The sequence below is a fragment of the Amblyraja radiata genome, chromosome 3, assembly GCF_010909765.2.
Source record: "Amblyraja radiata isolate CabotCenter1 chromosome 3, sAmbRad1.1.pri, whole genome shotgun sequence".
Classification (NCBI taxonomy): Eukaryota; Metazoa; Chordata; class Chondrichthyes; order Rajiformes; family Rajidae; genus Amblyraja; species Amblyraja radiata.
In genome coordinates this window covers 52,494,018-52,638,196 of record NC_045958.1, presented here as the reverse complement: position 1 = coordinate 52,638,196, position 144,179 = coordinate 52,494,018, and the positions used below count along the sequence as shown (strand labels likewise).

Genomic DNA, 144,179 nt, shown 5'->3' with positions numbered 1-144,179 from the left:
GGTAAGCTAGCCACAAATATAAAGGAGGATAGTAAAAGCTTATTTTGATATGTGAAGAGGAAAAAATTAGTTAAAACCAAAATTGGACCCTTGAAGACTGAAAAGGGCAAATTTATTATGGGGAACAAGGAAATGGCAAACTAGTTGAACAGGTACTTTGGATCCGTCTTCACTAAGGAGTCACAAACAATCTCGCTCCATAGATGCTACCTCACCCGCTGAGTTTCTCCAGCATTTTTGTCTACTATCCCTGATGTACTAGTGGCCAGAGGATCTAGGGTGACTGAGGAACTGAAGGAAATTCACATTAGGTAGGAAATGGTGCTGGGCAGACTGATGGGACTGAAGGCTGATAAATCCCCAGGGCCTGATGGTCTGAAGTCCCAGGGTACTTAAGGAAGTGGCTCTAGAAATCGTGGACACATTGGTGATCATTTTCCAATGTTCTATAGATTCAGGATCATTCTTGTGGATTGGAGGGTAGCTAATGTTACCCCACTTTTTAATAAAGGCAGGAGAGAGAAAACAGGGAATTATAGACCAGTTAGCCTGACATCGATGGTGGGGAAGATGCTGGAGTCAATTATAAAAAGATGAAATAGCAGTACATTTGGATAGCAGTAGAAGGATCGGTCCAAGTCAGCATGGATTTACGAAGGGGAAATCATGCTTGACTAATCTTCTGGACTTTTTTGAGGACGTAACTGGGAAAATGGACAAGGGAGAGCCAGTGGATGTAGTGTACCTGGACTTTCAGAAAGCATTTGATAAGATTCCCACATAGGAGAATAGTGGGCAAAGTTAGAGCACATGGTATTGGGGGTAGGGTGCTGACAAGGATAGAAAATTGGTTGGCAGACAGGAATCAGAGAGTCGGGATTCACGGGTCCCTTTCGGAATGGCAGGCAGTGACGAGTGGGGTACCGCAAGGCTCGGTGCTGGGACCTCAGCTATTTACAATATATATTAATGATTTAGATGAAGTGATTAAAAGTAACATTAGCAAATTTGCAGATGACAGAAAGCTGGGTGGCAGTGTTAACTGGGAGGAGTATGCTAGGAAGATGCTATGAGGATGCAGGGTGACATGGAGAGGTTGGGTGAGTGGGCAGATGCAGTTTAATGTGAATAAATGTGAGGTTATCCACTTTGGTGGCAAAAACAGGAAGGCAGATTATTATCGAAATGGTGTCAAGTTGGGAAAAGGGGAAGTACAACGGGATCTGGGGGTCCTTGTTCATCAGTCACTGAAAGTAAGCATGCGGGCACAGCAGGCAGTGAAGAAAGCGAATGGCATGTTGGCCTTCATAACAAGAGGAGTTGAGTATAGGAGCAAAGAGGTCCTTCTGCAGTTGTACAGGGCTCTTGTGAGACCACACCTGGAGTATTGTGTGCAGTTTTGGTCTCCAAATTTGAGGAAGGACATTCTTGCTATTGAGGGAGTGCAGCGTAGGTTCACAAGGTTAATTGCCGGGATGGCGAGACCGTCCTATGTTGATAGAAGTCAAAGTCAAAGTCAATTTTATTCGTCACATGCACCCGAGGGTGGAGTGAAATGGAGCGGCTGGGCTTATATACTGGAATTTAGAAGGATGAGAGGGTATCTTATTGAAACATATAAGATTATTAAGGGTTTGGACACGCTAGAGGCAGGAAACATGTTCCTGAAATTGGGGGAGTTCAGAACCAGGGGCCACAGTTTAAGAATAAGGGTAAGCCATTTAGAACGGAGATGAAGAAATACTTTTTCACGCAGAGAGTTGTGATTCTTTGGAAATCTCTGCCTCAGAGGGCGGTGGAGGCCGGTTCTCTGGATGCTTTCAAGAGAGATTTAGATAGAGCACTTAAAGATAGCGGAGTCAAGGGATATGGGGAGAAGGCAGGAATTGGGTACTGATTTTGGATGATCAGCTATGATCACATTGAATGGCGATGCTGGCACGAAGGGCCAAATGGCCTACTCCTGCACCTATTGTCTATTGTCTACTGTATTTACATTCTAAAGTGAATATTTAAAGCTGTCAAAATTTTAGCTTTGTCATGAATAGCAGAAACCTATTGTAGTCACAGAAAGATGTAGCAGAGAAGCAGGCTCCACGGTCCACTCTGTCCACAAAGAACATCAAACATCTATTGACACTAATCCTACTCTAATCCATACCATTCTCCCCACATTTCCATCAACTTCCCCTAGACTGCCAATCACCTACACACGAGTCAATTTACCGTTGTTAATTAATCTAGCAAGCTGTGTGTCCCTGAAATGTGGGAGGGAACCAGAGTACCCAGAGGAAATCTGTGCATTCCGAGAGAAAAGCCAAAGAGAATGTGCAAACTCCACGGACAGCGCTGCAGTCCTGATTAAGTCCTGGTCACTGGAACTTTGAGGCAACAAGTCTAATAACTGAGCCACTGCGCCATCCATATTGATGTTAGTGGGGCTGTGAAAGGTGGGTAATTTGAATAAATGAACAGGTGATACATTTGAAGAAATGAACAGGTGAGGTAACAGAAGAATTTAAATTCGTGGATGCAAATTTTAAACTAGAGATGTTGGAAGACCAGATGCTAATGTAAATCATCCTGGACAGGAATGATGAATTAAGAGGACTTGGTACCCAGTAGGAAGAGCCATAGTTATTGCTGAGCTGAACTTTATGGAGAAGGATAAACAGGCCAGCTAAGAGAACGTTGGAATGACCAAATCTGAAGTGTCACATGCATAAATTAGGGTTTCAGAAGATAGTATGGAAGTGGGTAATCGAACAAGGAGGCAAGGGTTGTCTTTTTAATGGACAGGATAATGGGTGAGCATCTCAATTTAAACCTTTAGTATACCGAGATTGCCAAGAGTCTGATTCTTAAGACATTGGCAGAGAGAATCAGTAAGCTGATGGTGATGGTACTAAGTAAAAGTTTTAACCAGAGTTAAAACCAAAAGTTTTAACCAATCTTGTATATTCTTCTAAGTTCTTCAAAGTAACATCTATCTGCTACCAGATTTAACAGCATCGTGCAAAGGGTAAATACAATATCCACTGCCCTCTTCCATCAGAAAATTTGCAGCACTGAGATTTAGCGCATGTTGATAAGTAACACGTTTGATTCCAGTACATCTGTTTCTGTTCATTGTCTACTTTCTGTTTTTAAATATCTTTTAATTTACTTAGAATTAAGTAGGTGTTTTCTTTAAATAGGGTTGTTAGTTATAAGACTGTCTTTACATGCATTCAGTAGTAATACCTTTGATTTTGCAACACACAAACCGTGAAAGGAAGTTGATAAATGAAATTTATTTGTGTTGCAGTTTACTGATCTCAGCACGATGTCTCCACTGAACATGTATAAAGGCAAGTATTTCTTGACTAACATTTTTTTTTGAAAAGCCATTATTTCACAATTGTCATTTGAAAATTAACATCCATATTTTATAAACAAAAAAAAATTGATATGTTCTTCAAAAACCAACACCATAAAAGGATTATGGATATTGTAGGCTGATTATGGTTTACAGCTATTCTTCAAAGCAAACATTTTCATAATTGATAAATATAATTAGCCCAAATTGTTTAAGAATGTCTCTTGCATGCAAAGGAACGGTGGTGGTGTCCACTGTTGTGATCTGCTTATTTTATCTTTATAGGTGGGTCCTATTAGTCAAGTGGCTCTCAGAGAACCACTTGCTTTTGGTGATTTTATTTTTGGTGTCATCAACCTGGCCTGGTTGATGAATGGCCTTCTGGAAATGAAGTCAGACAACTTTAACCAGTGTCCAGACTCGGCAAAGCAATCCCATCCCATCAATCCCATTTCCCATTCCACTTCTTATTTCCCTGAACCCCCAGTTACTTACTCTTTCTCATATTCTTATCAGCTGACCTTTGTATTTTTTGGCACATATCTACACTGAGGGTGATTTGCTCAGTCAAATAGCTTATCAGCACATTTCTGGCATGTGCAGGGGAGAGGGGGTGGATGTAACCGGAGCACACAGCGGAAACCAAATAAAGTCATGGAGAGGTACAGACACAGACAGCAGCTGAGATCTGGGTCAAACCCACAGACCTGGAGATGTGTGGCAGACGTACTAATTACTGTATCACCTGGCCGTTCAGGCTGGACAGTGCTGAGGGCAATTGATGGATGTCTTAGGAGTGGCTTTGGCTGATTGTTGCCATTTGAAATACAGGAGTCTTTGTAGTTACCGCATAACTGGTAGCCTCTACCATGACCAGGCATAGGAGAAGTCAAGATAGACACTAAATGCTGGAGTATCTCCGCGGGTCACGCAGCATCTCTAATCGCAGGTAATTCCAATCTTTGATCGGAAGCATTGGAGAAGTCAACACTGCTATAGAGAGGGTTTAGTCAGTGGAGCCTATTCCCCAAGCATTTTATGAGAAGTATGCTTCTTTCTTCATCTGCCCGAGAAGCTTGCATGCCGAGACACGGGTTTTAAAAAATTATTACCCACTGGTATTTCCCACATATTGCAAGGTGCACTTCAGTCATAAAACCATACCAAAATCAACCTGCCTCTGCAGGTGAAGTCACAGTGTTCCTGAACTTAATCTTCTGGTTATTCCAGGTGGTGGTGGATGATACCTATTGCAGATCCACGGGGCCACATCTTCCCATCTCCTCCCCTTTCGGCTTTCCGCAGAGACCGCTCCCTCCGTAACTACCTGGTCAATTCGTCCCTTCCCACCCAAACCACCCCCTCCCCTGGTACTTTCCCTTGCAACTGCAGGAAATGCTTCACTTGCCACTTTACCTCCCCCCTCGACTCCATCCAAGGATCCAAACAGTCTTTCCAGGTAGGGCAGAGGTTCACCTGCACCTCCTCCAACCTCATCTATTGCATCCGCTGCTCTCGGTGTCAACTGTTCTACATCGGTGAGACCAAGCGCAGGCTTGGCGATCGCTTCGCCTAACACCTCCGCCCAGTTCGCATTAACCAACCTGATCTCCCAGTGGCTCAGCACTTCAACTCCTCCACCCATTCCGAATCCGACCTTTCTGTCCTGGGCGTCCTCCATGGCCAGAGTGAGTTACACCGCAAATTGAAGGAGCAGCACCTCGTATTTTGCTTAGGTACTTTACACCCCAGTGGTATGAACATTGACTTCTCCAATTTCAGGTAGTCGTTGCTTTTTCCCTCCTTCCCAGCTCTCCCACAACCTACTGTCTCCGCATCTTCCTTTCTTCTTCCCGCCCCCACATCAGTTTGAAGAAGGGTCTCGACCCGAGACGTCACCTATTCCTTCGCTCCATAGATGCTGCCTCACCCACTGAGTTTCTCCAGCATTTTTGTCTACCTACAATTTAATCCAATGCTGCATTTACGATACGATACGATAGAACTTTATTTATCCCAGGAGGGAAATTGATTTATCAACAGTCATAAAAAACACAAAATACATGAAATATGAAACATGAAAATAAAGTGACGAGTGGTAAAGCTTTGGGAATGTGCAAAGATTGAGGAGATGGGAGGGGGGGGTGGGGCACTCAGTCGACCCAAGACAGAAGGGGGAGGAGTTGCAAAGTTTGATAGCAACAGCCACAGGGAAGAAGGACCTGTGCCGTTCTGTTCTGCATCTTGGTGGAACCAGTCTGTTGCTGAAGGTACTCCTCAGTTTGACCAGTGTGTCATGGAGGGGGTGAGTTGTATTGTCTAGGATGCTACACAGTTTGAGGAGCATCCTCCCCTCCAAGACCACCTCCCAAGAATCCAACTCCGCCCCCAGGACGGAGCCAGCCTTCCTGATGAGTTTGTTGATCCTATTGTAGTCCGCAGCCTTCGCCCTGCTGCCCCAGCTCACGGCAGCGAAGAAGATGGCACTGGCTACCACCAGTGGAACATCTGCAGCATCTCACTGCAGAAGTTGAAGGAGCGGAGCCTTCTCATAAACTACAGCCGGCTCTGTCCCTTCTTGTACAGGGCCTCAGCGTTCTTGGACCATTCCAGTTTACTGTCCAGGTATACTCCCATGTATTTGCACTCCCTGGTAAACTGCACATCCACACCACTGATGGAGACAGGGGACAGGGGTGTTCCTCTCCTCCTAAACTCCACCACCGACTTAGTCTTGTCGGTGTTGAGCTGCAGGTCATTTAGCCCACACCACTCAACAAAGTCGTTGACTACACCTCTGTATCCAGCTTCCCTCCTCTCACTGATGCAGCCCACAATTGCAGAGACATCTGAAAACTTCTGCAGGTGGCAGGCGGTGGAGTTATATCTGAAGTCCGAGGTGTAGATGGTAAACAGGAAGGGAGAGAGAACCATCCCCTGTGGGGCCCCTGTGTTGCTCACCACCATGTCCGAGACACAGTTCTGTAGCCTGATATATTGTGGTCATCCAGTCAGGTAGTTGGTGATCCAGGACATCAATGGAGCATCCACCCGCATCTTCATCAGTTTGTTCCCTGGTAGTGCAGGCCGGATCGTGTTAAAAGCACTGAAGAAGTCAAAAAACATGACTCTCACTGTGCTCCCGGCTTATCCAGGTGAGGATAGGAACGATGGGGCAGGTGGATGATGGTGTCCTCAACCCCCATCTTTGCTTGGTAAGCGAACTGCAGGGGGTCCAGGTAAGGTTTAATCAGGGGTCGCAGGTGAGTGAGCCCCAGCGTCTCCAGGGACTTCATGATGTGTGAAGTCAGTGCTACCGGTCCGTAGTCATTGGGGGAGCTGGGGTGCTTCCTCTTTGGTACAGGAACCAGGCAGGATGTCTTCCACATGACAGGAACCCACTCCAGGCTCAGGTTGAAGATATGCTGTAGCACTCCACACAACTGGCTGGCACACACCTTGAGTACCCTAGGGCTGACAACATTGGGACCTGTACCTTTGGCTGGGCGGAGTCTGCTCAGCTCCTTCCTCACCTGCTCAGCCTTGATAGTCAGGTCCGACAACGAAAGGGCCGAGGAAGTGCACCAGGGGGATTGAGGGGGAGAGACTGTCGGGGAGCAGGGGGGAGGGTGGACAGAGGCCCCACCATCAAATCTATTAAAAATCAGGTTTAGCTCATTGGCCCAGTCCAGATTGCTTTCCCTCCTCAGGTCACAGGTCTTCTTGTAGCCTGTAATGCTCTTCATCCCGCTCCACACATCCCTCAACTTGCCGCTCCAGCTTCCTCCTGTAGTCGTCCTTGTCCTGTCTTAGTCTTGCCTTCAGGTCTTTCTGAACCCGTTTCACCTCCTCCCTGTCACCATTCCTGAAGGCCCTCTTCTGGTTGAGAAGGACTTGTTGTTGGGGAAACAGTGTACAGTCTCTTCAGGGACAACGTTATTCACACAAAACATTATGTACCTGGCAACACAGCCGTGAGTCCATCAATGTCCTCTCCATGGGGACTACAGAGTGCGTCCCAGTCTGTGTCCTCAAAACAGCCCTGTAGAGTGCCATAGGCCTCCTGTGACCACCTCCTCACTGACCTTGTTGTCACAGGCAGCCTCTGGACCATTGGCTTTTACATAGGTAGGAGGTGAACCAGGTTGTGGTCGGATCTTCCCAGTGGCGGAAGGGCTATGGAGCTGCATGCCTCTTTAACATTGGCATACAGCAGGTCCAATGTTTTCATATCCCTGGTGGGACAGTCAACAAACTGAGTGAAAGCGGGTAGGGTAGTGTCCAAAGTCACGTGGTTGAAGTCCCCCGAGATAGCGATGAAAGCACTCGGGTATTGTGTCTGGGTCTTGCGATGCCTGTGTGGATGACGTCACACGTGCGCAGAGGGTTGGCGGACAGGGGAATGTAAACAGCCATCACAGTGACATGTGAGAATTCCCTGAGCATATAGTATGGACATAAACCCACAGCCATCAATGTCCGGGCTACACACACGCTCCTTATGTGATGTGACGAGGGTTGCACCATTTGTTGGTAACGAGAATAGCAAGTCCCCCACCTTTACACTTGCCACCCTCACTGCAGTCCCTGTCCGCCTGAACAGACTGAAAGCCGCCCACACTCGTGTTGAATTAAGGGATCACAGCACACTGCTCTCATGGTACTGCCTCTGGGTCTTCACTAGTGCAGCTAGCTCGTCCATCTTGTTAACCAGCGATCTCACATTTCCCATTGTGATGGAAGGCAAGCATGGCTTGTGCCTCTTTCTCTCCGCACATCGTTTTACTCCCGCCCAGCATCCCCTGTATTTCCTCCTCAGTTCCTTGGGGATTTCTGATATAACCCTGGCAAAGCCAGCCTGTCGGAGCTCCAGCAGTTGATCCCCAGGGTAGTCATTAAAGAGACCAAAACCTTGATTGGACATGGTGAAAAAGTATCTACCCAATGAGGAAAGAGATAAAAAGTTTCCACCACCACAACATGGTGCAATAAACTAACTAACTAACCAAAAAAATACTAAATAAATATGAATTAAATAAGTAAAAATAAAGGGAAAGACGATCCCTTTGGCTGGCTGACATGTGCACAGCATCGGAACCGGAAACCATTTGCTGCTACAATAAGTTCCTATAGGGAAGGAGAGGGGAAAACTGTGAATTGCCTCTGTGGTGGTCTTCACATAGATTCAGGGAGTATACACTGCCTCCAAATGGCACGACAGGCTCCAAAACCTTTTCAAACCCAACCACTGAGCTCATGGCAGTCAGATCTGGTTTTATACATTATCTAAATGATGACACCTCTCACAATGCAATTTTCCCTCAGTGGAAAATGATGTCAGTTAAGATTATGCGCTCAAATCCTGGATCGGAGCTTGAAGTAGAACTGTCCATTAATTTAGTGCTATCAGCTAAACCAAGCTGACAATGTGTTACATGGTTGCAGTGAACAGCAGGACGACCTTGGAAGTTAAATGGTAGAATTGAAAATTGGAATTTGACTCCTCTAACTTCATTTGATTTCCAAATTCTCTACTAATCTTCACACGACATAATCCCAATTCCAATCCATGGTTTATTTTATGCTGAATACCATCTTGTCTGTCTTTTAAACTGTCTTTTAATTCTTAAGTAACCTACTCACAATTCTGTGTTCTGAGAGGTAAGGTTATTCGTGGAATGTAACATACTTCAACAATGATGAGCATGTGGTGTAAAATGTTCATTATGTATTTTTCCTTTCCTTCTGAAGATGAAGGAAGTGAGGTTGACAGCGAAATGGATGACGAATTAGAAGATCCTGGAGAACCACCTTTCAAACGAGAGAAAATAGACCTAAACCAGACATTACAAGGTGTATGTGTTGCGTCGTCCCTTAACAGCACCATACAGCCAGACCCTCTGATTCCACTTCATGCTGATCAAATCATCACAAGTGTGGCTAGTGCCAGGCACTGCAACACTGCCGGAAGCACATACACAGCAGTCTAAACATAAACATGAGCTCAGAGTGATAACCCCTCTTTTCTTTACATCGTCTGAAGCCTCACACTTTGGTGGCTTCAGCTATTCAGATAACACATATTACTATGCTGAATGTTACTCTCATACACTAAATGGGTGTATATAGTTTTTTTTTAAGTTGTGTTTTTAGTTCAATGTTGGCTACATGAGGTTCTCTGTAGATATGATAGATGTTATTATGATGAACTTATAACAATACAAGTTGATTTAATTAGTTAAGATTTTGATTCAAAATATATTCTTATACATAATTCAGGGCAGGATATGCACACTTGACAGCAGAAGTACATGAAGGTCAGGGCTTGAATTCAACAATATCCTGTTGTCTTACTGCTTGTTTTATCATTTTCGTTCAATTCTGTTTCAATGAGATCCAGGATTGATATTTCTGCCACTTTTCTTTAATGCACTTAGACAAGTTTATAATAGGATAAAACTATATTCGATACAAATTATCATACATAGGAGCTTCTATCTTCCCAGCATCATGTGGGTTGGTGTGGCATGGTTATCAACAATAGTATTCTTGACCAAAGTGTTTGCTTAAGTAACAAGGTTTGTGCCTCACCACCATTAATGCCTCAGATTTCAATAATTGTGCTGTTACCTCAATGATTGTTCCAACTACATTCAATTTATTTATAATCAGAGCGCATTAGTTCCTCAGTCTATTATTTCCAATTTATTTTCACTATACTTTACTCAGAGATGGTTTTTCACTGGACGTGATTTCTCACAAAATTGGAGATTCCTTTTTAAAAGAAACACATTTCTGCCATTTAAATGGTCACTTATCTGAACACGTAATTGGGTTTTCTACTAAATTCCAATCACAAAGCAGTTCATTTCAGCATATTGATGTGCTCTAAGCTTTGGCCACAAATATTTGACTGTTACACACAGAAGAGTCTATTTTTTTCATTCAAAATGAGCCACACTTCTGCTGTTGAATGATGCAGTTTTGGAATGTAGATTGATGGTTAAAGTTGAAAGCTTGAGAAGGGAGGCAGTAGTCATTCTTATTGTTCTCCCAAAACTGTACTGTATTGTTAAAATCAAAATCTACTTATTTCTTTTAAGTAACCCTCCTACATTTGCAGTAGGCATAATGGAATTCCCTTTGAAACGTCAATGTTTTGAATGCTACTGATTTGCATCGCAGTGCAGCCATAATTAATAAAGATTAGTTTAATAAATTTGGGGGGATATATGTTAATAATCAAGGCTGCTGTATGTGGTAAAATATATTGCATTTGTTGCAGTTATAAATACACTTTATAAATAGGGTCTTGCTAGACCAACAAAAAGTATACTGTTTCATTGAAGTTCAGTGTACCTGTAGTTAATGTTAGGACAGACAGGTTCATTGCAAATTGACCTGTCTGTCTCATCTGTTTTGCTCTAGTGTCTTTAGCTGCTATTTATAATAAGACTTTACAAGGGGTTGACCAATACTACCTGTTGCCAGTACTCCTAGATGTTTTAGTGGATGAAATAAGATTCAATGTCAGTTTCCTTTCTGTAAAGTTAGATGTAGATTTCAAATAGGTTTGACTCAAATATTAGAAATTGGACTGAAATGTTGTTACGCAAGAATGGGAATCTGATTTTGTGAAAATATTGAATGGCTATTTACATTTATTTAAAACTGGCATCATGGTTGGTAATTACTGTGATATCCCAGCTGGTTCCAGTGGCTGTATTAGCCAACTCCTCAGTGCAACTACAAAATACAAGGAATGTAGCACTCAGCATAGTCTTGGCAGCTTTACATTGAGTTTTATGTGTGTTCTGTGTGGTTGTCCAAATGACTAGACCAAAAGTACTGTAGCTGGCACACCTCACACATACTCATCAATTCTGTAGGAACAGACTTGGTAGGCAGTTAATTGCCGCTTCAGGAATGTACGTCAGGGATTACTGTACCTCGGCTATTACACAGTGCCTTAAACAGTTATGGGAAGAGTTAATTTTTGTAGCTCAGCAAGGTGTGCCTGCTGTTTTTCTATTATCCACAGGGGAAGACATGGAAAAGAAGCTTGAGTGAAAATTCTTAGAAACCTATGTCTTTTTCTTACACTAAGAATGAGTATATTTGTCTATGAAGCCATGTGGAATTACCAATATATACATCAATCAGGAGTTGTGACATATCTCAATTATCTAAGAGGGGAATGTGCCACATCTGATATTTTGGAGCAACTCAGAAGTCACTAATCAATGCAAAATTCTTGACTTATTTTTTAGCTCATTCTAAAGATAAACAGGTTATGAGCATTCATTGGCATAGATAGGCACACACATTGTTCTCCCATATAATTGCTTGAAACTTAGTGAGCTACTCAATATGTTCTACATTTATTCTGAAAATTAATCCTGAAGAAATGGAAATGCAGTATACAAATACTGGATCCTCTACTTATATAATCGCCAATCCTGTTTGGTACTATATATGTTTTTTTCAAACTTCCCTCTCACTTAGTGAAAATGATTTCTTTTCTGAGGGAGAATGGATCCCTGAATGTCAGATTTTTTATCGTGGTTTTGGTAAAATATGCTCTAATTAATCATATTCAAATCAAGATAAAAAGAAAATCTTACTACTCGGTTATTTCAGTTTGTTTTAAAATGAAATGATTTTCAGTGCTATGGCAGTGAGCTATAGAAATTAGATAATAAATAACTGGACTTTGAAATGTGATTCCCTTGGTATACGGTTTCAGATTTTAAAGAATAAATAAAAATTCTGAAGAACACTTCAACATACCCGACCAGAAAAATAAGTTACAAAATTTATTTTGAAAGAAAAACAGATATTAATAATATTGATATATAAATGTTTACCTTCAGCCAATAAAACCCAACTTAAATCATTCCTAAATGAAAACAAAGCAACAGAAAATATAATTTGGTTGTTATGTTTTTTATTAAACTAATTAGGTTTAAACAAACATACTCATTCTTTTTTAGCATCTGATCATTATTAAGCATTGTGATCAGGAAACAACAAAAGATCACAGGGCAGCTTTGACTGCACCTTGGTGAGTTGTGGGAGAGGTGGGGTGGGTCTCCTTGAATCTGTTTGCTGTGCTTTCAAACCAATTTCCAACGGTTTAATTTTTCACACAGATTCTGGTCTTAACAGTTTTAATGTTAATTAAATCATTTTTGGGGCACATATTTCAAACATTATGCCCACTTACAATCTTAAAAAAATGTATTACTTATTTCTGTTTTATGTTAACATTTGCATACTGTTCTGGACCAAAATGTGTTTATATTGTGTATCAATGTGTTTGTAATGATTCAGAAAAGCCTTCTATATATTTCTTATCTTTGTTCTTTTTTCAATGTTTAGTTGTCATGCAGATATATTTGGATTGTAACGTGCAATTTAGAGGATTGTTAAGGGGATAGGGAGGGTTTATCGATAGATCCTGTGATGACAAATGTAGTTCTGTAGAACAGAACATACACTGCTCTGATTAAACATTAGACTCATTGAACTTTGCTAGCAATGAGCATTTTGCCTGGCAGAAAAACTGGAATTGAAGCATGACCTTTATATTGAGTTTCAGTACTAACGGATAACAGTCCAGTGAATTGTTCTCATACGTGAAGGTATGCATTGAAAGCTCTGTGTTTTGGCAGTAGAAGTGCTTCTCAGTCTGCATGCCTTTCTATATGCTGCTAGTTGGTGGTTTTGTTTTGGTGCCAGTTAGGTAACCACATTTTAATTTTCTCGCACTTTTTCCTGCTTATATCATCACATTTCAAAGAGCCACTTACAGAGTGAATTATTTCAACCTTTATTAAATATTTATACGTAAATTAAATACAATCCCATTTAAGCCTTATCACAAAAATACTAGTGTCATTTTTTTGCCAAATGGCATGATGTGGAGTACTGAAGTATTGAAGAGAGATAACATTGACATGTTGTGACAGTTCCAATTACCAGCTTGTTTCAATTTCAGTTTCTGAATGTAGCACCCAAAGGTATTGTAGTTTTGTAGCACCAAAGGTTTTGATTAAGTGCGTCATTGCTAAAGTTTATCTAATTTGAGAATGCTTATAAATTAGTTCCATTTTAAAAACAGCTCATATAAAAAATGCCATTGCTTGAATTGTCGGAGCATTTTTTCCCTTTTTGTTTCAATCCATTTCTGTGTCTTAATAATATTTTTGCATCAATAATATGTTTGTAGCCATGACCCATTTGGATAATCTATGTTCAACCCTTTTTCAGTGGTGCCCTCCAAATCAATGGTTGGGATGCAAGAATGGCACAATTTAACTACCCCTCTGGTATTCGAGCCATGACAACTGTTGAACAAAAAATAAACTGCTGGAGGAACTTAATGGGTCAGGCAGCTTCCATGCAAGAAAACAGACAGATGTTTTGGATTGGGACTCTTCTTCAGACATAGTAAGGGTACTGACCTGAAATGTATTCTCACCTACATCTGAGACACCTCATGTGCCCTTCAACTCTTTAATAACTTTCAATGTCAAGGCCCCCATTGCATCATCTTCAGCATGGATGTCCAGTCCTTCTACATCCCACACCAGCAAGATCCCAAGGCCCTCAGTTTCTTACTCCAACTAAGACCCAATCAATTTCCCTCTAACAACACTCTCCTCCGCCTGGCGGAACTCGGCTTCACCCTCAACAACTTCTCTTTTGACTCCTTTCACATTCTCCAAATTAAAGATGTAGCCATGGGTACTCGCATGGGCCCCAGAATGCTAGCCTTTTTGTCGGTTATGTCGAACAGTCCTTGGTTCAGGCGTACATGGGACACTATCCTCCAACTCTCTCTCCTCTACTTCAACTACTGCGTCGGGGCTGCCTCCTGCACCGAGTTTCCCTGGTCCTCACCTTTCACCCCACTAGCCACAGCATCCAACATATCAGATCCATCATTTACGTAATCTCCAATATGATCCCACCATCTTCCCATCTCCACCCTTTTCCGTCTTCTGCAGAAACCACTCCCTCCACAACTCCTTGTTTCACTCATCCCTTCCCATCCAAACCACCCCCTCGCCAGGTACTTTCCCCTGATGTAACACCTATCCCTATACCTCCTGCCTCGCCTCCATCCAGGGACCCCAGTGGCTCTTCCAGGCAACGGCGGAAAACCCGGGGGGGCCAGAGGGGACACGTCCTCCCCATGTTTTGAGAGGTGGGGGACATCCCCCCCAAGTTTTTGTGATCCCGATTTTAAAATCGCCGTTTTTAGCACTGGATTCAGCCTCCGAAGCCTCGCGCGTGTGTGTGAGTGTGCGCATGCGCGCGTGGCCGCCAAAAAATTGTGTCCCCCGTCCCCTCCATGTTTTGATAGTGAGTTCCGTTCTTGCTTCCAGGTGAGACAGAGGTTCACAGGCACCTCCCTTAACCTCATCTACAGTATCTGGTGTCCCCTATGAGGCCGCCTGTACATCAGCAAAACCAAACGTAGACGGCAACCATTTTGTTGAACACATGCTCTTGGCATCTGGATCTCTCCGAGAGACCCTACCAGATCTCTCGGTTGCTCACCATTTTAACCACCTCCCCCCCCCCCCTTCCCATTCCCATTCTCACACTGACCTTTCTGTCCTGGGCCCCCTCATTTGAGAACCAGTAGATTGTGCCTGAGGCAAGTGTTTATAATTGGGTGGAAAATTGTCAGAAGATAAATCTGGGGGGAGAGAAGCCTTAGTGGAAAATACTGGGGTGTGGAAAAACACCAGCGTGAGGTCGGAGAAGACTAATATGTTGTTTGGCAGAGTGGGCGAGGGAAAGCCTAAGGAACACTAATACATGTTCGGGGAGGGACGAGAAGAAAATTCAGTTCAGTGCAATGGCAGGGGGTAGGAGCAGGAATTCTAAATAATTTACTTACGGAGCAAACATTCCAGTTCGGCACTGTTTTCTTAAAACCATGTCTTACGAATGCCCAAGGATAGATGCCCAGGAAAACATGATCCCAGCTCTCCATCAAGTGCATTATGACATGCATCACCGGGAGAAACAGATAGTGTAGTTGCAGGGGTACCGGTGCCAGGATGTCCCAAACTAAATTTTCAGAATATTGAGAAACAATAGACAACAGACAATAGGTGCAGGAGTGGGCCATTCGGCCCTTCGAGCCAGCACCACCATTCACTGTGATCATGGCTGATCATCCATAATCAGTAACCCTGTTCCTGCCTTCTCCCCATATCCCTTGACTCCGCTATCTTTAAGAGCTCGATCTAACTCTCTCTTGAAAATATCCAGAGGCAGAGAATTCCACAGATTCACAACTCTCTGGGTGAAAAAGTTTTTCCTCATCTCCATTCTAAATGGCCTACCCCTTATTCTTAAACTGTGGCCCCTGGATCTGGACTTCCCCAACATCGGGAACATGTTTCCTGCCTCTAGCGTGTCCAAACACTTAATAATCTTATATGTTTCAATAAGATATCCTGTCATCCTTCTCAATTCCAGTGTATACAAGCCCAGTTGCTCCATTCTATCAACATATCACAGTCCCGCCATCCCGGGAATTAACCTCGTGAACCTACGCTGCACTCCCTCAATAACAACCCAGAAATGGATGCGAGCATGTTTCATTTTTGAATTGGTGGGGGTGAGATGATAAGAGTATTAAGCAATTAATTTTTCAGAAGAATAGAATTAAATGTATGGGGTCTCACATGCATTTAGCAGAATTAAGCAAAGGCAAATTTCCCTCCTGTTTCACGCTGTAATAGCCTACTTTAGTTTGCCTGTTGTTACCATTCCTGTGAGGATTCATCGAACCCAATCAAGTATTTCTTTAACTCCTTAACTAGCTATTTCACTTTTGGCAATTCAAAAACAGTTTGAACACCAATAGCATTTTTTCAATCGATTTGTTCTCTGTCAATGAATATACATAAAAAGTAATTTATTTATTTTTAAATACTATTCCATCTAATATATCAGTTTCAGGTTTGGATATTAGAAGAATTTTCTTGGGTCCAAAAATATTCTGGATTACTTTATAATTTGTTTTTATATTTCCAAGTATGAAAGATTGCAACGGTATTCCCATTCATGGTAAAACAGTTAATTATAAGAAGGAACATATTAAACAAGGCAAACATGTGTTTTGGAATGCTACTGACAAAACAAATTCAGAGTTTATGGCAGTTTTCTTTTTGGTTCTTTTGGAAATATAATAATTTTCCTCCTTTTTCTTCCTTTTGTTGTTTCTTTCTTTCATTTCACCGAACTGCTCAGAGGGAGTATGCTGTGCATCTGTTTCAAGGCCACAGCCACTTTGCCACAACCCATTAGGGAGATTGAAATACCTTACAATTCTAAAAGTGATATCACCTCCATTTTAGTCATGGCCCTCCCATTGTAAACTTTAAAAGCAGCCAAGGCTGTTTCTCAGTAAAATTGACATAAAGCGCCATTGTGGGTGTTAGAGGAATCAAAGGGCTTTAGATAGCTCGGAAGGCGGACACTCAGCCAATAGGAGGATTGATGGGGTTGGGGAGGGTGGAGAGGGATATGAAGGTTTGAATAAGGTTTTGTTTGAAATTATAGGGGAGAGGGTACAAAGTTCTAAAATGCAGGTGTAGGATTTACCTTCTAGGGTACCAATCTGGTATTGCATAATGAAAACTTACTGACCCAATAATGCTTAACAATGCTCACTTCTAGGGCAAATTTCCTCTGAACTCCAAGAAAAGTCTTGTATCAAGAATGGTGTAATGTTGTGTAAATTGCATCAGATGCACATGTATGACATGGCCATGAACTGCCAAAGAGCCCAGATACAAAGCAACTTGGTAACGATCATTATGGCATTTCATCACATGCCAATTTGAAATAAGCATTATCCAATCTAATTTCATGATCATTGCCTCTTGATGACACCCTCACTACACTTTACCTGAATAAACATTTCCCAGTCAGAATTGAGCTTTTCCAATAGCTGATTACTTACACACCTGTTTCTCCCACTATTCTAACTTAACAGGGTGAATTACCTTTCTTGACCTAATAAGCATTGTCTGAATAGTAGTGCAGCCCCTCAAAACGATTAATTTTAAATTGATCACCCTTTGCACACCTGTACTGTTTTTCTTCCTTCCACTGACACTGTTTCAGGGCCTTTTGCCCCCTAACAATTTGAGGAATGGTTTTTAGATATAAGATGCAGAGACCTAGCCAGACTTGCTGCCCAGCAGAAGTGCTAACATTGCACCAGGAAGTCAGCACATGAATATATAGGATTAATCCCCAGTTGACAGACCTATAGCACAAAGAATATTGCAGTCACAAAGAATTTAAAGAGGAACTGAAATAAATGGATTCCTTGTATGACCTGAGAGGATTCCTACTCTTTCTGGCTCAGAGTGAGATAAACTTTAAAGAAATTAAATTTGATAGAATGCAGTTCCACTCCCTCTATCTTTTTCCCCCACACCCAAATACAGATTGAAAGGCCCGTAAAGGTTGACTCTCAAACAGACCAACAATATACCAAATATATAAAAGTTATTTGAATCAATTGACCTTAAGGAGGAAACAAGAGTGCCTTTTTAAATGTTGGTTAATCTTGTGCCTGCTTTGTACATAAGCATCCAGGCTGCAGAATAATATTGATTCAGTACTTCCATGGACTCCACATCATTATTTTTTTTCTTAATGTTAAGCAATTTAAAAGGCATATATTTTTGGCCCAAGAGCTACAAATTAAAATGTTGAATTGTTCGATGTTACAGTGTTATAAGCTTTAGATCTGCTGGGGAAAATCATTATGTATAGAACTTTATATGATAATGTTCAACTCTAGCAAAGAGGGGGGGAAATGGGCTGGTCAATACACTCCACACCTGTCAAGTTGTCACATCAGAGGCAATTCACTCTCTGAACAAATTGTCTGCTACAAAATGTATTCATGTTGACAATTCATGACAGCTTCTTATAAGTACAGCCTTTAACACTGAGAGATTAATTGGCAATTCGGTATATGATCCTTTCCAATAGAATTCTTCAGTGCCATTTTAGAATTCACTTACTAAGTGGCAAATTGGAGTACTCAGATGCACAAGCACAAAAAGGCCCAAATTATTGGGGGAATTTTTTAATTGGTCTAACTACACCTGAATTGTGTGAAGTGATGATGTAAAAGTTAACATTTTTTCATACTTTTTTTGAAGGGAATGTATTGTGAAATTATGTATTTTTTCCAGTTAATTTGAATGACAGCTACATAGTTTTAATTATTTAAACACTTATGAGGAGGATGTGATTTTGAATAACGTTCAATTATGTAAATATATATTTCTTGCTGTGATTTTGTGAGAAATGTTTTATGAAATCTTTCAATATATCATGACCTTTATAAATTGGTTAAAGCAAACCAATAGTGTGCGTGTGAAAGGTTTGTACTGTGTACTGTTCATTGACAGGAACTTTTTGTAAACAAGAATATGAAATCTTACAGTATGTTCTTATATGTAGACAAGCAACTAGTATATATTGAAGACACTTGTGTAGAAACTTTTTTTCTTAATATTTCAAACTTGAACTCAGGCTAGCTTTTCTTGTCGTGTTTCTATAAGCTGTGGCTTGTCTGTAAAATCAATTAAAAAATTGTTTTTTGTTTTTCTTGTTTTATTAAATATTTCATGGTGCATTTTTCCACCTCAAAATTCTTCGCAACACAATGAATGAAGCCTATCCCCGAAGGAGCTCACGTGTGGAACGACCTGTGAACTTCCCTTCCTTCCCTCTCTGATTCCTGAGAATTAGATGTTCTCATAGAACTCCACATGACTATCATATTACATTTGCCAACAGAGAACAGAATAATAAGGAGAAAGTCATCATCATTCTCCCTGTGGGTTTCCACCAGGTGCTCCAGTTTCCTCCCCACATCCCAAAGACATGCAGGTTAATTGGCCTCTGAAAATTGCCCCTAGTGTGTAGGGAGTGGATGCAAAAGTAGGATAACATCGAACTAGTGGAACGGGGGATCAATGGTCAGTGTTGTCTAGGTGGGCTGAAGGGCCTGTTTCCATGCTGTATCTTTCAATCAATCAATGATGCATTTTTGCCACTTTCTCTGAATAAGATAACGTGTTTCGTTGTTGCTTATGACTCTTACCAAAGCAAGTATGAACATTTAGTTGAGACTATAGCAGATTCTAGAATTTTCAGAAAAGAAAAAAGCAACAATATACCAAATATATAAAAGTTATTTGAATCAATTGACTTTGAGAAGGGAACAAGAGTGCTTTTTTAAACGTAGGTTAATTTTGTACATAAGCATCCAGGGAAAAAAGTCTAAAATCAGGTGTAATATTTTATTTACAGGTAGATGTTTTTCTTTCTTTAATGGATGTTTATATGTGCAGTGCCAGCCAGATGGTGTTTGATGAGCAAATCACTGGAGAGCCAATTTTGTGAAACTGAGCAGGGACATAGTATGAGCAAATGTAAGAAACAGAGCTGGAGTATGTAATTAATCATCTTGAGTATGCCCACCGTTCAGTAAGGTCATGCCTGATCCAAATGTTACCTCAAAAAGGTGATCTGGAAACAAGGATTAATCAAAACACTGGCAGATTTCCCAAGCAAAAAGTATTTTGGGGAAAAACGGAGTCTATTCCAGGGCAGAAAAAATATGGGGTATGCAAAATTAAAGGTTTCTGGGTGAAATATTAAATTGTGTTTAAAATTTAATGGAAGAGAAAGTTTATAATGAGCAAATTTTAAAAAATTTTTGGAGGTCTTAGAGAATGCGATAAGATTATTGGATTGTTTATTAACAATAGACAATCTGCCAATACCCACCAATCCTAATTTGAATATGAGTGGTGCTAGATGAAAGTGGTACAGATTTGTTAAGGGGAAATTATGTTGGAATAACTGGACTGGGGATCAATGAACTGACAGTGAAGATAGATGAAGGTAATAAGGTAGATAATGTGCATAAACATACACTCAGAAGCCAATTGATAAACTACCCCATGGCTGCCATTTGAAAAGTAAAAGCTTTATAATATTAGAAACATAGAAAATAGGTGCAGGAGTAGGCCATTCGGCCCTTCGAGCCTGCACCGCCATTCAATATGATCATGGCTGATCATCCAACTCAGTATCCTGTACCTGCCTTCTTGCCATACCCCCTGATCCCTTTAGCCACAAGGGCCACATCTAACTCCATCTTAAATGTAGCCAATGAACTGGCCTCAACCACCCTCTGTGGCAGAGAATTCCAGAGATTCACCACTCTCTGTGAGAAAAATGTTTTCCTCATCTCGGTCCTAAAAGATTTCCCCCTTATCCTTAAACTGTGACCCCTTGTTCTGGACTTCCCCAACATCGGGAACAATCTTCCTGCATCTAGCCTGTCCAACCCCTTAAGAATTTTGTAAGTTTCTATAAGATCCCCCCTCAATCTTCTAAATTCTAGCGAGTACAAACCGAGTCTATCCAGTCTTTCTTCATATGAAAGTCCTGACATCCCAGGAATCAGTCTGGTGAACCTTCTCTGTACTCCCTCTATGGCAAGAATGTCCTTCCTCAGATTAGGAGACCAAAACTGTACACAATATTCCAGGTGTGGTCTCGCGAAGACCCTGTACAACTGCAGTAGAACCTCCCTGCTCCTATACTCAAATGCTTTTGCTATGAATGCTAACATACCATTCGCCTTCTTCACTGCCTGCTGCACCTGCATGCCTACTTTTAATGACTGGTGTATCATGACACCGAGATCTCGTAGCATCTCCCCCTTTCCTAATCGGCCACCATTCAGATAATAGTCTACTTTCCTGTTTTTGCCACCAAAGTGGATAACCTCACATTTATCCACATTATACTGCATCTGCCATGCATTTGCCCAGAGAATTGTGGTGATTTGTGCCAGGTTAAGGGCCTGTCCCACTTTCACAACCTCTGCCGAGTTTGCCCTTGACTCATACTTGCAGCATGGTCTTCATGATGTCGTAGGTAGGTCGTGATGCTAGTCGTAGGTACTCGTGGCATCAAGTAGGTCGGGGCGTTTTTTCAACATGATGAAAAATGTCCACGAGTAAAAAAGGTTGTAAAAGTGGGACAGGCCCTTTAACTGGAAAGAAAGACCTCCTGAAATGCTGCTCCACAAAAGTGATCACTACAGTTTGCCCTGTTTGCAACATTTCTGCTAATTACTAATAAAAATTGATATTTCTGCAGTACTGAACTCTACACCTTGTGTGACAACCAAACAAAATCTTCCCCAGAAACAATTCAACAATGTAGCATCTTTGTTACTTTCATGCTGCAGTTTAAGAGGAATCACAGAAAGATGCAATCTTCATTGGTGTTCTGAGTCTTTTATGAAGCTTTAAATTTGTCTCACACCCTGCACATTCCCAGGTCCTTTCAAGTATTTATCAGATCCATTCTGACAGTTATTAATTAACTGCTTCCACCCAATCTGATGGCCCATTGTAGATCACTTTGGGTTTATTTGCTACTTGCTCAATATCATTGGTGTTTGATTTGTGACGTATATGAACACAATCGCGTCTTAATCCTGTCTTAAGGATTGATAAAGGTATTGTTAATGCCTTATTGTCACGTACCGAGATTCAGCTTTTGTTTACAAGCCATCCAATCAAATTAGATACTATACATAAAGCCATACACAAGTACAACAGGTAGAGCAAAGAGAAAAATACCAAGTGCAAAATATAGTTCTTCAGCATTGTTCTTCAACTGTTCCAGAGAAAATGTCCAATGATGCAGGTTAGATCAAGACTATACCCTAGTTTCTGGAAGAACCGTTCGGAAGTCTGATAACAGAGGAGAAAAAGCTGTTCTTGGTGTGCTTTTTTTGTTTTGTGCCTTCAATGTGGGTCGTGGACAGATTGTTGATAATATTTAGATTGTAGATAATGCATAGATACATACAATCAAAAGCTAATTGATAAATCACCTCTACCTCGCTCGCTTCTGCACATTAACTGAAGTTCCTTATCCCTGGTACCATTTTAGGATTTTTTTCTGCACCTTGCCGAAGGTGAGGGTGGAAGATATATGACCAATTTTAACTGACTATAGCCTGTCAGTAGCTCTTGAAGGCCCAAGGCCAAGGTTACAGAAGTTTAATGATGAGCTTATTCGGACTTATGGTGTTGAAGGCCAAGCTGTAGTCAATGTGAATAGCATTCTATTCATGTTATTATCAAGGTAACACAGAGCTGAATGTACTGCAAGAGAGATCGTGTCCATGGAAACCTATTTTTCTTGTATGCAAATTGCAAGGAGTCTAGATTATCCAGAAAACTGATGCATTTGTGAGTCATTACCAATCATTCAAGCTGACTCATTACAGTTGCTGTTAGAGCTACTGTGTGATAGTCATTGAAACAGGACACTTTATTTTTTGGGGGGTCTGTAGTGATGGAGGTTTCCTTGAAACATGCGGACAGTAGATTGTTGAAGTCAGTGATGGAAATGGGTTTTAGGAACTAGGGGTATGCTGAGGTCCGTGAGGCTGAGGTTGGGGGGGGGGGGGTGAGAATTTTTTTGTAATCTGGTATATTTAACAGCCATTTTGCGCCTATATACACTGGGTATGATGATTACATATCACATTGCATCAGTAACTCAGTCAAATAAAGATAGGTACGACAAATATATATTTTGGTAAACTTTTTTTCAGATTCATAAATTTATTGGGAATAATAATAGTGTACAGTTTACAACATTTGCATATCTTGCTATATGTATTATATATATACAATGATCAGCCAATAATAATATTGTACAGTTTACAACTTCACAAAGGTACCCAAAAATGCTGGAGAAACAGCATAGGTGCAGCAGCATCTATGGAGCGAAGGAGATAGGCAACATTTTGGGCCGAAACCTTTCTTCAGACTGATAGGAGGTGGGGGGAGGCGGGGAGAAGAAAGGAAAAAGGAGGGGGAGCCCGAGGGCTGAGGTAGGAAGGGGAGGAGACAGCAAGGGTTAACAGAATTGTGAGAAATCAATGTTCATGCCACCAGGATGCAGACTCCCCAAGCGGAATATGAGGTGCTGATCCTCCAATTTCCGGTGTTGCTCACTCTGGCCTTGGAGGAAGCCCAGGACAGAGAGGTCGGATACGGAATGGGAGGGGGAGTTGAGGAGCTGAACCACCGGGAGGTCAGGTTGGTTAGCGCTGATATCGGTGAGACCAAGCGTAGGCTTGGCGATCGTTTCGCCGAACACCTCCGCTCGGTCCGCACTAACATTACAACTCTTATACAACTTCACAAATCTTGCTATATGTATTATATATATACATACAATGATCAGCCAATAATAATAATGTACAGTTTACAACTTTCCAAATCTAGCTATATGTAGTATATACGTACGATGATCAGCCAATATACAAATGTATGTACAATCTACATTTCTGAAATTTCTACTTATCTATTAATGCTACATTATTTTTGTGCTTAAAAATCTTTTTTCTTAAACTCATTAACAATTTTGCTTTGTCATCACTCACTCCTACTATATTAACACTGCACCATTCACGAGACAAATGAATTCCTTGTGTTTGTTCAAGTCCAAGATGACCACACTTGCTGCATACACAACATCCTAGTTTTCTGTTTTTAACAATTAGCCAGGGATATTCTTTCTTTTTGTTTAAGTACATTTATTGTGTCCAACAGTCTGGAAGATCAAATTTTTAATATCTTTTAAAATGTCTTCACTTGCAGCATCAGGCGAAACAGCTGCATCAGTTACATTATCATTTTCAAGTAATTTAGCCTTCTTTACTGGCTGAGTGTTTTCATTATCATTTATTTCTTCATCGATCTGCAGACGCTGTCTTTTAAAGTACCTTAGTATGCTCATTTTCACAGGGGTACACAAATCTGAAATGTATAGATATTTGATAGTGATATATAATAAAATATTTCCACTTGCACTATTGCTTTACTAAATCACCCACAATAAAATATTCACCACTCACGATTTAGGCTGGAAAAAAACTATTGGTACTACTTATTTAATTTTCTCCCCATCCATTCTAATTTAACTAAAACAGTTAATCTGAAAATACAGTTTCTTATTGGGGGCAGATAATAGAAAAAGTATTGAATTATCTACCCTAATTCAGGCCTATTGTAAAAAATTCTAATTCATGAAGTTCATGTAAAAACAAGTCTCAATACTAGCTACAGTGAGTCGAATTTACAATCAATAAAGGCATCTCACAGCAAAACTACGCTATAGCCACACTATACAAGTTACTACAGTATGTACGCAGTGTCGTCCTCACACTGGAAGACAGATAGATCAACTGGGCTGAAACATTGCATATGCATCCAAAGCAATGCCGAGAAAAATCGCTGGCCAGATAATCTGAAGCACGTGGCATACGTAGCATAACTGCTGGTGAGTTAGACAAAAATGCTGGAGAAACTCAGCGGGTGAGGCAGCATCTATGGAGCAAAGGAAATAGAAATGTTACAACATTTTGAGATTTTAAAAATCAAGTCTGCAATTTATCCCATCAGATAAAGCATAAAAAGAAGTTTAATTTGACACCTAATTCACTTTCATATCTTCAGTATTAAAAAAGTTATGGCCATTTTCATACTCGGAAATTAGCATCTTGTTCCCTATTGATTTTCCATTGACTTAACACAAAAGCTGTGACCAAGAGCAGTCAAAGCCCATAACTTTATTAAAAATTAAGAGAACTGAAAGAAATTTTCAGTTATTATAGATTGAAGCATTCTGAAACAAATATTAAACAATCTTACTTGGATGACCTGAAATTAAAGCATATAATTAGTTAGTTACCCAATTGTAGCTAATCCCAAAATTTGATTACTAGATCTAAACATCTATCCATTTCTTAAGAAAAGATTAACATTTTTAAATAGCCTAAGTGTCCAAAGAACATTCACACAAGAATTCACAATAAAACATGATTTTAAAATCTCATTAACATTAATTTATAGGCCAAATGGAAGGAATTTAGAGTTTAATTGCTGTAAATTAATGGCCATTTAAATCAGCTTGCCAGTGGGTTTTTCTGGAACGCGATGGTTTGGAACGTTGCCATTGTGGAGGATTTGAAGCCCATATGGCATGAAAAACACTGCGGGTTTGAATGGGCCCCCAAGTCAGCTTCTCGCAACATAAAATTTTGTATAAAGGGATCTTAAGAAGCACTTTTTAATGTAAAAATAAACAACCCACCTTGCCTTGTCCCCTACATAAGATCCGTCCCGTTGTCGGCGGTCGCGGCTTTAGAGGATGATTTTTAATCTACTATAGTAATTAAATAATCCAATTTAGTTTTAAAATAACTGCAGCGAACGAACCTCGCAGCGATTTTTCATCAGCAACTAAGCAGGCTGAACAACCTCGATTTCAATACCCTGGAGAAAATCGCGTTTTAAACCCGCCCCCCTCTCAAAGGCGCCAAAGTCGCGCACACGGGCAGCGGCAGAACTGCAGCGCCATTGAAGGTAAGTTTTGCAACATACCTAGAAATAGGCAACGTTTCGGGCCAAAACCCTTCTTCAGACTGATGTGAGGGTGTGGGGGAGTGGGGGGGGGGGGGGGGGGGGGGGGGGGAGCGTGAAGAAGGAATGAAGAGGTGGAGCCAGTGGGCTGAGGGAGAGCTGAGAAGGGGAGGAGAAAGTAAGTAAGGACTACCTAAAATCAATGTTCATACCGCTGGGGTGCAAACTGCCTAAGCGACATATGAGGTGCTGCTCCTCCAGTTTACGGTAGGCCTCACTCTGGCCATGGAGGAGGCCCAGGACAGAAAGATCGGATTCGGAATGGGAGGGGAAGTTGAAGTGCTGAGCCACCGGGAGATCAGGTTGGTTGTTGCGAACCGAGCTGAGGTGTTCAGGGAGTTATGGAGGGAGCGGTCTCTGCGGAAAGCAGACAGGGGAGGAGATGGGAATATGTGGCAAGTGGTGGGGTCATGTTGGAGGTGGCAAAAATGACGGAGGACTATTTGTTGTACGTGACGGCTGGTAGGGTGGAAGGTGAGGACTAGGGGGACTCTGTCCTTGTTACGAGTGGGGGGATGGGAAGTGAGAGTAGAGTCACGGGGTATAGAAGAGACCCTGGTGAGAGCCTCATCTATAGTAGAAGAGAGGAACCCCCGTTCCCTGAAGAATGAGGACCTGGTGTGGAACACCTCATCCTGGGTGCCGATGTGGCGTAGACGGAGGAATTAGGAGTAGGGGATGGAGTCCTTACAGGAAGCAGGGTGGGAAGAAGTGTAGTCCAGATAGCCATGGGAGTCAGCGGGTTTATAGTGGATGTCGGTCAGCAGTCTATCACCTGCGATGGAAATAGTGAGGTCAAGAAATGGTAGGGAAATGTCGGAAATAGTCCAGGTGTATTTGAGTGCCGGATGGAAGTTAGTGGTGAAATGGATGGTCAGTGAGTTGTGTGTGGGTGCAGGAGGTTGCACCAATGCAGTCGTCACTGGTGAGTTAACTCATTTATAAACCATTGCGGCAATTAAAATACGTAACGCAGTTTTTGGTGTGAGACGGCCTCTTAATCTCTTAATTCAACCTTAAATACGCACATTCATCCCTAAGAGTATTGTAAGATACAGTACATATCCGAGACCTTAAAAAAAAAAGAGCCCAATGGCCTCGAGGTCAATATATGAATCTAATATTCATAACATCTCATACTTTTGACGAAGATCCAAGGCAAAGGCTTCACCGCATTATCTGTAAGCAACCCTACGTGTTCAAACCTCATAATCATTATACTCACAAGAATCTATAAATACTACAGTAATACGATGACGTAGTACTGCTGGGATAGAAATCATTTCATTGTAAGGAAGGGCCATGGTTCAATGGTATCACTATCATGCTGTGGAAAAAATACAAAATAATACAGCCGAGGTATGATGATTGAAGAATATGTAGAGGAGCAGTGTACTTACTGTTTCACCTTCTCTGCTGTACCCTGTATGACAGACTCTGACAGTATCTTCCCTTGCTGACGCTTATGTAGCAGCAAGTGTCGTGCTATGGCGGGATTATGTGAGGTCATGGTTCATGCTCATGCGCCAGACCCTGAGTAATTAGTTCTTTAATATTTTGTGCTAGTTTTCTGCGTTGTCCGTAACTGAATACCATATAATATAACCATATAACAATTACAGCACGGAAACATGCCATCTCGACCCTTCTAGTCCGTGCCGAACACGTAATCTCCCCTAGTCCCATATACCTGCGCTCAGACCATAACCCTCCATTCCTTTCCCGTCCATATAACTATCCAATTTATTTTTAAATGATAAAAACGAACCTGCCTCCACCACCTTCACTGGAAGCTCATTCCACACAGCCACCACTCTCTGAGTAAAGAGGTTCCCCCTCATGTTACCCCTAAACTTCTGTCCCTTAATTCTCAAGTCATGTCCCCTTGTTTGAATCTTCCCTACTCTCAGTGGGAAAAGCTTATCCACGTCAACTCTGTCTATCCCTCTCATCATTTTAAAGACCTCTATCAAGTCCCCCCTTAACCTTCTGCGCTCCAAAGAATAAAGCCCTAACTTGTTCAACCTTTCTCTGTAACTTAGTTGCTGAAACCCAGGCAACATTCTAGTAAATCTCCTCTGTACTCTCTCTATTTTGTTGACATCCTTCCTATAATTAGGCGACCAAAATTGTACCCCATACTCCAGAATTGGCCTCACCAATGCCTTGTACAATTTTAACATTACATCCCAACTTCTATACTCAATGCTCTGATTTATAAAGGCCAGCACACCAAAAGCTTTCTTTACCACCCTATCTACATGAGATTCCACTTTCAGGGAACTGTGCACAGTTATTCCCAGATCCCTCTGTTCACCTGCATTCTTCAATTCCCTACCATTTACCATGTACGTCCTATTTTGATTTGTCCTGCCAAGATGTAGCACCTCACACTTATCAGCATTAAACTCCATCTGCCATCTTTCAGCCCACTCTTCCAACTGGCATAAATCTCTCTGTAGACTTTGAAAATCTACTTCATTATCCACAACCCCACCTATCTTAGTATCATCTGCATACTTACTAATCCAATTTACCACACCATCATCCAGATCATTGATGTACATGACAATCAACAGTGGACCCAACACAGATCCCTGTGGCACCCCACTAGTCACTGGCCTCCAACCTGACAAACAACCATCCACCATTACTCTCTGGCATCTCCCATTCAGCCACTGTTGAATCCATCTTGCTACTCCACCATTAATACCCAACCATTGAACCTTCCTAACCAACCTTCCATGAGGAACCTTGTCAAAGGCCTTACTGAAGTCCATATATACAACATCCACTGCTTTACCCTCATCCATTTCCCGAGTAACCTCTTCAAAAAATTCAAGAAGATTAGTCAAACATGACCTTCCAGGCACAAATCCATGTTGACTGTTCCTAATCAGACCCTGTTTATCCAGATGCTTATATATATTATCTCTAAGTATCCTTTCCATTAATTTGCCCACCACTGACGTCAAACTAACAGGTCTATAATTGCTAGGTTTACTCTTAGACCCCTTTTTAAACAATGGAACAACATGCGCAGTACGCCAATCCTCCGGCACTATTCCCGTTTCTAATGACATTTGAAATATTTCTGTCATAGCCCCTGCTATTTCTACACTAACTTCCCTCAATATCCTAGGGAATATCCTGTCCGGACCTGGAGACTTATCCACTTTTATATTTCTCAAAAGTGTCAGTACTTCCTCTTCTTTGAATCTCATAGTTTCCATAGCTACTCTACTTGTTTCCCTTACCTCACATAATTCAATATCCTTCTCCTTGGTGAATACCGAAGAAAAGAAATTGTTCAATATCTCCCCCATCTCTTTTGGCTCTGCAGATAGCTGTCCACTCTGACTCTCTAATGGACCAATTTTATCCCTCGTTATCCTTTTGCTATTAATATAGCTGTAGAAACCCTTTGGGTTTACTTTCACCTTACTTGCCAAAGCAACCTCATATCTTCTTTTAGCTTTTCTAATTTATTTCTTAAGATTCTTTTTACATTCTTTATACTCCTCAAGCACCTCATTTACTCCATGCTGCCTATAATTATTGTAGATCTCCCTCTTTTTCCGAACCAAGTGTCCAATTTTTCCCTTGAAAACCAAGTGACCAAGTTTTCCCTTGAAAACCATGGCTCTTTCCAATTTTTACTATTTCCTTTCAACCAAACAGGGACATAAAGATTCTGTACTCTTAAAATTTCACCTTTAAATGTACTCCATTTCTCTTCCACATCTTTCCCATAAAACAAACTGTCCCAATTTACTCCTTTTAAATCCTTTCGCATCTCCTCAAAGTTAGCCTTTCTCCAATCAAAAATCTCAACCCTAGGTCCAGTTCTGACCCTCTCCATAATTATATTGAAACTAATGGTATTGTGATCACTGGTCCCGAACTGTTCCCCAACGCATACCTCTGCCACCTGACCCGTCTCATTTCCTAACAGGAGGTCCAGCATCGCCCCTTCTCTAGTAGGTACTTCTATGTATTGCTGCAAAAAACTATCCTGCACACATTTTACAAACTCCAACCCATCCAGCCCATTTACAGAATGTGTTTCCCAGTCTATGTGTGGAAAATTGAAATCTCCCACAATCACTACCTTGTGCTTACTACTAATATCTGCAATCTCCTTACATATTTGCTCTTCCAATTCTCGCTCCCCATTTGGCGGTCTATAATACACCCCTATAAGTGTTGCTACCCCTTTCCCATTTCTCAGTTCCACCCAAATAGCCTCCCTAGACGAGCCCTCTAATCTATCCTGCCAAAGCACTGCTGTAATATCTTCCTTGATAAGCAATGCAACACCTCCACCTCTTGCCCCTCCAATTCTATCACACCTGAAGCAACGAAATCCTGGAATATTTAGTTTCCAATCACAGACCATGTTTCACTGATCGCCACAACATCATACTTCCAGGTGTCAATCCAGGCTCTAAGTTCATCCACCTTTCTTACAATGCTCCTAGCATTAAAATATACACATTTAAGAAACCCACCCTCTCTTATTCTCTGTTTATTGTCTTTTTCTTCTCTCTCCCCTACATTTTGGGTCAGAGTGCTACCATTCTCTGCCTCCTGCCTCACACAGTGACTGCTAGCTTTCCCAATTTGAGTCCCTCCCCCCAACCATACTAGTTTAAAGTCTCCCCAGTAACCTTTGCAAATCTCCCCTCCAGGATATTGGTCCCCCTCGAGTTCAAGTGCAACCCGTCCTTTCTGTACAGGTCGCACCTTCCCCAAAAGAGGTCCCAATGATCCAGAAACTTGAATCCATACCCACTGCACCAGTCCCTCATCCACTCATTTATCCTCCACCTCACTCCATTCCTACTCTCACTGTCGCGTGGCACAGGCAGTAATCCTGAGATTGTTACCTTTGCAGTCCTTCTCCTTAACTCTCTACCTAACTCCCTAAATTCTTCTTTCAGGACCTCTTCTCTTTTTTTACCTATGTCGTTGGTACCTATATGTACCACAACTTCAGGCTCCTCTCCCTCCCATTTCAGGATTTCTTGGACCCGTTCAGACACATCCCTGACCCTGGCACCAGGGAGGCAAACTACCATCCGGGTCTCTCGTCTGCGTCCACCGAATCGCCTATCCGACCCCCTGACTATAGAGTCCCCTATTACAATTGCCGTCCTCTTCTTTTCCTTACCCTTCTGAGCAACAGGACCGGTCTTTATGCCAGAGGCCCGGCCGCTGTCGCTGCCCCCAGGTAGGCTGTCTCCCCCACCCTTACTCAAACATGAGTACTTATTTTCAAGGTGTACAGCCACCGGGGTACTCACCAGTCCCTGCCTCTGCCCGTTGCCCTTCCTAACTGTGACCCAGTATTCTGTCTCCCGTGGTCTTGGAGTGACCACCTTCCTGTAACTCCTATCTATGACCTCCTCACTCTCTCTGAGCAGACAGAGGTCATCGAGTTGCTGTTCCAGGTTCCTAACACGGTCCCTTAGGAGCCCCATCTCGACACACCTGGCGCAGATGTGGACGTCTGGAGGGCACTCAGACTCCATGACCTCCCACATCTGACATCCAGAACAGTAAACTGCCCTGGCCCTCATTCTCCCCCTTATCCGAATACAATAAAGCCTTACCCGGGATACAAGCCAATCAGCTGCTTCCTCTAGTCCTGTAACGGCTGCTTCCTCTAGTCCGTTCGACCAATCAGAGGCTTCCACCAGCCCCCTTAATTTGAAGTGTGATCTGCGAATGGAACGTTGCAGATTTTGATTCCTCCCACTGTAACGGCTCCTGGTCATCTGTTGAGACAAGCCCCGCGATGGGTTTTTTAACTCACCACACGAAGGTCGCTCCTCCCTCTGTAACGGCTCCTGGGCCTCTGTTGAGACAAGCCCCACGATGGGTTTTTTAACTCACCACACGAAGGTCGCTCCTCCCTCTGTAACGGCTCCTGGGCCTCTGTTGAGACAAGCCCCGCGATGGGTTTTTTAACTCACCACACGAAGGTCGCTCCTCCCTCTGTAACAGCTCCTGGGCCTCTGTTGAGACAAGCCCCGCGATGGGTTTTTTAACTCACCACTCGAAGGTCGCTCCTCCCTCTGCAACGGCTCCTGGGCAAATGTGGGCAAATATTACTAAATTTTGTACATTGAATATCTAGCATATCAAAATACAGTACTGTATACAGAACACTTAACCATATAACATATAACCATATAACAATCACAGCACGGAAACAGGCCATCTCGGCCCTACAATTCCGTGCCGAACAAATTTTTTTTTTTTTGTGTTTTTTTTTCCCCTTAGTCCCACCTGCCTGCACTCATACCATAACCCTCCATTCCCTTCTCATCCATATGCCTATCCAATTTATTCTTAAATGATACCAACGAACCTGCCGCCACCACTTCCACTGGAAGCTCATTCCACACCGCTACCACTCTCTGAGTAAAGAAGTTCCCCCTCATGTTACCCCTAAACTTCTGTCCCTTAATTCTGAAGTCATGTCCTCTTGTTTGAATCTTCCCTATTCTCAAAGGGAAAAGCTTGATCACATCAACTCTGTCTATCCCTCTCATCATTTTAAAGACCTCTATCAAGTCGTGAATTGTAAAATTATATGATTTTACAATAACAGTGAATCAAAAAGTAGCAAGTAGCAACTTCACTTCCAAATGCTGAGTGCGGGACATACATGGCCACACCCAGTAAAACCTGGTTAGCTAGGCTGATTACCCTAACCACCTTGCTAGCTTGCCAGCGTGCACGTCCCCATGTTAAGCTATTAGTTCAGTAAAGAAAGATTATGTTTTTGATTTTTGATAAGATAACTTAATATATGTGTTGTTTATGAGAGCTGAGTAAAATATGCAAGCATAATTATAGCAAATAAACAAGTTAATTTTAATTGCTAGAAGCTTGACAAAGGATAGCTAATAAACGTCTCTGACTCCCTTCTAGTACAGAAATTGGACATAAACTGGAAACTGAAAAGTAGGGGAACGCGTACCCCCATTTCCATCACTGGTTGAAGTGAGATTGAAGATATCGGTGAAGACTATGATCAGTTGATTGGTACGCAACTTCACGACCCATCCAGAAACTCCATCTGGACTGGCCACTTTCCCAGCATTTATCCTGATGAAAGCAGATCTGAGCATGGGACATAGGATGGGTAGGAAATTCTGTTTTGCCTGCTGAGCTCATCCAGAAGCGATGTGTTGTTGCCAGAGGTCGACTCTGATTTTGGCTTGTAGCCCATGATGGTATTCAGGGTCTGCCACAGTCGCCTGGCATCCACTAGATTGATCTGGGTTTCCATCTTGTTTTGGAATTCTCTCTTGGCATCCCAGATAGAGTTGCAGAGATCATCATGGCCTTGTACGGTGCAGATCATCCTTCTTGAAAGTCTCAGATTTGGACTTCAACAGAGAGTGAATCACCTTGTACATCCAAGGTTTCTATTTTTGATAGACCTTAATTGGCTTTGTCAGTATGCAGTCATAAGCCATAGGAGTAGAATTAGGCCATTTGGCCCATCATCTATTCCGCCATTCAATTATGGCTGATCCATCTCTCCATCCTAGCCCCATTCTCCTGCCTTCTCCCCTGTCATTAATGCATTTCTCAATGAAATCAGACAAATGCCTATACTAATTCTGACTGGACTAAGTGCTCTTGAACATATATCCACCCCCTCAAAGCCGTCATGAAGTAGTCCCTCAGACCACTGCAGCATACTCTTGTCTTTGGTGCCTTGCACTTCAATCTTTGCCTGTAAGCCAACAGGAGCAGCACTAATAGATGATCAGACTGGCTGAAACAAGGATGTGTGGCTGGGCGATAAGCGTACCTCATGGTAGTGCAGCAGTGGATAACAAGCCACACAAAGGAGAGAAACATGCTGATGGTTTTGCTATCTCAAGAGACTTGATGATGGTGTATAATTCGTCCAGTGCCATCTTGACATTGGCTTAGTTTAGGTTTATTATTAGGGACACAAAAATGCTGGGGAAACTCAGCAGGTGCAGCCTCACCCGCTGTGTTTCTCCAGCATTTTTTTGTCTACCTACAATAAGCAGGGAGGTGCTCCACTTTATCTCCATTTCCTCTTTCTTCAATCTTTCTCGTCTGCTTATTTACTGATCTTCTCCCTTTGTGTGATTAGCCAACATGGTCTTGCCCACATTCTCCCCCAGTGACTCAGCAATGACTACACCAGCACTCATGGTAGGGTGAACTCACGCGATAGGCTTCATTTCCAATGTCAAACAATCATATCATTGCTATATTACTAAAGCTAAGATCTTGACCGCTTTTGACTTACTGTTTCGTGATTTCCGAGAGAACGCCGCCACTTACGACCGTCATTTTTGGCCACCTCGCTCAGAGCCCCCCTCTGCCAGACTGGACCGTAGGATCTTTCCCATCGATGAGAAATCAGAGAGATATTAATGTTTTTTTTTAAATCGCCATTCTCTCTGCTGCCCCCGCTGGCACCCGGGGAAGAGCCACGACACTTCCGGGGGGGATATAAAACCCGGAAGTGTCGTGGCTCACTCAGTCTCTGCCAGACGGAGGAAGCGAGAGGGTCACGGCTCTCTGAGCTGCGAATAACACTGAACGCACGTCTACTCCACGGTGAGTCCCCGGGATGTGGTTTTCAGAAAATGTGTTTGTTGCTTGCAAAGTGTTTGCCCAATTGGCTTTTTGGCTTTTTAAAGGGCTTTCAGAAAATGTGTTTTGTTGGCTTGCGAAGTGTTTGCCCAATTGGCTTTTTAGCTTTTTAAAGGGCTTTCAGAAAATGTGTTTTGTTGGCTTGCAAAGTGTTTTCCCAATTGGCTTTTTAAAGGGCTTTCAGAAAATGTGTTTTGTTGGCTTGCAAAGAGTTTGCCCAATTGGCTTTTTAAAGGGCTTTCAGAAAATGTGTTTTGTTGGCTTGCAAAGTGTTGGCCCAATTGGCTTTTTGGCTTTTTAAAGGGCTTTCAGAAAATGTGTTTTGTTGGCTTGCAAAGTGTTTGCCCAATTGGCTTTTTGGTTTTTTAAAGGGCTTTCAGAAAACATATAATGTTGGCTTGCAAAGTGTTTGCCCAATTGGCTTTTTGGCTTTTTAAACGGCTCACAGAAAATGTGTTTTGTTGGCTTGCAAAGTGTTTGCCCAATTGGCTTGGCTATTAAAGGGCTCTCAGAAAACTGTGTTTTGTGGCTTGCAAAGTGTTTGCCCAATTGACTTGGCTTTTAATGGGCTTGCTTGCAACAGTTTTCGGATGGATAAAGCGTGAATAAACATTTTATTAGATAAGGACTGTGTTTAATTTCAAAATTGGCGCTCATTCTGTGATTTTCGCTTAGTTGCAAGATGGCATCGATGATGTCATTTCGGGTTAGCGGCATGCTGGCGCTGAGTGCGTCATTTCCGGTTCGTGGCAAGAAGCGAGAGGGTGACGTCAAGATGGCGCCGAGTGCAGACGCCATTGAATAATTCAGGAGAGCTGACTGCTCTGTCTCTTGTGAGTGTGGTTGTTGGACGTTATTTAAAGCATGTTTATGCTTCAGCACCAGCAGCCTCTACAGGGGGCTTTAAACATTTGAATAATTTGTTTTACACACTGTATATGGACAACTATATGTGGCTCTTAGCCAAGGAACGATGAAGGGAAATGTCAAAGTTTTCCTGAAGGATAGAGCATTGACCAAGAATGTTGTCATTAAAAGCGTGCTTCGTTGAATGATGACTTCTGAGATAAATTCTCAGATTTTCTTTCTTAAAATTTGACCGCTGAATCTCTCTATATTAAAATTGTCTCTTTTTATCAACAGGAAATAGTCATCAAGAGGCAGTGAGCAGTAGAACACAACAAGAGACACAACAAGAAAGAACTTAATAATTCTCATCTTTAACATTTAAATTGTTCATATTTTAAGAGTCATTCACATTTTAAACTTTAATAAATCCTTTTTGCACTTTTGATGCCTGTGTGTTCTTCATCACAATGGGAACCTAATGGGCAGAAATGGCTGCTCTGTGGGAGAGCCACTAAGAGTGCATGGGGGGAGGTTGTGGGGAGATGCACTGAATGCGTGGGGGGGAGAGGAATGGCAAGGAGCAGAGTGGGGGGTTGAAGGGAGGAGGGGTGACTGAGTGAACTGCCAGCGTACCCGGCGTGAGTGACTGCACTGCCAGCCCACGAGCCGTGAGTAAGTGAACTGCCAGCCCACCAGCCGTAAGTGACTGAACTGCCAGCCCAATAGAGAGGTGGAATATTGCGTTGGGTGACCAGCCCTCCCGAGTGATGCTGGGACCCAACGGGTCCCACTTAGTCAAGTATCTATTAAAACTCTGTGTGTGTGTGCATGCGTGTGTGTGTGGGTGTGTTGGTGGGTGGGTGTCATTTTGCATGTGAAACGTATCTCCTCGAAAACCAGACGCCGAAACGGGGATATTTTTACATATTTCAGTAGAGATTTTCCTTGCGAGTTTAGAAATCCACTCCTCTGTACCTTTGGTACATTATTTTCCAGATTGTTGACCAATCTGCCCATTTTTAAAAATCTGACTGCTGACCAGCTGCTGTCGTTACAATAACAGTGAATGTTTTACATCTTCTGGTAGAAATTTTCCTCATGATTTCAAAAATCCAATCTATCGATTTGGTCAATTATTTCCCGAGATATTTACTGAAATTTATAACCAAACTGACATTTAAAAAAAAGATTAGGGTTGCCCAGCTGCTGACCTCACAATGCCTTTGCACCTGGCCAAACTGCCTCCTTGCACCGCCCGCCTCCTTAGCCTCCACCCCCCCCCCCCCACCCCGCAACCACACATTGGGGGAACAGACCCAACGGGTCTGCACTTGGTCTAGTATCTATTAAAACTGTGTGTGTGTGTGTGTGATATTTTTTTTTAATATTAATGTTGCCCAGCTGCTGACCTCACAATGCTTTGCACCTGGCCCAACTGCCTCCTCAGTTGCTTCAGTTTAGGCCAGTGTGTTCCAGAGGCCAGGCATTGTTTGTGGTGCTGATCGTAGTCTTCCTCTGGCCTGTCTGCCGGTGATGGGGGTCGGAGTGGCCCTAAAGGAGGACCTGTCGTCACAGTGGATGCATGTGAGGAGAATTTGATTGACATACGGTTGGACAAAGTCTAGAGATTAAAAGGAGACAAGGGGTGACAAAAGTGGACAAAATGAGACAAAATAATAATAATGGATGGGATTTATATAGCGCCTTTCTAATACTCAAGGCGCTTTACATCGCATTATTAATTCACTCCTCAGTCACACTCGGTGGTGGTAAGCTACTTCTGTAGCCACAGCTGCCTGGGGCAGACTGACGGAACCGTGGCTGCCAATCTGCGCCTACGGCCCCTCCGACCACCACCAGTCACTCACACACATTCACACACAGGCAAAGGTGGGTGAAGTGTCTTGCCCAAGGACACAACGACAGTATGCACTCCAAGCGGGATTCGAACCAGCTACCTTCCGGTTGCCAGCCGAACACTTAGCCCATTGTGCCATCTGTCGTCCCAAAAGGGTATCAGATAAGGAGAGGAGTGAAATGTAAAGGCAAAGGAAGGGATATAGGTGGAAGGGAACGGGGGAGGGGGAAGGAGAGGGAAGGAGAGGAAGGGGACAAAATAGTGGGAAAATAAAGATTGAGGGGGGAGGGGGTGTTATCTTTAGAATCAGATAATTCAATTTTCATATGTTGGGTTGTAAACTGCCCAGCTGGAATATAGGTGTTGTTCCTCTAGTTTGCATGTGGCCTCATTCTAGCAATGGAGGAGGCCCAGGACAGAAAGATTGGGAAGGGGAGTTAAAATGGTGAGCAACCAGGAGATTCAGCAGGTCTTGGCCTACCTGGCACGTATTCGGTGCAACGGTCACCTAGTCTAAACTTGGACTTGTCGATGTAAAGGTGGCCAAAACAGGAACACCACAAGAGCACCACATTGGCAATACGGTGGATTGCAAGTGTACATCTGCAATTGGGGAAGGGGTGGAGGGTTGAGCTTGCATGGAGGCTAATATGAATATTTGGTTCGACGTGGTTTGGGGAGGAGGGGGGGGGGGCAGTTGGTGGGAAGAAAGGAGAGAGGCAACGACAAAGGTTGGGGAGGAACAAATCATGGATTTGGTGATGAATTGATCAGTAATTCAGGTGGCACAGGTGAACCAGAGACTAGGGTGGGGTTATGGCAGGAACAGGTGTTCAAGGGGAGCATTACACAAGGAACATCATCCTGTGTGTCCCTGATACTGAAGCTATGTCACCGTGATGAAGATGACTCACCACACGAATTGCCTAATTTAATTTCCCAACTGACATGACTTAACTTGTGCGGAACACAATTTATTCCAGGGTAATTTGCTTTTCAGTTGTAAGAGTACTGAAGGAAAGAGATAACTAATCAATTTTCCAGCCCGTTGAATTATAATTATTTCTAAAAATATATATCTCGTCATGAATAGTTGATGTTTTGAACTTTATCCTGATCTAAATGCAGCTGTATCTTTCTGATGTATCATTTCTACACACTCACTGCTTCCCTGCACATTTTCCCAGGTGCCCTCAGCAAGATTGCTCTAATTGTTGCACTTCCTCTTGTGTTTTCCAGTCTTAGATATTTTTGCATTTCCTCTCAACTTAATTTTGCATCATGTGGAGTACTTAGGCTCTACATGTTGCTTCTTGAAACGACTAATAACCGTTGTGGTGTTGTGAACAGAACAACCTTTATTGAAGGCAGACCCTGATACTATAATCTATCAAAAATCACACGATGCGATACTTTAAAAAAAAAGTCCTTTCACATACATTTGCAAGACTTTACATTAATGGAAAATTAATGTACATTAATGTGTCTCATGTGCATTCTGTAAAATATGTAATGTCAAATTTATCAGGGAGGCTTGGTCTCATGACGTTGTCTCAGATGACTCAGATTACATCTATCTATCTATCTATCTATCTATCTATCTATCTATCTATCTATCTATCTATCTATCTATCTATCTATCTATCTATCTATCTATCTATCTATCTATCTATCTATCTATCTATCTATCTATCTATCTATCTATCTATCCTGATAAAACTCTGATCTTGGATGTGTATTTATTTGTGTGTGTGTAATCACATCTTTGCGGAAAAAAAGACACGGTAACGGTAACATTTTAACATATTCTAGTAGAGATTTTTCCCGTGGAGTCCAAAATCGCCTTATCTGAAAATATCAGGCTTTATTTCTCGAGTTATTACTGAAAATGTTCAAATATCTGACAAAACTTTGAATTTAAAGATAACGTCTGCTCAGCGTGCCGTCTTCTTCCACATGCTGCGAGTGATGTCATCCCCCCCCCAACCACTCCACCCCCCCCCGGTTATTCAAAAGACGCAGAAAGAATGAGCAAGTCGTTCCCTGTACTTGCCCCGGGTCGGTGCATGGTGGGGAGGTGGCTGGAGCCTGGAGTCTGGAGCAAGGGAGTGTTGCGTTCGTGAATCAGCCCTCCCCTGTGACGCTGTTCGCCCCCCCACCCATCAAACTCTACCCCCCTCCCTCTCTGCCGCCCCCGTTCCCTTTCTGCTGCCCCCCCGCTCCTTCTCTGCCCCCCTCCTGCTCCCTCTCTGCCCCCACGCTCCCTCTCTGCCTCCCCCCGATCCCTCTCTGCCTCCCCCCGCTCCCTCTCTGCCTCCCACCTCGCTCCCTCTCTGCCTCCCCCACGCCCCCTCTGCCCTCTGCCCTCGCTCTCGACCCCCCTCCCTCTCCCTCTCTAGCCGCGCCTGTGAGTTGGGGGCTATGTGTGAGTGGATAGGGCGGGGGATGGGGTAAAAGGAGCAAATTAATAATATTAATATAATATCAAGGGGGATGGTTAGTGTGTGTGTGGGGGGGGTGTGGTTAGTGTGTGTGTGAGGCCGCAGGCCGCCCCCCCCCCCCCCTGCCCGCCCCCTCCCCCGCAGGGGACTTGGTCTAGTATCTATTATCTACTTCTATTATATACTTAAAAGTCTGATCTTGTATGTAGATATATTTATTTATGTGTGTATTTGTTTATGTATAATCACATCTTCTTGAAAAAACGACGTGCAAATATGTACAATTTCTACATATTCCGTGGACTTTGAAATCACCTCATCTAAAAATTCCATGCATTATTTCTCGAGTTATTCATCAAAATGTTCAAAAATCTCAAAAACCTGGAAATAAATTACTGTTTATTCCCTGTGCTTACAGCTGTGACATCACAATGGGATTGTAACCCTGCCTGCAACATTGTTGCTATCCAAGTACACTGAGTCCTGCTAGTCCTAGCAAGTGCAAATGCATTTATTTTTTAAGTCACAGTACACTGAGTTCTGCTAGCGTAATTGCATTTTTTTAAGTTTAAAAATGGGGGAGGGTGAATAAGGCAAAATGAGCAGCACCTGCGCAGTTGTCGGCTATGGGTGAGTGGTGGAATATTGCGTTGGGGAACGGGTTGCGTTGGGGGACCAGGCCTCCCATGGGGGCTATGGGTGAGTGGTGGAATATTGCGTTGGGGAACGGGTTGCGTTGGGGGACCAGGCCTCTCGTGAGGGTTATGGGTGAGTGGTGGAATATTGCGTTGGGGAACGGGTTGCGTTGGGGACCAGGCCGCCCATTTGACAAGGACCCAACGGGTCCCACTTGGTCTAGTAACTATTAAAACTGATCTTGTTTCTTTACTTGTGTGTGTGTGTGTTCGTGTGTAATCACATCTTCTCGAAAAAACGACGTGCTAGCGGTAAAGATTTTAGATATTCCGTTAGCAATTTTCCCCGTGGAGTCCAAAATCCACTTATCTGAAAATTTCAGGCTTTATTTCTCGACATTATTGAAAATGTGTAAAAATACTTTGAATTTAAAATGGTTTTTACTTTAAAATCAGCTTCCAACATACTTTGATACAAAGTTGCAAGACAGGAACACTGGCAGGATCACTCTGAACTTTTCAGCTCAATGGCATCTCACAGCAAGTGCACCTGGCATTTGCAACAATGTTGCCATCATAGCTCCTGGCAGGACAGGAGGGAGGGGTCAATTGGTATTGCAATTGGGGATTGGGATTTTTTTTCCCAACTCCAGTGCTGGGGGAGGCTCACAAGCTATGATCTTTGCTGAGGAGTGCTCGAATCTTACCTTCGCCAACGGGATGAGTTGGAGAACCATGGCACCTGTGGGGGCTACGGGTAGGGGATGGGTACTTTTGGCGAGCAGACCCAACAGGTCTGCACTTGGTCTAGTATATAACTAAAACTCTCATCTTGTTATCTGCAGGGTTTTTTTTTCTATTTGCACAAAAACAGTACATGAAAGCGCTACGATTTTTGCGCCACCTTACTAACCATTGTCCTGTGCTGTAAGTGAAACAAGTTTTGTTCAGATCGATGATATATTTTAAAAGTTATTAAGGTTTAAAAACCTTAAAAACCATGCATGCGCAGTAGGGGGAGAGTTCCCATGCGCGTCTTAACTGGTGTCGCAAAGGGCACCCGACGGATCCTCAGCCGCGCCTGTGCAGTTGTTATCGGCATCTTTTTTCCCACAACGGTGAAAGACGGCTCCACGGGTAAGTTCCCTTCTATTTTAATTTCCTTTGCAGTTCGAAATGTCTTTTGCAGTACTTATCTGTAGAGTTTCTTGTGAACTGTGCAGATGAGACAAGAGTGAATATTTGGGAGGGAACGAGCAGAGAGGCAGTGGAGCCATTTTAAAAGTAGCTGACCCTTTAGTCTGGTACCGTGTGCAGAGTTTATATGTCCCAGAGATTGGAGTTGATGGGCTTAACCTACATCTTTATCTTGGAAAAACTGTGTTGTATTTTGTGGGGAGGGGGAAGAGGGTTGAAAACAGTCAACAATTTGTTTAAATCCTTATATGCAAATACAGGTCTTGCCCTCTGTTATCAAGGCTCAGAACAGTCCTTCCTAGGCTAGTGTTCAATTCACCTCTGCCCCATTGTGGACTTTGGACTGCTTAAGAACTGATGTGCTATGAACTGATGAGAACTATATCCTGCACTCTGTATCTTCTCCTTTGCTCTATCTATTATACTTAAGTTTAACTGACTATATCTGCTTATGGTATATCTGATCTGTTTGGATAACATGCTTTTCACTGTACCTTAGTACATATGACAATAATAAACCTAAAGTGTGTTATCAGCAAGAAGAACAAATAGTTAATGCTGAACAAACCACTACTGTTTAACCCCATCCAGTGCCCTACTGGAAAGAAAATCATGAACCAGGCCTCAAAAAGGAGAAACCAATGTTAATATGCAGGGGTTTGGGTACCTAGACCGAGACTGCGCTGGTTATTACTAGTAGCTCTGGGTACAACAGCCACTGTTTAGCTTGATGTGAGGGTAATTTCAGGGCAACTGCTAGTGGTCCTGGGAACAGAGGCGAGTGCCGAGAATGGAGTCTGGGAACAATCTACTCTCCACGTGCAGCCTGGGGCAATGCATGGTTGGCCGTAAGCTGCCCTCTAGATGGCTGCTACGGAGAGGAGACAGTCGTCCACCTCTTTGCAATGTGTGCATTTGTGAAAAGGGTCTGGAGAAGGATGCAAGGGTCCTTATCACGGTTCATCCACAGCTGCTGTTTAACAGAGGACACTCTGGTTTATGGGATGTTTTCCAGGGCACACTTGGAGACAGAGATCAAATGTTGAGGGAAGATCACCAACTCGGTGAAATTCACTCTTTGGTCTGCCTGGAACATGTTGGCATCTGAGCACAGCAAGATGTAGGTCAGGGAATGTTGCCGACTGGCCCATTCCAGACTGCAGGAGTATGTGCTGAGGCACTCACTGAAGCTTGATGTGGCCAATGCCAAAGAACTGTGAGAGAGAACAGTCTCTCGTCCTTCCGCTGCTTGATGTTGAATGGCAGAGTCTGGTGGGTTCACCCCTCAAATAAGGGAAGGGATATCACCCCAAGGGGCCACATGAGTGGCATGGATGTTTTGTTTAAAGATAGGTGTGAAAACCACTGAGTATGAGACTATTGAATGTATAGCGAATGTATGAAGAGTTTTTGCACAGTTTTTGGTTTGTATATATTTTTATTCTTAAAGTTCTAAAATTAAATATATTGGCTCTTCATGGAGCCCAGGGAAAGGGCTGAGATTCCCAGCTGGATCCTGGACCAGATTTAAGCCTGGTGCAGTGACTAAGCCCCATTGTTTTTGATGAGGATTGGTGGGCTGGAAAGAGAAAGTTCCTGGTTTTCGTTAATACTTTTAATTGCATGTGCTTTTGGGCAAGTTTCACTTTACTTATTTTTAATGACCAAAAATATTTACTACAATTTTATTAGCTCTTAATTGTCCGTGGTGGCCAGAAAGAGGGAGAGTGAGTCTGCAGCGGCTCACTTCACTGCTGCCTTCTCAACCTCAGGAATGCTTTGGGCTTGCAATGATCGCACAACTGCAACTGGACAAGTGTGAGGCAGGGGCAATGTGATAGCATGATTACTTCATTCTACCATCAGCACTAACTCAGATCTGAGGTGCCCGGTGCGTTATTTACAGTGAGGAATTTTCAACATCCCTATTATTGAGACCCTATTGACACTCAGTTGGCTAGATTGAGAAAATCAATATGTGCCTGATATTTGACCCTTGAAACATTCACACAATATTGGCAAATTGGAGGAACACCTCATATTTCGCTTGGGTAGCTTACACCCCAGCGGTATGAATATTGGCTTTTCTAATTTCAAGTAACCTTTGCCTTCCCTCTCTCCATCCCTCCACCTTTCCCAGTTCTCTGACTAGTCTGACTGTCCTCGTTTACATTTTATCTCTGTTTGCTATGTTCTTAAGGGCCTGTCCCACGGCGATATTTTTCGGCGACTGCCGGCATCATTGACTGATGTATCAGGTCACCGAAAAATACACGTCATGACGCAGCGTGATGACGTATGACACGGCGGTGACGCAGCGTGATGACGTATGATGCGGTGGTAACGCGGCGTAATGTCGTATGACACGCGGTGTTTTTTCAAGTGTCGCAACATTTTTTTTGTCGCCGCTGGATTTTGAAATGTTCAAAATCTTTTGGCGACACTGATATGACGCCGACAAAATCGCCAAGTGGGACAGGTCCTTCTCCCAGCTAACAATGATCTATTCTACATTTTCCTTAATCTCTATCCCCTTTGTCTCATTTTCACACCGTACATTTCCTTATCTCTGTATCTCCCTCTCCCTTGACTCAGTCTGAAGAAGGGTCTTGACCCGAAACATCATCCATTCCTATCCAGAGATGCTGCTTATCTGCTGAGTTACTCCAGCATTTTGTGTCTATCTTCGATTTAAACCAGCATTTGCAGTTCTTTCCAACACAATATTCCAAGTTTTGTTGCAGGAGCAGGAGGAGATTGCCAGGTGGACATAGTAAAGTCTTCAAAGGTTATTTTTTTTTGGGGGGGGGGGGGCTGTTTTCTTCGGAACCACTGACACATGATCATTCAAAATAGAACATGAACACGTCCAATGACCTAGTCAACCACATGCACAGGAAGAGTCTCCAGCTGCAAGTTTGATTTCTAGGTTTCAGTTGGAGCAGCAGCTGGAATCACGGAGGTATGTCTGTGAAGCCAAGGACTTTGTGGATAGCTCATTCAGAGAGGTGATCAGATGTAGAGGGAAGAGGTGATTGCTGAGGTGAAGAGGAAGAGGCAGAATAGATAGAGCTGACAGGTCTTGGAGACGCGCAAGTCTATCTTGTTTACTAACAAATTTTCTATTTGGGGTACAGGTTATAGTTTTTTTGGGGTAGGTGAGAGAGCAATTGTGAAATATGGGGCACTAATGCCTGGGGGAATCATTAGTGGCTGTAGGCATGACCTGGGGATGGTGCCAGGGTTAAGAATGTCACTGAATGGCTACAGTGCCTTGTAAAGAGGAAGGGTGAGGAACCAGGGGTCATGGACCATATTGGTACCAATTACATGGGTAGGAGGTGGGATGAGGTCCTGCAAGCGGATATTAGGAAGGCAGAGTAGAGGTTAAAAATGCAGCTCAAAGGTAAGAATCTTAGAATTAGTCCCAATGTCACCTCCAATAAGGACCGAAGTAAAAGGATAGAGCAAATAAGCAAGTCGGTATTTCAACTGCGCATGCCCAGGTTATGGGTCATTCGCGATAAACATTCTCGCCAGCTGTGCTGCTGCGTGTATATAGACCTGCGTTTCATCCGTATTTTCCAGTTTTGCTTCTTCGAGGTAAGAAAATACTGCTTTCAAAACTATTAACTAGGTGTATTTATGGTTCATTTGTACAAAACTACGATGATTTTGTTGGTTTTATTGCTTTATGCTTCGGTTTTATTGCTTTATGCTTCGGAGCGTATAACAGTTATACACTCATTGCAGTTATTGGTGTGCCTGGTGAGAACTTCGGCAAACAAACTTTTACAATTTTCTGTGATATATTTGGATTTGTTCACTCCTTGCGATATAGTAATGTAACGTTATCAATGGCAGTATGTAGGACAACGGCGGTAAGTGCGGTGATCAATAAGGTTGCTTTATGTTTTATTTTTTTAACTCAGCTGGAATTAAACAAACTGTTGAAACAGACTCTCGCTCTCGCTAGTGCCGTTGCAGTGTCAACCCTTGCGGGTCCATTTCTACATGCCGCTGGAAATTAAATCCACTCTCTCTCTCTCACACTCCTCACGAACAGCCACCCGCTACAATAGGCGGAATAATTTTTTATTTTGTTAATCCTGCCCCGCAGCCTCTGATGGAGCCAGTTTCACAGACTTAACCGTGACTGGCCACGTTTAACCAGGACTCTGGGAACTTGGCATCTGATGGGGACGAGGAGGGTTACAGAGGGAAGGCAGGGTCAACTTAGAATCCGGCAGCAGAGTGGCTCTGTAAATGGATTCATTCCAATGGATGTTCAGTTCAAAAAGAACACATGCCGGTAGATCCATGGCCACAGGTTCAGGAGATTGATCCAATTATTGACCAACAGGTGGTGGCATCCATCAGTAACAGACTCCATAGTGAGACGTGTCCACAGGAGCGGGTGTTCACTCTGACTAATAACTCAGGCAACAGTGAACCTCACAATGTAAAACCATCCCAGTCAAAACCGTCCCGAGAGCTGCCTTGCCCGAGCACTGGGACAACTTGGGCAAGGTCCCATTGAAGGCAAGAACAACATTCTAGTCACAAAAAAAAAAAATGTCAGCGGGCCGGATGATTTCAGGTTACAGGCTGAATCTGGCCAGTGCGCCGTAGGTTGCCGACCCCTGCCTTAACGGTACATTCACACCGCCTGTAGGTAAAGCATCAGCCCACATCACACTGATACGCTGCCTGCCTCAGATTAAATATATTTTAACATAAATTATGAATTATGGGGGGTCAGTGGGACATGCCCCCCTGCTTTGAGAGGTGGGGACAATCCTCCCCATGTTTTGTAATCCGGACTTTATCAGCCGCTTTCTAAGGGCTGAATCGGCCCATTCGCGGGGCCTTTCAGTGACCGGCGTGGCTTAAAATCAAACACTGCATCGAGGCGATCGAGGCTCCCGTTGCTGAAGCCCCCGCCGGTCGATGAAAGACCCCGTGAACGGGCTGATTAAAGCCCGACGATTCGGGGCGGACAAAGCTGCTGTTGCTGGAGTTCGGAGTCGGTCACCAACCAGGTCAGCTTCCGATGTTACCGTCCACAGGGCCCATGGCTTAAGCCTCGCGTGTGTGCGTGCCCCCCGCATTTTTTCTTAGCGATTTCCGTGCCTCGGCATAGGGTAACCAAAGCTGGGAAATACGTTTCCAGGATTTAGGACATTTAATAAGGATTAGACCAATTGCAGACCCATTGGGTTCCATTCCCCAACTCAATATTCCACCAAACTGCGCATGCACTGCAACGTTTTTAAAGTTTAAAATGGCAATAACTTGTAAAATATAAGGTCAATGTGAACGCATCTCATTCTCCCTCTTCAGTCCCCTATTCCCCTCATCCATTAACCTCGCTCTCCCCACCCCCCACCAACCTCCCTCTGCTTCCTCCCCTCACCCCCTCCCTCCCCTCCTTTCTCTGCCCCCTCCCCTCCTCCATAACCTCGCCATCCCTCTTCCTACCCCTATCCTCCTCCATTCCCCCTCTCTTATTTCCTCTCCTCCTCCCCTCCCCCACTCCCTCTCCTATCCCGTCGTCACCCTCCCTCCCTCCATAACCCCTCTCCACTTCCTACTACCCTCCTCTCCCGCTATCCCCCAACTCCCCCACTCCTCAGCTCCCCCTATCCCACCCCTCACATTCCCTCCTCACCTCCCCTACTGCCCTCCTCTCCCTCTATCCCCCACTCCCTACCGCCCCCACTCCCCCCTCCATCCCACCCACCACTGTCCCTCCTCACCTCCCCCACTTTCCCCTCCCTCTCCCTACCCCCTCCTCTCCCTCAATCCCCTACTCTCCCTCCTCACCTCGAGAGTTCCGCTCCTCTCCCTCCCCGCGGCCCAGGGCAGCAGCGCCGTCGCCCCCAGACCCACTCAGCCAACATGTCCTTGGCGCAGCCTGTCCACGCCCCCGGACACACAGCGCGGATACCTGACCCACTGCGCACACGCGGTGCTAACGGGCCTCCCCCAACTGTAGGGCCACGGCCGGCAAGTGGGGGTACTGTTTTAAATTATTTTAAGTTTTAAATGTCAATAACATATAAATATAACATCAATCTGAACGAAACTTGTTTCATTTACATCCCAGGACAATGGTGAGTAAGGTAGGCCAAAAATTGTAGCGCTATCGTGTACTGTTTTGGCGGGGTTTTCGGATATCACATCCACGCATGCACGCATACAAACAAACAAGATGAGAGTTTTAGTAATATAACAATAATAATAATAATAAAGAAGGAAAGAGGAGGGGATTGCTCTGTAAATAAGGGATGACATCACTACGGCGGTTGGAAAGGATCTTGGTTTAGCAGATTGTGAGACTGTTAGAATCAGTTTGGATGAACAGCAGAGGGCAGAACTCATTGATGGGAACCTGTTCATGGGGGGATACACATATTTGTGATGTTGACCAGGATCTAAATAAGGAAGTCGGTGCATGTAACGGGTAATAAGGTAATAATGAAGGACTTTAAAGGACTTTATAGACGAAGCGAATTACAACAAAAAATGCACAGAATGAATTCCAGGAGCATTTAGGAGATGAATTTCTAGACAGTTTAAATGATTTGTTTTTATTTGGCTAGATTTTTAAATTAAATGTCATGACGTTTTAGTTGACTGGACCAAGTTTCTTTCAAAATGAAGTGTTACTTTACGTACTTCTGTCGCTGCTGTCTGTAACATCTCGATTTTGTGAACACGTGTTACTTTCTCATCCAACCTAAGGTCGAATCCTTTGCCCTCATTTACTGGGTGATTACGTTTATTGCAACCGCCTCCTATAATATCAATGAACACACACTTAATCACGCGGTTAGCAACACCGTGAGCAAACTGTGGAAACCTATAAGATGGGATATGCCTGGAGGACTGTGTATATTTTCCCAATGTATCCTACCCAGTATGCATCCAACTCAATTTTTTTTTCGGGGCGGGGGGAGAGGTTAAATTTGATTGCCGGACTCTTGTTGCATTGCTTCACTTTGCATTGCTGGCCGTGATTCACTAAGATCGATGCAGTTTGTTATAAGCTGCAGGTCTGTGCTCGGCCCCTGGGCGTTGCGCAGGCGGCGCGTGTAGCAGCCGGAGCCCGGGCCGCCGCCACCGCCGCCGCGTCACTGGGATGTTTCCACCAGCAGGGGACGGAAGGTGGCCAGCGGATCGCCCCAGCAAAACCCGGCGTTTCCGTCCTGCTCAACTCAACTCGCTGCTGCCTTGGAGGCGTCGCGGTGCTTTTGTCTGTGCCTCGCCTGGTTATGGCCAGCTCGGCGCAGCAGCAACAACAGCAACAGCAACAGCAGCAACAACAACACAGCGTCTCCTTGTTCTTCGTCAAGGAGGATCCGAAGGGAGGAGTTCAGTTTTCCAATTCGCTGCGGAGTGAGCAGCCGCTGAAATTGCTGGTGGAAGCAGAGGAAGAGGGAGCGGAATTGCGGGTGATTGACGGTAAGTTTGCTCCTGTTAATTGCTGCAGGGTTGCAAGCTGCCGGCCGTCCCCCCCCCCCCCCAGCAGAGGCAGCGTGCAGCCCCCCCCCCCCCCCCCCCAGCAGAGGCAGCCCCGCCCCCCCAGCAGAGGCAGCCCCCCCCCCCCAGCAGAGGCAGCCCCCCCCCAGCAGAGGCAGCCCCCCCCCCCAGCAGAGGCAGCGCCCCCCCCCAGCAGAGGCAGCCCCCCCCCCAGCAGAGGCAGCCCCCCCCAGCAGAGGCAGCCCCCCCCAGCAGAGGCAGCCCCCCCCCAGCAGAGGCAGCCCCCCCAGCAGAGGCAGCCCCCCCCAGCAGAGGCAGCCCCCCCCCAGCAGAGGCAGCGTGCAGCCCCCCCCCAGCAGAGGCAGCCCCCCCCCCAGCAGAGGCAGCCCCCCACCCCCCCAGCAGAGGCAGCGTGCAGCCCCGCCCCCCAGCAGAGGCAGCCCCCCCCAGCAGAGGCAGCCACCCCCCAGCAGAGGCAGCCCCCCCACCCCCCCGCAGAGGCAGCCCCCCCACCCCCCAGCAGAGGCAGCCCCCCCACCCCCCAGCAGAGGCAGCCCCCCCACCCCCCAGCAGAGGCAGCCCCCCCACCCCCCAGCAGAGGCAGCGTGCAGGCCCCCCCCCCCCCCCCCAGCAGAGGCAGCGTGCAGCCCCGCCCGCCACCTCCTGCAGACCTTCATTGTGTTTGTTCAAAGTGCTTGGGAGGTGAATGAGGGCGGCCGCCTTAATCAAAGCACAGGTTAGAAAGTTCCCATCTTACCCAGAGTATTGCTGAGTCCATCTCGCCAGGCCGAAATTATCTCCCAGATAGAAGGAATGCAAACGGATCCTTCCCATCCCTAACTTTGGGAATCTCGACCAGTGGCTGAGGGTCGCTCATCCCCGCACGGATACTCTCCTGGCGCCACCCAGCTTCGTTGGGAATGAGTGCTGTCACTTAATGAGCCATCAGCCCATTCCAACATTTTAAGACACTTAACACAAATTGAGCAGACTGTACATAGTTTTTTTTTAAAGTCACAAGATCATGGGACATAATGCTGTGGCTTTATAAGGTACTGGGCAGATCGCATTTGGAGTATTGTGAACAGTTTTGGGCCCCATATCTCAAGAAGGATGTGTTGGCATTAGAGTGAGTCCAGAGGACGTTTACCAGAATGATCCCGTGGATGATTGGGTTTAACATGATGAGCGTCTGAAGGCACTAGATCTGTACTCGATGACGTTTATAACGATGAGGGGAGGAGACCTCATTGAAACTTACTGAACATGGAAAGGCCTGGGTAGAGAGGATGTTTCCACAAGTGGGGGAGTGTATATCCAGAGGGCACAGCCTCGGAATAAAAGGACGTTCTTTTAGCAAGGAGATGCCAGTTCATTGGCTATATTTAAGAGGGAGTTAGATGTGGCCCTTGTGGCTAAAGGGATCAGGGGGTATGGAGAGAAGGCAGGTACAGGATACTGAGTTGGATGATCAGCCATGATCATATTGAATGGCAGTGTAGGCTCGAAGGGCCGAATAGCCTACTGCTGCACCTATTTTCTATGTTTCTATGCAGGGGAATTTCTTTAGTCAAATGGTGGTGAATCTGGAATTCATTGCTGCACATGGCTGTGGAGGCTGTTATTTGGGATTTTTAAGGCAGAGATGAACAAATTCTTGATTAGTTAAAGTGTCGAGGGTTATGAGGAGAAGGGTTGATAGGGAAAGATAGATCAGCCATGATTGAATGGTGGGGTAGACTCGATGGGCCAGATGGTGTAGTTCTGCTCTTATGACATGAACTTATGATCACATCAATAGGAGGTCCTAACAGCCATGAATCATCCTGCATTCAGGTACACGTTACAAATCCTCTTCTCTGCAGCCTCCCATCAACCTTTACTGAAACAACAGATTTGCCTTTGTCGCACTTTACAGTTGTAATCACGACTAGCTCTCGGGTGCCATGGAGTGGTGAAACCAACAGCAACTTCTGCAATTCTGTGTTGAATAAGCACCTGTGGCCTCTGGGAATTGCTGTCAGTGATTCTCTGCTCCACCAAGTTCTGTGTTCCAAACTATAATCTTCAGTATCAATGACACTTAAGGCATTTATAAACTATTATTTTTGTTGAAATATTTTAAATACAACATAAGACTGTAAGGCACACAAACAGCCCCTCTGTGCCAAACATGATGCCAAGACCAACTCATCAGCCTGTATATAATCCATAGTGTCCATTGGAGTGTCGGAGGAAACCGAATATCTCTGAGAATATCTAGTTGGCTGCCAGTGACTAGCGGAGTTCCGCAGGGGTCGGTGCTGGTACACTTCACGTTGTATATTAATGATTTGGATGAGGGGATTGAAAGCTTTGTTGCCAAGTTTGTGGATGATATGGAAATAGGTGGAGGGGCAGGTAGTGCAAAGAAAGCAAGTGACTCTGCAAAAGGACTTGGACAGATTGGGAGAGTGGGCAAAGAAGTGGCAGATGGAATATAGTGTGGCAAAGTGTGGACTCGTGTATTTTGGTAGTAGGAATATAGTCATGGACTATTTTCCAAATGGGGAGAGAATTCTGAAATTGGAGGTGCAGAAGGAGTAGGGAGTGCTGATACAGGTTTCCCAAAAAGTTAATCTACAAGTCGAGTCGGTAGTAAGGAAGCCAAATGCACAACTATCATTTATTTCGTGAGGACTAGAATATCGTCAAAACAGGGATATAATGCTAAGGCACTGGTCAGACCGTATTTGGAGAATTGTGAGCAGTTTTAGGCCCCATATCTGAGGAAGGATGTGCTGGCGTGGGAGAGGGTCCAGAGGAGGTTTACGTGAATGATCCCAGGAATGATTGGGTTAACATATGATGGCCGTTTGACGGCACTGGGCCTGTACTGCTGGAGTTTAGAAGGATGAGGGAGGACCTCATTGAAACTTATGGAATATTGAAAGGCCTGGATAATGTGGATGTGGAGAGGATGCTTCCACTACTGGGAGAGAGTAAGACCAGATCAGAATAAAAGTTTGTACCTTTAGAAAGGAGATGGGGAGGAATTTATTTAGTTAGAGGGTGGTGAATCTGTGGAATTCATTGCCACAGGAAGATGTGGAGGCCAAGTCAATGTTTATTTTTAAGGTGGAGATTGACAGATTCTTGATATGTTTGGGGTTATGTGAAGATGGCAGGAGAATCTGGCCATTTCTATATCTTATTGTATACTCTGAAAGCTATCCTCACAGTCTGTGGCTCCAGCAATCTTGCTATTATTTGGAAACTTGCTAACCAGCCCATCTACGATGATGTCCAGGTCAATATCTATCTATATCTATCTATATTTATCTATCTATATATCTATATCTATCTATCACAAACAGTAGAGGTCCCAGCACAGATCGAATTGGAACTCGTGTAGGAAAGAACTGCAAATGTTGGGTTAAATTGAAGGTAGACACATAATGCCGAAGTAACTCAGTGGGACGGGCAGCATCTCTGGAGAGAAGGAATGTCGGCCAGTGAGGTGGTAGGGAGAGAAGGAATGGGTGACGTCTGGAGACTGATCAGTCTGAAGAAGGGCCTTGACACGAAACGTCACCCATTCCTTCTCTCCAGGGATGCTGCCTGCCCCATTGAGTTATTCCAGCATTTTGTGTCCAATCGGAACTCTACTGGTCACATAACTCCAGCCTGAGTATTGTCCTTCCAACACAGCCCTCTGTCTTGTGTCAGTAATCCAGTTCTGAAGCTATACAACCAAGAAACTGTTAATCTTGTGCATTTTAATCTTCTGGATCAGCCTGCAGGTAATAAGCATGCAGGTACAGCAAGCAGTGAAGAAAGTGAATGGCATGTTGGCCTTCATAACAAGAGGAGTTGAGTATAGGAGCAAAGAGTGCAGTTGTACAGGGCCCTAGTGAGACCACACCTGGAGTATTGTGTGCTGTTTTGATCTCCACATTTGAGGAAGGACATTCTTGCTATTGAGGGAGTGCAGTGTAGGTTCACAAGGTTAATTCCTAGGATGGTGGGACTGTCATATGTTGATAGAATGGAGCGGCTGGGCTTGTGCACTTTATGTGCAAAGTGACGAATAAAATCGTATTGTATTGTATACTCTGGAATTTAGGATGAGAGGCGATCTTATTGAAACGTATAAGATTATTAGGGGTTTGGACACGCTAGAGGCAGGAAACATGTTCCTGATGTTGGAGTCCAGAACCTGGGGCCTCAGTTTAAGAATAAGAGGTAAGCCATTTAGAATGGAGATGAGGAAAATCTTTTGTGAGTCTGTGGAATTCTCTACCTCAGAAGGCAGTGGAGGCCAGTTCTCTGGATGCTTTCAAGAGAGAGTTAGATAGAGCTTTTAAAGATAGAGTCAGGGGATATGGGGAGAAGGCAGGAACGGGGTACTGATTGTGGATAATTCGCCGTGATCACGTTGAATGGCAGTGCTGGCTCGAAGGGCCGAATGACCTACTTCTACACCTATTGTCTACCATTGCCGACTTTATCAAATGCCCTATAAAAATCCATGTAGAAAACATCCACTGCCCTACCTCCATCGATCACCTTCGTCAATCCTTCAAAACTTGATCAACTTATTAAAACACGATTTGCCATGTACAAAGCCATGCTGACTGTCACTAATTAACACATTCTCTTCTAAATGGGAGTAAATCTTATCCAGAATAATCCTCTCCAATAGCTTCCCAACCACCTCACTGACCTACAATTCTTTGTATTCTCTCTACTTTGTTTCTTAAATGTGGGAACAATATTAGAAACATAGAAAATAGGTGCAGGAGGAGGCCATTCGGCCCTTCGAGCCAGCACCGCCATTCATTGTGATCATGGCTGATCGTCCCCTATCAATAACCCGTGCCTGCCTTCTCCCCATATCTCTTGACTCCACTAGCCCCTAGAACTCTATCTAACTCTCTCTTAAATCCATCCAGTGACTTGGCCTCCACTGCCCTCTGTGGCAGGGAATTCCATAAATTCACAACTCTCTGGGTGAAAATGTTTTTTCTCACCTCAGTCTTAAATGACCTGCCCTTTATTCTAAGACTGTGGCCCCTGGTTCTGGACTCGCCAACATTGGGAACATTTTTCCTGCATCTAGCTTGTCCAGTCCTTTTATAATTTTATATGTCTCACCAGAGCCCTATACAACTGCAGAAGAACATCTTTACTCCTATACTGAAATCCTCTTGTTATGAAGGCCAACATTCCATTAGCTTTCTTCACTGCCTGCTGTACCTGTAAGCCAACTTTCAGTGACCGGTGTACAAGGATGCCCAGGTCTCGCTGCACCTCCCCCATACCTAACCTAACCCCATTGAGATAATAATCTGCCCCCTTGTTTTTGCCGCCAAAGTGGATAACCTCCCATTTATCTATATTATACTGCATCTGCCGCGCATCTGCCCACTCGCTCAACCAGTCCAGGTCACCCTGCAACCTCCTAACATCCTCTTCACAGTTCACACTGCCACCCAGCTTTGTGTCATCCGCAAACTTGCTAATGTTGCTCCTAATTCCCTCTTCCAAATCATTAATATATATGGTAAACAGATGCGGCCCCAACACCGAGCCTTGCGGCACTCCACTCGCCACTGCCTGCCATTCTGAAAAGGACCCGTTCACTCCTACTCTTTGCTTCCGGTCTGCCAACCAACTTTCTATCCATGTCAACACCCTACCCCCAATACCATGTGCTCTAATTTTAGTCACCAGTCTCCCGTGCAGGACCTTATCAAAGGCTTTCTGAAAGTCTAGATACACTACATCCACTGGTACCCCTTTATACATTTTACTTGTCACGTCCTCAAAATATTCCAGAAGATTAGTCAAGCATGATATCCCTTTCATAAATCCATGTTGACTTGGACTAATCCTTTTACTGCTATCCAAATGCCCCATTATTACCTCTTGAATAATTGACTCCCGCATCTTTCCCACCACCGAAGTCAGGCTAACTGGCCTGTAATTCCCCGTTTTCTCTCTTGCTCCTTTCTTGAAAAGTGGGATAACATTAGCTATCCTCCAATCCACAGGAACTGATCCAAAATCTAATGAACATTGGAAAATGATCACCAATGCGTCCACTATTTCTAGAGCCACCTCCCTGAGGACCCTGGGATGCAGACCATCAAGCCCTGGGGATTTATCCCCTGCTCTTATTATTAGCTGCTCTCTGGTCTTCTGGGGCTTCGCCAGTAGCTCGAGAAGAAGCAAAGATCTTTGTCAAGGTTCCCACATTCTCCTCTCTTGCCTCTCAACAATCTGGGATGGATCCCATTATATCTTGGGGATTTATTCATTTGAATGCTCCTCAAGAGTCCCAATCCCATCTCCTTCTTTATCTCAAATTGCCCTTGCGTGCTAATATTTTCCACACTGACCTTGCTGTCCTCCATGTCCTTGGTGAAAACAGATGCAAAGTACCTGTTTAGTATCGCTCCTGCATCCCCAGTCTCCGACCACAAATTCACTCCATTTTCCTTGAGCGATCCTACCATCTCCCTGCTTGCCATTATATTTCTAATGTAGGTACAAAAATCTTTTCCTTAATTCAACTTGCCAAAGACATTTTGTCGGCCATTTAGGCCCTTCACATTGCTGCTTGAGTTCTTTCCTCCTTTCTTTATATTCCTCAAAGGGCCTGTCTGATTCCATCCTCTTAAAACTTTGTTTTAACCAAATTTACAACCTCAGGCCATCCAAGATTCCATTGCTTTGCCATCCTTATCCCTCCTCCTTATGTCAGTTCTGAACTTTGATGAACTCGGCTTTAACTGACTCCCACGTGTTAGATGTATACTTGCTCAATAACCACTCCTTCCAGTGTATCCTCCCAAGCTCCTGCCTAATAATGTTGCAATTTGACTAACTCCAAGGTACCTTCATGCAAGATCCAGCCTTCTATCTATTCAAAACAATCTTTCAAACTTATGGAATTGTGATCACTATTCCCAAAAAACTTTTCCAATGTAACACCAGTCATCTGGCCAGGCTCATTTCCCAACACATGGTCCAGCATATTACCTTCTCAGGTTGGACTATCCTCGTACTGTTTTAAGAAACTCTTGTATATACCTCACAAATTCTGCCCTGTCTAAGCACCAAGGAAGTCCCATTCAATGTCGGGGAAGTTAAAGTCGCCCTCTTAGACAACCCTGTTGCTTCAGCTTCTTTCGGTAACCTGTCTACATATCTTTTCCTCTATCTCCTGCATGCTATTGGGAGACCTTTTAGAAGGGGGGAAAATATAGTCCAATTCTATTAGAGTGCTTACATGTAGCGCATCAGCGGACAAACCCACCAATTTGCCCTCTCTGAGTGCCACCGTGGCAATCTCTCTGATTTAGTAGTGCAACTTCTCCACTTCCCTTGCCTCCCTCTCGATCACGCCTGAAACATCGAAACATCGGAACATTGAGCTACCAGTCGGTTCCTTCTCGCAATGATGTTTCTGTAGTGACCACATCATAGTCCCAAGCACCAATCAAGACTCTAAATTCATCTGCTTTTCTCCACAATACTCCTTGCATTAAAAGATCAGGATAGACTTCCTGTCATTGCATGCTAAGGTGAGCTGTTAAGCAACTTCCCTGTATGAGATTTGTAACGTATTTTAAAAATGAATGGTTTGTAAATCTTTTTCAATTAAATAATTGTTAGGATGTATTTCATCATTTGCCTAAATCTCTCACAACGTTCAATTCTTCAACCAACTTATTTGAGAGAATTAAGTGTTGGAAGGAACTGCAGATGCTGGTTTAAACCGAAGATAGAACATAAAGCTGGCATAACTCAGCAGGACAGGCAGTATATCTGGATAGAAGGAATGGGTGACGTTTCGGGTCGAGATCCTTCTTCATAATGCAATCTGTCTGCCCTGCTGAGTTACTCCAACTTTTTGGATCTATCTTGAGAGATTTGTGTTGGGCTGTGTGCTGGTGAAGTGGCAATGTATTTGGTCTGATCAAAGTCAAAGACAAAGTCCATTTTATTTGTCACGTGCACCCGAAGGTGCAGTGAAATGAATTTGCCAGCAGCGATACACTTAAAAAGAACACACAATAGGATTTAACACAAACATCCACCACTGCATTCTTCACTGTGGTGGAAGGCACAAAGTTCAGCCAGTCCTCCACCTTTGTTCACCCGTGGTCGGGGCCATGGAACATCCGTATTGGCCGCTACAGACGGCACGATGTACAAGCCCTCTCGTCGTGATGTTCCAAACTCCGACGTCGGAACGGTCAAACGGACTCCGCGGCTTGGAGTGCCCGAATCGGCACTTTCTTACCGGAGACCGTGGCTTTAGGATGTTATAGGCCGCAGGCTGGTGGTCGGAGCTCTTCTCCGGTGATCCCCGGCAAGGGATCCCAGACTCTGGATGGTAAGTCCACGCCACGCCCGCGGCCAGAAGCTCCGCAGACCACAGCCCCATGATGTCAAAGTCACCAGGCCAACGATCGGAGCACTCCCTTCTGGCAACCCCCGGCAAGGGTTCATCCGCTCCGCTATGGAAAAAGTCCACGCTGGGCCCGCTGCTGAAGCTCTGGTTCCGACTCCAGTAAAGGCTGTTCCAATCCATGCTGTTAGGTCGCGAGGGAGACGACATGGAAAAAGTCGCCTCTCCGTCGAGGAGGCGACTGAAAGTGGTTCCCCACCTTTTTCCCCACCACTCCCTACACAAGACAAACCGAGAGACACTAAAACAAACATTTGGACACACTAAAAAAAAAAAAAAAAAGTCTAAATAACGAACACGCAGGGCAGCTGACTTGCCGCGCCCCCACGAACCTTAATTACTTCTCACTGAGAAGGGATCCCAGTTCAGTTCAAGATCTTGCTTTCATGCACAAACATGAGGCAGCAGGTGCTGGAATTTGGAGCGATAACCTATCTGCTGGAGGAACTCTGTAAGTAGTGCAGCATATGTGGAAGGAAAGGAACGGTTGACATTTTGGGTCCAAATCCTGGATCATTTTACTCCCCCAGAATTGTATCAATTGGTCATTTTTCAGCTTGGATGTTTTTCTATTCTTACTAGAGTACAGAACAGCAACTTCCATTTGGAGACATTTGTATGATGTTAGAAACATATCATGTGTGAGAGATACATGGGTTTGCAATGCTTGGATAACTGTGCCGCAGTTGCATGAATCTGATCTTGTATTGTGATTCTGCAGTTGTAATTCGGACATTGTGGAGCTGACAGAGGGTGGGACAAGTTGTTAAAAACTATGAGGAAAGCTTTTACTTGATCCAGTAAACACCTATAATTGGCTCCATAGAGCTCCATTTTCTTGGACAGGATGGTATCTTTTCTTTCAATCGATTGTGTAATGGAAGCAGTAAATGTGAGATTTATAGTTGCACTAACTTTGCACATTCACTGGGAAAGCCTTGAGCACTGTTTTTTGCAAGATCCTTGAAGTCGACTGGTGGGAGAGGCTGACCAATGTCTGTGTCCAATCCCAATACTGTGGTTACATGGGCGGACCATGTCATTCCACATGTCTGACACCAGTCTCTCAAGGTGAACTCTACTTCAGACTTCACTGTCACATACAGCTTCACAGGATAGGAAAAAGTGTTTTGCAGGCATCTCAAGACCATTTTGAAAAGCGCAGCATCTTCCCTGCCTCGTGGGAGGATGCTGTAGGCTCAGGAATGTTCACCCTGCACGAGAAAAATCTGCGAGGGCACCGGGCACATGAGGTAATTCTGACAGGAGCCCATGTAGGCCAAGTGCAAACCGAGGAAGGAGTATGCAAGCCCAGCCCACCAGCAGTCCATTTGTCCCACTTGTGGAAGAGACTGCCAAAGCCCTAGAGTGTAGTGCAACAAAGCAGGGGCGGAAATCCTGGGGGGGGACTGGGTGCATGCCCCCCCCCCCCCCCCCCCCCCAGCTTTGAGAGTTGTACAATCCTCCCCCATGTTTTGTAATCCGGACTTTATCAGACACTTTCTAAGGGCTGAATCGGCCCGTTCGTGAGGGCTTTCTGTGCCCGGCGCAGCTTAAAATCAAACTGCTGTATCGAGGCGATCGAGGCTCACGATGTTGAAGCCCCCCGCTGGCCTATGAAAGACTCCGTGAAAGGGCTGATTCAAGCCCCACGATTTGGGGCGGACGAAGATGCTGTTGCTGGAGTTTGGAGTCGGTCACCAACCAGGTCAGCTCCCGATGTTACCGTCCACAGGGCCCACGGCCGAAGCCTCGCGTGTGTGTGCGTGTACGCACGCGCGGCCGCCAATAAATTGTGTCCCCCGCATGTATTAATAGTGATTTCCGTGCCTGCCAAGACATCCTTAATCCCAAGGAATTGCTTTTGAAATATTCCGACTATACCAGCAAATGGGAATCTTTTGAGAGGTAAATGATGTAGAATAAGGGAGAATGATGGCCACATTTTAAGTAGCATGGACAAGAAAGTCTAACTGTTGAAGATTAGACTGCATACTCTGATTATGCGTCATAAATGTAATTTGCTGGAGCTCAAATTTTGAAATGAAGCATGAGCAACTGTATAGGCATAAAATGGAGATAATTGAACAATTAACATTTAAAATCAGTAATTGTCATATTCTAATAATAACACTAAATCCTCATGTTGATTTAGTAAATGGACTCCATTTTACCTCCTGCCACTGATCAGTCGTGCATTAATGCTGGGGAAACTCAGCGGGTGAGGCAGAGCAACTATGGAGCGAAGGAAATGGGCGATGTTTTGGGTCGAGACCATTTTTCGGACTGATGTGGGGGTGGGGGACGTGGGAAGAAGAATGGAAGAGGCGGAGTGTGGGATGTGAGAGAGCTGGGGAGGGGAGGGGGAAGGAAGGAGAAAGCAGGGACTACCTGAAATTGGAGAATTTATGCATTAAATTACTACTGTACAATTTTGTTATTTTGAGGCGTGAAGTCAACTAATTGTCTGGGAAACATTTGTTTTGCACTATTCGCTGGTAATATTCAAACTTATTTTCCTGGGGCTTTATGTGTTTATGTTGACTGTCACTAATATCAAAGCATTGTTTAGACTAAGTTAGTGACAATTTAGTTAACAAATTAATCCACTGTAGTAGAGTGTCAGAATAGTATCACTACGTGAACCACTGCCTCGTAGCTTCAGCAACACTGACCTCGAGTGCCATCTATGTGGAGTTTCATCCGATTTCCTTTCACATCCCAAAGACTGCAAGTTGGCAGGTTCATTGATCCACTGTATATTTCCCCTGGTGTGCCGGTGAGTGTTGGAATCTGGGGGTGGGGCTGGGAACGAGGGATGAATAAAATGACCCGGCTGGGTGGGCAGAAGTGCCTGTTTCCATAATGTATGACTATGATTTCCAAGCTTTGCATTCTAATGTAGTACAAAATGTTTAAAATATTGGTTAAAAATGGTGCCTTTTACCTTGTGCTGTTGTTTACCTGGTTTGATGATTTAGAAAGACATCTGGTTTAAAAGACATTTAGACGGGTACATAGATAGCAAAGAATTAAAAGTCATTGAGACAGATACATGGACAGGAGAGGTTCCAGATACATTTAGACAGATACATAGATAGCAAAGGTTTAAAAGAGATTGAGACAGGTACATGGATATGAAAGGTTTAGAGGAATACGAACCAAATACTGGAAAATGGGACTTGCCTAGATGGGCCATCTTGGTTGGCATGAATGAGTTGGGATGAAACGCATGAATGAGTTGGCATGAATGAGTTGGCATGAATGAGTTGGGATGAAACGCATGAATGAGTTGGCATGAATGAGTTGGGATGAATGAGTGGGGACGACTGTCATGTCTTGATATTTATTATCCTACTGTTTTTGTATGAATAAATGCAGATATACAATCATTAGAATCAACCAATAACTGACAATTAAACAGTAAAGTGCCTCCAAATTTGAGAGATATCAGTAAATTTAAGTGTTATTCACAAAAATACTCTGGTGTGAATACAAATTTATACAATTTTACAATTTTGTAATACTGCAGTCTTAATATTGCAAGAAAATTTTAGATAAAGTCCCTCTTAATATTTAAATTTACTGGAGCCTCCATATAATAAATCAATGCAGTCTAGGTAATCCATTACATGCTCTTTTTATTTTTCTTCAAATGCCTTGTGCATCGTTCTTGTGGTGGAAATGTCAATGAAACTTAACTCAATTCTTTATTGATTCTACCCTTCATATGCAAATTCAAACTTTCACTTCCTACAATGCTCTTGCAGCGTGCTAGATATGTCTGCTCTGTTTTAGTGTAGGGAAGTCCAGCTGCAATGCTATGCCCTGCTGTCCAAGTGTCAGTGTGTCAAAGTAACACGTTGATTTTTCTCTCTTGAGCCTGCCCAGTGAGTGAAATATTGCCACTGAGAAAGTCTTGTTTATCAAGCCAATGCTGAGCTGTGACACTTATTTGGATGCACTGCTATGTCAATGGTTCCTTAGCCATTTGGAAATAGATTAAGTTTTGAATGAATGAATGAATGATTTGAATAAGTTTAATGGCCAAGTATGTACACATACAAGGAATTTGCCTTTGTGCTCTGCTTGCAAGTAACAACACGATATACAGTAACAATAAAGAATGACACATAAAACATTAAACATTAATAATAAAACATTACAGTTTAAACATTTGAATGAAATATAATACCGAAGTAAAAGGAGGCTACAGACTTGGTTATTGAATAGAGTTACTGCTCATGGAAAAAAGCTGTTTTTATGTCTGGCTGTGGCGGCTTTGACAGTCCGGAGTCGCCTTCCAGAGGGAAGTGCTTCAAAGAGTTTGTGGCCAGGGTGAGAGGGGTCAGAGATGCTCTTACCCACTCGCTTCCTGGCCCTTGCAGTGTACAGTTCGTCAATGGGCGGAAGGATGCAGCCAACAAGCTTCTCAGCTGATCGGACAATTCGCTGCAGCCTCCGCATGTCGTGTTTGGTGGCTGAGCCAAACCACACCATGATGGAGAAGGGGAGAAGTCTATGATGGCACTATGGAATTGGACCATCATTACCTGTGGCAGATTGTGTTTCCTCAGCTGCCGCAGGCAGGAAGTACATCCTCTGTTGGGCCTTATTGACTGGAGTCGATGGTGGCCCCCCAATTCAGGTCCTTGGAGATGATAGTTCCAAGGAACTGAAAAGACTCCACAGATGTGACTGTGGTGTTGTTGATGGTGAGTGAGGGGAGGGAGAGCTCTCCTAAAGTCAACCATCAATTCCACTGTCTTAAGAGCATTGCGCTCCAGGTTGTCACAAAGGCACCAGGACGCCAGCTGTGTCACTTCCTGTCTGTAATGAAGCAGGAGTCCAGGAACTGGAAGAGTGTATAAATCTGAGAGCATAGGGCAGTCAAGGATTTGAAGGGTAACAATTGAGGCATTCCTAATCCAAGACCAACATGGGTCAGAGAGCAAAGGACTGAGTGTGCGGAACCTGGTGAGAGTTAAGCCTTTTGAAGAGTCCACATTTAGAGAGAGAAGAATGAGAGAGGCATTCAGGAAAGTATTTGTGTGGGTGAATTGGGGAATACGAAAGGATTAGGATTTCAGCAGCAGATAAGACGAGGCAGAGGTACAGACAAGTAAATGGTCCAGTGCCAGAAGCTGTGCCTTTGAGTGTCCTGCAGCTCATCTCCCCAATTCTAACCACCGTCACTGCCTTGCAGTGCAGTTACCGGGCCATTATGTGGCATCCTTTATTTTTCTTCTTCCCTATCTCTCCTCATGGATGGGAGGGATATTTGAAATTTCTGAGATTAATTTTCTCTTTTATCTTTAGAAAAAGGCAAAGGTATAATTTAAAATTTAATTCAAGAGCAAAACAAAGGTTTAAAGCAAAGATTAATTATCTCTTAAGTCAGAGGGTGGTGAGTGTGGAATTCATTGCCACAGACGGCTGTGGAGGCAAAGTCGATGGATATTTTAAGGTGGAGATTTGACAGAATTCTGATTAGTATGGGTGTCAGGGGTTATGGGTCAAAGGCAGGAGAATGGGATTCAGGGGGAAGGATAGATCAGCCATGATTGAATGGTGGAGTAGACTTGATGAGCTGAAAGGCCTTATTCTGCTCCTAGAACTTATGAATTTGCAGAAAGATAGTGTTCCCATGGACCTCCATCTATATGGAGCAAAAACTCCATCTATAATTGGAGGCAACACTTGATTAGATAGAAATTCGGTTAGTAAATTAGAGACTGAGTCGGAAATTTTGTGTATATATATATAAAATGGACATCCGGTGGCGCTGTTGAAGGCTGCCTCTGCCTGCAGTCTGTTTGTCTTTTTATCTTTTTTTATTTTTAGTATGTTTTTTTTTTTTTTAGTATTTTATGTGGGGGTAGGGTAAGGGGGAAACCGTCCTTCAGTCACTTCCTGGCGAGGATGCGATTATTATCTGAGTCGCGCCCTCGCCCCCCTCCTCGCGGCCTACCAACTGGAATGGCGCGGCCTTTCCTTCCGGACCAGAGCTTCAGCAGCGGCGGCGCAGCGCTGGATACATCCCGGAGCGGGCGGTCTCACCTGGGATTGCCGTTTGAGGCTCCGGAGTGTTGGGCCTGCTGCATTGACATAGCGGAGCTGTGGTTCGTGGAGCTCCCAATGCAGGGCGGCGCTGACCAACATTGCTGAGTCCTGGGACCGTTTGCCGGGGGCCGCCAGAGTTGAATCTCTGCCCAGCTTGGCCTGTGGACTTCCCGGCGAGAGGGCCTGAACATCGGGTCGCCCGTAGCGGCGACTGCGGTGGGCTCGGGAGGCCACGAGCACGGGTGAACATCGGGGAACATCAGCGAGGAGGTTGACTGGACTTTGGTTTCTTCCCTCACAGTGGGGAACTTTGGTGCCGCTGTGGGGATGTTTATGTTGTGGACTATTGTGTTCTATATATTTTTTTTATTCGTCTGACTGTATGGGGAAATAGCATTTTGTTGTCTCTTACTTGAAGACAATGACAATAAAATCGAATCAAATCAAATCAATAGATGTATATCAATATATATATCTCCAAATAAGCATGATGTAATTACTAATGAATGAAATGAGAATCACGCAGTCGTTTGCTGACGACACCAAATTAAATGGCAAGATTAATTGAGGAGATGGGAACAGAAAGTTGCACAAAGACACTGGGAGGCTATGTGAGTGGGAAAACGAAGATGGATGAAGTTCAGTGCAGAAGGGAAGGAGGTAGTGGGAGACATAAGAAATGTTCAACTGAAATTGGCCATTTGACCGCTCGTACCAGACCTCTTGCAATGAAGGACAGCATATTGTTTGCATTCAAATTGCTTGCTTTATGTAAGCCTTAATTTTCAGTAATTCAGTGGATATCAGATCCCACTGAACAACACTGTTCTTGCCATTTTAAAACATAAATTATTTTTATTCTACCAATTGTAGGGCCTCACCGTTTTCCACATTATATTCCATTTATCATGGTCTAGTCCTTTAATCTAATCTGTCTATTATCATGTGAGGCCATTCTGCATCCTCCATGCAACCTATGGCACCCTGCTTTGTATTCTCAACAAACTTTGATTATTATATTTGGTCCACACACACAAATGATTGATATAGGCTTTGAACAAATGTGCCTTGGCACCAATCCTTGTAGTATTTCACTGATCTCCTAAAATGACATTGATCAGTTTATTCCTTTTATCCATTTAGCCAGCCTTTAATTCAAGCCAAAATATTTTTCCAATCCCAAATGTTCTAATTTTGTTTAGTAACCTTTAGCGTGGCATGTTATGAAAGGCCTACTGAAAGTTCAATTACACCACATCTACCCACTATCCTGCTCGTTAGAAAAGTTGGCGAGCATGTTTTCCCTTTCATAACTCCATGTTGGCTCAGCCCAGTTCAAGTGGTATTTTCTAAACGGTACCAGTACAGGATCAGACACTTTGGCCCATGGTGTCTGTTTTTAACATAATGCCAAATTAAACTAATTGCTTCTCCCTGTATCTGATCCATACTCCCTAAATATGTACCTATATAAAAGTTGCTTGAAAATCAATATCATATCTGTTTCCACCACCACCACCACCATTGACAGCACATTCCAGGTACCCACTACACTGACCACCTCCCTTAAATTTGACGGAAATGCCCCTGTCCCACTTAGGAAACCTGAACGGAAACCTGTGGAGACTTTGCGCCCCACCCAAGGTTTCCGTCAGTCTCCCTACCTTCCTCTACCTGCAACCTCCGGGAACCGCACGGAAATCTTGGGTGGGGCGCAAAGTCTCCGGAGGTTCCGTTCAGGTTTCCTAAGTGGGACAGGGGCATAAAAGTGTCACACCTAGCACTGCAGAAGGGCTACCCACCGACAGGCCTAGCTCGCTGCCACAAAGAAAGACCCGACGGGCTGCAGCCACGGTGGGGGAGGGGGAAAGCTCGCGAGCCTCCGAGCTCGGTCCTGGAGACCAAAGAGTCAAGAATGCAGGAGCTGCCTGCGACGACGGGTGCGAGGTTTGGGCCCGTAGGAGAGTGACCAGGATATTTCCTCCAGGGCTGTCAAGGTCAGCTGCAGTGGGCTCCCCTGGAACACAGGAGATTGGGCAAGGAGCGGAACATCAGTTTCTTTGGCCAAACTGGTCGAGGGCGGCCAGTGGAGGAAGCATGGCAGCAGCCTGGGACTTTTCTAGATCTTGAGCAGCTCCAGGACATCAAGCACACGGACCAGCCTGTGGACTTTTTGGAAATGGCACCAAAATATGGGGACTTGTCCATGTGTGATCTAGGCACAAAGAATTTCACTGTGCAATGCACATGTGACAATAAAACACCATTGAACTTGCCCGGACTAATCTCCACCTCTGTGACCAATTCCTTAATAATAATTCCATCACTGCTGATTACCAGTTTGCTAGTCTGTGGTCTCTTATTTACTCTGCACCTCTTTTTTAAAATAGTATGCTTAGAGTTTGAACATCAAATAGGTCAATCAATTTTTCTGGTTGGTGAGTAGCCAGGAACTAAAAGAGCAGAGATCAATTTTAACAAGGAATTCACTAAAAATGAATAGACACATGTACAAAACGCTAGTAGCATGTACACTTAAGTCTATGCGGCTAGATTTCACAGCGGGGAGAGCACATAACTCTGTAAAGTTCCACATGGGCCATATTTAGTGTTGAGGTTGGAGATTACACCTCATGGATGCTAAATGTGTATTGGGGGAAAACGATGTAGTCACCAGATTATAGACACAAAAAGATGAAGTAACTCAGTGGGTCAGACAGCATCTCTGGAGGAAAGGAATAGGAATTCTTTATTGTCACATGCGACTAGGCACAGAGAGATTCTTTGCTAATGGGCGATGTTTCAGGTTAAAATCCTTCTTCAGACTGTTACCTGGGATGACGGAGTTCAGTGAACGTGTATTGTTTGCACAGACTAGCCTCAATATTCCTTGGGAGTCTAAATGATTAAATAAAGAATGATCTCATCGAACAAGTTAATGGAACTTAAAGAGCAGATTGAGTAAAATTAATTGCTTTTAACATGCGAACCAAAGGGCCATAAATTTAAAGTTAATGGCAGGCTGTTCAGGGATTGTGACTGAAAGTACTGGAGACAAGAAAAGCATGAAGAATTTTCCCCTTCCCACAAGTTAATTATATAAGGCTCGAGACCAATTGAAAACTTTGCTTTGGAGATTGATGTTAGTTTTGTTGTGGAATGGTGTTACAATTTACAAAACCACGATGGGTACTGTGTTCCAGATGAGTCATAATCAAATTTTAAAAGTGGACTAGATTCACAAAGGGATCTACTCCTGTTCCCATGTTATATTGGATTTTTCACATTTGTATCCGCCAGCAAGGACAATAAATTATTTAGTGAGGCACTGGTTCGTTTTCCTTCATCAATCAAAATCCCAGGGCGAGGGGTTTAAAAAATGAAGCGGTTAGCATAAAATTGGTAACGTCAGATTCTTTGACCACTTGTTTGATGATAAGATAGTTTGAATCGCTTAATTTTTAATAGAATTAGAATTGCACAGAATTTATCGCTCTCTATTTTTGTCGTACAGACTTTTTACCTTTACCATTATATCGCGCAACAAAAATATCCTTCTATTCCTTTCTGTCATCTGTTCACCTGGTTTAAACCTGCTATCCACCTCGGCTACTCCCTGTTCCACAATCTCATCCCGAGTAAAAGGTTTCTTCTGAATTTACTTATTTAGTTTTTAATGTTAATTTGCATATTTATGACATCTCGCTTTAGACTCCCTCTCGCCCCATCAGAAGTGGACATCTTCTTCATGACTATCCTGTTGAAACCCTATGTTTTAAGAGCTTTGATCAGTTTCGTTGGTGGGGTGAAAAAAAACATAATTGCATCATTTACTGTTGTCCACTCCTTTTTCCTCATTTGCCAGTAGTATCTTCTAATCCATCTATTTTTCTCTTTAAGTGTGAAATGACTGGGGAACTGTGTTCCACAACAAATAACGCAAGGTGAGATTAAATCCGAAACTGCTCGGTTGCCAGGCAGCATCTGTGGAGAGAGAAACAGTGTTAAGTTAGAGTTTTCTGATGAAAAGACATCGACCTGAAATGTTGACGCTTTTTCTCACTCCACAAATGCCAACAGATCAGCTGGTTGTTTACTGCGCTATTTTAAATTTCAACTTCCACTTTTATTACTTTTATCAAGGTGAGATGAGTTCCTCCGAGTGCTTTTAGTCATAGTTATAGAATCATACAGCATATAAACAGCCCCTTCGGTCCAATTTGTCTGTGTCAACCAAGGTTCTTCTAACACTTATTTGCCTGTGTTTGGCCCATATCTTTCTAAAACCTTTCCTCTACATGTAAAACCTGAGTGTCTTTCTCTTTTTACAAATTCATTTATATTGTTAACATATAACATTTATATTGTTAACATAAATTGTGCACAAAATAAAATCATGATGAGGCACAGTACTTTCATATTTCATTTTTCAAATATCCTCTACTCCCATGAATTAACACAGAATTAACATAATGGAGACCATATTTCTGATATTACAATAATCTTTCAGAGAAGTACAGGATTTGCGTGTGCAATGATGAAAAATAAAATCCCATGGGTATGTGCTTTTGGGATCATTGAGAAATCATTTACAGATCACTGCCACTATTTTTAACAGATAGCTATCAATTGTGGCTCAGCCTCACTGGAGACTTGTCACAAATTCCTGGTTAGGGTTTCTGTGCAATACATGGACATGCCACACATTAAACATTATGTTTTTCTGATGATAGATTAAGCCAACCGGTGATGAAGGGGGGGTGTAGGATCATATAACTGGCTGGAAGGAGTTTTGTCTGGAGATAACAAAACACTGACAGCCCAAATTGTATGAGAAATCTCCGAAAATAATATTTGAAAGAACAGTTCACATGTTCTGTGTCTAGCATTCACTTTTCTACTGCTTATTTTTATTACGTTCACCCTTGTGTGTTTGCAGTGTGTTTAGATACAGCAAATACAAAAGAATCTGTAGATGTGAAGTGCAGCTGCTGGAGTAACTCAGCGGGTCGTACTGCCGTTTACCCCAGTGACTTTCATTACTCCATACCTGAAAACCCTCAAACTAGCGGATTTCGCATCCGATTCACAGAAGGATATTTAGCACAAGCTTACTTCTATTTGTGGCTCTTGGGGATGGTGTGGATGTTTTTTTTTTGTTTTTTTAAAATTTTTATTTATTAGAAGTGAGTACAATGCATTGGTACAAAAATTATGTTAACATATTACATTCTCTGTACAACTTCCATTTTTTTTTTTTAAAGAGAGAAATGAGAAAAGAGAAGAAAAAGAGGTTGTGAAAAGTGAAGAATAGACTAGTGAGCGTGAGTGAAAAACAGATTTAAAAAAAGTGGGGAAAAAAGGAATAAGTGAAGAAGGAAAGCAGGAGGAGTCTCATTTCTTGCAAATGTGCTGTGTCCAGCATATTACTAATCCACATTTTAAATGTTGGTATATTAGCATTTTTCCAAAATTTAGCTCGGGGGTCGCGTAACTATTTACGGTGTGGATGTTTAGATCTGTGACTCATATTTTCTTTAAAATGCAATAAGGATAAAAATAAGAGCTATTAAAGTTCTTAAAATAATTTGATTACAGCTTTTGTTGTGTAGGTGGAAAAGGGTTACAAAATGCCAAAAGGGAGAATATAATTGGAGGGAAATGTATTCAAATAGAGGACAAAGTATTTTGACGCTGCCATTTTCTGGGATTAGGATAATTTTTTCAAGGTGGATGGGCTGCTGGGGGAATTCATTTATATACTTCTTGAGCTTTAGATTGGAAAACTTGAAAATGTCATTTAAAATACCTGTTTAAAAAGAGGGAGAGCAAGGAAAGCACAGTAGCCCATGTTCAATTATGGAGACGTTGAATCCATCAGCAAAGACAATTGCAATTGGAAGGTCAGAGAGGAAGAATAAAGGGATGAGAAAAGATCCATTTTATAGAGCTTTGGCTTTTCATCGTTATATATTTATGAATGGACATTTGTTTATGCCACATTGAACAGTGGTGTAGATTGGCTATTTCATACTAGCCAATTATAGTGCTTGTTAGTAGTGACTCCGCCTAATATGTGCTTTATATTATCAAGAGCTTGTAACGCTAGTTAGTATGAGTAGCAGCTAGGAAATGTAATGTCTGCAGATCCTTGCTGTAAGTAGATTTAATAAACATGTGTTGTATCTTTATATGTGTTCTGGTCACCTCATTACATGGTGTCAGAGAGTGAATCTTGCCCACTCTGTTCATGTTTATCGGGTTTTTAAAACAAAAAAAATATTTTCTGTGTTTACTATCTCCATGGCAAATTCGTGTTGCCGTCCAAGTCCTCTGATCTTTGACTCTGACATTGCTGAACGCTGGCGTCTTTTCGAGCACCACTACACTCATTATGCTCGCATTGTTCATCACAATGACCCCCCCCCCCACCCCAATGTATGTGCCTCTGTTCTGCTTAACTTGGCGGGACCAGAAGCAACTTGCCGACAACTTCACTTTTGCGACTGCTGTTTTGGATCATAATGGTCAGGTCCGAGTGCCTGCTGAGACGATCGACAACCCTGCGGTTTTGCTCAGAAAGTTCAGAGAGCTGTGTGACCTGCCCTCAAACTACATTATTGAAAGGACCAAGTTTTATGCTCATTTACAGCTGGTCAGTGAACCGATTGAACGTTTTATCAGTGACATGAAGCATCTGGCTGCATGCTGTCGATTTCGTGATTTACGAGATGAGCTCATCCGCGACAAACTTGTTGGAGGTATGCTTGATAGCAAGTTACGGGGTGAAGTTCTTCGTAATACTGACCTAACCCTTGATCAAGCAGAGCATGCCTGTCGGATTTCTGAGATAACGTCTCCCCACACTGATTCTGTGCCCTTCGGTCACCGTTCGCAGCATAGTGTCAATCTTACAGACTACTCCTCCGCAGGGGGTCGACTGTTCGGTGTCAAAATTGCAACTATTTCCTTGCTAAGGGTCGTCAGTTCTGTGTTGCTTATGGGAAAGCCTGTAATTTCTGCGAGATGTTAAACCACATTGCACGATGCTGCCGTTCCCATGTGAATCAAGCAGCTTCAAGGATGAGCCTGCACCTGCTACAACATGAGCTTGCTGATAATGACTTCCAAGAGTTTAAGAAGGAACTGCAGATGCTGGAAAATCCGCTGAGTTTCTCCATGACTTCCAAGAGCCTGACTTGCCATCCCACGCTCCGCTCTCAGAAAGTGCAGATACCAGTTCCACCATCCACTCTCTCCTCCCTTCGTCTAACGAGCAACTTGACTCTGAGGTAACCATGTTTGTGAATAACAGGCATTTGATCACGTCGGTTGATACTGGGGCCAAATGCAACTCATTAACAGAGTTTAAAAAATTCGTAATGCGGAACGTATTGAACAGGCATCCGTTGCGCTTCAGGCTTACAGAGGAGATGTTCTACACCCACTTGGACAAGCTGATTTAAAGTGCACCATAGATGCGCAGACCCATACCTTGAAGTTTTATATTGTTAAAGGGGATTCAGAGACTTTGCTCAGTATCAATGCATGCCACGATCTAGGCCTGGTATACTGCCTGGTATATGGCCGCGCTGTCCATCAACTCTTTCTCGCTGATGGGCCCACGCAACAGGTACTCTCTCAATACAAAGAACTGTTTAACGACGAGCTTGGAAAGTTGCCTATCAAATACCACATTGTTGTCGATCCCAAAGTCACTCCTATGGTCAGAGCACCACATCGTGTTCCGCATGCCATGCGTGACAGAGTACACAATGAACTCAAGCGGATGGTCTCCATGGGTGTTATTGCTGAGGTTACTGACCCATCTGACTGGGTTTCCACCATGGTGGTCGCTACAAAGAAAAACAAGGAGGAGATCCGTATCTGCATAAACCCCAGAGGTCTTAACACTGCCATCAAACACCCGCATTACCCAATGCAAACAATAGAGGAAGTTGCTGCTCAGATAGGCAAAGCATCAGTATTTTCCGTTCTAGATGGCAAAAGCTCGTTTTGGCGATTCCACTGGACCCAAACTCGTCCAATCCCACTACGTTCAGCACCCCCTTTGGCCAATACAAATTTCTGAGAATGCCCTTTGGCATCAACTCCGCCAGCGAAGTTTTCCAGCGCACGATGGAACGATTTTTTGCTGAGTACCCGTGCGCCTTCATTGTTGATGGCATTCTCGTTTACGGACGCGATTTGGCTGATCATGACATTAACCTGAAGAAAGTACTTGACCGTGCCAAAGACAATCAGCTCAAACTCAATCCCCTGAAGTGCAAGTTTCGAGTTCCTGAAGTTACTTACGTCGGACATGTTTTTACAAGTGATGGTCTCAGACCAGACCGCTAGTGGTCAAAGGTGTTGGTCCAGAAGACCCTTTCCACGAACGGCGGATGGTGGGGTAATGTCCAGATGACTGGCACATTATGTGGCATCTGCGCCAGGCCCATCCTTCGCAATACCGGGGACAGGTACAACCTCAGCAGGAAGTGACACTTGGTGCCCACGTGCCTTGGCTCTCTGCTCCGCCTGATGCAGCCACACATGAAGATGGCCATCAGGGTTAGGGCGATGTTGGGCATGCTTTTACCCCTGTTGTCTGCCGTCTTGTGCATTGTGGCCCATTGCACCCAGTCCATCCTCGACCCCCAGATGAACTGAATGATGGCCTGGGTGATCCCTGTGGCGTAGGAGGGAGTGAGAGGCTACACTTGCGCCAAGCACAGCAGCCCCGAGAACACCTCACACCTGATGACCAAATTTTTCCCTGTTATAGAAAGGGAGCTTCCACAGCTCCAGTTTCTTCCCAACCTTGGCCACCCGCTCCAGCCAGTTCTTGTAACATGCCTCAGCCCCCCGATGCCTTATTGTACACTAGACTAAGTGGGACTCGTTGGGTCCCATGTTCAATTGGGAGGGCTGGTCCCCCAACACAATATTCCACCTCTCCACCAATTCCAATATTGGTGGCCAGTGGGTGGGGGGTAGGTTTCTGGAGCGCTAGTATGGGTGTTGTGGGCCGAAGGGACTGGTTTCCAGAGGGCTAATATGGACATTGTGGGCCAAATGGATACTTGGGCTGGCAGCTCAGTCACTCAGGCCTGGTGGGCTGGCAGCTCAGAAACTTCCAGAAATTCTGTCCAAAACACGTGAGGCTTTGTGAGAGGGAAGGGGAGAGGGTGGAGAATCAATTTTAGACATTTTTTATTTTTTATGCAGATCCCAACAATGAAGGAGGAAAGTCTATCCTGGCCTGGATCTCACAGGGAGCCAATGAAGGGAGGGAGAAAAATACTGGGGTGAGGTTTAATACATACAGGGGGATTATTTACTGATGGGCCGAAGGGACTCTGGGCGAGTACAGGGCTGATGGGCCGAAGGGGCTCTTTTATAAAATAAATCTCAGTGAAAGGCACTTTTACTGGACTTTTCCTGGCATGGCACGGGCCTTTTGGGCCGAAATGCTCCTCCTGGGCTAATATGGGCATTTTGGGCAAAAGGGACTAGTTTCTCGCCTAATAAGGGCCTTGTGGGCTGAAATGGTTTCGGGCAGGCTAAACAACTAATTTCCATTTCATTTCAAGCGCAGGGCAGGCCGAACACCTCATTGCATTTTCATTTAATTTCCATTTCCATTGCAGTTTCAAGCACAGGGTAGGCCAAGCCAAACAGCTGATTGCATTTTCATTTCAATTCCATTGCCATTGCAGTTTCAAGCACAGGGCAGGCCAAGCCAAACAGCTCATTGCATTTTCATTGCCATTGCAGTCTCAAGCACAGGGCAGGCCAAGCCAAACAGCTCACTTCATTTTCATTGCCATTGCAGTCTCAAACACAGGACAGGCCAGGCCAAACAGCCCACTGCATTTTCACTTCATTTCCATTGCCATTGTAGTTTCAAGCACAGGGCAGGCCAAGCCAAACAGCTCATTGCATTTTCACTTCATTTCCATTGCCATTGCAGTTTCAAGCACAGGGCAGGCCAGACAACTCATTTCATTTTCATTAAGGGCTAACAAATCATTTATTGCAAGTACATTACAGACTCGCAGTTCAGTTGATTCACAGCCTAGAATGAGACGGGGCTCTCACTTAACTTATTTTCCCTGTTGCCAGCCGGGCAAACTTGACAGCTTTTTAGGTTGCCAATGACAGTTTAGGTGGTCATTTAAGACGGTTTGCATGATGCGTGCGATAATGTGCTCGGACGAAGTGCGTAGTTACCAGTCGGAATTATGCTCAATTAAGCATTCACATATTATGTTCAGGAAGGAACTGCAGATTCTGGAAAATCGGAAAGGTAGACAAAAGTGCTGGAGAAACTCAGCGGGTGCAGCAGCATCTATGAAGCGAAGGAAATGGTCAACGTTTCAGGCCGAAACCCATCAGTCTGAAGAAGGGTTTCGGCACGAAACATTGCCTATTTCCTTCGCTCCATAGATGCTGCCGCATCCGCTGAGTTTCTCCACCACTTTTGTCTACATTCACATATTATGTCTGCTTCAAATAACTCACAAACTAAACATATTCACCAATCAAGACATGATATATACCACAATGACATGCAGCACAATTATAATACAATATCTCAACTCTTTTTACACATTGCAATTAATGCAATTTCTATTAGTTCTTTCCACTTCCAAACAAAAATGTGCTTGGATTATTCAGCGTATGATCAACCTGTGTCAATAAATCCTGGACCATGGTAACATATATACTTAACCATGCATGAGGATTCGGATTCTTTTAAGTCAATCTTTAGTTTAATAAAATTCAATGCAAACACTTGTTACAACTTAACAATTTCTAATACAGCGCTGTAGAGTTCTTAGCACTCCCCTCACAAGCCAGCAGCTCCGAGGTGCAAGTTCTAAGAACTAACTAACAGTCCAGAAATGCAAAGATTATATAGTCCTTAAGCATCCGTATACAATATTACAATATGGTACGACACATTCTTATCCTATCAGCATTGTCATTAGGCACAGCTTATTAGCATCATCCAATCACCTAAATTAACAAATATAATTTATGTATTTGTTATCGCACACGTGCAATTTGTACAAACTGTTGTACAACTTCGTTTATCGTAGTAGCGAATCATTTTGCGGTTTGGGTGTTACTCAGGTACAGGCAAGATGCGTCCTACACAATACTAGCCGTACATGCGACCACAACTCATATGCTGCTGATAGTAGTAGTACATGAGGTGCGTGAGCAGCCCCCCCCCCCCCAACACGGATAATAGTCAGTACGTGCTCAAGCAAACAATTCATACAGCTCCTTAGCACTGATAAGACACGGCAATACGTACTTTCAGCAAGCAGCTTCTTAGCACCGATAATAGTCAGCATTTTCACTGTCAGTGAAGCTTACAGCCCAACAATAAGAAAACTGAATAGTTAGTTAGTTTTATTATTTGTAATCCTGTTTTATTCTTAATACCACATGCACACTACAGATTGATGCAATCATGTTTTCTGTGAAGGACCGAAAATTACCATGACATGGCCATAGCATGGGTCGTTATTGCTATTGGTACAGAAACACTCTGGCTTCCCACATAATTTATCCATAACAAAATATACAGGTTGCAAGGAAATTTCTAAAGGCATTTTATGATAATAGCTGTTAAAACCGACTATACCAATCTGACAGGTTAAACATTACACTAACTGACAAGAGATGGCCAAAGGACATAACTGCAGCAAATGTTCTTTTGGTAATATGTTGAACGGTGTCAAAACGCCACATTACCGGACATTCAGATTAGATGTACGTGTTGTGAACAGCAATGAAGATACCCAGTTTGTACGCACCAGATTTTAAAAAAATTATTGATAAATGCTGTTTCCATCATTCCCACTTCAGACTTAAGATTAAAATTTCAACTGAAATATCTCCTGACCAAATTTGTGATGTATATGACCGACTGTAGAAGTAATACCTGGGGACTATAAGAACCACAGAATAAATAAAAAACATTACGCAAGTCCAAAGTTAATGGAGGATTGGAGGTGGCGAAAATGTCGGAGGATTATCTGTTGTATGTGACGGCTGGTAGGGTGGAAGGGGAGGACAAGGGGCAACACTGCCCTTGTTACGAGTGGGGGAAATTGGGAGTGAGAGCAGAGTTACGGGGTATAGAAGAGACCCTGGTGAGAGCCTCATCGATAGTGGAAGAGGGGAACCCCGTTCCCTAAAGAATGAGGACATCTCTGATGCCCTGGTTTGACAGCCAGTGGTGGGAAATTTAAGGTAGCTCTTTTTTCCCCCAAGAACCCTTTTTTGCTTAAGTCCACCCTCCAGCACCTCCAGTTTAAATTCCATTTGGAATATTTTTGGAGGACCAGGAAACCAAGAAGCAAGAGTTACTCTAGGGAGTTACTCTAGGGAATGACTTAGGCCAAGTCAATCACCCGATCTGAACCCAATTGAGCATGCCTTTTATATGCTGAAGAAAAAACTGAAGGGGACTAGCCCCCAAAACAAGCATAAGCTAAAGATGGCTGCAATACAGTCCTGGCAGAGTATCACCAGATACCCAGCAACTGGTGATGTCCATGAATCGCAGACTTCAAGCATTAATTGCATGGAAAGGATATGCAACAAAATACTAAACATGACTACTTTCATTTACATGACATTGCTGTGCCCCAAACATTATGGTGCTCTGAAATGGGGGGGACTAGGTATAAACACTGCTGTAATTTCTACATTTGGTCGGTGGGGTGCTGCAATTCGGCTGCCTTGCCTGCAGCGTGTTCGTTATTTCGACTTTTTTTGATGTGTGTAAATGTTTATTTAAGAGTCTCTCGGTATGTCTTGTGGGGGGGGGAACCGCTTTCCATCGCGGAGTGGGCGAACCCTTGCTTGGGGTCGCCAGAAAGGAGTGCTCCGATCGCGGGCCTGATGACTTTGACATCATGGGCCTGTGATCTGTGGAGCTTCTAGCCGCGGACGTGGCGTGGACTTACCATCTGGAGCCTGGGATCCCTTGCCGGGGATCGCTAAAGAGCACCGACCGCTGGTCCATGCGCGGTCTGCAGAGCTTCTAGCCATGGACATGGCGTGGACTTTCCATTGCGGAGTCTGGGATCCCTTGCCGGGGATCGCGGGAGAAGAGCTCCGACCGTCGGCCTGCGGCCTATAACATCCTGAAGCCGCGGTCTCCGGTAAGAATGTGCCGATTCGGGCACTCCAAACCGCGGAGTCTGTTCGACCGTCCCGACGTCGGAGTATGGATCATCCCGACGAGACGGCCGTCCGTAGCGGCGACTACGGTGGGTTCATGTGCCCGACCATGGGTGAACAAGGGAGGAGGACTGGCTGAACCCTGTTGCCTTTTTTTTAATTTTATTTCAAAATAGACTTTATTCAGGTAATAAGTATGTACAATGAATGAACCGTGTAAAAAATTCATCTGATATTTTCGGGGGCTATACAAATTGTTCAATGCAGTCTACATACATTGCTCAAATTTCACGAATTTATCCCCTACCCTTGCCACTCATGTTAGCAATGTTACAAAATTTTGAGATTTAAAAAATCAAGTCTTTAATTTATCCCATCAGATAAAGCATAAATATAAGTTTAATTTGACACCTAATTCACTTTCATATCTTCAGTATTAAAAAAGTTATGGCCATTTTCATACTCGGAAATTGGCATCTTGTTCCATATTGATTTTTCATTGACTTAATACAAAAGCTGTGATCGAGAACATTTAAAAGCCCATAACTTTCTTAAAATTTAAGAGAACTGAAATAAATTTTCAGTTATTTTAGATTGAAGCATTCTGAAACAAATATGAAACAATCTTACTTAGATGACTTGAAATTAAAGCATATAATTAGTTAGTTACCTAATTGTAGCTAATTACAAAATTCAATTACTAGATCTAAACATCTATCCATTTCTTAAGAATAGATTAACATTTTTAAATAGCCTGTGTCCAAATAACATTCATACAAGAATTCAGAATATCACATAATTTTAAAATCTCATTGTCATGGGTTTATAGGCCAAATGGAAGGAATTTAATGTTTAATACCTGTAAATGAATGGCCATTTAAATCAACTTGCCTGTGGGATTTTCTGGTTCGCGACCATTTGGAACATTGAGGTTGTGGTGATTTTAGTCACCATATCTGCAGCAAATACACTGCCGGTTCTTTGGGGAAAAAATAACTTAAAATGTGAATTAAATGCATCTTAAGAAACACTTTAATACATAAAAATAAACTACTTTCTTTTACCTGTCCCCTACATAAAATCCGGCCCCGTTGTCGCATTGACGGCTTCAGAAGCCAATTTTAAAATCACTCCAGCGATGAACTTGTTGGGGGAATTTTTTTTTTAAACATACAGAACGGCCGTCGGAACGATTCCTTAGCAAAATCTTGCACTCCAACAAATATAATCCAGGATACACAAAATTGCTGGGGAAACTCAGCGGGTGCAGCAGCATCTATGGAGCGAAGGAAATAGGCGACGTTTCGGGCCGAAACCCTTCTTCAGACCCCCCCACCCCCCCATCAGTCTGAAGAAGGGCTTCGGCCCGAAACGTCGCCTATTTCCTTCGCTCCATAGATGCTGCTGCACCCGCTGAGTTTCCCCAGCAATTTGTGTACCTTCGATATTCCAGCATCTGCAGTTCCCGTTTGAACAAATATAATCCAGGACCAGGTCGGAAAAAAACCGCGTTTTAACCCCGCCCCCCCCCCCTCAAACGCGCCAAAATCGCGCACAAGGCCAGTGGCAGAATTGCAGCGCCGCTGAAGGTAAGTATTGTACCATACCTGCTCATGTGGCCCACTGGCGTGGAATCCCTTCCCTTATTTTGAGGTGTGTCTCCACCACACCCTGCAGCCCCATGTCCAGCAGCGGAAGTACCCTAGACTGTGGTCCTCCCCCACTGAGCCTTGGCGTTGGCTGCACCGAGCTACAGTGCGTCCCTCAGCATGTACTCCTGCAGTTTGCAGCGGGCCAGTCGGCAATGTTTGTGTTAAATCTTATTGTGTATTGTGTGTTCTTTTTAAGTGTATCGCTGCGGGCAAATTCATTTCACTGCACCTTTGGGTGCATGTGACGAATAAAATTGACTTTGACTTTGACATGGTGAAATGTATAAAAATGGCCTTTATTAAAATTTGACAATGTGCACTTTAACCACATGTGATTTATTTCTATTACAAATCAAATTGTGGAGTACAGAGGCAAAAACATAAATGATGGGTCCTAAACATGGAGGCACTGTATTATGCACAAAGTGCAATATGTGCCACAATGGACTGAATGATTTGTTCCTATATTGTAGCTCTACAACACAGTTCCCAGTTCTTACCAATGGCATGTGTGAACTAGCTGTAGAAGTTTAGTTTAGTTTATTGTCACGTGTACCGAGGTACAATGAAAAGCGTTTGTTGCGTGCTAACTAGCCAGTGGATTACATTTGAGCCATTCACAGTGTACAAATACATGATAATTGTAATTGATTTTATTTGCCAAGTATGAAACAAAGCAAGTATGTAAATCATACGAGGAAGTTGATTTGCCATACAGTCATACCAAAAAAGCAACAAAACATGCAACCACATAAAAAATTAACATAAACATCCATCACAGCGGCTCCTCCACATTCCTCACTGTGATGGAAGGCAATAACGTCTTGTCTTCTATCCTTTTTCTACCATGGTCGCAGGAATCGAACCATCCGCAGTAGGGGCAATTGAAGCTCCCGCAGCTGGCGTTGAAAGCTCCCACGTCGGGGTGATCGAAGCTCCCGTGATCGGGGCTGTTGAAGCTCCTGCGGCTTGGAGCTCCAAAAGTCGATCCCTAACCAGGGACTGTGAACTCCACGATGTTAAAGTCCGCAAGCTTCCGCGGTTGGAGCTTACGAGGTCGATCCCTGTCAAAGGGACCGCCAGCTCCGAGATGTTAAATCTGCTGGCTCCCGCAGTTGGAGCTCCCAAGGTCGATCCCCATCAAGAGGTCGCCAACTCCACGATGTTAGGCCACAGTGCAGGTGGAGATACGACAAGGAAAAAGTCTCACCTCCGTCGAGGAGAGATTAAAATAGTTTCCTCCACCCCCCACAAAATACAAAACTAAAGATATACTAAAACAACTAAAAAAACAACAAAGAGAGAAAGGAACGAGACAGACTGTTGGCAGTGCAATTATTGTACACTTTAACCACATGTGATTTTTTTTCTATTACAAATCTCAAATTGTGGAGTACAGAAGCAAATAAATAAATGATGGGTCTTTGTCCCAAACATTATGGAGGGCACTGTGTATTGGACGCATTTATGCTGTTTGCCTTTAAAACGTTATTTTCTTTCATTTTATAGTGAATTCCACTGTCTGACTATGTTGGATAAAGAAATTGCTCCGCAATCCCTATTGGTTTTGCTGATCTGTATTCATGACTCTTCCATTTGATTTTTCTTCAAGGACATTTTTTTCTTTTTCTTCGACCATTTCATAATCTCAAAAGCCTCTGGGCCTTCTCTTTACAACAGTAATTACTGGATTATGTGTTTTGTACAAAACTAATACTCCTCAATCAACCTTACAGGAAGGCTCTATGGCAATTGCAAACATTGCTTTGACTCTGTAACAACATCTGCAGGGTAATGAGGTGCTAATCCATGCATGGAAATAAATATCCCAAATCAACCCTAAACTTGGATTTACACAAGAAGGCCACACAAATATTAGTGTCAGTGAACAGAGCATTTGTACAGTGGAGAAACAAGGAACTGCAGATGTTGATTTAACAAAGAAAATCCTGACGAAAGGTCCCGATTTGAATCGTGGCCTATCCATATTCTCTAAGAATGCTGCCTGAACCACTGACTTACTCCAGCATTTTGTTTCTTTGATTTGTACAGTGGAGTTAAGGGCCTGTCCCACTTGGCCATTATATACCCGACAGGCTGGTAGTGACTGCGTCAGCACAGCCGTCTGGAGAGCGTGACGTAATTTGAATACCCAGTGGAAAGTTGTTTAGTACATAATACTGTATTTTCTTTCGAATTATGGTGTAATTCAGAAAATTGGTAGCGTTGGGTTATGTTTTCATCCCCCCCGCCATGTTTGCTCTGTGCTCAGTACAAATGGTATTGGTTTCAATCGCTGTATTGCGGATGGTACCCCGCACTGAGGAAATGGCTAAACACTTATTAATTAAGTGACTTTTGCGTGTTCTCTTGGGGGTGTGGGATGGGGGTTTGAAATGACGAGAACTTGACACGTTGTGAGTGAAGCTGGAACAAAAAATAAATAAACCAGTAAAATAATCGGAGCCGACTCGACTCAGCGTATAAGCAAAATACTGAATATTGTTCTTTGACTCCTGACCTTGCATTAACATTGACCCTTGCGCCGTGAACTCAATTATCGGTGCAGCTGCCCATTGAACAGAATGTTTTAAACTCTATAAAAGAGTGTCAAGTGTCTGAATGTTCCCAATTTTTAATGAATCATCATCAGTATCAAACGTCGCAGATCTGCCTACCGCAATATGTCATCTACATGTATACAGGCAAATGACTCCATAGAGATAACTTATTCTCTAGGGACTTTCTGATTTCAAACTCCATCACAAAATGCACCTACATTCCACCATCAAAAGCATGTACAATCAAGATATTCGTGATAGTTGATTTGTATACTACAGTACTGCACGTACGAGGTCAGGACGTCAGCGTGCGACCACAATATGTCACGCCGGAGGCGCGCAAAGATATTGTGCACTACAAAATCCTGGATCACAACTCCATACCCCTCCGCGCTTCTCCAGGCGACCGTCCCGCGCTGCCCACACGCTACCCGTGCGTCTCAACTCGACGACGAGGTCACATAAATGGCACGCAAATGAGAGCCAAGTGGGACAGTCCCTTTAGACGTGCGGTTGCCAAAGAAAATAGCCTGCTCTTTTGTTGAGATTATATATTAGCAAGATCTTGAATGGATAACAGGCATTACAGCACAGATTCAAATGAGAACTGTTGTTGGTGTACTAATATACGCTTGCTTTCTTTCAGGAAATGGCGTTTGTGTGTTTAAATGCTCCATCAACCGGGAGACGGAAAGCTGCCGGGTGGGGAAACAGGCCTTCCTCATTACCGTGGGATGCAACAGTGTGTTACTTCAGTTTAACTCGCTTAATGGTGAGTATGTGATGCAGAGCTTGTGTGGTCCAGTCCAACAGAGGTTGACTTTGGACATCTTCCTTGTAATGCCTGGGTATTTTGCAATAACCTGAACCAATATATCGTCCAATTGGATATTTTACATGAATTGCTTCGTGCCTTTTTGGTTCATCATGCAGGATTTGCTGCGAAATCCTCAATTTGGATTCAAGCGAGTATCTTCTGTCTCGGTGTCTTGAGGGTTGTACTAATTTAGGGAATCATGGCACCCAGAGCAATTTATCACTGAAAAGCTGAACAATACAGACTCTTAAGTGCTGTTCTTTGATGGTTCCCTCCTCAATATAAATGGACAAATATCTAAAGACATAGAATCTCATCAGCTTCATGGTGGAAGAGGAAAATGCTCTTTCATAACAAAGGCATGGGATGATGCGCAGGGTTGGCCCACTATTCCAGTGTCACTGAAATCTAGATCTCAGTTCCACACAGACACATTACCAAGAACTATTGTTTGCAATTCCCCCTCCTGTGTGTCGCCCATCCTCCAATGTAGACTCCTTGGGAGAATCTATGTACTCCAGTCTTTTTTTCTAGCCACATCCCTTAGATATTGCATCGTTTCTTATCAAATATTTCATTAGTTTGCTCCCAAAGTAGTCAAAATCTTTGCCCCTATTGTGGTGATATCCCATGCTATAATGGCTGTTATTTTTTTTCATTTTATTGACAATCAAAAGTAACTTCATACTATAAAAAAAATCACAGTTGGGTATAATGAAAATTGGCAATATTTCATTAGAATTTGCTGAAATAAATTTTGGTTAAGTAGGTGGATATGTTAATATAGTCCTGTTAAAACTTGGCTTTGATATGACTTTTCTGGGCATTGTGAGAGTAGTGTTTTTCTCACATTTATTTTATCATTTGTTTTTTACTTCTTGCATTAGACAATAGACAATAGGTGCAGGAGCAGGCCATTTGGCCCTTCGAGCCAGCACCGCCATTCAATGTGATCATGGCTGATCATCCCCAATCAGTACCCCGTTCCTGCCTTCTCCCCATATACAAACAAAGGATACAAAGGACATTTATTATCACATACACCAATTGGTGTAGTGAAATTTGACTTGCCATTGCAGCACACAAATAAAGATAAGACACAACATTAAAGAATTTAACAATAAACATAAAAACATCCCCCCACAATGGTTCCCACTGTGAGGGAAGGCACAAAGTCCAGTCCCCATCCCCTTGTCCACCCATAGTCGGGCCTATTGAGGTCTCCGCAGTCGCCGCTAGGGCGGCCCGATGTTTCAGGCCCTTCTCGCCGGATGATGGTGCTCCGGCGTCGGGAGAACCCTCTCAGCGGCATGGGAAACCTGGAACAGCCGCTTCCTTACTGGAGACCGCGGCTTCCGAAGCCAACAGGCCGCGCTGGATGGAGCTCCACCACTGGCGATCTCGCCGAGAGATCCCAGGCTCCCGATGTTAAAGTCAGCGCCGCGGCTGGCCGCTCCACAGTCCCGCAGCTCCGCGATGTTCACCTGCGATCTCAGCATTCCGGAGCTCCAGCGCGGCGACCCGGGCAAGGCATCGCCCGCTCCGCGATAGCGCTCCAGCGCTGTGCCACCACCGAAACCGTGGTTCTGGCAGGTCCCCTCAGGAAACGCCGCTCCAGACCCGTTGGTAGGCTGCGAGGACGGGTCGAACATGCTGCCCGGAGAAAAGCCGCCTCTCCGACCAGGTAGGGACCAGGAAAAGCAGTTTCCCCCTACCCCCCACATAAAAAAGAATAGACCTCCAAACAGCCATGATCATATTGAATGGCGGTGCAGGCGCGAAGGGCCGAATGGCCTACTCCTGCACCTAATTTCTATGTTTCTATGTTTCTAAAACACTTTTTAACGCACTAAAAATAAAAGAAAGAAGTGAAAAGGCAGACAGCTGCAGGCTGGGCAGCCATACCCAACTGGACGGTGCCCCCTAATATCCCCTGGCTCCGCTATTTTTAAGACCCCTATCTAGCTCTCTCTTGAAAGCATCCAGAGAACCTGCCTCCATCGCCCACTGAGGCAGAGAATTCCACAGACTCACCACCGTGAGAAAAAGTGTTTCCTTGTCTCTGTTGTAAATGGCTTACTCATTCTTAAACTGTGACCCCTGGTTCTGGACTCCCCCAACATCGGGAACATGTTTCCTGCCTCTAGTGTGTCCAAGCCCTTAACAATCTTATATGTTTCAATTAGATACCCTCTCATCCTTCTAAACTCCAGTGTACAAGCACAGCTGCTCCATTCTCTCAGCATATGACAGTCCCACCATCCCGGGAATTAACCTTGTAAACCTATGCTGCACTCCCTCAATAGCAAGAATGTCCTTCCTCAAATTAGGGGACCAAAACTGCACGCAATACTCCAGGTGCGGTCTCACTAGGGCTCTGTACAACTGCAGAAGGAAGCATTGAAAGCTATTTCTGCAAATAAAACAAATGTCACAACTTATGTCCCAGTAATATTTATACAATTTTTATTTAATCTTCTGAAAGTTTACTTTGAAGAAAGATAAATTTCAGTCTGCTTTATTTAGATTTGTCTCTGTTCGTTTCCCCCTTTGGGATTAGTCTGTTTTAGTTTATTGTCACATGTACTGAGGTATAGTGAAAAGCTAAAGGATTGACAGGCAGTGCTTCAATTCACAAGGCTCCGTTTAGTTGTTCAGAGATGTCCATCGGCTTGTTCTTTCTCAGGTCAGCCGCTAAAAATAGTTGTTGTGTACAAATGGAAATTAATCACCTTGCAAACAAGCAGTAATTCCTGGGAGATGTTTGGACCTCTGGTCCAAAGTCTCACCATTACACCATCCTCTCCTGTTGCCTGAAGCCTGTTATGGACTCATTGATAGATTGATTTTTATAATTAGCCAACAACTCCATTGATACGTCATGTGGCCAGCAGACAGAAAGTAAACTAGATTAGTCATCAGTTGTCTTTACCGTTGCAGTTTCAATGTTCCTAAATTAACAAATGGCTGAACTGATTTGTAGAGCGGCAGGGAAGAAGTAAGAGCATGAACTGAATAGATTATTTGTAGAGTGTGAACAGGGAACTGTAGGGTCAAATGGCCTCTTTGTGCTATAGTGATTTCATGATCACATTAGCAAAATAGTACTAGTGTATAATTTCCTGGCCGTGTGCAGTACTTTCAATGTGCTGGTCTATGGAGTGGCGCATGTTATCAGATGATAATGCATCATGCACCAGTAACCATGTACAATGATGGGGTCGGCAGACTGTGCCCCTAAGCCAAGGCTTTGAGATGATGCTGGGGAACATGTCCTTATGCCTTCAGCCATGGGAGTGCAGCGTAGGTTCACCAGGTTAATTCCTGAGATGGCGGGGCTGATATATGATGAAAGAATGGGTCGACTGAGCTTATAATCACTGGAATTTAAAAGGATGAGAGAGGATCTTATAGAAACATAAAATTCTTGAGGGATTGGACAGGCTAGATGCGGGAAAAATGTTCCCGATGTTGGGGGAGTCCAGAACCAGGGGTCACAGTTTAAAAATAAAGGGTAGGCCATTTGGGATTGAGATGAGGAAAAACATTTTCAGCCAGAGAGTTATGAATCTGTGGCATTCTTTGCCACCGAAGGCATTGGAGGCCAACTCACTGGATGTATTCAAGAGAATTAGATTAGGGCTAACTGAATCAAGAGATGTGGGGAGAAAACAGGAACAGGGTACTGATTCTGGATAGACACAAAAAGCTGGAGTAACTCAGCGAGACAGGCAGCATCTCTGGAGAGAAGGAACAGGTTGAGACCTTTCTTCAGACTGGTTAGGGATAAGGAAAACGAGAGATGTAGATGGTGATGTAGAGAGATAAAGAACCATGAATGAAAGATATGGAAAAAAGTAACAATGATAAAGCTGTTTGTAGGGTGAAACCACTCGGGTGTGGGAGGGATAGAGAGAGAGGGAATGCCAGGGCTACCTGAAGTGAGATAAATCATATTCATACCACTGGGCTGTAAGCTGCTCAAGCGAAATATGATATGCTGTTCCTCCAATTTGCATTTAACCTCACTCTGACAATGGAGGCGACCTAGGACAGAAAGGTCTGTGTAAGAATGGGAAGGAGAATTAAAGTGTCCAGGAACCGGGACATCATGTTGGTTCACGCTCGCCGATGTATAAGAGTCCACATCTTGAACAACGGATACAGTAGATGATTCTGAATGATCAGCCATGATCATATTGAATGGCAGTGCTGGCTTGAAGGACTGAATGGCCTACTCAGGCAATTATTATCTATGTTTCTATTATCTTAAAACCCTTGTTGGTCAGTAATTTAAAAAATCAGCCGACTTAAATGCCAAGTAGAGCCCCAGGTGAATCCTAGGGGAAGGTGTCAAATGATGGGGAACAAAATGTAGGTCTGGAATAGGCTGCATTGTTGAGATAAACCAGTTTATTCCCTGCAGAAATAAAAGCAAAATGCAGAAAATATTCAACAGGTCAGGCAGCATCTGTGGAGAGAGAAACAGTTAACTTTGGAGTTGATGAAATGCATTGTCCGGAAACATTAATTTTGTTTCTCTCTCATGTGGTGCTGTCTATTCTGAGTGTTTCCAGTTTTTTATTTCAGATTTCCAATATCTGTAATAAAAATTGAAAATACTGGAAAAGAATAAACAAAGGATTTTAGTTGTCTTTATTTCTTGGTTTATCTGCTGACTTCTTTGAAAATATCACTGGTGGTCCTTCAGTGCAGATAAAAATCAGAGATACTGTTGAATTGAATACATTTTATTAGCCAAGTATGTATACATACAAGGAATTTGCCTTGGTGCTTTGCTCGCAAGTAACAACAGTAGACAATTTAAAATAAAACATTGTAATTTAAACATATGGAATGAAATAAAATACCAGAGTAAAGGAGGCTACAGACTTTTGGCTGTTGAGTAGAGCTACTGCTCATGGAAAAAAAGCTGTTTTTATATCTATGTCCGTGGTGGCTTTGGCAGTCCGGAGACACCTTCCAAGGGGAAGTGCCTCAAAGAGTTTGTGGCTAAGGTGAGAGGGGTCAGAGATGATCTTACCCGTTCGCTTCCTGGCCCTTGCAGTGTACAGTTCGTCGATGGGGGGAAGGTTGCAGCCAACAACCTTCTCGGCTGATCGAACGATGCGCTGCAGCCTCCGGATGTCATGCTTGGTGGCTGAGCCAAACCAGACCATGATGGAGAAGGTGAGGACAGACTCTATGATGGCAGTTGGAAAGTATTAACCTTAAATAGTGGAACATTGGAACTAAGTTCAAAATCATCTAGCTGAGAATATTTGCTTCCGTCTGGTGGTTGAATGGATTTTTTACTGTTTAGTTGATCCTTTTGGATTCTTTAGTTTTTTTTTAAATTATTTGGATTTCCCCATGCAGGTTTGTTTCCTTGATCAAATAAACCCGGATAAGTCAAAGAGCTGCCTTCCATCATCTTTAGTTTAGTGATACAGCATGGAAACAGGATCCACAGCCCACTAAGTCCGTCAATCACCTGGTAACACTAGTTCTATGTTAACTTGCTTTCTCATCCACTCACTACACACTAGGAGAGGAAGTTAGACACCAATTAACCAATAAACCCACACACCTTTTGGATGTGGAAGGAAACCCAAGCACCTGGAGGAAATCCATGTGGGCACAGAGAGAACATGCAAACTCCACACAGACAGTGCCCTAGGTCAGGATCAAACCTGGGCTTCTGCCGTTGAGGAAGCAGCTGCACCACTGTGCTTCCCTAGTTCTTATACCATTGTTTTGGATGGGAAATTGAGTAAATTCATAAGAATGGAATCTGAAGTACTGCAAAGTGCAATTATGGAGGTTAAAGTCTAAAGGAAGTGGAGTTAAGAGTATGTGGCAGCAGCACCTATGGAGAGGGGATGTGACGGGTTCAGGATTCTGAAATCAGTGGAGAAGAAACTGTGCTTAGGTCTGGAGCTTTCAAGCACCTGTGTCTTCTCCCAGAATGCAGAAGAAAGAAAAGGGAGTGGCTGGGTGGCTGGGATACTCGAAGAGATTTCCAGCCTTCCTGATGCAATGCTCTGTGAAGATCGATTGGATGGAAGGAAGTGACAAGCCTGTAATGGACTGGGTTGTGATTACCACTCTGCAGATTCAGACGATCAAGAGCAGTGCAGTTCCCACACCAAGGCGAGATGCAAAATCTTACGAATACTTTCAATAGCGCATCTGCAGATGTTGGAGAGAATCCTCATTGACATGCTGTATCTTCTTGGATGCCTAAGAAAGCTGATGTGCTTTCTTAATCATGCATCAGTGTAAATGGACCAGGTGATATGATTGTTTAGGAAATTGAAGCTGTCGACCATTTGTACAGTAACTCCGTCGATGAGGACATTAGACTTTGTCTATGGAACTGATGCACTACAATGTGTTACAATGCTAAGAACTATATTCTCCACTCTGTATCTTCCCCTTTATTTTATCTTTTGTACACAAGTTTGATTTGATTATATTTATGTTTTGTTTGGATAGCATGCAGAACAAAGCTTTTCACTGTACCTCTGTACATGTGAGAATGATAAAACTAAATCCTGGGAGTATCAACATGTCTTCCGTTTTGCTGACTTTAAAAGCTAGGTGGTTGTTCTGATACCGTGACACAAGATTCTTGATCCCTTTCCTATACTCGCACAAGGTTCCCAATCTCTTAATATGCAAGTTAAGTATTGTTATGATAGATCTGGTACGATTCCATTAACCCAAAAATATGTGCACCTACAGGTTTATGTGAATTAAAGGTCTTTGAATAATTGATGTTTAAATGTGCATTGTTTAATTTTGAAATTATGGGGCTGTATTCCCTTCCACAACCATCCATAATTTGATGGGATAGTGGAGCAGTATTACAGCCTTGGAACATGTAACTGTAACCAGCCTCTCATCCAAGCCAAACAGGCATGCAGCTCACTTGTAATTGAGTAGGCCTGAAAATTACGTCAAGCAGTCTGTGAATGCCATTCTGCCTCAGGTGATCTGTTGAATGCATTGGGCAGCAAGCTTTTGCCATTCTGTTCGGTTATGTGCGACGTCTTCCACCCTTGATAGGCTTGCGTCCCGGGCTTCCAAATCCTTCAGGAATGTTCGCCTCCATGTGAGTTTTGTTTGGCCTGTTTTCCTTCTTCCGTAAGGTTGCCATATCATTGCTATCTTGGGTGCACGATCTGGTGACATTCGGAGTACATGTCCTGCAAATTTCATCCTGCGTACCTCTATGTCCTGGCTGAGAGGCTTTGTTGCAGTTTCATGGTAGGCCGTTCCATTACAGTTACAACACTGCCATCTACCCAACCGTGCTTGAAATTTCCCCGGTTTGCCCTGTTTAATAAAGCAAGGTATATCTAAACTGCCCAGTTGGTCGACTCGCACTCAGCTGCCCAAATTTCTGAACCACATAGATTTCCAAACTGCACAAATGCCTGAAAATGCTAAAATTCCCTAATTTACGCTCTGTCATAAACTTCCCAAATTTCTCGGCAAAGCAGGGGAAATCTAAACTGCTCGATCAGTCCACTCTCGGTCATCAGCAGAGTGATTGAAGGCGGCATATGCTCACTTGTTGACTGATGCCCAGTTTCAGTTTCACCAGGATCACCTGATTCCAAATCTGATACGAACCTCTGTGCAAACGTGGGCTAAAGTACTGTATTCCCCCAGAGGTGAGATAGAGTGAGAGCCCTTAACATCATGGCAGCATTTCTCCGAGTGTGGCATCAAGGGGCCTTGCTGAAACTGACATTGGTGCATCAAGGGAAAAGCACTGCGGTGGCTGGAACCATACCATGTATGAGTGAAGATAATTGCAGGTAAATTACTCCAGCTCACTACAGGAGTTCCTCTGAAAGGTGTCCAAGACCCAATCAACTTCACTGGCTTCATCATGGACTTTCTTTTGATCACAAGATCAACGTTCAATTCCATCTGTGACTCCATAGCAAATAAAATAGTCCGAGCCTGCGTACAGGAAGACCCAAGAACAGGCAGACACTGTAGGGAGTGGGGGGGGGAGGAGAGGGAGAGGCCAAGTGTACTGAGCGATGGCATATTGCATATGGAGGCAGCGGCGATCGAACGGAGAGTGGGCAAAGCCACCGTCGACAGCAAGAAGCAGCAATTGGTGAGAGGGAAGGGAACCCCATAGTGACCGAACGCGTCTGTCAGTGGCAATGACCTGAGGAAAGCGCTGTACCCAGAGGTTACAACATGAGCCGCAACAACAGCTGTGTCACCAGACCAAGCGGTGGGGGAAGAAGGGCTCGCTAGTGCACCTTGCGAGTCAGGGGTGGGGTTGAAAGCCGGGGATCTAAGCGGCCGGTGAGACGGCACGAGCCAGGAGTGAATCGACAGGTCTGTCCACCATATCTGAAATCTGGGAAGAGAAACTTGATTTTTCGGTTAAATACTTCAGTTTAATAAGATTTCATCGAAATGAGGAAAAGTTAGAAATCAGACACCTGTTCAATCAAATAAGTTCATTTGATTTATTTGGTCAGAATTATTTATGCTGATGCTGATTTTAACTTTCAGGTTCCATCATTAGATCCACTCCTCTAGCAAGTCCAGATGAGACTTCTACTTGGCACCTGAATTATCCAATTTGTCTATTCATATTGACTATTTGCCCTTTCAGGCATCACATCAGCAGTATGAGTAAATCACTGCAAACTTCTGAGGGCCAACTAAGTAGTGTTTTTTTATTTGGGTCACATCACAATTGTCATAATGAGATTTCCCTGTGATTATGTAAATGTTAATGATGGTCCATGATTCAACCTGGATGTGAAAGGTTGCTAATGCCTGGGTCAGATTGTACCATGTAATGTCAGGAGAGTGTTTCAAAGAATATTGTGCATTAGCAGCTATGAATATTTTGCCCATCGGTTTTTTATAGAATGGTTTGAATTATTTGAAAGTAATGTTTATTTTATTTTTCAGAATTCTTTACGTTTCATAACTCCTTAAAGGCCTTCAAAAACTCCAATAAAGTTCCCTCAGCATTCAGTCGACGAACAGAAGATGCGTCTGCAGCACAGTACTTCCAGGTGAGACCTTTTCCAGGTTTGTCAGCTTGACCGATGCTCATTCCTCGTCATTGAGTGAACCGTTCAGTCAATCATTGAAGAAAACCATTGGGAAATATATGCCTAGAAATGAGCCATGTTTTGCCCTCAATAGATCAGGTGTCACCAAAGATTTGTAGCTTTTTCCCATTTAAAAGAAGCTGAAACCTAATATGTGACTGAGCCTTTGCCTTGCAGACATGGGGAAATAATTATTGAGGTGAAATCAAGGAGAGGGATAATGCTATCGCTGCTCATATGGAGGTCCACCAACACAAGGACCTCCAGTGATTGCTGCAATCTATGGTGGGCGGTAATAAGAGGTGAAAAGTTAAGTACACAGATGTTTTAAACTATAGCAACAATATTTTAAATTCATTAAAAATAAGTGAGATAAGGGCAAGAGGTGGTGGTGTTGATTTATAACAGACAAAAATTATATCAAGTTGGATATCAAGGATAATTCATTAATTTTGTATTAGAGGTTAAAACAGATTGTGGGGCAACCGTTATCATGTTTTTTGTCAATAGTTAATTAAAGGGTATTGATAATGATATCATGAATTACAGCAAATAATTCACAGCTCTCTTGAGGTGCGGTGCAACAGGAGATGCCTGTCCAATTTGCTGATAGGTAGTAGTTCGACTGAATGAGTCTATGACTCAATAACAGGGAATGGTTGCAAACAGTTCAAAGCGTATCAAGCATGCTCTTTTGCAACCGTTTTTTAATGTATAAATTATGCAAGTGTGTCCAGTTTCCAGGCGATAATACTTTGCATGCATACAATTAGTCCAATAACGTAAAAGAAATGTGAATGAGGCCAGATTGCGACCTCATAGGAATTTATAATTTGGGAGCAGGAGCAGGTCACATAGCCCCGCTGTGCCTTTCCTTTCTATCCACACCTTTGCTCATCCAGCTCATAAAGGACAATGGAAACAAAATCTTGGAATATTTGAGGAAGAGAATTTCAAAGACTTGCAAGAGAAAACACTTTGCTTCATCTCTGTTTTAAATGGGCAACTGTTTATTTGTAAACAATAATCATTAATTCTCGGTTCATCCTCTACAATGCACTGACACCAAATGCCATTCCACTGATTAAAATGGTTAGCAATCAGCACTGCTTTGCCAAGCACCTGTGCTTTGTCCACCATGGCCACCTGGAGCTCCCGAATGCTAACCATTTCAATTCCATTCCCCATTACCAAACTTAAGGAACCACACCTCATATTCCACCTTGGTAGTCTACAACTCGATGACACGAACATTGAATTCTCAAATCTCAGGTAACTTATCTCTATCCACACACACATGCCCTTCTTTCCCATTACAATTTTGCTCCAGCTCACCTATCTTAGAGTCATAGAGTGATACAGCATTGAAAAAGGCCCTTTGGCCCAACTTGCCCACACCGGCCAACATGTCCCAGCTACAATAGTCTCACCGGCCCGTGTTTGGTCTATATCCCTCCAAACCTGTCCTATCTGTGTACCTGTCTAACTGTTTCTTAAATGTTTGGATAGTCCCTGCCTCAACTACTTCCTCTGGCAGCGTGTTCTATACACCCACCAACCTTTGTGTGGAAAAAGTAATCCTCATTCCTAATAAATCTTTTTCCCTTCACCTTAAACCTATGTCCTCTGGTCCTCGATTCACCTACTCTGGGGAAGAAATTCTGTGCGTCTTCCCCTCCAACTCCATCTGCCATCACCCACTCTCTCCTGTCGGAGAAACTTCCCTAACTTCAAGTAACCCTTGCTTTCCCTCTCTCTCCAACCCTCCCCAGTTCTCCGACTACATTTTATCTCTGTTTACTTTGTTGTTACCTTCTCCCAGCTAACAATGATCTATTCTACATTTTCCTTAATCTCCATTCCCTTTGTCCTGTTTTCATACCTTATACTTCATTATCTCTCCCCTGACATCAGTCTGAAGAAGGGTCTCGACCCGAAACGTCACTTATTCCTTCTCTCCAGAGATACTCCAGCATTTTGAGTCTACCCACTCTCTCCTCCCATCGGATCCCTTCTCATTGTTGCCATCTCCCACCCTACCTCCTTTTGATTTCTGCCAATCCTTCCCACTTCACAAAACCACCTGAATATTCAATTGCAGCCTAAAGGGCCTGTCCCACCAGCATGCGACTGCATGCGCCGTGCGCGACCTAACGTGGTCGTTTGAGCCGTACAGCCTCGCGGGGCCGGTCCCACTTCGATCGCCGGAGCCGTATGGAGTTGTGCGGGGCTGGTCCGGACATCGCGCGGGGCTCTGAAAAACTGACACTGTCCAAAAATCCCGTGCGGCAACGGCCTGTCGGCCCGCAGCCGCATTGAGGCCGTACTCAGCGCCTCGACGGGCGTACACAGTGTCTCGACGCCATACGCAGCGTCTTGACGGCGTACGCCTAGCGTGTGGCGTTGCGTGATGACGTCACCGCCCGGCATGCCGTTGCGTGATGACGTAACCGCCCGACGCCGTGCAACGTCCAAATTCAGTCGGCCCGCCTCCTGCCCAGCTGATTGGTGAGTATGATGTCGGGACCAGCTCCAGACGGCTCCGTGGTTGGAAGTGGGACCGGCCCCGCGAGGCCATACGCCTCAAGCCACCACGTTTGGTCGCGCTCGCCGCATGCAGTCGCATGCTGGTGGGACAGGCCCTTCAGTCACATTGCAATGTCAATAGCTGTCAGTTCATACTCATTTATTTCTGTTTATGCCAAATAATTATGAATGCTGTATACTTTCAGGTAATGGGCCATTGGTTTTAGTAATTTTTTTAACTCTTTTCTGGTAACCTCTTACCTTTGCAGAACCTTGCTCCTCCCTGATGCATTCTGGTCATCCTTCCCTGCACTTTTCTCTTTGCCTTTTCACATTTCTCTTTGTTTGAAATGCTTTCTTCTATTTTTGGCTTTGCTTTTCTCTCTCTTAATGGAAAACAAGTGAAACCACAGATGCTGGAATATGTAAAAGAACAGGACGAGTCCCTGACCAAAAACATTAATGTGTTTCTCTTTCCACAAATGCCTCTTGACTGACTTTCAGCATTTCTGTTTTTATTTTAGCATTCCTCCCTACTGATTCTGCCCTTGGGTTCCCTTGGGAAGCATTGAGATTTGAGCAGGGAAGAGATACAGATCTAGATGACCAAAGCCGTTGTCCTCTTCATATAAAAAGAACCTTAAATCCAACTTGAGGCCATACATTTCAGCCACACAAATTTGACACACGAATTAGTTGTAAATTTATATCTTTATATACATTGTAACTTTACTTAATACCCAAGTACTCATGAGAAATGCTATAAATGTTCCTCAGGTTAGGCAGCATCTGGGGAGCAAGAAACAAAATGTTTATTCTGACGAAGAGTCTGAAATATTAACTTTCTTTTTGCACAGTTGCCTAGCTGACCCACTGAGTGTTTCCAATGTTTCCTGAGCCATATTACGTAATCTTGGTCTATAAAGTTTCAGCCATTGCAACAAATTTCTGGATGTGAATCCGATACCTAATTACGGCTAAATTACAATTATCTCCCTGGGGAAATTTATCCCTGATTCTCTTTCTGCCATCTTTAATGAAGGATAAAACGCTTGAGGGTTTGAGAGGAAAATTACAAATATTTATTTTAAATTCCACGGGGAGAGTGGAAATGGAAAGCAGCAAAATGTAAGCACTTGCTTTCCTGAAAGTAAAACCATTTAAATTGCCGTGATCAGTTGTGGGCATAACATGGAAGCCAATTTGAAAGATTGTTACTGGGAAAAGATCGCTGTGTTGAATGATTTGTAATGCCCGACCGATCCTCTTTCTCGTCGCACACAAAAAAAAGCAATTCTGTGGATAATAAACATCTTTCAATTCTCAGCAAAATTTCCATACAGATCAAGTGTTTAGCTGCGTGTAAGAAAAGAGCATTTTTGTTGTATGATGCACAGAGTTTGATCAATATCCTTGCCATCTTTATCCATGAACAGGCCGACACTAAGTGAAAACAAGTGATAGAAATGTAAAGTATCCATGTTACTCCACTGTTGCTCGGCGGCAACCTGATAGCTTCTAAAATTAGAACACTGGATTCATCAACTTGACTAAAATTATGTGCTTTTGTTTTTTATTCAGTTTTATAGCAGCTTATCACAACAGCAGAACATGATGCAGGATTATATAAGAACTGCCACTTATCAAAGGGCAATACTCCAGAATCACGTTGATTTTAAGGATAAGGTAAGTGTTCATAGGGTGGAGTTGGGCAGGACTTAACCTCTTCATTATTATGTGATAGCATTTAACCCCTCAGTTTTCTCAATCCTTAATTTACTTTCAAATTGTAATCGATTCCAATAGCAAATGAGCATAGTCTCCACTAAAAGTCGTTTTCTGCAAATTTGCTGCTTCAGAGAATTAAGTTTTTCATGTTAAACTCTTTAAGGGCCTGTCCCACTTTCACGACCTCTGCCGAGTTTGCCCTTGACTCATACTCGCAGCATGGTCGTAGCAGGCCGTGATGGCCGTGTCGTAGCAGGTCGTAGGTACTCGTGGCATCAAGTAGGTCAGGGCGTTTTTCTAGCATGATGAAAAATGTCTACGAGTAAAAAAGGTCGTGAATTAGGTCGTGAAAGTGGGACAGGCCCTTTATTATAAAACTCTTGTCGTCTAAAATGCAACAATTCGTAGCACTTAAAGAATGGCCACAAGCATTCGGGTTGACTGAGATCTTAATGTGCATTTGGATTTCCAAAAATTGAGACGTCTATACATCAATTTCATCATTAAAAGGCTGGAACAATAATTGTTTAGCGTAACCAACAAAAAAGGCAGGCTTAGCTGAGCTCCAGGTGAATGCCCATGGCTACACCTTTAATTTGAAAAGAGAGAAGTTATTGAGGGTGAGGTCAAGAGAGTTTTAGTAGAGGGAAACTGATTGGGCCGCCAATGGATCAGGTTTGCTCGAGGGATGATATGAGAAAAGAGGTGAAGTGCAAAGTTGGGGACGGTGATAATGAGAAACGCAAAATTAATTTTGTAGTGATGGAAATGAGAGCAACACTTTGATAATCAAGAAATTTTGGAGATTCTATTTTATCCAATAATCCAATCAAGAACTGGCCAACCATTCTCCATAAGGATTAATATGTTAAAAAAATGATGCCAATCTGTTACACAAAGTAACATAAAAATGTATCTCTCCATAATACCCATAACGTTATATACCATTTTACTCTGCTGCTGAAAATTGATTCTAGTGAGCAACATGAAATGGAAAATTAGGAATAGCAACACAGCTACCTGCATGTGGTATGTTTAATGCTTCTAAGCCAGATGAATTTGTAAGCATCCATTCCTTCATGTAAAGGTTTATTCATGCTAACTAATAATATTGGTAAAAGTACACAATTTTAATTGTATTTTTTAATTGCAAGTTATCTGACTAAGTCATTTGGTGGCACCATAACAAGTCTCCCCAACTGGAAGCTGCATTGGTGCAATTGCAATGTTTGGGGGGTGGTCTATCATAATTTATTGCAAAAACTCACAAAATAGAACGTCCACTAATTGGCTGGTCTCAATATTTGGGGTTGGAGGCCCACTGCCTGTCCCTGAAGGACCTGTTCACATTGCATTAACTTGTGTAAAGGGCGGTTGGAGCTTATTCTGCGCACAAGCATTTCCTGTGACTAAAGTTTAGCACAATTGGGATAAATATAGGTTTTGACTTTATTCTTGTTGTTTAAAGGTTGTTCTTGATGTTGGTTGTGGCTCTGGAATCCTTTCATTTTTTGCCGTTCAAGCAGGAGCACGGAAGGTCTATGCTGTGGAAGCCAGCACGATGTCAAAATATGCAGAGGTACTACACAGATACACTAAATGGATTACTTATTAACTAACACATGTACTCTTAACTTCTAATGATTTAACGGCTATTTTGTAATGGCCATTGAAAAACAGATTAACTTACAATGGATTTGTAGAAATTGTAAATTGAATTTTTCTACTGATTCCTTTGCACAGGCTAACTTGAAAATATGAATCAAGAGGTTATGAACTCAATGCCAAGTCTTGGCTTGAGCACAATTATTTTGGATAGGATATTAAACAATAGCACTGCCTTCCTGTTCAGGTAAATGTAAGGAAAATATTGGCAAAGCAGAACAAGGAATCTGGTTGGTTTCTTTCAATGAAGATACAATCACCTCTGAAGTGGTGCGATGCTGGTGCCAATTTTACATATATAAAACTAGTAATTTCATTTGAATAGCTAGATTTTTCTTAAATTTGTCAAAGATGACAAATGTGCCATATAAATGCACTTGAATAAGCATCAGTATAAAGGACCTTTTTCCTGTGCTGATGTGTTCTGTTTTGTTGCTTGCATATAAATGGAAAAGCTTGTCCAGAGTCAAGCGGAAATGCAGATAACCTGTACTTAATAAAAATGACTGATGAGCTCCTTGAGAAGGATCAGATGTGTATCTTCATATGTATTTGCAGCCACTACAGTAAACCGTCACTATAACGAACCACGCAGGGGGGGTGACACACGGTGTCCCATAGTTCGATCCTGGCCATAGGCGCTCCCTGCAGCAGCATGGTTTTTCCAAAGGGTGCCGGGTTTGCACCTGCGTTGCAGAGATGTGCAGGTTTGTAGTTTGGTAGGCTTCTGTGGGTGACCGGTGGAGCTGCTGCTCACAGCGCTGGGGACCCGGGTTCGATCCGGGCCTCGAGTGCTTCCTGTGGCCTCATGGGTACTGGTGCTATCCTTCACGCAGTTGTGTGTGGGGTGCAGCATCTGCGGGGCTGGGGGGCCCGCGCAATCACGGGGGGGACCCAGGATCAGACCCAGGCCCGGGTCTCTGTCGCTGCGGGGCAGCAGCTCGTGAAGGAAAGGTGAGCTGCAGGCCTGCATGTCTTTGTTATGGCAGGGCAAAGAGGGGGAAACCCGCGCTGTCACAATGTCTTTGTCTTTGCAATGAGAAACAAGTCCGTGAAACAACAAACTTGGTCTACAACAGATTTGGTCTGCTATAACCAAAATCCATTATAAAGAGGTCTATTACATAGAAACATAGAACATAGAAAATAGGTGCAGGAGTAGGCAATTCGGCCCTTCGAGCCGGCACCGCCATTCAATATGATCATGGCTGATCATCCAACTCAGTATCCTGTACCTAAAACAAGGGTTTACTGTATTGGAGAAGGAAATTTGATTAAAAATGTTTGACTCATCCACATGGTTCATCTGAAAGTTTCCTCTCTGCAGTGGGCAGGGGGAATCTTTACAAAATTTGTTTGGAGTGTTGTGGTTCCCCAAGGGTTATCATTTGTCATAGTTTGGCATTATATTTTGCTGTATTACAGCATTATTCAAGGAGAGGGCAGGAATGTCCATTGGATGAAATTGGAGTTCGCACTGGACATTGATATCAAAACTCAAAAAATAATCCATTGAAGTACACTGATTGAAGCTTTGCTGTGCATGTTACATTGTGTTGAAGCAATAGAAAAGATTAGTGAAGGGAATGCAGTACTTGTCATCCATATGTATTTTCAGAAAGAATATGAAAATCCTATGTAAAAAGCTGGTTAGCAAAATTTAAGAATCATGGAATGAAGAGATCATTGGCAGTGTGGATTGAAGAAAAAAAGCCCCAAGAACAGAAAGCAGTCTCATGACAGTTGGTTGTTTTTAAGACTGGAGCACATTGGGCAATGCTGGGATTACCGCCATTTAAAACAAAAACTGGGTGTTACAGCTAGTCCTTGAAAGAAGTCTGAGACTAATGCCCAGCTTCACTCTCGTGAACACATTTTGTTTCATAACTGTCCCCATAATGCAAAGTGAGTCAACCGGAGTGGATCAGTATTGGCTAAGCAGCTACTGTTCTTTAATTGTGTTCATGCCTCTGACCAAATGGCAAGTGCTGAAGAAGCTTAATGCTGTTGAAAGAGCCTGGAAATACTGAACAGGAAGGGAAGGACATAACGTCTAATGAATATGTTTTGGAATTGTCTGTTCTGTGACAGTCAGCCTTCAATTTCAGTCAATTGCATTTCTCTTAGATCATATCATATCCTGCTCTTTTCATTTCAATCATGTTTGCATCTATCTTGTGCATATTGTTTATAAATACTTGGGTTATTCTTTGTTTAGATGTCAGGGCTCATGGAAGACATTACCTCATTAAGATGGGATTACTAATTAGCCACAGGATAAAATAAATCAAATATGTTATGGGAAGATGATAGATGGCCGCAGATGGGTCAACAGGTAAAGTCAAAGCAGATAAAGAAAGAGCTGTTAGAGCATAGGCAATGTACAAGGAGGGCAATGAGAGTTGATGGTATCAAGTGGGTAGAAAGGATCTTGCTGCCAAAACAGTGCATGGTATAAATACTGTCATCAATGTCTTCAAGTCCCATTTTCCTCAGACGTTCTGCGACATGAAACCTGCCGTCAAATGTTTACTCCATTCCCTGTCATGTATCCCATTGTTTGGGATTTGAAGAGGAAGAGAAAAACAGGATTCTGTAGAGTACGACAACAATAGAAGATGAGAGAGAACTGGAATTTTTTCTTAAATAATCTCCAATTTTTTTAAATTCTAATACCACGTCCTTAACACCAAAGAAGTAAGATAAATGTATTACTAGTTTTCATATCATACAGAGGAAATGAATATTTTACAGTCTCCAGGTGTTGCCAGCCACTTGCTGCATCTAAATAGTAAGATTAAACGAGAACTTACCAGTTTGAAGTTTGATCTTGATTTTATGAGGAGTTACGATGAGCGATTACGTGAAGAAGGGCCGTCCGTCTGCGTGCGTGTCAATCTTCAAAGCTGTTAAATTACATAAAAAGAAGACCTGAGAATAGTAAGATTGAAGAAACTAGAACTTCCATGTAACCTTGATAGTATGAGGGTGGGAGCGGTGGGCACGTAATCGCTCATCGTAACTCCTCATAAAATCAAGATCAAACTTCAAACTGGTAAGTTCTCGTTTAATCTTACTATTTTACTTCGGAGTCACGTGAGTGACTACGTGAAGATTTCAAAGCTCTGTGATTTTACGCCGGTTACGAATCCAGGCGTCACACACTGAATGGATTGACCATGGATGCGTGTAATCATTAAAGCATTCAGACATTACGTAGTTAAGTAAGGACACTGATGCTTTAAATGAAAGAAAAGTTTTTAAAAACTAGTTTCCCCTCCCAACCTTGGGGTTAAACTAAGGGACAGAACTTAAAATGGTACGTGCAAACACCCCCAGTCCGGTAATAGGTTTGTTATAAAACCGGTGGACCGTTATTTCATTCGTCCATCCTGCAGCCACTAGGATGTTGTCAAGAGGCACGTCCATTGCTCTTGCTGCCGACGTAGATGCAGCCCTGGTGGAGTGAGATTTAACCATATGAACATTCACTCTGTTACCGCCATTAACCCCTTTGACCATCTGGAGATGGTTTGTGTTGACACCTTCTGGTCTGTTCTGAGCCTCTGGTTCTCCGTAACTCTCAGATAGTGGTGTTAGTATGTTACCACACACACAACCGTAGGTCCTCTGGATATGCCAAGAACTGGATCTCCATCCCTGGCATTCCTGGCCTGCTATGTTTATATCAGGTTCCTGATTACGAATGTTATGTTGTTCATATTGGTGGTCATGTGGTCCAACCGTAGCTTTTGCAGTGTCTGGACTCTTTGTCAGCATACCACCTTCAGGGTTAGTTATAGGCGGTCCCCACTGTCAAAGTAGGGTTAGTACCACGCTCACATCCCATGTGTCCGTGTACCTTGGTCTTAGAGGTATTAGATTGTAAATTCTCTTCATGAATTTTGTTGTAAAGGGGTGCATTCCTATCGACCCGTGCCCTACTTGCAGCATCAGATAGGAGGAAAGTGCGCCTCTGGCACTATTGATTGCACTATAACTTTGTTTATAGTTATAGTACAGAGTTGATAGGAAACTCCAAGACATCTGTTATCCGAACTGTGTTCTATTTGTTCGGACAGTCCTATGCCTTGAAATGGCCTCCTCAGAATCTGCAGACCAACAAGTTAATACGTTCGTGTAGTGGATGATTACTCCGTGTAACTGGGTTCACTAGGAGGTCCCTGCTCTTGGGTACAGCCATAACTGGCTGGACTATAATTCCCAAAATTTTTGGGGACCAGCCTTGAGTAGGCCAATCTGGCACTACCAATATGCCTGTGGCTTAATCTTGCTTGATTTTGGTCAAGCATCGGTTTGTGAGACAAATTTGCGGAAAGCATGCATAAACAATCCTCCCCAATTGAGGGAGAAAGCATCCACTGCCTTTGTTCCTGGATCCTGCTTGCAGGACACATATCTGGGTAACTGATGGTTTAGTCTAGATGCAAATAGATCAAAATCTGGTATGCCAAATTGTGTAGTTATTTCGTTAAATACTGCCTGATTCAACATCCATTCTGTTTTATTAAACATCCGTGATCCAGCATCTGTCACCGTGTTATATCTACCTCGTAGATTTCCCAAATATTCCTCTTGATACACCAGTGCCAAATGAGGTTCGACAATCTATCGTAAGATACAGATTTTACACCACCCTTGTTAGTGGATATGTGCCACCGCAGTGGTGTTATCAATCTGAATTTGAACAAGCACAGGTTGCATATTGCTACAGAACCCCTTGAGTCCAAATTGTGCCCCCAACAATTCTGGGTAATTGATTCCATGTGTTGGGGAATTACAGACTCCTGCTCATTCCATCGGCCCCCACAGCTCTAGACTCTAGAATTTTGGGAAGCTCTAGACGGCTCCCCATCCTTAGCCGCTAGCATAGGTCTGAAGAACCCTCGATGGCTTTCAAGCAAATTTACTTTGAGCTTTCTCACGTTCTTTATCCACCGTAGTTATTCAACAATGGCCTCTGCTGGCAATCCATAGTTTTGCCAATTTTGCCTGCATGGAATCTGAGTGTTCGTTCCTTTGCTCGCTGTAATTCTGGTAATGCAAAGGCCCGTACGTACTGCTGGAAATGCGGCTACTATTTGCCAATTACACTCGCTGTTTGCCTGATAGATGGCTAGTATTTGACTATCAGGTCATAGCAGGCTTGATTAATATAGTCGTTTGCCCCTAGGCAAAGTCACCAACATATTTACTGATTTTGATAGTAAATTCTAGGTAATCAATTACCCTTGTAGGTGTCAATTTTGATTTAACTGGATGGATAAGGGGTTGGACAGGCTAGATGCAGGAAGATTGCTCCCGATGTTGGGGAAGTCCAGGACAAGGGGTCACAGCTTAAGGATAAGGGGGAAATCCTTTAAAACCGAGATGAGAAGAACTTTTTTCACACAGAGAGTGGTGAATCTCTGGAACTCCCTGCCACAGAGGGTAGTCGAGGCCAGTTCATTGGCTATATTTAAGAGGGAGTTAGATGTGGCCCTTGTGGCTAAGGGGATCAGAGGGTATGGAGAGAAGGCAGGTACGGGATACTGAGTTGGATGATCAGCCATGATCATATTGAATGGCGGTGCAGGCTCGAAGGGCCGAATGGCCTACTCCTGCACCTAATTTCTATGTTTCTATGATGTAACCAATTCTATCAAACAGGGTTTTGGTTTGCTTTGACTGATGCTTCTGCCAATTCTTGGTGACTCCAAAATGAAATTGTCCAAATATGCCATTACTATGTGGTTCTGAGACCTTTGTAGACCCAGAATTGGTTTCCGTAGTTTTGTCAATAGTCTAGGAGCTGATGTCAACCCATTTGGCAGATCCATACCATCCAGTTAAACTTCAAATATCTCCTGTTCTTAGTGAATAGACACCGAATAGTATGCATCTTTGAGGTCGATGCATGCCATGTGACCATTTTATAGGAAGCTCCTATAAAACAGTAGTTAGACCGTAACAAAATTACTGTTTCTAAAAGTCTATACTGCACAAATGAGTTAAACCTGGATGAAGTGACATCCTCCATCTGTCACATGTCCTGAATGGCAATCCTGCCCAAAATTACTGGGCCTGCCTCGAAGACAATTCCAGTCCGAGTTCCAAGTCTGCTTGGAACCTGTGTATGTTGTGCAGTAAAATTATCACGTTATTATCTGGTTTTTTTAAAAACCAGTTCTGAAATTTCATGTTATTGTCATTTTGAACAAGAACACAAGAGTAAATTACCAACATGTAACTGCTCCACAATCCCTTGTTTCAGTAAACCCAGACCCACCTACCTCCATGGCTACCGGTGGTCTTGTGGTAAGCCCAAAGGCCCCTGATGCGGATTCCTTTTCTCTCCTTGATTGGGAGTAGGACTGGTAAGGAGTGTGGATTCCATGTTTCTCCCGACCTCTGCTTGGGTCTGGTCTGAAAACCTCATCATACTGAGCCTGCCTTGTAGGACAATTCTGGCCATTATTTTGAGTCTGCCTTGAAAGACGACTCTGATCGTATTTCCGTGCCCAGCTTTCAAGCTACCACCGGATTCAGTGAACCGATTTCCCCCTATGGAGGTGTGGGGTGTGTTGTCGCCTATGCGGATATTCTGCCAACTGCTGGCTCTTGAGGCCATATGCATGCTTCAGTATGTTCATACTTTAAATTCGAGATCAGTTACCTACTGATCATTCACACTCCCCTCTACTGAGAGTGAGGTTCGTAGGCAGCCCTGAAAACAGGTGCTGCCGCAGGCCCCTGAGGATACCTGTGCTGACATGGCCCTTCCAGTGGACCTAAATGAGATTCTAGCTTTGATCAGAGTGAAATGGACCATGAATGCTCCTCTCCTCAGAGCAGGAGACATTTGTGCAGCCCTGAAAACAGGTGCTGCTGCCTGCGGGTTCTCCATAATACCCGGGCTGTCAAGAGCTAGATTCCATCCAGGGAAGCACCCAGTGGAACCTGGATGATTGCAGAAGCACTTATTTTCTGTTTGTTTGTATGGAAGCTTATTATTCCTTTTATGTAAAGCATTTTGGTGTTGACTTAAACAGTGCAATATAAGTAAAACTTACTTACTTACTTCCTTTCTTCTGCTTGTCCCTGGGAAGGTTTCTTCCACTTGTAGTTCCCCCTCCAATGGGGAAGACATTGGGCTGTCCCATGTGCGAGGCTCCCGGCACTGCTGTAGGCCGTGCTGATACTGCTCCCTCCTTTGGAGCAGATCATTGTTGGAGCAACTTCTCCATAAGTTGCTCCATGTGGGAGAAGTCGTCCTCAGACGCTCTCCGTTGAGGGAGGGTATCCCTCTTCCCCGGACTCACTGAGTCAACGGGTTCGTTTAGACTTGCGGGTGGCATTACGTCCCGCAGGACAACCATGGAGCTCCTGCTCCCGCGCAAAGTCTCCTGACGATTCTGCTGTCGGCGCTAATGTCGGGAACAAGACCGTCGCCCGCTATTTGGAAAGCTGCGGTCTTCGGCTGCCGACATCCCCGCGGGCCGTCTCCTCGACATCTGGGCTCTGAAAAAAAAACTTCAAGCCCGAAAGAACGCAGGTAAGTGATTCAACTTTCCTTACCTGCTTATCCCGACGGCCTGGGATGACTCAGTGCCTGCCAGTCCGTCATGCGTGTTGCGTTCAGACGTAATGACGCGCACGCAGACGGACGGCCCTTCACGTCACTCTCGTGACTCCGAAGTAAAATCTAACCACTCTCTCCATACAGTATGTTAGAGGTTGCTGTATGTTACAGAGCAGCCTTTCCAATACTTGCACCGTAAAAGTGTAAACTACTCAGTTGTGATTTAATTTCACACAGTACATGGTTTTGGCCTGATAAATCAACGGAATTGAATTTTCTACACTCTCTCTGCCCACCAGAGTAATGACTTAATTCACTGGCTTTGTGAAGACCAGTTGTTGGGAAATGGCATAGCTTCATATAAACATTCATGAATGGATGATGATTTATCCTAAAGTACCTGAATGGAACCTGGATATTTCACAAACAGGGTTCTAGTAGAAAGGGTATTAATCAACTAATGCAAGTATGACATTTTTGTAATTTTATTGAACTATGGTCAATGTTGGGAGAAAATCAGTCCCATGTATGCTGCAAGTTAAAGTTGCATTCTTCAGTAACTTTTGTTTAGTGAAGAAGGGATTTGCTTTCCAGATTAGAGTTTGAAAATGCAGCAGTTTATCTTGGATTGCAAAGAAAACTTTCAAATTATTAATGTTGACTTTCAATTGGTAATCAGATGTCAGCGATGGCCTGAGCAAAATACAAACTGCGGAAGGAACTCAGCGGCTCAGGTAGCATCCGTGGAAGAAAATAGACAACTAATTTTTCAGGTCAGGTCCGTCCTTCAAGATGGGCAGCATCTGCCCAGTTTCCTCCACGGCTGCTGCCTGGCTCAAGAGTTCCTTCAGCAGCTTGTATTTTGCTCAAGATTCAGCCTCTGCAGTCTCTTGTGTCTCCAATGGCGTCACTGTGAACAATTCTGACTCATCTACTAGACGGCAACAGCTTATATTTATTTTCTGTCTACCTTTATTCCCATGTTCTTTTTTCTTTGACTGAAAGTGCTGCTTGAACGGATCGCTACGATGATTCATTCCATGAATAAAAGAGCCAAATAATCCAGGACAAAACTTATGCAAGCATGTGAATAAACAGGAAAGGGAGACATGGGAGGGTTAATTTGAGGCCCTAAAGAGACATTCTCGCATTGAATGACTGACATAAAACAATCAAACCTTTTCTGAACTAGGTCTAATGTGAGTGAAGTTAAGAACATGTCTTCAACTAAAAGTAAAGGAATATGATAGAATTATTACGAAAACAAACTGCAGGGGCTCTGCTGTCAGAGCAGTGCAGTTAGTTTTGTTGCTTGGCTCCTTCCCTGTGGTGATGCAAATTTTGTTTCCCATTACTGATCCAATTTTGTTATGAAAATCATGTTTGTCAGGAAGAGAATTGCTGATCAAAACCTCTTGCTCTGTGTTGAGGTTTTTTTTAACCCATCTTCTTTTGCCATTATCTTAAATTTGTGTCTAGTCTTAACACCTCTGCCATTTGAAACAATTTGTTTTCAATTACTTTTAACATTTTTACTCAAGAGAGAATAATCCTAGCTACTTCAATCAGTTTATTCAAATTATGTAAAATTTCTAAAGATGTAAATCTGGGGGGAGAAACACCAGAAAATGCTAGAAATACTCAGCAGGTTAGGCAGGATCTGCGGAAAGAGAAGCGATTAACATTTCAGGATTCAGACCTTTTGTCAGAACTGGGAAAGAGATAATTTAGGTATTTTTTAAGTTGCAGAGAAGGTGACAATAGAGTATGATTAGGCCCGTTGGATTTTGCGATGGTTAATGAGTGATTATGCTGTTTTATTTACATTGTGTTGCTGATGCCAGGGCTGTAGGAAATGTCCCCAGTAGCTTAGACATCAGTCACTGAAGTAAACATGCAGATACAGCAGGCAGTGAAGAAAGCAAATTGCATGATAGCCTTCATAATGAGAGGATTTGAGTATAGGAGCAAGGAGGTCCTACTGGGTACAGGGCCCTGGTAAGACCGCACCTGGAGTATTGTGTGCAGTTTTGGTCTCCTAATATGAGGAAGGACATTATTGCTATTGAGGGAGTGCAGCGTAGGTTCAATGGGTTAATTCCCGGGATGGCGGGCCTGACATATGATGAAAGAATGGGTCGACTGGGTTTGTATTCACTGGAATTTAGAAGGATGAAAGGGGATCTTATAGAAACATATAACATTGTTGAGGGATTGGATAGGCTAGATCCAGGGAAAATGCTCCCCGTGCTGGGGGACCAGGGGTCACAGTTTAAAAATAAGGGGTAGGCCATTTAGGACTGGGATGAGGAAAAACCTTTTCCCCTAAAGATTTGTGAATTTGTGGAATATGCCGAATGGCCAACTATTTTCTATGTGTAGGAAAGAACTGCAGATGCTGGTTTAAATCGAAGGTAGACACAAATGCTGGAGTAACTCAGCGGGACAGACAGCATCTCGGGAGAGAAGGAATGGTTGATGTTTTGGATCGAGACCCTTCTTCGGACTGATGTCTGGTGTGGGCGGGACAGAGATGGAATGTAGTCGGAGACAGTCAGACTGGTGGGAAAACTGGGAAGGGGTGAGGGGACAGAGAGAGAGGGAAAACAAGGGTTATTTAAAGTTAGAGAAGTCAATGTTCATACCGCTGGTGTGTAAGCTACCCAAGCGAAATATGAGGTGCTGTTCCTCCAATTTGCGCTGGATCTCACGGTCAATGAAGGAGGCCCAGGACAGAAAGGTCAGATTGTGAATGGGAAGGGGAGTTAAAGTGCTGAGCCACCGGGAGATCAGGTAGGTTAAGGCGGATTGAGCGGACGTGTACAGTGAAACAATCGCCGAGTCGATGTACAGAAGTTGACACCTGGAAGAGCGGATACAGTAGATGAGGTTGGAAGAGGTGTTTCTATGTTAGACTACCAACGGAGAAAGAAAACCTTAGCTAATATCACAGATGGATAACTTGCAGCTGAAGTGGCCAGCTCTAATGCAGATGTGGAAAGCTAGTCTGTGCCTGGCATAGAGAATTTGATATTGAGTCTGGAAGGCTACAACTTGCCAGATGAAAGACGAGATGTCATCCTTCAAGCTAGCTTTGCACCTTGTTGCAACAGTGCAGGAGGCTATTGACAGGATGGAGTGAGATGGAGAGTTAATGACAGGTAACAGGTAGTTCAGTGTCACTCCCTAGGATTCAATGCAGGTGATCCACAAACCAAACATCCAACCTGTGTCAGGGTTTCTCCAATATACAGGAGGCCACATTGTGAACAAGAAGTTTATTACATTTAATTGGAGGACATGCAAGTGAAAGCATGACACCTGTGGCTAAACAAGTATGATCTGTTTCCACTCAGCTATCTTTCAAGAAAGGTCCTACTAAGATCAATGGAACATATTTTGAAAGTGGAATGTTACACACAGCAGTTGCATCACGTGCTTATTTAACCCGATGATGAAATTTAGAAAACATAGAAAATAGGTGCAGGAGTGGGCCATTTGGCCCTTCGAGCCAGCACCGCCATTCAATATGATCATGGCTGATCATCCAAGATTAATACCTACGTTCGGGCTTTTTCCCCATATCCTTTGATTCCCTTAGCCCTAAGAGCTAAACCTAACTCTCTCTTGAAAATTGATGTGGACAATTGTTATCCTGGGTGCAAACTGCTCAGAACCAGGGCTATGTTTTGATGGATGTTCTTTACCCAGGGAATAGTTGACTTTCTGGAATGTGATTCTGGTTTCTACAGTGACTACTGACTCTCAAACCTTTAGAAAAAAGTAATATCAGGCTGGGTAGCATAGTGCTGCAGCCTGTATTGCTGCTGCCCTGTAGCTCCAACAATCTGGATTCAAACCTCACCTCTGGTGCTAACTTTGTGGATCTGACAGGGGTTTCCATGTTCTCGCATGTCGAAAGACATGCAGGTTGGTAGGTTAATTGGTCTCGGTAAATTGCCCCTTGTATATAGGGGAGGAGTGTTAGAATTTAAGAGGAGTTGATGAAACAATAAATTTGGATTAGTGCAGGACACGTGCACCACTGTGCTCCTGGTAGACCTGCCGGAATCTGGGGTTCGATCCTGACTTCAGGTGCTGTCTGTGTGGAGTTTGCATATCTTCCCTGTGACCACGTGGGTTTCCTCTGAGTGTTGTGGTTTCCTCCCACATCCCAAAGATGTGTAGGTTTGTAAATTGTCCCCAGTGTGTCTGGAGTGGATGCAAAAGTGGGATAATATGGAACTAGTGTGAACAGATAGTCGGTAGGCCAGAGGGCATGTTTCTATGCTGTGTCTTTCATTTCAATCAATTCAATGCACCAGTATAAAGTAACCAATTAATTTCGCTCATTCATTCTTCTCTGCTGCTAATTCATTTTATAACTATAATATGTTTTGACCCATAAGAAGCCAGAATGTTTGTGATATATCTGTGCTAAGATCTTGCTTTTTGTTTATACCTTCAGATTCTAGTGAAAAGTAACAATCTTTCAGAACGGATAATGATCCTGGAAGGGAAAATTGAGGAAATAACTATTCCTGAGAAAGTGGACATCATTATTTCAGAACCTATGGGATATTTGTTATTTCATGAGAGGATGCTCGAAAGCTACCTGCATGCAAAAAAATGGTTGAAGCCAAATGGTAGGTCAACATATGTAGAAGCATACAACTTGTCGTCAGACTGTTTACAAGGCTGTCTCGGATGAGGTTTGAGATCAGTGGCTATGACATTAGTGCCAATGATATTGCGAGTTGAATAATCAAAATAATTTGGCTCTTTTAAACATGAAAATTGATTGTTTGCACATCATGGAGCAAAACAGCAATACTTTGGAGGGTGGTTTTAATATTATTTGTAGCTGTGGATATATGTTGAGAATGATTTTGTATTTTGACAACCCCTGAAGGCATTAAGAGCTCTGAAATCTTGCCAGGTATTAAACTGGCTGCAAAGGTTATGCTGTTTTGTCACAATAGCTATCTTTTTAATGGTTGAGAAGAAATAAACCTAATGATTTCTTTACCCATCAGCCATTTGTGTGCATTCCTTAGGAAAGACATATAATAACAAAGTTGTGTATGGTTTTATATAATCTGACATTTCTAGTTTCAAAAACAGTTGAGGTCACCATATTTCATTTCACTTAGGACCCTTGCAGCGGGTAGCAACGGGTAAACTTTAAGTATTGGCTTCATTAAGGCAATCTCACAGATGAAAGTAGAATATTTTAACCAATGACAATCTCAGAGTCCATTCTTCAAAAAGGAACCAGTCTGAAGATGTCATTTCCTGCAGAACAAAAAGGATTGTGCTTCATCAAAGGCAAACTTGCTTTTCTTTATATAAAAAAATAGAACTTATGACCTGCTGTGGCACTGGAGCTCCGTAATAGTACCCATGACATTTTTTAATGGCCAAGGAGAAAAGCCAAGCAACCTGCTCATTCATGAGAAGGCATCAGAGGAATCAGATGTTCTGTTTTCCCATACCTTCATGCCTTAGTGAAAACAATGAAAATGTTAGCCATCCCTTTAAAGTAAGGCACTATTTATTATTTATCACTATTATAGCCCTGTTTAAGATGGCGTGTTTATCCCACTGCTGTGTATGTTTTCTTAGGGATGATGTTTCCTACTTTTGGTGATGTTCATCTAGCTCCATTTTCTGATGAGCAGCTTTACATGGAACACTACACGAGGGCAAATTTCTGGTATGTCCTCAAGAGACTATGGCAATGCTTGGTATCACCATCTGTAAATCTTTTGGGTACGACTTGTGTTCAAAGCAACATAGGCAGGTTATTTCTTTATCAGTGGATTATCAGAGAGAAATGAAATATGTTTTGTCTTAATTTATCCCACCCAAAATCATTATGTAATGATCTTGGAAGATAAGATGCAGTTATTGTTCATTTGTCTGTTTAAATGAGGACCCTTTATGACACTGATTTGTGGTAGCAGCTTAGAGCAGGTTTCTCAGTATCACAACACCACAGTGCATTTTGTTTGTTTGTTTGGAGACACCAGAGGCTGCAAATGCTGGAATCTTGAGCAAAAGACACTGCTGGAGGAATTCAGCGGGTCAGGTAGCATCTCTGGAGGGAATGAACAGACAATGTTTCGATTCAGGGCCCTCAATGGATAGTACGCAGAAGGTTTCCAACCCAAAATATCATCTGTCCATTTCCCTCCACAGTTGCTGTCTGACCCACAAAGTACCTCCTTGTGCACAACAGGCGTATATGGCACCAAGGCATCAAGCAACAATACTATGCCATTGCAAGCATAGTGTGAAGACCAAGACTTGTACTCGTTAGAATTTAGAAGATTGAGGGGGGATCTTATAGAAACTTACAAAATTCTTAAGGGGTTGGACAGGCTAGATGCAGGAAGATTGTTCCCGATGTTGGGGAAGTCCAGAACAAGGGGTCACAGTTTAAGGATAAGGGGGAAATCTTTTAGGACCGAGATGAGAAAAACATTTTTCACACAGAGAGTGGTGAATCTCTGGAATTCTCTGCCACAGAAGGTAGTTGAGGCCAGTTCATTAGCTATATTTAAGAGGGAGTTAGATGTGGCCCTTGTGGCTAAAGGGATCAGGGGGTATGGAGAGAAGGCAGGTACGGGATACTGAGTTGGATGATCAGCCATGATCATATTGAATGGCGGTGCAGGCTCGAAGGGCTGAATGGCCTACTCCTGCACCTAATTTCTATGTTTCTAAGACAAGCATTCCCAATGTAGAGACTAGAGAGCAATGATAACGGTTCCAGATGAAGGAAAAATAATAAAAGAAGATGAATATGGAGAGGGACAGAGAGGAAGAAGTAAGACTATAGAAGGAGCGAGAGGATGGGAAGGAACTGCAGAAAATGACCAGTTGGTGCATGGCATATAAACAGAAAATGCGGCAAACACTCAGCAGCTTAGGAACCAGGAACAGAGTTAATATTTTAGGTATTTAACAGATGGGAATGGCTGGTGCATTTTTTAGGAGAAATTGATTCCTTTTTACAAGTGTGGGAAAGGGAAATTACTTCTTGGTGGGAGAAGAGGACAGTAAACTATTTTGTACTCAAAGGTGATGGTGCTGGTTACAGCTGGAATAGAGGAGGCTGGAGGCATGGTGGCTGTTTTAAAATGGTGGAGGACAATGCTAGAAATTGGATTAGTAATCATGATGATGGGAATAAGTTGTTTTTTTCCAAATCCTATTCTGTAGAAAGTTGATTATTCCTTTATGCAGGAGAAAGCCGAGTTAGTGCTCAGATTGTGGGAATTGAGGGGTGAACAAACAAGGGTGATTGGTGGTGGTATTTTTCATAAGTAAAAGACGAATTTTCATGACCTTCATGAATAGTTTAGAAACAGATTGGTAGGTGAGTATTTAGGTCACAATTTTGTTTAATAGATTATTAACAGGCCTGCATCAAACATCATCTGATACGTGACAGTAAGAAATAAATTATCTAAAAACTTTCTTCAGCTGCTTATGTTGGCAACACTACTAAAGATGTAAAAGAGTGAAGCAGGGTAAATGATCCATTTCAGGAATTCAGTTTCTTTCTGAACAGAGCATGGTAGGCTCCACATCACTTGTTTCCACTGGAGCAGAAATATCCAGCATTGCAAATATTCCAAATAAGCTTTTCATCTCCTTTTGACTGACATTGTACGCATTTAATGCTTGAACCTCACGCCATTCCTCAGTTTCATTCGTATCATCCGCAAGCTCAAGAAATCCTTGTGATTTAGATTATCATCTTTAAACAGAATTTTGTGAAACTATATCCCGCATGTGAGAGGCCAGCTAAAATTATTTATAAGAGATTACTAAAGATGCTGATATCTCTTCCTATCTCGAAAGTCCAAAATCCATGTGATATTAGTGCAAACGTTTTTTCATTGTCTTTTATGGGGGGGGAAAATGTAAACGAGGCTGACGACTCACTTCATCCGTACTACTTTATCGTGCACAGGCAAAATCTCTAGAGATCATTATCGAGGACTAAGTTGTGAACAAACAGGCATGTATAAGTGATATTAAACACATTCTGATGTCCCTTTGTGCATTGGTTGATAAAATGTTTTTAAAATTTCAAACCAGGTCTCACAGGCATCATCTCAAGAAGTTTAGTTCAGACATATAGTTCGGAAACAAGCCCTTCGGCCTACCGAGTCCGTACCGACCAGCGATCTCTGCACATTAACACTATCCTACACACACTAGGGACAATTTACACGTACACCAAGCCAATTAACCTACATACCTGTACGTCTTTGGAGTGTGGGAGGAAACCGAAGATCTCAGAGAAAACCCACGCGGTCACGGGGAGAAACATACAAACTCCATACAGACAGCACCCATAGTCGGGATCAAACTCTGGTCTCTGGCACTGTGTGCGCTGAAGGCAGCAACTCTACCGCTCTACCGCAGCGCCACCGTGGCTGCCCAGTGGACAATGTAAAAGGGAGTCATGGAGTAATCGCAATTACATTTTTTTTTAAGTCATCAGTCCCGGTGACCTCAGTCATTCTTTCTGAAATCTTTGTAAGATTGGCAGTGGATGTGAAAAAAAGTACCTACAACAATCACCACCAAACCTCTGACAATCAATCTGAACAATGGACAAAAAATCCCTTAAATTGGTTAAACAAATAAATAATCTTATACAACAACACATTCATAGGAAGCTCTTATCAGGCACAACGCATAATCTTGTACAGTGAATAATGTTTGGAAAACAGTTAATGCCATAATTTAAGTTTATCTGAATGACTTAATGCATTAATGTTTTGTGAGTCTAAAGTCAGATTATGTAAATGTTTTGGAAGAAACCTTAAACTTGATTTTAATATTTTATGTTAGGCACTGATTGTTAGCAGATGTGGTTGTGCTATGCAGCTTGACTTTGCTTTGAAAGATTCTCTGTGAAGCATGAAGCAAGTGGTGAAATGATTTCAAACTGCCTAAATGAAGGTTTGTTTGTCTACCCGACTGGCAGAAAGTTGTATTTTAAAATGAAGAAGATTAGGTGTCTGAGGGAGAACCAGGAAAGAAATTGCGAACAAAAGTTAAACATAATGTGAAATCATCTTTTTGTATTATTGAACTAAATGAATTCAGCAAACCTCATGAGCATTGAGTATGAAAGATTAGGTTGGATTTGTAGTTAGTCATGGGGAACAGTACCAAAGTTAGGATAGTATTGGTTCTGCACAGGGTGCTTTGGGGTTGTTAGAACCCTTCTAAAAGGAAGGACCTGCATGGTTTTTCAACTTTGAAGGGAAGTATTTCAAAGGTACCTTTAAAATAGTGACCTATCGTCTTTACCAACGGTTTCAGAAATTCCAAAGCCGCCTCACGTGAGAATGCTGATGTTGGAGGGATGAAGGACAGGCCTCAAGACATTTCTTCACAGATAATTATTTTCTGGAGGTGGTTATGCTTGGACTCTGGACCCACTCTCAAAAGAAGATCACGTGGAGATAGGAAAAATGGCATTTTGAGCAAATGGGACTAAATCGCTGAATAGTTGGTTGTCTTGTCACAAACATTTTGTACAGCTTCGCAGTGACTGTGGCATTTCCTGTTACTTCATTACCAAACACGAATGCTGTTTGCTGAGCTGCTACTTAAGGTTTTACCCAAAATCTGGTTCAATTCAGTTGTGAAAATATCTTAAAATGGCTTTTTGTAAGGCATGTCTTTATTATAATACCTCAACAAGATATCTCGGGCATCCCTCAGTGCCTGAGCGAATGCTTGTACTCACTAATTTAATTGCAGTTATTGAAATATTTTCTTTAATCTATTGATCTTCCTTCACTCCAGGTACCAGCAGTGTTTCCATGGGATTAATCTGACAGGTCTTTGCAGGGCTGCTATGGATGAGTACTTCAGGCAGCCAATTGTAGTAAGTGTCACTGTCAATCTCTACGAACAGTATGAATGCCAGAGATTTTTAATGCCAAACTCTAGGGACTGATATTTCTTTTAAACAAAGTTGGGAAAAATTGTGGAGAGTTTTTGGCTGAAGAGTGAAATAAGATTTCCTGTTGGAAAACATAGAATCAGTCGTTGACCAAATTGAACATGCGAGGGATCAAAGTTATTGATCCCTGGATCCTGATTCAGAAAGTAACTCCCACTAGTTTGACCTGATGCCTGAATTCGTGCTACCTGCTCTCATTAATGATTTTTGATGTGTAGCCAAAGCCAGGCCGTGACGTAGAGTGCTCCAACCTGTCAGCACAAGCATCAGTTTTGTAAGTCGTTTGCACCATTTCAAAGCAACCTGTATTCCTTGAAGTCAGCCTGAACCTAATAAAAGAGTGGTGGAGCAGGCGCTTTAAATCATTAGTCTTGGACTTAACAGTGTGGAAACGGGCTCTTCGGCCCAACTTGCCCACACCGGCCAGCTACACTAGTCCCATTGATATTTGGTCCATATCCCTCCACACCTGTCCTATCCATCTACCTGTCTAACTGTTTCATAAATGTTGGGATAGTCCCATCCTCAACTATCTCTTCTGGCAGCTTGTTCCATACACCCACCACCCTTTGTGTGAAAAAGTTACCCCCCAGATTCCTATTACATTTTTTCCCATTCACCTTAAACCTGTCCTCTGGTCCTCGATTCACCTACTCTGGGCAAGAGTCTGTGCATCGATTGTAGAGACTGTGCATTCTGGTGAGGGTGTTGGTTTGCTGAAAAAGTGACACAGCAGGGGGAGCCCCAGTGTTGGTTTCGGTGATTCTATCCATGTGAAAGAGGAACACTTTACACTTGATTGCTGAACTGCATATGGACACAGTTCACAACATTCTGCCAATGCACATGGCATTTCACTGGAGCATATATTTTCAACATGCTGCCCTTATTTTCCCATTAAGTTATATTTCAACATTGTAATCTTCAGATCCGAACTGCACACTACAAATTTGCTGAAAGTTACAAATTACTTTATGAACTTTAGAAATAATTTGTGCCTTCTCATGAGCTTAAAATGATTTGAATAAATATCAGGCCATCGGCTTAACATGTTTAAAATTTCCTGTCTTAGGATACCTTTGATGTAGTCATTCTGATGGCACGGTCTGTCAAGTACACTGTGAATTTTCTGGAAGCTAAAGAAGATGATTTGCATCGGTGAGTTGATGATGCAGTTAGTGTTTTTCTACAGTAATTGTTAAAATTAATGATTGATATTAATCAATGGAAATTAATAATAATGATTGCTAAAGTTAAGAAAAATGTGCACAAAGCATTGGATGCATGAGACTGAGTTACTAGGTTGAGGCAATAGAATGAATTGATTCCTTTCTCACAGGTGATGTCAATCGAAGGTGCTTTCCATATTTTGCATCCTTTGTCAACATTTAATGTTAGACAATAGGTGCAGGATTAGGCTATTCGGCCCTTTGAGCCAGCACCGCCATTCAATGTGATAATGGATGATCATCCACAATCAGTACCCCGTTCTTGCCTTCTCCCCATATCCCCTGACTCTGCTATCTTTTAGCTCTCTCTTAAAAGTATCCAGAGAACCGGCCTCCACCACCCTCTAAGGCAGAGAATTAGATGCAACATAGTGCTCCTTTTACCTTGTCTTGCCATTCTTAATGGTAGGTAATTGACCTGTAGATAGACACAAAATGCTGGAGTAACTCAGCGGGACTGGCAGCATCTCTGGAGAGGAGTGCTGCCTGTCCCGCTGAGTTACTCCAGCATTTTGTCTTATCTTCGATTTAAACCAGCATCTACAGTTGCTTCCTACACGTAATTGACCTGTATCTGTGTACGAGTGAGATTATCAGTTTAAAACCAGCTTTAAATCTTTTTGTTCTACATGCACCTAGAGTGGTAGAGTCATAGAGTGATACAGTGTGGAAACAAAACTTCGACCCAACTTGCCCACACCGGCCAACATGTCCCAGCTACACTAGTCCCACCTGCCTGCATTTGGTGCATATCCCTCCAAACCTGTCAGATCCATGTAATGCATACCAGGAATTAAGTTTAAGACTGCAATTTCAGAAAGAAAGATGCCCAGGGCCATTTTATACTTCTCCAATCGATAGCCTTGCTCATCAGATAAGTCTCGCTAAAATTGTGCCAAAGTCACAAAAGACTTTCAAACCTGTTCGTAAATAGTCAGAAAATCACATGCATAATCCAAACAAATTTTTGATATTTCCTACACGGGCCCGAGAACCTAACATGAAAAGGCCGTTTGGCTTTTGGCATGCTTGCTTCCATCGGTCAAGGGATTAAATGCAAGATTTGGGGTGTCATTTTACAACTATAAGGTTGGCGAGATCACTCTTACAGTGTAGTGCGCTTTTCTGGTCGTCGAGCAATAGAAAGGATGTGACTAAGCTGGAGAGGATGCAGCAAAGGTTCACAGGTATGTTGCCAGATGCAGTGGACGCAAGTTGTAAAGAGAGACTGAATGACCTTAGAGACATCCATGATCTGGATGATGGTGTGGTAAATTGGATTAGTAAGTATGCAGATGATACTAAGGTAGGTGGTGTTGTGGATAATTAAGTAGATTTTCAAAGTCTACAGAGAGATTTAGACCATTTGGAAGAGTGGGCTGAAAGATGGCAGATGGAGTTTAATGCTGATAAGTGTGAGGTGCTACATCTTGGCAGGACAAATCAAAATAGGACGTACATGGTAAATGGTAGCGAATTGAGGAATGCAGTTGAACAGAGGGATCTAGGAATAACTGTGCATAGTTCCTTGAAGGGGGAATCTCATGTAGATAGGGTGGTAAAGATAGCTTTTGGTGAGCTGGCCTTTATAAATCAGAGCATTGAGTATAGAAGTTGAGATGTAATGTTAAACTTGTACAAGGCATTGGTGAGGCCAATTCTGGAGTATGGTGTTCAATTTTGGTCGCCAAATTATAGGAAAAATTTCAACAAAATAGAGAGATTACATAGGAGATTTACAAGAATGCTACAGAGAAAGGTTGGACGTGGATAAGCTTTTTCCATTGAGTAGGGAAGATTCAAACAAGAGGACATGATTTGAGAATTAAGGGACAAAGGTTTAGGGGCAACATGAGGGGGAACTTCTTTACTCAGAGAGTGGTAGCTGTGTGGAATGTGCTTCCAATGGAAGTGGTGAAGGCAGGTTCGTTTTTATCATTTAAAAATAAATTGGATAGGTATATGGACAGGAAAGGAATGGAGGGTTATGGTCTGAGTTCAGGTAGATGGGACTAGGTGGGAGTAAGTGTTCGGCACGGACTAGAAGAGCCAAGATGGCCTGTTTCCGTGCTGTAATTGTTATATGGTTATTATAATAGGCTGGGTGTTTTCCTGGAGCACGGGAGACGGAGGGGTTACCTTACAGAGGTAAATAACATCATGAGGGGCATAAACCTTTTCCCATGGTAGGGGAACATTTTCACACTGAAGATGGTGGGTATGTGGAATGAGCTGCAGGAAGACATGTGTAACATTACAACAAATGTCCTTTATTTGGATAGAGAGATATGGGCTAATTGCAGGCAAAGGGGACTAGCTTGGGGAGGAAGTTTGGATGGTATAGATGAGTTGGGTCAAAGGTCCTGTTTCTATGCTGGATAACTATATGAGTGTCTATGAAAGGTCAACAGATTGACAATAAACTACTTTCTATACTAGCACTGATAATGAACTTTAAATTTGCCAATGTAGAATGGAGATCCCCTTTACCTTCCGAATTCTTCAATCTGGGCAAGTCCATGGCTTGGCATTTTGGTTTGATGTGGCATTTGTTGGTTCACAGTAAGTATATTTTAGTTTTCACATCTCCCATTTTATTCCCTTTGTGCTTGCATATATTCTCCATCTTTTTTTGTGAATTAATCTTCAAAGTTCTCTCTTAATACCTATAGAGTTTTGTATTTACATTGCCTCTTCAGAAAAACAACACCGGCTGCTTAAGGGGCACGAGCAATAGTTTCAGGTTTTACAGAGATTCCTAATAAGAAGGCAAAGGAATTTTGTGAACTTGGGTTACGAGTAGAACCAAAACACAGCCATTGATCATAGAGCAAGAGGGTGCAGTGGATGGAGCACGGGTATAGTTGCAGGTGGAAAAGAGCAAAACCACCTGGATCAGAGGAATATTCATTTCCTGTAAACATTGGAGAATTGGAAGAGATTAGGGATTATGGTAGAGCAGAAAATGAAGGCATTTGAGCACTAAAATGAGAATTCCAAGTCTCTGCAGTTAGGCCAAGATTAGTTGGAGGTACTGCATAAACATGACTTGGTGAGATATAAGATACGGGGTGAGGAGTTGTGTACAAGGTAAAATCTCTTGATAGAAGTCCAGAAGAGCAATGAAATAGTCATGGTTGAAAGGAAAAAGTCCTAGATGAGTATCACACCTCTAGGTAGACAGGCAGTGAGTGTATGTAGAGTCTTGAAGCCCAGATCAGTATCAAATTGAATGCTGAAATTGTGAGCAGTCTAGATCAGTCTGAAAAACAAAAATTGCCATTGAGAGTGCAGTGTTTGTGGCTGGGGAAGAAGTCACTGCCCAGAGTAAAACTGGTTATTGAACTGACTACATGAAAGCATAAGGGTATTTGAAAATAATTGGTGCAATGATGGAACAGAGTTTTCGCATTGTTATTTGGACTTCATGTCTGTGAAATTTTCTTATTCGTTCAGGAGATGTGACAGTGAGTGGAAATGTCCATTTTCACAGTCCATGGTTGTAGGTGTAGGGTGAGAAGACATTTCCGGATATGCTGTTGGTATAATCACCAGCTAATTGTGAAATCAAGCAAGGAAAATTCCACCGTTTTGGATGACAGGAAAGCATTTGGGAAGACGATGAAGCAAAGATTGCAGATACAAAGAAGGATAAAGATCACTAATCATTTGTTATTTTGATGAGGAGAATTTTAATATTGCGGCTTGTATGAAAACCTTATTAGGGTTTCAGATATGTAATTACAGAAAAGATGGCAACACATTTGAGAGGTGATGCTGAGTGCAATCTTTTCTATTTACTTTGTGGTAAAGTTTTGCCCTTTATGTATATTCATTAATGCAAAGCACAACCTGGGGTGTAGAATGTTTACTTACAATTTAACTAAGGTGCTGAGAGACATTGCCCGTCCTCTTCTTTAATAATCTGTCATTGGATATGAGCCGACATACACTTCAGATGCACTTAATTGACTATGAAACCGAATGGAATGCCTGAAGTCAATAAGCACTTTATGCATGAACATTTTAAAAGTATTTTAAGCAGCTTAAATGAAATGTTATTTCCACCTCGCATTTGCATTTTTTTTCCTTTTTACTCCTCTCCTTTAAAATCTGTGAAAGAAACTATAATCCAAAGATTAGAGAGAATTGAAAGAAAGATTGATGTATTTCCCCTTCCATCACTTTCTCCAGTGCTCTCCGTCACTTCTGATAGCTCCACACAATGCCAACACTCACGGCTCATCAATTTTCTCTAGTATTTCACTTTATTTTCATTCTCTGTATAGAAATTACAACACACAAACCAATCGACCAAACAAATTAAAGAAACATGCCAGCTCTTCACTGAAGTTCTTTACTCACAGCCCATTATATCTTTCTCAAACTTGCTCCATTGGTTTTCTCCACTATCACTGTATCAAATTAAATCTACGTTCAGATTTGTGATTTAATGTATTTTCAAAAAATCCAAAATACTGTCTCTTTCAGAAAAACTATTTGGCTGTCAACTTCTCCCACTGAACCTTTGACACACTGGTACCAGGTGCGCTGTCTCCTACAGACCCCGCTGTTTGCTAAAGAAGGCGAGACGTTCTCAGGGAAAGTTTTACTCGTGGCAAATAAACGGTGAGACATAAAATGCACTAGATTGTAATGGCCTTGATGTGTCTTATCGCTATTTGGTATAGACAGAATTAAAGATGAACGAGTAACAAATAGAAAAGGTGGATCTCCTAGATGGAAGATAGGGAAAAATGCACCATAATCAACTTAAATGTGAGATGCGGAGAGGGGATTTACCTCAGTTTAGTCTGAAAAATAGAAAATTGCATTGACGCCCAAGCTTGCCGGATGTGATTTACAAGTGGGCCTGTAAATAATGGATGGGATTTATATAGCGCCTTTCTAAATATTAGAATACTAATTCTAAGACAAGGATTCTTCCCATCTGACACAGGCTGCTTAGTATGCAAATTTGGACTGCGTGTTTACTTTTCATTTACATAGTGCTGAAAGAGTTGCCTGAAACATTACCACAGCACATAGTTTGTCTTCCCATGTACGCTGGCAACATGTTCTACCACAGAAGCATCAGTGTTGATGTATCTGTCTCCAAATTGTCTGCCACCCTGTGATGGATAAATTATCTCCCATCAATAGTAAGGAGGATATGAGCCATTGTCTCCTGTCCTCACCACAAACCCATTCCAAATCTATCAATTCTATTGAAAGCTGGAGTAACTCAGCGGGTCAGACAGCATCTCTGGAGAAAAGGAATAGGTGGTATTTCGGATCAAGACCCTTCTTCAGACTGAGAGTCAGGGAAAGGCATTCTATCTCCCTCTGACAACTGAATCAGACTGCTCATAAACGTGAAGGTCTTTTTTGACCACGAAGATCGCTTTTGGCATGAGACATCTGCACCATTTTTGCATTGTATTACTACACGACCCCCACATTTGAAAAACTGGTAAATAACCTGACTGAATATTCACCCATCCATGTTGATGCTTCATCAGCTGAACGAGAGAAATGAACACTCCTTTAAATCACTTCTATTGACAGCAGTGCCAGAGATCACCTTGGATCTTATCTGCCCAGATGAAAATGACAATTTATGTTTTTTAAATCAACTGTGATATACAATCACTAAATCTTGCACTATGGCCCACAGAATTACGTGCAGTCTCTTGATTATATGAATGTAAACAACTTCTGTACCTTGCTTTACAAAATAGAAGAAACACTTTTAATTGCACACATAGTTTGTTCAGTGTTCTCACTTGAGAAATGAGTGTGAAACAATTCTTCCGCATTTGTGTTATTATTGTTAGTAATTGACATGGGTTTTTTTTAATTTTAATTAATTTTGAAGGTTTTGATTCTTGATTAGTACGGGTGTCAGGGGTTAAAGGGAGGGCAGAAGAATGGGGTTAGGATGGAGAGATGGATCAGCCATGATTGAATGGCGGAGTATACTTGATGGGCCGAATGGCCTAATCCTGCTCCTATCACCTATACCCTTGTTAAAAGAACACTCACTTTTATGACATAACTGCATTTTTAACATATTTTTGACTAGAGTGAAAGTTGTCATGGTTCTTTAACATTGGGTAAAGGCAGTGAATGTGAGCTACTTTCTCTGGGTACAAACTACACATATTCCCACCTGTGCTTCAGTCCCCATTTCCCAATCCGAGCCATGTTCTGACCCTGACCTCTGGCAATGCTTCTTGGTTCCACTCCAAATCCATTCCCCAACTCCTGACTAATGTTTGGCCACTGACCTAGTCTCATAGCAAACTGCATCTCATCTGCTCGCCTGATCATGTTTTTGAGCACAATTCTGTTGTGATCCCACTGTCAGAGGAGTAGGAGTGTACCCAGCCACTTGCTGAGGGTGGATGACTAACATAGAAGCAGGTGTGTCACTAGCTAACTGGGTTTGAGCATAGTATGTACATAGTCGTTCAGTGCAATGGTCGTTCAATCTATGGGAAGAAATTAGCCATCATTATTATACAATGACCATCATTATTGTACTGATTAATAACCAAATCAAGTTATCCTTTTTTGTGAAATGTGACTGATGTCAGAAGACTCATTGGATAAACCTTAAGGAAAGTTTATGATAGGGTTTATGTTGCACAACCTGCCAAACTAACAGTGACAATAGAAACTAAGGTGACAAAAAATGCAGCCTTTTCTTTAATGATAAATTATTTTGCAATGGATTCCACATCCAAATATCTCAACTCCATCATCATGAAGAGATTGAAATATCTGTATGAAGAACTATTGGTATCTTTAGACATAGATCAGTAATAACTCGATGTGTATTGTGACCATGAGTAGGTCTACTAAGGAGATGAGACGACAGTAAAAAGGTTCATATAAAAACGTATTGCTATCAGTTTAGTTTAGAGATACAGTGCAGAAACAGGCCCTTTGGGTCACCGAGTCCACACCGACCAGAGATTCTGGTACATTAGCACTATCCTACACACTTTTACATTCTTTACCAAAGCCAATTCACCTACAAACCTGTGCGTCTTTGAAGTGTGGGAGGAAACCGGAGCACCCGAGGAAAACCCACGCGGTCACAGGGAGAACATACAAATTCCACACAGACAGCACTCGTAGTCAGGATCGAACTTGGGTCGTTGGCGCTGTAAGGCAGCGACTCTACCGCTGCGCCACTGTGCTGCCCAGTTGTATATTTCCATCAATGTCCAGGCTCTAATAAATTGATCAGGGAAAATAAGTTTGTTTTACTTGGGTCTTCTTCTGCCTTCACATTGCAGGCAAAGTTACGATATTCATATTATGGCGATGGTAGACCAGACAGGCTTCAAGTCTGGGAACCTACTGGACTTAAAGAATCCTTTCTTCAGGTAAGGCATTCAGTTCTGTACCTTTGTTAAATTGCTATAGTCCAAATTGATAGTATTCATCAGTATTACTGCACTATAAAGCAGTGCTGCTTGAACATGATTAGATATGCACAGTAATGCTTTGTGAAGATATAGGAGATATCTTTGGGAAGATATAGTCATAAATACAATATTTTGAATTTTAATGAATCAATGGTTAATGATCCTTGTATTGTGATAGAATTAGCCAGTACACATTCAAACATACAAGAATGATATTAATCATTACTCATTTTCTTTTCTACTTTTTCTCTCGTAACTAATGTTTATATTCTGATGCATCACATGTGCTCTGGCCTCTATCAGCTGTTCGTTGGCTTCACGATGCAGATGTTTTCCCCCTCCCTTTCCATCTCCATCTCTCTGAAGAAGGTATTAGATTCCACAACCTCTAATCTGATAACTCTTCCTGAGATCTGATGCCTTTGGAGTGTAAATTGTATCAGAAAGCCTCCAAGGAAAGATGTGGGTCTAAGTCCTGCTCCAAAGATGGGAACCTACTGGACTGATATGTGAAGAAGAAAAGATTAGTGAAGACAAATGTAGGTCCTTTACAGTCAGAAACAGGTACATTTATAATGGGAAACCAGGAAATGGCAGACCAGTTAAACGAGTACTTTGGTTCTGTCTTCACTAAGGAAGACACAAACAATCTCCCAGAAATACCAGAGGACTGAGGATCTAGAGGGAGGGAGGAACTGAAGGGAATCCACATTAGTCAGGAAATTGTGTTAGATAAACTGTTGGGACTGAAGGCAGATAAATCCCCAGGGCATGGAGATCTGCATCCCAGAGTACTCAAGGAAGTGGCCATAGAAATCGTAGATGCATTGGTAATCATTTTCCAATGTTCAATAGAATCAGTTCCTGTGGAGTGGAGGGTAGCCAATGTAACCCCATTTTTTAAGAAAGGAGGGAGAGAGAAAATGGGGAATTATAGACCAGTTAGCCTTACAACGGTAGTGGGGACAATGCTTGAGTCGATTATTAAAGATGTAATAGCAGCACATTTGGAAAGCAGTGATGGGATTAGTCAAAGTCAGCATGGATTTTTGAAAGGGAATCATGCTTGACTAATCAGGATGTTTTTAAGGATGTAACAAGTAGAACGGATAAGGGAGATCCAGTGGATGTGGTGTATCTGGACTTTCAAAAAGCCTTTGACACGGTCCAACACAAGAAATTTGTGTGCAAAATTAGAGCACATGGTATTGGGGGTAGGGTATTGACATGGATAGAGAACTGGTTGACAGACAGAAAGCAAAGGGTAGGAATTAACGGGTCCTTTTCAGAATGGCAGGCAGTGACTAGTGGGGTGTTGCCAGTCTCATTGCTGGGACCCCAGATATTTGCAATATATATTAATGATTTAAACGAGGGAATTAATTGTAACATCTCCAAGTTTGCAGATGACACAAAGCTGGGTGGCAGAGTGAACTGCGAGGAGGATGCTATGAGGCTGCTGAGTGACTTGGATAAGTTGGGTGAGATGGCAGATGCAGTATAATGTGGATAAATGTGAGGTTATCCACTTTGGTGGCAAGAACAGGTAGGCAGATTATTATCTGAATGGTGTCAGATTATGAAAAGTGGAGGTGCAACGAGACCTGGGTGTCCTTATACATCAGTCACTGAAAGTATGCCTGCAGGTACAACAGGCAATGAAGAAAGCTAGTGGCACGTTGGCCTTCATCGCAAGAGGATTTGAGTTTAGGAGCAAGGAGGCCCTGGTGAGACTACAACTGGAGTATTGTGTGCGATTTTGGTCTCCTAATTTGAGGAAGGACATTCTTGCTATTGAGGGAGTGCAGCATAGGTTCACTAGGTTACTTCCCGGGATGGCGGGCCTGACATATGATGAAAGAATGGGTCGACTGGATTTATATTCACTGGAATTTAGAAGGATGAGAGGGAATCTTATAGAAACACAAAAAATCTTAAGTGATTAGACAGGAAAAATGTACCCCATGTTGGGGGAATCCAGACCAGGGGTCACAGTTTAACAATAAGGGGTAGGCCATTTAGGACTGAGATGAGGAAAAACCTTTTCACCCAGAGAGTTGTGAATCTGTGGAATTCTCTGCCACAGAAGACAGTGGAGGCCAATTCACTGGATGTTTTCAAGTGAGAGTTAGATTTAGCTCTGAGGGCTAATGGAATCAAGGGATATGGGGAAAAAGCAGGAACGGGTTACTGATTTTGGATGATCAACCATGATCATTGAATGGTGGTACTGGCCTACTCCTGCACCTATTTTCTATTTTTCTATGGAACACACTAAATGAAGGGGTGCTGTGTGTATAGAGGTTGGTTTCTTTCAAATGGGATTAGGGAGTTATTTCCAGTCTTTTAGTTAATTAATATTCCTAAAAATAAATACAAGTGTTGCTCTTTCTTACATTTTGTGGCCTTAGAACAGCTATATTTGGAATTTACTTCATCTGTAGAGCACCCAGGATCGATCATGCTGGACGTGTTTAGTTTAGAGATACCATGTGGAAACAGGCCCTTTGGTCCACTGAGTAGACCAATGATCACCCCATAATAATAATAATAATAAATTTTATTTATGGGCGCCTTTCAAGAGTATCAAGGACACCTTACAAAAATTTAGCAAGAAGAGGAAAAACATGTAAGCGGAATGAAATAAATAGTAGAGACATGACTAGTACACAAATTAAAGACAGAATTCAATTCAAAACACAATATGAGGCAATTCAAGCACAGATGAAAAGGGAGGGGGCCGTGGGGCTAAGGATAGGCAGAGGTGAAGAGATGGGTCTTGAGGCGGGACTGGAAGATGGTGAGGGACACGGAATTGCGGATCAGTTGGGGGAGGGAGTTCCAGAGCCTGGGAGCTGCCCTGGAGAAGGCTCTGTCCCCAAAACTGCGGAGGTTGGACTTGTGGATGGAGAGGAGGATGTGGATCTGAGGGACCGTGAGGGTTGGTAGGGGGAGAGGAGGTCAGTGAGATATGGGGGGCCAGATGGTGGAGGGCTTTGTAGGTGAGGACCAGGATTTTGTAGGTGATCCGGTGGGAGATGGGAAGCCAGTGAAGTTGTTTGAGGACTGGAGTGATGTGATGCCAGGATACACTAGTTCTATCCTACTCACTTGCAACAATTTACATTAACCTACAAACCTGCACGTCTTTGGAATGTGGGAGGAAATCAGAGCGTCTGGAGAAAACCAATGCGGTCACAGGGACAACATGCAGGTCTCTGGTGCTGTAAGGCAGCAACTCTACCACTGTGCCACCCTTTTGCGTAAAAAGTGATACAAGCCCTTCTTTTAAATGTTAGTGGCATTACTACTTGAGTCATAACCAAGAATTCCAGATGAGAGGAATTTTGGACAGAACATCTCTACGCTCTCTAGTTTTGGACTCCATTCTCGGGGGGGAGGGGGGAGGGGGGGGGGGGGAGACTGGACTGCTTGATTTTTCAATAACATAATATTGTCAAGTTAATTGACACCAATCTCCAGGGAGAGAGCGACGCAAGAGACTGCAGATGCTGGAAGTTGGAGAACAAAATGAGTTGCTGGAGAAACACATTGGGTCAGGTAGCATCTGAGGAGGCAAAGGCATGGTTGATGTTTTAGGTGAAGACACTGCACATCCCTTTGCTGCCTGACCCACTGAGTTCCCTCAGTACCTTGTTTGCTGCCTAAAATCTCAATATACAAATAGTTCAAATGAGTAATTTTATGAATGAACACTTTTTTACTGTATCTTTGTGCATCGAGGATGACATTACAAACCCTAAAATTATTTTGTATTCGCAAAGGAAAAGGATTGCAGAAGGAAAATTTGAGGACTGAAAGCATATCTTGAATATGATAGTGAAGGACATGAGTATAGATCTGTTTGAATATTTTATGTCTGTCTAAACAGGTGGTCTGTACTAATATTAAATGTTAAAGAAAGATGATGAAATATTGGTGATCATATCCAATATGAGGAAGAACTATTAAAGTGAAGAGTAATAACAGAAATTTTAGTGCCTGGGTTTAATGCATTGAATCTATTGCACTCTATTAAATTCCTTTAATCGTGGTAAATATTAATAATTTGCACTTAAACAAAAGGGCCATAATTTAAAAATTCATAAAGGATTACAAAATCCATCAGAAGATTAAGGGTGATAAAAATGCGGCACAGTGGCATAGCAAAATAGTTGCTGCCTTACAGCGCCAGAGACCCGCGTTTGATCTTGACTCCGGGTGTTATCTGTACGGAGTTTGTACATTCTCCCCGTGACTGTGTGTTTTCTCCAAGATCTCCGGTTTCCTCCCACACTCCAAAGATATACAGGTTTGTAGGTTAATTGGCTTGGTGTAAATGTAAATTGTCCCTAGTGTGTGCAAGATAGTGTTGATGTGCGGGGATCGCTGGTTGGTGTGGACTCGGTGGGCTGAAGGGCTTGTTTCTGTGCTGTATATCTAAACTAAACTAATAAAAAAATTCTAGACAGCCAGAAGATATTGATGGATTGATCAGATGGGTGCGACATAAAACTCCGTACCGTACTTCCATCCCTACACGTACCTTTACCCATTCTTCAGATGCTCCTTAATTCATAATTCTTTGACTAGCGTGTGGCCACCTGTCCTGATATCTGCTTATGTAAGTTGAGGTTATATTTCACCTTTAACCTCCCTTGTGAATCATCTTCAGGCATTCCTGAAAAAAATCATTTGCACCTCACAGGAACTAATACGATTTTGCAATATATGTGTCGGAGATGCAACTACATATTTTTAAAAATTAGTTCATTTGGTTATGTGAAAGTAAAGGCTTTACAATCTTAACTTTGAAAATATGATTAATCGTTGCATTATAAACATTTCAGCCAAATGTAAAAAACAGGTAAATACTGATGAAGGATCTGATGAAAATGTTAGTTATTTTATTTTTCTATCATTTTTCATTTTGTCCTTTAGTTTTTACGAATGACAAGTTATGAAAAAGCTCAGTCCAAACTGACACCAGCATATCTTCTGAACAAGATACTCAGGTGACTGCAATGCAACAATATCAAGGTGGAACTTGAATCAGCGTTTTTTTGATGATGCCTCCTAATTGCAGTATCCCCTCTCTAGAATATTTTATCAATCTGTATTAATTAATGAATTAATAAATGCACAATGTGTCATCACTAGTGTTACCGATGTGCAAACACTTGTGCAAAACATCAGATACAGCCTGAGATTTTGAATTGACCAAAAGCAGCCAGATATACATCTGTTGTCAGCTGCATGGTAATAAGAATAATGTCATAACTGTGTAGCCTGTTTTATACATGTATATGGTATATATGAGTGTGATGTTACTGTGTAGTAGGTCAGATACAATTAAGAATATTGTGTAAATAGAACAGTCATATCAACTTTAATAATGGTTAAATTGCAACTTTAATGGATAAATTGCAAGAAATCGTTTCAATACTTGCCTAAAAGAAATTATTTTAGAATTAAAAGGTTCAATAAGTATGGCTTATTTATATCTCCAACATTCTATATGAAATGTAAAATATATTTTTCACTGCTCCATGACCTGCAACCAAGAATTATTAACTATTTTCACTGATTAAATTGCAATTTCTCCATACTTGGGCCTGTAGCATTGTTTTGCCCAATATCGAACTTGTATCTGGATTAGATGTAAAATAACAATATAGCGTACACAACTCTTTACTGTCCCACAAATGATCCAAAGTAGAGGATGATGCCCAAATGCCCAAGCTGCTGATTGCTTGTTCTTGACCAGCCATCTTTGCAGTATTTCTCAACTAATTTTAGTTCTAGCCTGTATCAAGTTATGGCTGGTGTAATCATGACATTGGATGTTGCTTCAATGTCTGTGAGAAGCAAATGACTACACCAATCATCTCTGCCAACTATGCCATCAGTATAAAATTATTCCTTTATTATTATTTTTGAAACTTTTTTTAAATGTTACCCAATTACCCACTTCAACAGGAAACCAAGTGTTTAGGTATTTAAATGATTACACATGTGAAAGAAAAAGAGGGGCTTTAGACTAGTGGTGTATCTTTGGAAAGGGATTTTTAAAAATAAACATTCCAACTATGTTTATAAATCATACCTCGTAATATTTAGAAGATTCACAGTCCAAAACCAATCCATAAAGCATCTGCAAGAATCTGCTCCCAAAAGGGTCAGATCCTGCTTTGAATTAAGAACACACATCGATGAGCAAAGAATCCTTAAGACCCTGTTACACTTTCTTTTCCACAGAATTTTCCAATGAAAGTATCTGAGTTTGCTAGAATACTCAAATGCTTTTCTAGAAGGATATGTTCTACTCAAACTACACAAAAAAACATATTTCCTGGTAAGTGAAAAAACAAATGTTAGAACTGAAAATGTAACTCCTGCATGTATGATGGCACAATAGTGCCTAGTTCATAGAATGGGGCATCTATATTCAGACGAGCCTAAGCTCCAACACACCTGTTTAGTGTCAGGACAGATGCCTGCTACGCGCTAGACAGCAGCAAGTTCTTTCAGATTAGTCTGTGAACTGAATGATCTGTGAAAAAAACTACCTCTTATACCAAGTGGCAATGGTAATACCAGTTAATAGGAAGAAAATGAACTGTGGTCTTGGATTAAGTTAAGGTTGTTTTATTATCAATCGGAGAGACACAACAGACTGCAGAATTTAGAACCAAAAACACTGTTGGAAAAACTGATAGACGGTGTTTCGTGTTGGTACCCTTCAAGATAAGCAGCATCTGTACGTTTCCCTCCACAGATGCTGCTGACCCGCTGAGTAGAGGAGAGCTAGTTGGTAGCAAGAAGTGAGAGTTAGGGGTAGGGCAGCTGGCAAATGATAGGTGGATGTAGGCAAGGATGAGTTAATTGGCAAATGGCTCGGGTGGGGAAGAGAAGGGTAGAGATAGTCACAAAGGCTTGAAGTAATAGTAATGGGTAGAATACAGGGGGGAGGGGGATGGGAATAGATAAATAGAGGACTCTCGGTAGGGAATAGTGGATGATGAGCAGATGGAGGGGACAGAAACTGTGACATAGGCAGGAGGAGTGGAAAGAAAGATGAGCATGGGGGAGGAGCTGGGTAGATGCGGAGGGGTGCAGTTAACCTGGATTTGTAGAATTCAATGTTCATGCCATTGGGTTGTAGGCTATCCAAGCAGAATACGAGGTGCTGCCCTTCCAGTTTGCATGTGGACTCGCTCTGGCAGTGGAGGAGGCCAAGGTCATATGGTCAGAATGGGAAGGGGAATTAAAATGTCCAGCATCTAGGAGCTCCAGCTGGCCCTGATAGGCAGAGCGCAAGAGTTCAGCAAAGTGTTTGCCTAATCTACACTTTGATCTCACTGATGTAGATGTAGTGACATGGAGAACAATTAATGCATAGACAAGGTAGGAGGAGGTGCATGTAACCTGTCTCACCTGAAAGGGCAGTAGGGGTCCCCAGTTGTAGGTGAGGGAGGAATTACAGGGACAATTGTTTCACCTCCTGCAGTTGCAAGTGAAAGTGCCCGGGAACAGATGAACGAACCAAGGAGTTACAGAGAGATGTCATTAGTATTTACTTGACAATTGCTTGAATCTTTGTTTAACATTAAAGATGTACCTTTTTATCAATGTCAAAGTGTCAGCATCTGGATGATGAGAGTTTTATATTCCATATCATGTTTCTGCTGTCTAGAGTTATATATTTAAAGTAGGTCTTATTAACCTTTGAAAACCTAGGATCACCCTGTCCCCACAGGAAGATACTTTCCCAGTGACTTAGCTAAGCACCCGACTTAGTTCAAAGTAAATTTGTTTAAATGTATGAGACAATCAAAACTCCCAAAAATAAAGACAATGCAGGAAATAATTCATAATGACACACATTTAAAACAAATTAAAATCTAAATTTAATAATACTTCCTTGCAGCCATTCTTCATTGTAATGGATGAATTTTCAAGCACTCCATGGGATACTCTTACATGAAGCGTAGCAGGGGCTGACTAAAGTCAGTCATTTGAAGTTTAGTTTATTGTCAGATGCTCAAGTACGGTGCGGTATAGGTACAATGAAGATCTGGCAGCAGCAGCATCACAGGCACACAGCCTCAGACAATACATAAAACATAACTTATATAAGACTGTTGCTCCTGCTCTTTCTGAGCACTTTGACCAATATTGCATTTAGCCCGTTTTACCAAGGTGCTTTACTTTTGAGTAAACTGAAGGACATGAGTTGGATCCCAGTGCAAACACAGCTTTATTCACGCATTCTCATATACAGTTAATCATAATACTTATTGGCCTGTCCCACTTAGGCGATTTTTCAGCAGACTGTCAAGTTGCTGGCAGTCGCCTGAAAAACCAGCACCTGGAACGGCGACTGTCAGAGTGGAACACACACACAAACACATCGCTTCCTTCACCAGCCCGTCATGCAGGCAGGGGACAGGGCAAGCGGGGGGAGCGCTGTCTGAGTGAAATTCACACGGTGCAAAGCCACGGTGATACAGACACACACCGCGATGAACAGGAAGGTTGGTGCTGTAACTAAATCGGCTAAAGCACAGTGTACGGTAAGTCCTTTAAAAGGAGGGGAGAAGGAGTCAACTTTTAAGAAGCCAGAGATACACGGCTGCGAAGCTCGGCGGACATTTAACATTACTGGTCGGTTATCCTTGGTTCTGAAAACTACTGCTTGCCTTTTTTTTGCCCAATGAGCCAATGAAATTCACCGGTCAGCACCAGTTCCAACCTACGAGAACCTATGACCTTCTGGCAACCCACTAGGACCTCCTGGCGACCCACCTACGGCACGAGAATTCTCGCTACTCTCCATGGCGGCTTCATTCTAGTCGCCGCGATCAATTCGCGGCGACCATAATGAGGCCGCGACTAGTTCCCAGAATGCGGGAACTCCTCGCGACCATGAAAGCGACTCCCCGGCAATTACCCGCGACCATGTGGCGACTGCATAGTCGCCTAAGTGGGACAGTACCACTTACTTGACTTTTTCAGCGACGTCATAGGTCGTTGCAGGTCGCCGAAAATTTCAACATGTTGAAAATCCAGCAGCGACCAGAAAGACGCTACGACTTTTTGGCCGACTGAGGAGACTACTCACAACCATACATGTGACACCCTGGCGACATGTCGCGGAGTGAAGCCTGTATGGACGTGAGTAGTCGCCCAAAGAGTAGTACCTTGTTCTGGTCGCCGCTGGATTTTCAACGTGTTGAAAATTTTCGGCGACCTGCAACGACCTGGCAGGTGCCGGCAGTCGCGTAAGTGGGACAGGCCCAATAGGCTCTAGTGAGTGACATGTCCGAGTCCCAATCACCATCCATTGCACTTGGTCATAGGTGTCTTCACTGGGCTCCTGAAGTCCAGGTTTTTCTGCTCTTCACAAGGGTTGGGCTCCTGCCTCGTGTGGTGCCAATGCTGTCTTCACTCCATTGGCTGGAGCTTGCTTTGGCCTGTACTGACTGTGTTACTCACTGGTTTCACGGGCAGCTGCCAAGGTTCCGTCGTGGTGAGCACAAAATGCAGTTATCGTTGCTCTTAGCTTGCTGATGGGAAGGCAGTTAGTTATACCTTAGCTGTGGCCTTCCAGAAACTTCTGTCAGCTTGACCAAATGGATGGCAAGTTTGGAGGGCCACGACTCATCACTTCAAAGGATATTGAGTTTGGGTAAGTCTTTGAAAGCAATCCTCCAAATAAGGTGGACACAAGGAACCGCAGATGCTGGTTTACCAAAAAGGTTTCAAATGTATTGGAGTAACTCGGCGGGTCAGGCAATATCTCCAGAGAACATCGATAAGCAACATTTTAGTTTGGATCCCTTCGAGTCTAAGGAAGAGTCCTAACCTGAAACGTCCACTTATCCATGTTCTGCAAAGGTGCTGCCTGACACACTGAGTTACTCCTGCCCTTTGTCTTCTCCAAATAAGGTCCAGACATGAAATCGAGACTCCACACCATTCATTCTGTGTCTCTGTTGTTGCCCTTTCCATGGACTGACACTTATGTTGAATCATTCACTGATCAATGGGTCTGCAGGAGGTCAGCAACACCAATTCTTCCACAGTATCACTAACCTGTGAGCTCAGACAATGTCTTGCCCAGCCATTTTTGAGGTGGATTGGATCTTCCATTTGTCCAATATCAGTTTGGCCAAACTCCCATGAGTCTCAGCTTCGATGTTCTGAGAGCCGCTTGACCACAGTGAAAATAAAAATACACAAAATCAAGACATGAGTGCATAAACACAATGAGAAAAACATGTCAAGAGTGTTTTATTGTCATATGTCCCAGATGATCAATGAAATTTTTACTTGCAGCGCAACAGAATATGTAAACATAGTATGATATGACAAACAAGTGAGAGAAAAGAAAAGCTCATTGTGTATATATGCACATATTCACAACATACCCACATATATATATATATATATATATATACTGTATACATACACACGTACTCAAAAAAACAAGCATAACAGTACAATAATAATAATAATAGTCTATTGTAGTTCAGAGCCTAAATGAGGTTGTAGTGTTTAATATCCTGATGGCTGTAGGGAAGAACCTGGACGTTACGGTTTTCAGGCTCCTGTGCCTTCTTCCCGATGGCAGTGGTGAAATGAGTGTGAGACCAGGATGGTGTGGGTCTCTGATGATGTTGGCTGCCTTTTTAAGGCAGCGAGTCCGATAAATCTCTTCAATGGCGGGGAGGACAGAGCAGGTGATGGACTGGGCAGCGTTCAAATCTTTTTGCAGTCATTTCTGTTCCCGGACGTTCAAGTTGCCAAACCAGACAATGATGCAACCAGTCAATATGCTCTCTACTGTGCAATAGACAATAGGTGCAGGAGTAGGCCATACGGCCCTTCGAGCCAGCACCGTCATTCAATGTGATCATGGCTGATCATCCCCAATCAGTACCCCGTTCCTGCCTTCTCCCCATATCCCCTGACTGCTATTTTTAAAAGCCCTATCTAGCTCTCTCTTAATTACTGAGCTAGGATTAGGGTTCTGCAGGCTGGTTCAAGAGCCTGATAGTTGTAGAAAATTAACTTTTCCTGAACCTGGTGAATAGGATTTAAAGCTTTTATACCTCCTGCCCGATGGTAGCAACAAGTAGAGGGCATGGTCTGTACAGGAGAGGATCCTTGATAATAAATGCCACCATATTGACTGAGACAGCACCTCCTGTAGATGATTTCGATGGTGGGTGCACTATTTTAGTGTTCAGTTCGGTTTTAGTTTATTGTCACATGTGCTGGGGTAGAGTGAAAAGCTTTTGTTGCATGCTAACCAGTCAGCGGAAAGATGACTGTCCACGATGGAACGAGTGAGTCCACTGCTCTCTGAAGCCTCGTGTGTCCCTGTGCTTTGGAGTTGTTGAAGCAAGCCCTGATGCAACCAGTCAGTACATCAGTTGAGCTTTGTTAGAATATTGACATGCTAAATATCTTTAAACTTCTAACAAAGGGGGACGCATGTATTCTTCATAATTATATCTCTCTGCCAGGCTTGGGACAGGTCACATGAGATGTTAATGCCTATGACTTTGAAGCTGCCAACTATTCACCCTGGTGCACTTTTGTTGATGAACAGCGAGGAGGAGATAATGTTACCGATCTGCACCGCTTGAAGTTAAGAATCCATTTGCAATGAGAGGTACAGCAGCATAGGTCTTGGAGCTTTGTGATGAGTTTGGAGGGGATGATTGTATTGAGTGCTGAGCTGTAATCAATGAAAAGCCCCCTGACATTTGTGTTCCAAATGATCCAGGGCAGAGTGGAGAGCTAGTAAGAGAAAGAGCATCTGCTGTTGACCTAATGTGCCGATAGGCAAATTGAAACGGATTAGTTATTTCTGAGGCAGGTGTTGATTTGCGCTGTAAACAACCACTTGAAGCACTTCACTCCAATGTGAGTGCGACTGGACGGTAGTCATTGGGGCAGGTCACCATGCTCATCTTCGGCACCAAGATGCCCTTTGAAACAGGTGGGAACCTCAGAAGCAAGAGGTTGTGTAATACTCCAGCCTGTTGATCCACGCAGGTTTTAAGCACTTGGTCAATATGTCATCTGGGCTGGACGCTATGCATGGATTTAGCTCCTTGAAGGATGTTGCTTCAGAGACTGAGATCTCAGGGTCATTGGAGGCTGTGGAAGCTCATGCAGGTTTGTAATTTTTCTCCTTTTCTAAGAGTGCATAAAAGGCATTGAGCTCACCTGGAGGTGATGCATCAGGATGTATTGGGGATTGAGCAACATACTTGAGAAGAACATCAAGAGGTCAAAAAAGAGGACATGGGACAGTAGTGATAGATACGATTAGGAGAATCCAAAGTGATCTTTTAAGAACATTAAGATAAAATGGATAATTAGAGAGAGAAGGGCGGCTCGGTGGTGCAGCGGTAGAGTTGCTGCCTTACAGCACCATAGACACGGGTTCGATCCTGACCACGGTGCTATCTGTACGGAGTTTGTACGTTCTCCCTATGACTGCGGGGTTTTTCTCCTTATCTTCGGTTTCCTCCCACTCTCCAAAGACGTACAGGTTTGTAGGTTAATTGGCTCGGTATGAATTTAAATTGTCCTTAATGTGTGTAGGGTAGTGTTAACGTGCAGGGATCGCTGGTCGGTGCGGACTTGGTGGCCGAAGGGCCTGTTTCCGTGCTGCATCTCTACTTAAACCTAGGGCTCCTCAGAAACCAAAGTGGTCATGTATGTTTTAGTCTTAGTGATACAGCGCGGAAACAGGCTCTTCAGCCCACCGAGTACGCATCCCGCGATCCCCGCACATTAATACTATCGTACAAACACTAGGGACAATTTACAGATATACCTAGCTAATTAACCTACAAAACTCGACATCTTTGGAGTGTAGAAGGAAATCGATGATCTCGGAGAAAACCATGGGAAGAACGTACAAAATCCGTACAAACGGCACCCGTAGTCAGGATCGAACCCGAGTCTCTGGCGCTGCAAGTGCTGTAAGGCAGCTACTCTACCGCTGTGCCACCATGCCGCACAAATGTGTGGAACAGCAAAATCTTGTTGTTATTTTCTAAGGGCCCTGCTACCAATATCTTAATAATGGATTCCAGAATTTTCCCACTATTGATGATGGGCTAATTTGTTTTCTGTTTCCCATTTTATCCATCCTTCCATTAAATTCTAAGTTTATATTTGCTACAAATCTGTGGGATCCAATCTAGAACATGTGCATTTTGGAAGATGGCAACCAGAGCACTTGGATAGCCAAATCTTTCAAAACTGATAATTCAGCAGGTCCTGGGGATTGATACATTTTTAATTCTATACATTTTTTGAATTTTTATTTAGAAACTAATGCTGTTTTTTTCAGCTTTGTTCATGCCAGACTTTTTTTTAACTGCTTTTTCTATAAAGTGGAGGAATTATGGAAACGTTTACTTTCTTATAGTTTAAGACGTACCTAGATATACACTAGAATTGTTGAGGCACGGAAAATAAAGGACAAATTGCTGGTAAATGGGGTTAATATGGATAGGCATGGCATTGATAGCACATAGGCTGATTGTGTGGTATTAGATTCTATAACTTGGGTTTTTTGTATTTTCCAGGAAGACGGGCATAAAATCTCGCATTTATCTTCAATTTACTTATTTTCCAAAATCATTTCTCCCATTTCAGTGGACTCACTCATTTTTGCTAATCTTATTTTCTTTATGTAACTGTATTCATGTGGTTCAATACAAATTGCTTTTTATGTATGTGCTGAAGAAGTCAGCAAGTGCAAAATGATGAAAAGCTGTTATTACTGGCATTTAATAAGAAACTCACAAAATCAGGAACATCACATGAATCTTACATCACACACTATCTTTTGCAAATCTGACATCTTCATCTGTATAATGTTTACAAGGTCAAGGAAAACCAGAAACTAAAAGCAGAAAATGCTGGAAATATTCCTCAAGTCAAGCAAAATCTGTGGTGAGAGAAATGGAGATCAGATTTCAGATTAATTACTTTTTATCAGATTTAGAGTTCAAGAAAATTTCATACAGAAAGGGGAGAGGCGAGAGAAAACACAAGGGAAGGTCTGTGTTTGTGTGGAGATCGGGTCTGATTGCATGATATGGTGGCAGTGTGGGCTGAAAGAGAACGATAAAGGTTATTGAATGACACAATGTCTGTATTGAGGAGTAAGCAGGAGAAAATGAATGAAATATGAAATTATCAGGAGATAATAAAATTAAATGCTGAAAACTGATAAGCGAGACAGGAAAAGCCGATTATCCGACATTGTTAGATTCATTCATGGCTGTGGAAGGCTGTAATGTGATATTGAAATCAATAATAAAAAGGGGAAAAAAACTGAAATATGTGAAGTTTTCATGAAGAAATGGGTAACTATTCTAGCTGTGGACTCCTATATATCGGCGAGACCAAACTCAAACTGGGTGATCGTTTTGCTGAACACCTGCACTCAGTCCACTTTGGCCTATGTGGTATCCCGGTTGCCAAACGCTTTAACTCCCCTTCCCATTCCCATACTGAACTTTCTGTCCGTGGCCTTCTCCCTGTCAGAGTGAGGCCAAATGCAAATTGGAGGAAAAGCACCTCGTATTTTGTTTGGGCAGCTTACAACGCAGTGGTATGAATATTGATTTCTGTAACATCAAGTAACGTTTTCATTCCCTCTCTCTGTCCCTCCCCCACCTAGTTGTCGTATTAGTTTCACTTTCTGCTGGGTTTCACTGTTTGTATCACTCGTCATTACCTTCCTCACAGCCAACAGTGAACCATTGTGGGCTCAACCTTTCGTTGATCATCGTTGCTGACTTTGATTTATTCTATGTGCCTTTTCATATCGCTTGTTTCCCTCTCCTCTGATTCTCAGTCTGAAGAAAGGTCTCGACCTGAAATGTCACCTATTCCTTTTCTCCAGAGATGCTGCCTGACCTGCTGAGTTACTCCAGTTTTTTGTGTCTTTCTTCAGTGTAAGCCAGCATCTGCATTTCCTTCCAACACAACTTTGCTGTTGAGCTTGGAAAGGCTCCCTCTCGTGTTTACTGTTGAAACTGCAGCCATCAGTTCTGAATGTCCTGGCTTGTTGGTACACAAAAACTCCTTGTCATGGCAGTTAAATTCTTTGATCAGCATCAGTCAATCCAAGGACCCATCTAGGTCCTTGTTAGGTTCAGTCATAACTCAACAGTTGTGGAGAGGTTGTATAAAAATGTCTTGTTGTGATTGTTTCCAGTGATCGTTTTTTCAGCTGGAGCTATGACATCAATTAGTGCTGGTAGACAAAAAGGTTCAAGTCTGAAGAAAGGTTTTGGCCCGAAACGTTGCCTATTTCCTTCGCTCCATAGATGCTGCCTCACCCGCTGAGTTTCTCCAGCATTTTTGTCTACCTTCGATTTTCCAGCATCTGCAGTTCCTTCTTAATCAATTAGTGCTGGTTGATTTCAACAGGTTTTATTTATCCAGTCACGTCATGTGTACTCCTTGACAAAATCTGCATAAATTAACCACCAATAACTGTCTCATTAATTCGGAGACAATTCAACATCAACTGCATAAGCCACTCCAGAATCATGATTATCATTACAGATATAGCAATTCCGGATTCACATTGCACATGAAATTACATGATTTACAAGAACTAATGGGTGGAATTAATAAGATTTGCAATTCGAATAGAGAATCATGGCACGTGGCGCAGAAAGAGATGCTTTGGCCCATCAAAGTGGTGCTGACTCAGTAAAGTAGACCTGTCGGCCTCGCTAATCTGCTCTTTCCCCACAATCCAACATGTTTAGGGCCCGTCCCACTTAGGCGACTTCTTTTGTGAGTGCAGGCGACTGTCATAGTCTTGTTGAATCGCCGAAAAGTGAATGTGCAGAAGACATCGTACGACTATGTAGAAGACAAGCTACGACTATCTACGAGTTAATCACTGATGCACTCGTGACAATTGGCGATCCAATAGTGGAGACTGAAGACGACCACCTTCGACTTACAGACGACTACACTCACGATCACAGAAAGCAAACTACGACAAGCTACGACAGGCTACGACTCTATAGTCACCTCAAAAAATGACGTTAGATTTTTCAAACATGTTCTTTTTAAATCAATGTATTGCTTGTTTTAGTGTTAGATTTATCGAACACTAAAACACTTGCGTTTGTGTGTTTCAATTATCTAAATATATGAGAAATGAAATATGAGATATAAGTGATGACATGAGGGACTACAATGAAAAAGAATGATATTCATACATCAATTTGAGGTTAAAAAGTCAGGGATTTCCTTTATTGGTAATGAAACATACAAAAGTCTTATAAACAAACAAATGTTGATAACAGCCTGATGGGTGGTGTTGAGGGGTGTGCCCTGCCCCTGCGCTGAAGCCTTCTCCTCGGAGCCATGTCTCACACCGTCTGATCCACTGAAAGCAAAATTGCACAATGACCGCGCACTGGAATGACAGCCCATCACGTGCTGATGTTTACATACCTTTTTTTTCACAATGAACCAATGAAAAATGCCAACAAAAGCGATTAACTAAAGGGGCTGTTCCACTGCGGCGACCTAATTTGCGAGTTTAGAAGAGTTTAGGAGAGTTTGAAAAAATGTCATGTTGAAGACCTCCTTCGACTATGTTGAAGATTAGCTTCAATTAGCTTCGGGAAAATTGGACTCCGAATAGTGGAGAGTGAAGACGACCTCCTTCGATTTCCTTCGACCTCCCTTCGACTATGTTGAAGACCATCTAGGACTGCCTTCGACTACCTTCGATTACCTTTGACTACCCTCGATTACCTACGAATAACATGCCGACCTACTACGACCTACTTCGACTTAACCTACGAGTAAAAAAAGTATCGATTTTTTCCATGGCGACCTTTTTTTACTCGCGGGCATTATTCAACATGTTGAAAAATACGCCGCGACCTAGCTGAGGCCTCGAGTACGCGGGCACTACCCTCGAGCATGAAGGAGAGTTACAAAGACCTCCTAGGACCTCATGTTGACCATGCTGCGAGTATGAGTCGAGGGCAAACTCGCCAGAACTTGCGGATTAGTTCGCCACAGTGGGACAGCCCCTTAAGACTACCTACAACTACCTAAGACGACCTACGACTACCTATGATTACCTATGGCCCCACTACGACTAGACCTACGACTACAAAAGTATTGATTTTCTCCACGGCGACCAATTTTGGGTTGCAGAAAATCTTTGAACATGTTGAAAATTTTTGGCGACCATACTGAGGCCGCGACTAGTTCCCAGAATGCAGGAGCTCTTCCGGACCATGAAGGAGACCACCTGCGACCATGTGGCGACCATGTGGCGATCTTGTGGCGAGCGCAGAGTCTCCTGCACTCGCCAAAGAGGTCGCCCATGTGGGACAGGCCCTTTAGCTTCTTTCATGTTACAAACCAATTGAAAAGATGGTTGATTTTCCTTCGCAGAGGAAGAATCAGGGACTAGTAAAGTGCAAGTTCCGTGCAAGGACGCACAAGCGTAGGAAGGAGGAATGCCCAGCGTATGGGAAGGACTGCAATTGATGCGGATGACAAAACTACTTTGCCTGCTGCTGCAAGCAGAGGAAGGAGAGCACGCAGAAATGGGGTCTGCACAAAGTCGTAGAGACATCTGACACAACGTCCATTTCCGACACAGGGTCTGTGAGTTGCATTGAGATCAATGCAGCCGGAAACAATTCCTCTTCAGGCCTATTCGTTGAGATGCAGGTTGGCACAGCAGCCACCAAGTTTCAAATTGACTCTGGTGCCAGTGGTAATGTGATTCCCAAGCATCTTGTACCCAACAAAGAGGACATTAGATGAGAGAAAATCACCTTAAAGATGTACAACGGATCCAACCTGCTGGCGGAATGTAAGGCGAAAGTCATACTCCGGAACAAGATGAACAACAAGAAGTACCGGGTTCATTTCATAGTGGTAGAGGAAGGCTGGCTCACACCGCTTCTGAGCAGCAAAGCTGCACAACAGATGGAACTCATCACAGTTCACTACGAGAACTTCAAGAGCCTGAATGCTGTTAGCGAGGCTGGCTCATTACTCAAGAGATACAAAGATGTCTTTGTCGACGATAGACCTGGGAGACTACCTGGCAAGGTCAAGTTGGTAACTAGGACAGAGGATGGTGACCCCATCACAGTGTTCTGCAAGGCCGGTACCTGTAGCCCTGAAAGGGATGCTCATGAATGGTCTCATGAAGCTGGTCGAGCAGGACATCTTGACTAAAGGCGAAGAACCAACTGAGTGGTGTAGCAGGCTGGTCGTTACGGAGAAAAAGGACAGCACAGAGTTGAGATTCTGCATAGATCCTAGAACCCTTGAACAAAGTCCTGAAAAGGGAAATCCACAGACTACCAGTCATAGTGGATGTATTCCCTGAGCTAGAAGGATTAAAGGGAGTGGAATGTGTTGCAGATTACATCATCCTATTTGGAGTAGGGGACACCAGAGAAGATGCAGGAAGAAATCACGAAGCAAGACTGCAAGATCTTCTTCAGTGATGCAGAGACAGAGGCATCAAGCTGAACCGGAAGAAATCGGTAGTGAAAACTACGTGTATCACATTTCTAGGACATATAATTACAGATTGTGGACTGAAACCGAATCCGAAGAAGATCCAAGCTATCCTAGAGATGCCCAACCCTACCAATCCAACAGAAATCCAAAGATTACAAGGCAGTGCAAACTACTTAGCAAGATTCCTGCCAATGTTGTCGGACACATTCGAGTCTTTGAGGGGATTGACCCACAAAGAAGCAGAGTGGGAATGGTCATCAGAACATGACATGGCAACACTTATGCAGAAGGGACAACCACTGTCCTATGTGAGTCGAGCATTGATGCCAACCGAGCATAGATATGTTCAGATTTAAAAGGAGGCACTAGCAATAGTGTTTGCCCTCGAGCGCTTTCATCAGTACACCTACGACAGAGAGTGATCGTTGAGGGTGACCACAAGCCATTAAAAGTTATAGTAAAAAAGCCTCTGCATACAGCACCAAGACGTCTCCAGGGCAAGATGATGAGGATGCTACACTACGACATCGAGATCAAGTGGGTAAAGGGAAAAGACATGCATTCAGCAGATATGCTCTCCCGAGCATACCTCCCTGACACCACAGGATCAACCAGATTCACTGATGTCAACATAGTTGAGTCCTTGAGCATGGGAGACGACAAGGTCAAATGCATCCAAGCCCGCACCAGGGAAGACGAAACACTACAAACAGTTAAGAGAGTAATCCAAAATGGATGGCCAGATCACAAGGCAGTAGTTCCAGAGGCAGCACAATCGTACTTCAACGTCAGAGACGAGTTGAGTGTGCAAGATGGCTTAGTATTCAGAGGAGAGAGTGTTTGAGTTGACTGTTTTCCTTGCAAATCCTTCATCTTTTTCCTCGCTTCTGTGAGTATCTCAGCACCACATGGTTTGAGGAGGTTAGATGTAGTTGGAAGTGTCGTCCTTGTTCTCCTTCCATGTAGTCAATGTTCAGTTAATGTTGGGCCAGTTTAGAAGATCACAGATAGATAAATCTCTGGTCTCAGTCCTTGAACATCCTGCTTATGAAAATCGCAGGTACCAATTCCCCTATCTGAAACAGATATAGGGGGCATCGTCCAGTGGGGTATGTCTGCCCTGCCTGCAGCTGTGCGTCCTTTCATTTATTTTTTTTATTTTTAGTATGTTAAAAAGTGTTGTTTGGAAGTCTATTATTTTTATTGTGGGGGGTGGGGGGGAAGGGGGAAACTGTATTTCTCAGTCCCTACCTGGTCGGAGAGGCGGCTTTCCTCCGAGCAGCATCTCGACCCGTCCTCGCGGCCTACCATCGGGGTCTGGAGTGGCGTTTCCTGATGGGACCGGCCAGAACCTCGGCTTCGGCAGCGGCGCAGCGCTGGAGCGCTATCGTGGAGTGGGGGATGCCTTGCCCGGGTCGCCGCGCTGGAGCTCCAGAATGCTGAGTCCGCCGATTGAAGATCGCGGAGCTGCGGGTTTGTGGAGCGGCCAGTCGCGGGCGGCGGCGCTGACTTTAACATTGGGAGCCTGGGATCTTTAGCTGAGATCGCCAGTGGTGGAGCTCCGTCCAGCGCGGCCTGTCAGCTTCGGAAGCCGCGGTCTACTGTAAGGATGCGGTCGTTCCAGGCATCCCAAGCCGCTGACAGGGTTCTACTGACGCCGGAGCACCATCACCCGGCGAGAAGGGCCTAAAACATCGGGCCCCGTAGCGGTGACTGCAGAGGCCTCAATAGGCCCGACTATGATAATAATAATAATAATAATAATATATTTTATTGTCATTGCACGTCAGTGCAACGAGATTTAGTATGCAGCTCCAACCGATGAAAAAGAAAAGTAAAATAAATAAATAAGCTGTGTGTCGTGACCATCCGAGGGAGACAGTCCAGGGGGGGTGGGGGGCACTCAGCAGGGCCGTCTCAGAGCCGCTATAGCTCTTGGAATAAAGCTGGGTGGACAAGGGGATGGGGACTGGACTTTGTGCCTTCCCTCACAGTGGGAACCATTGTGGAGGGATGTTTTTATGCTTTATGTTAAATTCTCCTTAATGTTGTGTTTTATTCTTAGTAGTGTGCTGCAATGGCAACTTGAATTTCACTACACCAATTGGTGTATGTGACAATAAATGAACCTTTGAACCTTTGATATATTAAACTATTTAGTCAAATATCCTCTGGATTTTCATTGCTCAAAGATAACAAAGGAACACAGCTTCTCCAGCTAAACCTACAACTTATCTCTTGTACAAGAGCTATTGAATGGGAATTGTTTCCTTGTTCAATATCATTTCATACTTGTATCTTTGGTTAGCACATTTCTAGCTCTCATCAAAAGCTCGTCAGGTGGTGTAATTGAATTACTGAGACAACTGATTAGATTTAAATTATTGTAATTCCTTTTTATGCAATTTGGATGTTCATTGTTTGTGTCCCTTCCAGAAAGAGAACTTTTTCACGAGGCTACATTGGAAACTAGAGCAAGATAATCAATGTATTAAACTCC

At 43.1% G+C, this 144,179-nt stretch overlaps 2 protein-coding genes across 4 annotated transcripts in view; both read left to right on the top strand.

Annotated features, from left to right (window-relative positions):
- Nucleotides 1-14,240, top strand: part of rfx3 (regulatory factor X3) — a 291,788-nt gene extending 277,548 nt beyond the window's left edge. For all 3 annotated transcript variants that reach the window (XM_033017807.1, XM_033017806.1, XM_033017809.1), the window contains 2 exons: nt 3,308-3,350; nt 9,110-14,240. In XM_033017807.1, the coding sequence (XP_032873698.1) occupies nt 3,308-3,350; nt 9,110-9,348 (282 nt within the window). In that variant the 3' untranslated portion in view covers nt 9,349-14,240. The remainder of the gene's footprint in view (nt 1-3,307; nt 3,351-9,109) is intronic.
- Nucleotides 14,241-48,621: 34,381 nt separating this feature from the next.
- LOC116971019 (histone-arginine methyltransferase CARM1-like) lies at nt 48,622-123,068 on the top strand. The gene is made up of 12 exons (XM_033017805.1): nt 48,622-49,052; nt 81,663-81,788; nt 90,792-90,898; nt 95,045-95,149; nt 96,660-96,770; nt 108,907-109,084; nt 110,064-110,154; nt 114,279-114,360; nt 115,511-115,596; nt 118,140-118,229; nt 120,159-120,296; nt 122,975-123,068. Exons 1-12 carry the CDS (start codon nt 48,863-48,865, stop codon nt 123,066-123,068), a joined length of 1,398 nt encoding a protein of 465 aa, XP_032873696.1. The 5' UTR covers nt 48,622-48,862.
- The last annotated feature ends 21,111 nt before the right edge of the window (nt 123,069-144,179 follow it).

Coding starts and splice junctions, on each gene's coding strand:
- LOC116971019 (XM_033017805.1), top strand. CDS start 48,863: ATGGCCAGCTCGGCGCAGCAGCAACAACAGCAACAGCAACAGCAGCAA. Junction 49,053..81,662: donor GGAATTGCGGGTGATTGACG/GTAAGTTTGCTC, acceptor GCTTTCTTTCAG/GAAATGGCGTTTGTGTGTTT. Junction 109,085..110,063: donor AAAATGGTTGAAGCCAAATG/GTAGGTCAACAT, acceptor ATGTTTTCTTAG/GGATGATGTTTCCTACTTTT.